Below are 144179 nucleotides of genomic sequence, written 5' to 3'. Positions count from 1 at the left end.
AAAGACTTAATTCTACGGCTTCGTCTAATGGGAATAGTGTAAGTAGGGCTTACTGTTGTAAAACTCATGCACTAGAGAGAGAGAGAAGATTTTGATTTTAGAGGTAGCAATTTTCAGTAAAACCAGCCAATCTTCCAGATTTAAGCTGTTAAATGCAATCACAACAGTCTCCCGAAATTTCGGAAAAAATGTTCGGGACCGTGGCGCTCGGAGTGCAACACGGTCCTTGCAACTTTTTTCAAAATTTGCAGGGATGAAAGGTATGATGATTTTAGAGCTAATCTGAAAAAATTGAGGGATTTTACGATCTGTAGATAGGCCAAATTAAAGTTGCAATCTCAAAATTGAACCCTATCAAGATTGTCGAAAAATGCAAAATTTGAATTTTATGATTTTAGAGGGAATGTCAAAAGCAGTGCAAGTTTTGAAATTTAAAAATTGACTCAATTTCACCCAAAATTCAATTTTGAAAGCGAAAATCAAAGTTGTTGTAATTAAGCACTTAATTTCAAAAGTCACAAATTGCAAGGATTTGAATAAAGCACTGAAATTTTGAATGAATGCAAACACAATTTTCAGATTTAGGACAGTAAGAAAGCAATTTTGATACAAAATTTCAATTTCCACAATTTTTGAATGATTAGGAGCCTTAAACCAAGCAATCACAAGACCAACTTTGACCGTAATTTTGAAAGTGTTATAATTGACAAAATCAGCCAAAATTCTGGATTTTAGCAGGAAAATACAGCAAGATCTCGCTCCCGAAATTTTGAAAAAAATGTCGGGGACGATGGCGCTCAGAGTGCAACATGGTCCTCGCAACTTTTTTCCAAATTTCCAGGGATGAAAGATATTGTGATTTTATTGCAGAATCCAAAGTTACAGCTGATTTGGAGATGTTTTGATCGGTCAAATTGTCAAACAAAGGTTGAATTAAGAGGGTTTCAAAAATTAGGGTTTTGACATTTAACCACTTAATTTTCAAAATTGAAGCATAAATATGAATTGATAATTTATAATAGAAAAGAAGATCTGAAGCAAGCATTAATAATTAAACATTTCGCAAGTTCAATGTTCAAAAAAAAAAGAAAATTTAGGGTTTTTATGCAATCACCTCTAAAATTTTGCAAAAGATCAAACATGGAAATGTAATCAAGGAATCAATTTTCAGATCTAAGCATGAATAATCAGAAAGAATGTTCACATCGGGTTCACCAAAATGTAAAGCGGAAAATCGCGGTCGAACCCTAGTTGGTCTCCCCTCTTCTAACTCCGAGGAGAGAGAAGGGAGGTTCGCTAGGATTCGATGGGTTTTCACTTAGGGGGAAGACTTTACATTCAAAAGAGGGGTTGAAACTCATAAGATTCAATCCCACACAATGTAAGATTGGATGCTAAATGAATTTCAAGGGTTTGGAAAGCAAAGCTACCCTCTTTTGTAAAGAATGTTGATTAAGGAAATTAAGCTAAGGATGCATAGAAAGTCATAAAGATTCGCTTATAAACTGAGTTTAGGTTATAGGATGAAGCTGCGGACCTGGAATTAGCAGTAGAATGTCGATACGGCGCTGTCCTGCAAATTTGAGAAAAAGTTGTCGGGACGATGGCGCCCGGCGCCACGGTCCTCCGAAAAATCTGCGAAACGAAGGGGGATCTGTTCATCTCTGCACAAGGATTCCAGATCTTCAATCTCAGCCGCGTACCTGCAACCTACACACAGAAAAGCGAAGACGATTGGGGGGTTAGGGATTGGGGGTTTGCCTTTAGGTCAAACCCCGGTTTTGGAATTAACCAAGAAATGAGCAAGTGCTGTAAATATAAATGACTGTAATGTAAAACAAGTACTAATACCTTGTTCTAAGGATGTTTGTATCCTTATGTGCAAAGGTTTAGATGTTGTATGTTGTAGTATGTAGCATGTAATAAGTGATCTCCTCTTCAATGGTTGAATCCTTGACTTGAATGCAACACTTAGCCTTGAATGGAGACTTGGAATGATCAATTGCTTGAATGCTTGAATGCTTGAGTATAGTTTCCACGCTTTTTTCCGTCATGTATGTCTTCTCTCTTTCCAAATGAGAGAGAAAAATGTAGTTTATATACTTGTCAATTAGGGCTGATAGACTGATTTTCCGGACCTTAGGCCGACCAGGGAAGTATATTTCCAAATTGCAATCAAAAAGACCTGATATCACTTAGGAAACCGGGCCCAAAATAGGACCCAGGGACCAGGGCGCTGGGCACCCTGGTCCTAAGGGACTAGGGCGCTGGGTGCTCTGGTCCTGAGGGACCAGGGCGCTGGGCGCTCTGGTCCCACCTCCGGGACAGCGGGGTGCAAGGAGGTTCAGGCCAATGGTGCTTGAAAAATGCAGTTTTCAGTGTCGTGAGCAAGTTTTGGGGTCTCCATTCAGGTTGCGTGTTGCGTCGCCATCGTGAAGACCGAAATGCAGTCGAAATTGCAAGTGTCGCAATTTTAGGACGCTACAATTTCTTATATGTTTTTCTATTTAGCCAATGTAATAAAATACTTCAATGCAATAACTTTCTCATATAATAAATAACTATTTCAATCATTATGTTGTTGATTTAACATAGTTTTTTCATTTTGAATTAATTGATCATACTAATGCTTATTATGGAAGAATTTTCATCCCTCTTCTTCATAATCTTCTATGTATATGATGACTTATTTACCTTTTGCAATATTGGTACCTTGGTGAGCAATTATTATCATCTTATTTTTCTTGTTTTTAATTTTATTTGTGGATTTTGAAGGTTTAATTTCTTTCTAAAAGTCTTAACTAGAGGTTTCTTTTAATATTGAATTTCTTATTTTGGAATATCCTTTATCCTTGTGGTATATATTTTGGTACCTTTATTATAACCCTAGTTCTTATATATACTCATTATTACACATCACTCTTTTACTATAGTGGCACATGGAAGAAATAATATTGTGCTTACCACAAGTAAAGAGGTCATTCTTTATTCACTAGCTTATTGTATCTATTTACTACAATTAAAATAGTTATCACCATCCCTCTTGCACTTTCCTCTACCTAATCAACTTCCTCCTCTGTAATTACAAAAATATCTATTATCTTTTTATGTAGAAGATTATTTTGTATTTGATTAGGATTTATATTAGTCTTCCATATAGGCTTTTTGTATCCACTAAATTATGTATAGAGTGGACGTTATACAACTCCTTTAACATAATATATAATTTATCTCTTTATCATAACTATGGTAAGTAGGATAGAATGGTTCTTTTTTTACCTCTTCATTTTATATCTATAGATAACCTCATCAATGTATAATTATTTCTTTCATGGTAATTCCAATCACCACACAATCCATAAAATTTTAATTGAGTCTTACATAAGATTGTCCAAAATTATACCCTTTGTGCAATGTCACTTTTCTTGCCTTATACTTTATGGTATTAATTTCTTATGTACCCTTCTCTAGAGAATTATGAACACCAAGCATTATTTTTACCCTTATTGGTGTCTTAATTACCATTTATTTCTTTGTGTAATTTCAATTGTTTTATTGTTAAGCTTATTTTTTCTTATTTATCCTCTTTTTTAATTTGATCTATAAAAATCAACCATAATGATTAATCCATTTCCTACATAACCATTTGAGAGAAAATAATTCATATACAAGCATAAAAATAAAAAAAAGTAAAATATCAAATAAATAACATACAATAATAAGAGATATAGTTTCAGAGGATTCTGAATATTAACCCTCTGAGGATGATAGTCCCCCATAGAATCCCACACCTAGCACAAATAGTAGCAGGAAAAATCCACCTATATGGGTAGCAAAAAAGTTGAAATCCCTTGTATCTCATCCCCAAAATCCGGGCCTGCAAAATCCTTAAAAAAAAAACTGGAAAAAAAAAGGTGAAGATTCAAGGAAAAGGGGAAAATGAAATTAAACTTGATATTCCCCTAAATGTGGATGCCAATCATATTAAATATGATGAAATGGATATTGAAAACCTCCTAGGCAATTCATTGGATAATTAGGACAAATGCTTTTGATGGGTTTTTGGTGAAATCATCTTCCTGAAATAGAGGATCAAGGATATTGTGGACTCTTTCACAAAGAATGTGACACCTGATAAAACTAACAAACTCCTATAGTTGTCCCAAAAACTTATGCAAGATGTTACGGTTATGAAAAATGAACATGAGGTTAGGATTGACATGTTGGAGAATGAAATCCAGGATTTAAAGAGTAAGCATAAGGGTTTGGTGAAAGTTAGTAAGGAAGCAATGTATAACACTGTTGAAGGTATTAGAAGAGTCAACGAGGAAAACACCTTGCAGAAAGTTCACATGACCATATCTGAATTATCCTCAGACACTAACCAAGACAAGAATCCTTGATATGCAAGCATCTACGGGGCCCTCCACCAAGACCAAGAGCAAGAAACATGAAAGAGGTAGTTCGATGTTCATCATGAAATAACTCCAAGAGATCAATAATAGAGTGATCTAGAATAATACTGAGCTTTTGAAAGCTCTTACTTAGTTTTGGGATAGTTTTCCTTGTTTCTATTTTGTTTCTTGTGGTTAGAATTGCTGGGGTGAGTCCCCTATTTTTGTTGTTTAGTTGTTGGTTAGTTTCTGGTTAACTTTGTATTTTTGGATGATTTTGGGTTTCAGGTCCCTATAAAACCTATTTATCTTAATAAAAACCAAGAGATATACCTTTGTAAAATCCACACATAGTGAAAAAAACTAGCCTCTAAAAGCATACATGCTCAATGTATTAGCCAACAATGAAACATTAAAATTCACTTATAGAGCCTCCATGAACACCTATAAAATATCAACCCTCTTTAATTCATCCTCAATGTGTCGAAGCATGTATCCATACATCTCATCGAATGCTTCACATATATACCCCTCAAAAAAGCCCCAATACAATGATAAATAAGTCAAAACCCCACCTAACCAATCTTAAACTACTAAAAATAATCTTTCTTTTATAGATAGAAGCTTACAAAAATACAACCAAGTGGTTTATTAACACCATTGAACCCATATTTAATATTCAGTACTATGTTTTCACATTATTAAATATCATTCTTTAAGTATTAAAAATTATCCTACGTCTCCTACAAATAAAATAACTAACCCAATGTTACATAAAGTTTTATAAGTGGCCCCAACTAATGATTTAATATGCCTACACACATCACCTAGGATGAAACACAAATAAATATTTATTGAACTATATAATTAAACTAAATCAATGTTATGTGCACAATGTACAACACCTAATCCTAATATTCTCCCAATTATTGTATACATTATATAGGGCCAATCCATGAAGTACATCATCATAACTATATGTAAAGTAAAAAATTGGCTCCTAGTGGTTGCCCACCCAGGAGAGAGAAAGGAAACCCTAGTTTAAAGTAAATTGCAAGGGGTTGGAATGTAATTTAACCTCTTTTGTAAATAGATATGTTGACTTGTTGACTATGCATAAAAGGAAGTCAAAATGGATGAAATAGAGAGCTACTGACTTGGGATCACACTATAACTTCAGATTTGAGATATTTAGACTAATATAGATCTGCCTTGCAAATTTAGAGAAAAATTATTGGGACTGTGTTGAAGTTGCACATGATCCTCTAAAATATTTGTGAGTCGAAAAGGGTTTTTTTGTCTCTGAAAATGAAGCCTAAACCTGCAATTATATCCACACACTTGCAACCTACACATAGATTAGAAAGGAAGAAGGGTTGTGGATAGGGGTTTGCCTTAGTCAAACCTCAATTAAGGAATCAACCTTGAAAGAAAGTAATTTCAAATGCTTAAATGTGAATAATGGAAGCCTATACCTTGTAGATCTACAATTTGTTGATGATGGTTGCTTTGCTTCTTGAATGTAATCACAAGTATTTAATGAAATGGCATGTAACATGACAAAACCCTAACACACATACATACTTGCAAATGAATGTTGTAATGTTTCTCCAATGGATGAATGAAGAAGGGATATGAAGAAGGAGATGTTTGAAGACTTGAACACTTGAATGCTTGATGATGATAATAGAGACCTTCCACTTATTTACCCAATTTCTTTTATCTTTTCTTATTCTATTTCAACCCACCCCCCCCCCCCCCCCCCAATCAAATGAGGGAATTAAGTCTCCCTTTATACTTGCCTAGGATGGTTCATTTCCATCTCACCAAAGGCCGACATAGGGGAAATTAAATCTGGAAGAGCAAATTAGGGCAAAGGGTCAGATGGGCCCATTTTAGGGCCACCCAAAGAGGGAGGACATGGGTGCCACACCCTTATCCTGCCCTATTTTGGGGCTTGGACAGGGTCACAAGGTGATGTGAGGGCTAACACAAGAGGAGATCTGGAAGAATGATGTAAAGAGGGTTCCCAATTGAGTAGGTAAATGCAGCCGCTAGGGTGAGGACATAAAATGTGGTCAAAATTGCAAGGATCGCAATTTAATGATGCTACACTATGCATGAATCTCCACAATTATTTGATTTTCCATTAAGATACTTGAAATAAAATAAAATATATCTCACATACTAAGCAATAAATTATACCATCCTCTAACATGCTACCCATGAAGAAGAGCAACATGCCAAGGTGAAAATATTTGAATCTAGAGAACACAAGAATCAAATCCAACTGATAACATAGACTCTAAGGTATTATCATAATAAGAATCACGTGATTTAAAATAGAATTGATCAAAAATGAATATAAGATATACAAAAATAGTAAACTCATTCCATAAAAATATGCACAACCTATAACCCACAATTACAAGGTCCATGTGCAACCCTGTCAATGAAGAACACACACATCTATGAACTCCCACCACATAGCTAGTATCAAATCTAAAAATGTTCAAAGAACCTCAAGTATACCAATAGCATTACATATAAGTGTGTAATAAATATCATGTATTACTATGTAACATCCATAAAAATATGCAAATCCTTCAAAAATTTATGCCTCAATACATCTCTCACCACTAATTTCTAATGCTCTCCCAAGTTTTCCACAATCAACAAAGGAAAATAACACATGACCATAAACAAGTGTTCACAATATCTCCAACTAACATCAAATCTAATGCCATGTGAATCCAAACATCCAAAAAGATTAAAATGGCCAAAGGGAGAACCTACAAATCATAAGCATGTAGCATGTACTTGTATATACACCTCTAAAGATAAAGTTTGTTAAGTATGATCTCCTTTACAATACCCCAAATCAAAAATCTCAACTACTCCCAATTATTCAATCACCATTTATCAAACACAACATATGTATCATGTAGCTAATATGGATGTAAGTTTGACAATTTAAAAAGGATCAAACTAAATCCATCTGCAAACCAAAAGAATATGCCCAATGACATCTCCTAAATTTTGAATCAATAAATATCAAAATAAATTTCTGACAGTACACAAGGAGATAAACATTCTAATACTCCTCAAATAAATATGCACATGGCAAACCAATATAATAATATATTGGTTTTTCATGGAGGAATTGGTGTCTTTATTAGAACATCAAAAAAATACTAAAATTCCTCCATGTAAAACTAATATGTTAAAATCTCTAATCATATGAGGATAAACATCCATTGTCAAATGATGAATCCACATCACTACAGTAATTGTCCAATAAAATATGTAACCAAGATATCAAAGCGTCATGATAAGCATATCCTAATTGAAGATCATCCATGGCTCAACAAAATCAAAGAACTCAAGGGCAAGTGCAAGGTAATGAGTCACAAATTCACGGAAGTCCACGCGTTGGAAAACACACCCTTATAAATGAGGGTCCGTTTTCAAAAAACGAGGATCCGTTTATGCTTCGGGCTCCCGAGCCGAAAGGTAATGGGGGCCTGAAGCAAAAATAAATGGGCCCCCATTTTGTTATAAAATGGGAGCCCGCTTTTAAACAAAACGGGGGCCCATTTTTTAGAAACAGCTCCCATTTCTAAATTGTATTTTTTCTTTTTTTTCCACAAGCCGCCCTTGTTTGAAAACGGGGGCCCGTTCTATGGAAGTTGATTCCACAACCCACCACTTGGCTCAGGATTAGGCCTGCGATAGGCCTGGGATGGCAACACCTGAGACATGGACCTGAAAATTCAAATCTCCATGAATGAAAGCACAAATATGATCTTCTGAAATCATTTACGTGCTTGTAATTAGAGAATTTTTATACGAAATAAAAACCCATTTCAGATTATGCTGTCTAGATTCTAAATATGTAAATTTATTTTAAAAATGATTATTTTAACTATTTTTCATTTAATTTATACTAAATCAGGTCCATAAAATTGAAATATTAACTTATTTTGTTAATTTAATAACTTTTTTATTTTAGTGAATTTTGGAAAAAAAATTATATGTCATCAATCTACACAAAATTCTTTTCTATTTTAAAAAAAAAAAGTTAAAAAATGTTAAGTTTACATCAAATTATGTGGGTCGTACACGTCAAATTTTTAAAAACATAATTACAGTCATTAAAAAATTAATAAAAAATAAAATATTTAAAAAAAAAAATACAAAAAAATATGCTCATCAATCTTCAGTGAGTTACAAACCATTTCCCAAAATGGTTTGAGAAAATAATTTGAATTGTGTCAAAAAGTGTGGGTCGTACACATGCATGGTATGGTCCTAAAACGGGCATTTTTAAAACATAGTTTTTAGAACTCCATTCCAAAAGTTATTTTTTATTATGTGGGTATTAAAATAAATTACATATTTGGAAAGCACACTTAGAGGACTATCTTTTATATTCTTGACTTTTTCCAAGATTCAATCTCCAAGTGTTTCAAAATTTAAGCTCAAATGAGACAAAATCTGAAAATCAAGGAAAACACTTCCACTTTTTGGCCAAAAAGTGGACTCATCTTCTTGCACTGACCCTCAATACCATGAGCTATCAAAGGGTAAATTCAAACGACAATCTCCAAACCAAGAGAATGCAACCACTATCAAAAAATTAGGAACAAATATAATACCATAAAACCATCATTGGCAACAACTCCCATTGAAATTTCTAACCAAGCTATCATGTCATAATGACAAAACAATATGCTATGTCTAATAATAACTATATAGGAACTATATATCATGCATCCCCTCATCTCATTGCACACATAACAATTCAAAAATGACCATGAACAAGGTCAACTAAATAGATCTACACCAACACTAAACCAATCTCAGGGATAGAGACAATAGATATTTAAGTCATCCCACACAAAAAATAGTTTATGCATACCCAATCATTCAATTACTCATATATATGAATCCAATAAAACATACAAACTCAATAGTACATCAATCACTTGCAAATTGACATAACCAATAAGATAACATTGTTCATGTAAATAAATATTCATCATGGATATTATTACACTTTAATTAAGTTAACTTAGGATAATGCATCTCTTCGTAGTTTGGATATGAGACACTTAGGGAACTGTGCACATAGGGATATAGCTTGTAGGAGAAATTCCACCTTTTGTGGTCTTATTTTGCTGCTACACTCCACATTCGGTGGGTCATCCATCTCTTGTAGAATATTATATTATTTCTCCTACCTACCCTTAGTATTTCTTACCTACCCTTGTTTCTCATTGAGCCACATGTCATGATTTTGTGCTCACATATCCATATGGCCTTGCCTATATAAGCAGACCCATATTCATTGTATTGGCTAATCTAGTTGATCATTTGTATATTGATGAGAATATAGTTTGTTCTTGTCATTCTATTGTCTCTCTTTATGTTTTTAATTATGCTCTTGATCTTGGTAAAATCTCACATGGTATGAGAGCTATTGGGGCTTCATTGATTGGTTTTGGGAGACATCTTGGAAGGCTTGTATTTTTGGATCTAAGGTACTACATGTTTTGGAGGCATCCTAGAGCATTTTCGACCTCACCATTGCATCTGGGAGGTCGTTTCCATAAAAATCGAGTATAAACTCAACCTATTTTGGCAAAAGTCAAATTTTGGGTGTTGGAAAAAAATTTTGCCCAATTTGAAGTTGTACGGTATGAAGTTTTTGGATTTTTTCAAAAAAAAAATTCTGAAAAAATAATTTTCCAATTGAAAATCTTTTTTTGAAAAATAAAATAAAAAATATTTTTTTTTTGAATTTTTTTTTAGGGGGGTTTGTACCTTCTGTCCAGTCAACAGCACATAGTCAACGCCTAGTCAGCCTGGTCCAAGGGTGCGATGGCCATTTTCATGGTCAGACGGCTCTCAAATTTAGCACAGTGTTTTGCTGACATCAGTAGCTTTTGACAATTTTAGACCCCTCTATGTTGAGCGGTTTGGATTTTTGGGTCAACTCTAGAGGCTCATAACTTGCTCAATTTTGCTCCTTTTTTGGTGCAATTTTTTTTGATTTGGGCTAATTTTTCATGCTCTTCACAGTGGTCTAGCTATTTTTTGATTTTGGTGCACAGGGTTTTTATAATTCTTGAATTCTCTTAGTTGTACCTATTCAATCCCTAATTTTGTAACTTCAAAGGCTTTGTTTGGGCTCATACGACCTCCTTTTCAGATGTTGTTTTTTTTAAAGTGCATAATTTTTGTCTACTTTCATAATCTATGATCTGTTTTCAGAGATTTTCAGTGGATATGTACTTTTAGATATTAGTCTTTTTTGGCCTACTTGGTACTTGTAATTTGCTTGGATCTTAGTTTAGATCTCTTGTATTATTAGTTTGAGTCTCCTTTGGCCTCATTGAGGTAGTTGTAAATTTAAAATCAGAAGTCCACTTTTCCATTTTTTGCAAGTGGCCCATTGTACACGCACTAAGTATAAAGTGTCGAATCATCATTTTGGGGGGAGTCTTTGATTGAGTGAATTGGGGGGGTGTATTGTGTGATTGTGCCTCTCTTTCCTTGTGCTCTTTAATTTTTGTTGCAATGAGTTCTCATAAATCTCCACCTTTAACTCCACATAATTATGCATCTTGGAAAATTAAAGCATGGAGTAAATTAATGGAAACAGATCTCACACATTACATAGATGGAACAATAGCAGAACCACCAGATCCTAAGACTGATCCTAATGCTCAGTTAGAATGGCTCACTAAAAATTGCATGGCTCTTGGAACTTTGTGCAAGTATGTATCAGATGACCTCATTTTTCACATTGAGAAGTGTTCTACAATCAAAGAGGCTTGGAATATATTTCAAAAATTGTATGCTCAAGTTTATAAAATCAGAGGTTACAAGATTGACAATGAGCTCACCAACTTGGATCCCAAGAGTTTTGATACAATCCAAGATTATTTGACCAAAGAAAATGAGCTAAGAGAAAAGCTTAAGGATTGTGGAATTGACAAAAATGATGCTCAGTTGATATTCAACTTGTTGGGCAAGTTTGCACCAGAATATGCAGCTTTTGTTTCTAGCTTCCAAACTCACCGTTTGATAGTGGGGAGTTTCTACACTATGCCTTCATTTGATGTTTTCACAATAATGTTGATGTTGGAACAATCTAAGTTGTTGAACATGGGGCTTCTCAAGTCTTGAAAGTCCAAGGCTTTGGTGGCTAATCAAGGGAATAAAGGAGGTCAAGGCAAAGATTCCAACAAGAAGAAGAAGCAATCTAAGTCAAAGACACAACAAGAAAAAGGGCAATCATCCTCTCCATCACAAGGCAATTTTTCATCCTCTTCCAAGAAGGGGACTCCACCTAAGAAGGATAAACCAACTTGTGCTATTTGAAAGAAGTATGGTCATGATGAGCATCGATGCTAGGCCAAGCAAGTTGATGAGTTGACAAATATTTTTAATAAAAATAACATGAACTTACCATCCACCTACACAAAGAAGGATTCATCTTCTTCCTCTTCCTCATAGTCTAAGGGAAAAGGGGGTTCTTCCCAGCAGTGGATACTTGACTCGGGTGCCTCTTATCACATGGGTTCTACAAAGGAGCAATTTTCTTCATTGGAGCCATCAAAGGTACCTCACATTTATATAGGTGATGATGCACAAGTTAAGGTTGAAGGGAAAGGTTTAGTTGGCATAGATGATGGAACATTTGAGAATTTTCTCTATGTTCCTAACTTGTCTACCAATGTTCTTTCTATCTACCAAATCACTCACTATGGGAATGGGAAAAAGGTTGAGTTTACACCTGATTTAGTTGTGGTAAAGGAACTTGATAATGATGCCTTGGTAGTAGTAGGACAAGTCAATGACAACTCAAGGATTTATTCATTCTCCCACTTTGTGCCAAGTTCTCTTTCTAGGGTCTTGCTTACTCATTCAAATTTAAAAAGTAAACTATGGCATGACTGGTTTGGTGACCACCTCAACTACCACTATCTTCAGTAGCTCAGCACTAAAGACATGGTCATAGGTCTACCTTGAATCAGTTTTTCAGAGGGTGTATGTTCAGGTTGTTCCATGGGCAAGAATCCTGAGGAGAAGTTTGATAAGGGGAAAGCTTGGAAAGCTTTGGAAGTTCTTCAACTTGTTCACAGCAATGTAGCAGGTCCATTTCCATCACCTTCATTTAGTAAGGCCTGCTATGTCCTCACCTTCATTGATGACTACTCCTACTTCACTTGGGTCTACTTTCTTATTCATAAAAATGAAGTATTTGATAGATTTCAGGACTTCAAGACTCGTATGGAGAAGCAATCTGGTAAAGTGGTCAATATTCTTCGTACAGACAATGGAAGGGAATATGTGAATAAAAGACTTGAGGATTTTTGTAAATTTGAGGGGATTGATCTTCATCATTATGTTGCATACACTCCACAACAGAATGGAGTTGCAGAGCGCAAGAATAGAACTTTGAAAGAAATGGCTAGTTGTACGATACATGCATGTTCTCTTGATCTTTCCTTTTGGGCAGAGGCTATTAGTTGTGCCACACACATCTAGAATCGTGTTCCTCACAAAGCTTTGCAAGGTATTACTCCTATTGAGGCTTGGGCTAGTACGAAACCAATTGTGATGTCAATGATTCACTTTGAGGAAAGATCTCCTAGCTTAGCCTCTCTACCTCCTCCAACTTCCTCCATTGTGGATAGTGATGTCAGTGATTCAAATGATGAGACTCCTTCAACTCAGACTCACTTACACCTCTGCCAGGTCCACTTGCAATTGAGGAGCCTTATTCTCCACATCCACCTAGACCTCGTTGGGCTCGACAAACACTTGATTCAGCGGGTTCTCTTATTGGGGATCCTTCATATACACAGAGGAATCGATCACAGCATTAGGCCCTTCCACATGCATTCATTGCTACCACTTTCGATCCACAGACATTTCAGGAAGAATTAGGGGTTCCTGAGTGGGACCAAGCTATGGAGGAAGAGTACAGTTCCTTGATGAGGAACAACATGTAGGAGTTAGTCCCTCTCCCTAAGGGAAGAAACATGGTTCGATGTAAGTGGATCTATTAGACCAAATTTGCAGCAGATGGTAGTGTGGGTAAGTATAAGGCTCGGCTTGTTGTGAAAGGTTTCTCTCAAGTTCCACATGTTGACTATACTAAGACCTTTGCGCCCATAGCTAAGATGAACTCCATTCTCTAAACACTTGCTATTGCCGCAACTCATGGTTGGGTCGTACATCAGATGGATGTGAAGAGTGCTTTTCTTCATGGGGATCTTGATGAGGATATTTATATGGAGAAACCACAGGGTTTCATCTAGGATTCTTCCTTGGTTTGCAGACTAAGGAAATCTCTTTACGACCTTAAGCAGGCCCCAAGGGCTTGGTACGCTAAGATGGATTCCTTTCTTCTCTCAGTAGGGTTCACCAAGTGTCATTCTGATCTGAATGTCTACATTTTGCAATAGGATGACTCACACTTGATACTTGTGCTCTATATTGATGATTTGATCATTACAGGGAGTACCACATCCATCATTAGCACTGTCAAATCTGCTTTGCATGACAGATTTGCTATGACTGAATTGGGTCTTTTGCACTATTTTCTCAGGATAGAGATTTCACAGTCATCTTTCGAGATCACTCTTTTGCAACCCAAGTATTCTCTTGATCTTCTCACACGCTTTCATATGGCTTATTGTAAGTCTGCCCCGACTCCCTTTCTTTAAGGAGTTAAGATTGAGGCTCGATGTTCTTCTCCACCAGTTGATGCCACATTGCATCGTTAGCTTGTGGGTAGTCTCATTTACTTGATTCACACATGCCTTGATATTTCATTTGTGGTTGGCATGGTTTCCTGCTTCATGCAGGAACCACATGAGCTTCATTGGAAAGATGCCAAACGCATCCTTCATTACATCCATAGTACACATCACTATGGGATTCACTATGTAGTAGGCACAGGACTTCGCTTGGTTGGTTACACAGACTCCGATTGGGTTGGCAATCTTGATGATTGTAAGACTACTTCAGGTTACAACTTTCACCTTTGTTCGGGCCCCATTTGTTGGTAGAGCAAGAAGCAGCATGCTATTGCTCTCTTCAATTGAGGCTGAGTATCAAGGAGCTATTAACGCAATGACTAAGACAACATTATGGTTCAGTGCTATCTATCATTTTGTGAAAGTAAACATTGTGATCACAATCAAATAGACTTGTACAAGTGAGAAGAGACACTAAACTTGAGGACTATAGTGGATGTTTATGTCGAGTCTTGGTTTTCTTTTTTATTTTATCTTTTAGTGACATGTCTTTTAGCTTTTCAAGGATGTCTCTGACTAGAGATCTTATCTCTAGGATGTCTTTGACTAGAAAGGCGAGGATGGGGTATCATCACCTATTCTTCTTTTGATGTATGTGGATTGTCTCTTAGTAATGCTATGACTTTTCCAAGGATATGAGGACACTGAGAGTCTAGTATGAACTGGTCCAGTCTTTGTTTGCGACTGTCTAATCTCCATGCAAATGGATATAATGACTTTCTGGGTCAAACATATACCTCGATTGTCATAACCTACTTGCCATAATAAATCTCAATGATGATAATAGTACAAGAAGTTCTTTCACTTCCATATCTTCTATCTTCCATCCCCCTTTCTTGATTGACCTCCATCATCCTTCCCAAGTCCGTGTAGCCTGCTATCACATGACTGAGTATAATGACACACCAAAAATGTTTGCATTTTATGTAGTTGCACCTGCATTACCACATATTAAGCATTTCATACATACATATAGATATTACAATTGCATCACATCCTGCACACAACACATGTTAGCACATTTTATATTTTCATCATGTAAATAGTTATTTGCATTTCATACATTAACATTTGCATCATGCATAACATTTAAAAACATAAAAGAACAAAAATATTGCATTTCCTCATGTACATATATATATATATATATATATCTCAAAAATCATAAGTGTCATGATAAAATGATATCAAAATCATATGGCTACAATTAGCCGAAGGTGTCATCATATAAAATGGTACAAAATTGATACATAGGGAGCCCTCTAAGGCTATGATGAACTCCCTCCCTCAGAGTCGGCTGGCCTCGACAGAGTCTAAGCCCTAGAAGGACCCACCCCAGGATCATCTCTTCTGCCCCCTCTATTTGGTGGTGGTGGAGGACCCATGACCCCACCGCTAGACTCTTGTCTCTTGCTCCTCTCTCTAGTGGTTTTCATTGTCCATGATGGTCTCTAGAAGCTCCCAACCCACTGATTTGGTGGCACCACTACATAGTACAAGTGCCTCCAGTATCCTATCTCATCCCTTGCCTATAGAACATAGGAATATCTGGCCCCTATTTCCTTTGCTGTCTCTTGAGCCTAACCATATCCCTCTCTAGATCCTGGATCTCTTCTACCTTTCCCTAGCATATCTCCCTCAAGGATAGTAGCTCATCCTCCTCCACTCTCCCCTCACCCTATCCATATCCCTGTCCCTGTACCTGTCTAGGAACCTATACCTATTTGGGAACCTATGCTGCTGGCACCTGTAACAACAATCCACCTCTTCCCCTCACTACATGAGCCACTCTCCTCTCTGCCACTGTGCCCCACCTCTGCTATCAGCCTCTACCTCCACCATCTCCACTATCATCTCCATCACCCCCACCATCTCCATCTATTGGCTCCCCTGGATCCGTCAGCCATGGAAATGAATGCTCTCCCTAACATGTAGTGTACTATGCATCCATGTCGACATCCTTTATATCTACCCACATATCCCAAGGCAAGGGAACCATCTCTACCATCTGTGTCACAACCTGATCATAAGAAAGCAATAGCCCCAAATGCACCTGATCCCTCACTGTCCGTGCATACATCCCTGAACCCGTGGCATCCATTGTATCCTTCCGAACTACCTACCCACCCTATCTACCAACTACCTCTCAATAATATATGGTGTTTGACCAATCAGATACCTACTCCGGAATACATATGGCAGCTCCGTGTTGCATCATCCGCCCTCTCCTCACAGTCCTAGTAAGGCCTCCATACCACAATGTCTATCTTGTCAATAACCCGATGCCAATACTCTAGTCTCCCAATCTGCGGCTGAGATGTAATCATATCATATAGGTGTACAAAACTACATCCATGTCCTCTGCCTCTAAAATGTATCGGTCGTGTAACCTTCAGATTCTCATAAGCCCATACCTGCAATAGTGTCACTCTACATCCCAATCCTGTTGACCCGTGATACACAAACTGATGTAGCTCATAATACAGGTGTGCCAATAGACACTGACTCCATGCAAACCTGGTGCGCTCTGTCACCAATGTCTCCAGTGTACTCACCCATCCCACAACCAACCCTTGTGTTTCCCTATCCGGACAGAGGAACCCACTGATCACTCATGCCAACACTACTAGTAGTGCTAATCCTATCTGTGTCATGGTATCCCAAGCCACATTTCCAACCCTCATCTCCAATCCTGGATCTTGAAACACTCATCTCAGTGCATCCCTATCTCCCTCTTGATCATAGGGTACTAACTCCCCATCGATCGGTATCCTCAATATCTTGTATACATCCTCTAAGGTGACTGTCATCTCACCCATCAGCAAATGAAAATTGCAAGTCTCTGAGTGCCATCTCTCAGCTAGCGCAATCAACAATCCCATGTTCACCCGAAACTCAGGCACATACAAAATATGTCACAATCCCATAGCCTGAACTACATCTCTCTCCTCGACTATCAACTCTGCTCGCAAACTCAGGGTCAATGGGAATCTCTCTCATGACTCCAGCATAGGTAGGTCCTCCTACAGTCAAGCAAATCAACTGTGTCAGTCAAAGTGGCATTTCCTGTTCATCACAAAATGTTGCTTTTTATCCTAGTGCTTATGGTACTCTATCCTAGTGGCATTCCATGTTTATCACAAAGTGTTGCTTTTTATCCTAGTGGTACTCCCTATTCATCACAAAGTATTGCTCCCTATCCTAGTGGCATTCTTTGTTCATCACAAAGTGCTGCTCTTTCTAGTACTCCCTATTCATCACAAAGTACTACATTTTTGCACTCCCTATTCATCACAAAGTGTTGCTCTTTTCAGTACTCCCTATTCATCACAAAGTTCCTTGATCTATCCTATCCTAGGGATTCTACTTGAGTGTATCCTCTTGAGTATTTTTCTAGTTGGCAACGTATGTTCTATCATAGAATTGTCAATCCTAGCCCTATTTGCTATCCTAGTCTTCCCTAGAGGACTTGCTTGAGTGTATCCTCTCAGTAGCTTATCCAATCGACAGCATATGTTCATCACAGAATTGTTGATTTGGCCTTGAATACATAAACACGCCTTCATGACATAAACGCACTTATAGACTACATACACGCACCCATACTACACAGACGCACTCGCATCTGACACAGACGCTTCTAAATTCATAAATACGCCTGGCATAAACATAGATGCACCCAGACACATCTGGGACCAACATAGACATGCCTTAGCATTTTTTCCCCCCTTCTTGACATATCTAAAGTGCATTTATTTCATTACCTAGCATGCATTTATGACAACAATTAATGCAACAAAGTACAAGGAGGTTTTGTGGTACTCACCAGCTCTCCTACCTCTACTGGCCTCTGATATCGGTGAACGTGGTCAAATCTATGCAGTAATGCCATCGCTACTGACTGTTGACTGCTCTCTTCTCTCTTTGCACTCTGATCTCTTAGGTGTGTGGATGACAATGAGGATGTTTTCCCTCGTAGTCTATCTTATAGACTACCCTAGCCCTAGTCTCCCGAGTCAGTCTTCTTTATCTCGTGACTCTGTCACTCTATCTTGTCAGTCCATTCTAGCCCTTTCTTTCTTATTGAGATATTCTCTGTGATCTTTTCAGACATTTTCATCCAATCTCTCAAGGGGGCATATCATTCCCATCTTGGGGCAACTTTGCATCAGTTCATCTTATCTTCTTTGAAACAACGCGACAAGCTACATTGTCTCAAAGAGGGGCAAAATGTAGACACCTAAAATTGTCCTATCTAATTAAATAAATATCTTTATTTATTTAATTATTTTATCCTAATTCTTCTAATAATTGAATAAATCTTTATTTATTTAATTAATGCATTTATCCTCTTCTAGCCTTATTTCTCATTTAAATAAATACCTTTATTTATTTAAATTATCTTTATCCTAAATTAAATAAATATTTTATTTATTTAATTGATCCCTCTTCCTCTATTAATTAAATGAATCTTTATTTATTTAATTAATTCAATAGCCTTTTCTACCTATGACACGTGTCATTCACCTCTTAATTCCTACTCTACCTACCCTATTATTATTTTCTTATTTTTTCTACCCACCCTCTAATCATAGCCCACCATTTATCTTTTACACCTCTCAATCTTATCCCTCCATTTCTTATAGTGTCTTCTATATAAGGAGATGCTTCCTTCATTATCAAACCCCCAACTACTCTATTCTTTCAAACTTTCATATGCGATTAAGGCTACTTACAACCACATTTCCGTTCTTTGTTGAGCTCTTGTGCACACATAAAATCTGAGAGCAAATATATCAAGAAAGATCAATGGAGATAGGAAGAATGAAGATTCAAACACTATTGGACATGTGATGGTATAATCTTTGTGATTTCATTTGATTTGCATTGTCTTAGGTAATCTTCATATGTTATGGTGGAGCTTTCTTGTTGTTAGGCTAGGGTTTTGTGGTTGAATTCATTTAGTCTTTCAATATTGTTGTTTCCATTTTTACCATAAACAGATATATCTATATTTAGAACTTTACAAAGATATTATTCATAGGGGGATTTTGGTCTTTGTTTCAGAACCTCATGGCTATATTTATTTATGGGAGATTGTTGGTTGTCTTCCATTGGGGGAGATTTGTTTGATATTTTTTGGTACTTAGATGTTTTTTAGATCTAGTATTTCCATCAATGCCAAAGGGGGCGATTGTTGGCCATTTTGTGTAATTGATTATGTGTTGCATAATGTTTTGTCATTGATGCCAACACTAGTTGTTTAGATGCTTTACCAGCACCCTTCTAGTCTCAGTAGGTTGAGTGGTTTTCTAGTTGATTTGGATTCAGCATGCTCTGGTAGGCTCTGGTATAGTTTGGTGATGAAATTGGCTTGTTCATGATACTCATACTCATATTTAGTAAGTTGGTTTTGGTTAGTGATCAAATGCTATCATGTTTTCTTAGAAGCTTGGTTTCTAGTTTAGGTGAGGGTTTCACCAGTAGAGCTTTTGATGAAGATCTTTGATGAATTATATAAGTGGTGTTGGTGCAGCTTCTAGTGGAGTTTCAAGATTCTGATGGTGATCATGTTTGAGACTTGGCCAATGAAGGTCATTGTTGTAGTGTAAGGACCTATATTGAGTCATGGTTGGTCTAGGTTATGGACCGGTTTAATGAAGCATGTAGATTGGACCTCTCGATGTGTTTCTGGGATGTCTTATGTGTTAGATATTATTTGTTTGGTATAAGGCCGATTTTGTAATTCTGTAATCGGTTTGTTGTCTGGTGGCTAACTTCATTGTTTATCGTTGATGGTTTGTATATATAGATGTAAGATCTCATTGTAGATCATCATGGCTATGTTAGAGGTCATGGTCAAGGGATGTAATGTGTGAAGAATGTAATATCATTCAGGTAGAGGATTTGGTCGATCATTGGAGATCGAATTAGGTTTATGTAAAAGGATTTAGTCCTCTGGTATTGATCTTAACCAGAACTATACTCAAGCATAAGAGATGTCATCTTTTGCAGTTCCACACTTCTCTGGATTGTAGTCTGGATTTCTATGTAGTCAGTAAGACTCCTTGTGTGATGAGAAGTGCGCTCTAGGTTGTTGTCCTTCCTACAAGTGCAGGCCCCGAGCAATTGTAGTTCACATACTTACTGTAGAAGTATTATCTAACTGAGGGTAGAATTCCCACCATGGTTTTTCCCTTTACTGGGTTTTCCACATACAAATATTGGTGTCATGTTGATGGTATTTATTCTGGGATTGTTGTTTATTCTTAATTGGTTTAACTGCTATTCCAGTATTTGGTTTAATCATCCTAGTATTGATTTTTGGGGTTCTGATATTAATTTTTAATTGCTAATGGTTCCGATAATCTGTGACAATTGATTCATCCCTCCCCCTCTCAATTGTCTTCGGGTTATTTAAGCTGTCTAATAGTATAAAGTTATGTTATCCTTTTCAAATGTTTTATATGTGAAAATATTGGTCATATAGCTACTAGATGTCTTGAAAAGGAAACAAGACAAAATTTTAGAGAAAATAAAAGAAATTTCAATAAGAAAGCCTATTATGTTAAGGATGATGTTGGCATTTTAGATGATGATCAGATTATGAAGAAGGTGATTGTTTGTTTCTAGTAGAAAAGGATACACCTAGGTTCTATATTTCTAAGACTATTGCTACTGCATTTCATGTTAGAAGAGATAAAAATAACTGGTGATAAGAGTAAGTTCATTAAGCTTGAAAAATATGATGGAGGTTCTATTAGGTTTGGAGATGATCAAAGAATGCAAATTATTGGGATTATTTCAATTACTTTTGATGGAAGGCATAACACTGACAATGTCTACTATGTGAAGGGCTTACATCATAATATTTTCACTGTTGGATAGATAAGAAAAATGGATATAATGTTGTTTTTTAGGATAATGGATGTAAGATCTAAAAGGAGTTCGAAGTGGTTATTGCATCTGGAAGAAGGACAAACGGAAATATATATTAGCTAGAAGGAGCTACAAGACACTGTTTGGTATCTCAACTTGATGATAGCTAGCTATGGCATTGAAGGATGTGTCATATCAACTTTAACAATCTAGTGCAAATCAATTCAACGAGTGCAGTGAGAGATTTACCAACAATGACCAAACTTGATAACAACATTTGCAAGGAATGTCAAGTAGGAAAGAAGGAAAACAACACATTCAAAGAAAAAGAGTATTCATCCACCAGATTACTAAATTTGGTACATATAGATTTATATGGTCTGACCAGAACAAGGAACTTGCAAGGTGAAAGGTATTTCATGTTATTGATTGATGATTATTCTAGAATGACTTGGGTTATATTTTTAAGAGACAATTCTGAGGCATTGGAGAAATTATAAGATATTCAAGACAATAGTTGAGAATAAAGTTGATAGAAAAATCAAGTGTTTGAGGTCTAATAGAGGAGGAGAATTTATTTCTGATAGTTTTAATGATTTCTATGAGAAACATGGTATTAGAAGATAGTTATCTACCCCCTAGACACCACAACATAATGGTGTAGTAGAAAGAATGAATAGAACTATACAAGAGGTAGTAGCTAGAACTATGATGAAAGGAGAAGAACTAGTGGAAGTCTACGGAAGAGAGGCAATTCACATAGCAACGTAAACTCTTAATATAATTATATACAAAAAAAAATATGGAAAGACATCTTATGAACTTTAGTATGGTAGAACTCTGACAATGAAATATTTATAAGTATTTGGAAGCAAGTTCTATATCCAGAGACATGAGGATAATATTGGAAAATTTGACAATCGAGCAGATGAAGACATATTTCTAGGCTATTAAACAAAGAGCAAGGCATACCGGTGTTACAACAAGAGATTGAATAAGATTTTGAAAGTGCAAATGTGAAAGTTGATGAAAGTACTTCAAAAGACTCTGAGATATTGGTAGGATATGAATCTGATGAGTCTATTGACAAGAAATAGGAAGAGAAAATCAAAAATGAAGAAAAGAATATTCAAGATGCTCTGATATCTACATCCAATACCCCAAGATATGTTTAGAAGAATCATTAAGTTGATAAAATTATTGGAGATAAGAGTAAAGGTATCATCATAACAATAAAATCATCTCAAGAACAAGTTTTACTATGTTTACTATCTAAATCTGAGCTAAAGACTATAGAAGAATCTTGAATGATCAGAATTGGATGAAAGAAATGAAAGAAGAACTGGATCAAGTTCAAAAAAATTAGACATGGGAATTAGTTAACAGACCAAAAGATAAGAATGTGATTGGATCTAAGTGGGTATTCTAGAACAAACTAGATGAGGATGAAAAGGTTGGTTTGCAAAGGTTATACTCAAATTGAAGGCACTGATTATGATGAAACATATGCCCCAGTTGCTTGAATGGAGACAATCAAGATGTTCTTGGTATTTGCGGCATTTAATGATTTCAAGGTTTATCAGAATTCCTGAATGGATAATTGAAAAAAAATTATATTGAACAACCGAAAGGTTTCAAGCTAAAATATGATCCGAACATTGTTTGATCATTGAATAAGGCTTTGTGTGGATTAAACAAGCCCTTATAGATTAGTATGGAAGGCTATAAAAGTATCTAATTGATCAAGGATTTCAAAAACGTTTAGCGGATAACAATTTATATTTTAAAATTGATTCAAGTAAAATATTAATATTGTAGTATATGTTGATGATATAATCTTTGGAGGAAATGAAGGTATGTGAATAAGGTTTACTAATGACATGCAAAAGGAGTTTGAGATGTCCATGATTGGTGAGTTAAATTTCTTCCTTGGTTTGCAAGTTAATCATAATGATAAAGGGATTTTTATTTCTCGGTCTAAGTACATTAAAGAGTTGTTAAAGAAGCTTGGGTTGGAGAATTCCAAACCGTTGTGTACACCTATGGCTATCGGATGCAAGTTAAGAAAAGATGATAAATATCCTAAGGAAAATACAAGTCAGTACTGGTCATTGATTGGAGGATTATTATATTTGACTGCTACTAGAATGGATATTTTGGATAATTTTATATTTATATTTATAGATATATCTTGATTTACTCTAAATCTATTGAAGAGAATAAAAAATACTTAAAGATAGTATTGCAATGATTGAGTGAGCATAAATTATATGGAGAACTACCCAAGTAATGTTTTTATCAAAGTACAATGCATTATTTAGTGTATCTTATTTCAATTGATGGTTTATCAATAAATCCTATAAAGATTAAAGAAATAGTTTAATAACCTGCAAGTCAAAATATTTTTGGAGTTTGCAATTTTATGGGGCTTCAGGTATATTACATGAAATTTGTTGATGGCTTTTCAAATATTACAGTTCCCATTACCCTTCAAAGGATATGAAAAAGGTTTGAATGGACTAAAAAATGAGATCAATCCTTCCAAACCCTAAATAAAGGACTTATGATTGTAATAATTCTAATTATTTTATTTCCAAATGGATAGTTCACTACTATAACTAATACTTTAGGAGAAGTCTTGGGAAGAGTGCTTACAAAAAATGAGTAGGTAGTGGAAAAATGAACCTAGGATGTTAACGAAACATAAGTAGAATTAGGTACCTCATTATGTAGAGTTGGTACTAATTGTTCATGAAGTAGAAATTTGTAGATATTTTCTTTCAAGGAAGCCATATAATTTTAAAATAGATCATTTCTGGCTTAAGTACATATTCACCTAGCCAAACCTTAATGGACAACAAATATGATGGTTAGAGTGTTAGATAGTTCAAATAAGCAGAAGACAACTAAGAAGGGGGGGTGAATCAGTTGTCACAAATTACCAGAAGCATTAGCAATTTAAACTTTAATACTGAAACCCAAAACAATAATACTGGAATAACACTTAATCCAATTAAGCACAGTAATCACAGAATAAATACCATCCACACAACACCAATATTTGTATGTGGAAAACCCAGTAAAAGGAAAAACCATGGTGGGAAGCTTACCCACAGTGAGATAATACTTCTATAGTAAGTATGTGAATTACAATGAAGGGTTCTGCACTTGCAAGAAGGCCAACAACCTATAATACACTGCTCATCACAAAAGGAGCTTCACTAACTACATTTAAATCCAGACTACAATCCGGAAAAGTGTTGAACTGCAAAAGATAGCATCTCCTATGCTAGAGTACAATTCCAATTAAGCTCAATACCAGAGGACTAAATCCTCTTACACAAACCCAATTCGATCTCCAATGATCGACCAACTCCTTTGCTTGAGTGATATTACATTATTCACACATTGCATTCCTTAACCATGACCTCTTACAAATAACCATGATGATCTAGAATGAGATCTTACATCTTATTTATACAAACCCTCGACCATAAACAATCAAGTCGACCACCAGACAATAAACCAATTACATAATTACAAACCATGTCAGCCTTAGACCAAACCAAATAGTATCCAACATAAAAGACATCCCGTAAATACAACAATAGGTCCTATCCACATGTTACATCAATGTCAGTCCATAACCTAGATCAATCGGGACCAAGTATAGGTCCACACGCTTCAGCAATGATCTCCAAACATAAAATCTCGAACATGATCACCAACATCATCCTGAAACTCCATCGAAATCTGCATCCACACCAATTATGCAATGCATCAAATATCTCCACCAAAAACTCTATCGGTGAAACCCTCGTCAGAACCAGAAACCAATCTTCTAAGTAAGCAGGATAGCATCCAATAACCAGACCGAAACCAAATGACCACATATGAGTATAAGCATTATGAACAAGCCAATTCCATCACTAGATTATACCAGAGTCAACTAGATCATGTCGGATCCAAGTTAACGAGAAACTACTCAACCTACTGGGACCAGAAGGGTGCCGGTAAATAATCCAAATAGATAGTGTTGACATCAATGACAAAACATTAATGCAACAAATAATCAATTCCACCAAATGGCCAAAAATCTCCCCTTTTGGCATTGATGGCAACACTAGATGTAAAAAATGTCTAAGTACCAAGAAATTCCAAACAAGTCTCCCCCTGTGAAAGACAACCAATAATCACTCGCGTATAGCTCTGAATATCAATGACTCTCCCCCTTTCAATAATATCTCTATAAAGTTTTGAATTTCTTTTTCACATCACTATCTGTCCCCCTTTGACATCAATGCTAGAAATCTGACAGAAATATCAAAGCAAAAACATAAGTCTCTAAATCTAAAAGTTGACTACTCCCCCTGAGCAGTAGCATCCCACATTAGTGCTAGAATGAATGGTATCTCTGATAATGCATGTCAGACTGATGCCAAACTACCTCAATCAAGTCTCTAAAGGAGGGGTAGAAACCCCCAATCTATCTATTAGGTACTTAAATGATTCCTTGGATAAAGGTTTAGTGAAAATATTTGAAATATGTTCTTTAGTGTTCACATAAACCAGTTTAACTTCATTTGCTTCCACCTTCTCCTTCAAAAAGTTATACTTGATAGATATGTGCTTTGTCTTAGAATGAAATATCAGATTCTTTGATATATCAATAGTAGTAGAGTTATCAAAGCGAATAACTACCAGTGCATCACAATTTACCTTTATATCCTTCAACATTTGCTTCATCCATAAAAATTGTGTACAATTAGTAGCAGCGGCAACATACTTAGCTTCAGTAGTAGATAAAAAAGTACATGACTATTTCTTGATAATCCATGAAACCAACTTCTTTCCAAGAAATAAAGCTCCACCCGAAGTACTTTTCCATTCGTCAACATCTCCAGCCCAATCAATATTTGTATATGCACATAAAGTAAAGTTATCATCCTTAGGGTACCACAAGCCATATTCTAATCTACCTTGCAAGTATCTAAAAATCCTTTTCACCACCATATCATGATTTTTTCTATGAAAACTCTGAAATCTTGAAACAATATAAACAATATTCATTATTTCAGGCCTAGTCTGAGTCAAATAATGTAGACCTCCAATCATAGATTTGTATCTTGTAGGATTTATCGATGCAGAAACATCTTTCCTTGTCAATTTCTCACTTGTAACCATAGGAGTACTTACCGGTTTAGAATCTCCCATACCAAATTTCTTGAACAATTCCTTAGAATATTTAGTCTGACAGATAAAAATACCTTTGTCAGTCTGAGTAATCTGTAAACCTAAGAAAAATTTCATCTCACCAATCATAGACATCTCAAATTATTTCTCCATATTCTTAGAAAATTCTATGCATAATTTATCTTCACCTCCAAAAATAATGTCATCAATAAATACTTCAACAATCAGTATATCATCATCAGTGATTTTATAAAATAAATTATTGTCAGCACTTCCCTTAGTAAAACCAAGCTTAAGAAGATATTTATCCAACCTTGAATACAAAGCTCTAGGTGTGTGTTTCAATCCATATAAAGCTTTCCTTAGCCTACAAACCATATCAGTATCATATGATAGTGAAAAACCATCAGGTTACTCAATATAAACTTCCTCATCAAGATCCCCATTCAAAAATGCACAATTAACATCCGTTTGATAAACCTTGTAGTTTTTATAAGCAGCATAGGCAAGAAATATTCTTACAGCTTCAATCCTAGCTACAGGTGCAAATGTTTCTCCATAATTAATTATTTCCTTCTGAGAATATCCTTTACAAACCAATCTAGCCGTATTCCTTATAATTTTACCATCCTCATTCAATTTATTCCTAAAACCCCATTTACTTCCAATAACATTTTTATTTTTAGGCTGGGGAACCAAAGTCCATGTGTTATTTTTCTCGATTTGATCTATTTCTTGTTCCATATATTTTAACCAAAATTCATCTTTACATGCCTCAATTACTGATAGTGATTCAACTTGTGAAATTAAACATACCTCATTAGTTTCTAGTCTTCTTCTTGTCATCACTTCATTGCTCTTATCTCCAATGATTTGATCTTCAGAATAATTCAATCTCACATACCTGAGAGTCTTGTGACTCTCTGTTCCTCTTCCCTATTCTTCTGTTACTATAGAATTATTTGATGTTGCTAGAGTAACTGGTTCAACTCTTTGTTCCGGTAAAGGTGCTATCAATTCAGATATAATTATTTTCACTGTCAGTTCCTTCTCATAAATTTCGATTTGACTTTTTCTCAGCTCATCTACTTTGACATTAGCACTCTCCACTATGTTGGCATTCTACACTCTAATGAGAATAGTTGATGTTGTCATTGATGGCAACCAACTGGCAACCAACTGACAATAGGTTTCTACATGCACCATCAGACACTGGCACCAACAGGTGCTTACACCGGCATTCAGATTACATCGGCAACAAAGCATACCAGCACTCAGGCCGACATGGGATGAAATTTTGTTTATTATAATATAATTATCTTTTGTAAGCTGACTTGGTATATTGTAAAAGACTCATATATGTATGAGATCTTATAGATCATTTTGTAATAAGGAATAGAGATGTATGGTAGAAGATAATTGTTTAGTGGTAGCAAAGATTTTTGGTTAAGGTATCTATCTGAGCTTAAACCGGTACTGAACCTGGCATTAAATATTTTGTTTTGAGCAGTACATTGTATTGGATTAAATTATCCATTTTGTAGTCAGTGAGACTCTTCATTGAGCAATGAGCTCTAGGTTGGCCCCTATTGTAAGTAGTATTTATTCATTGGCTAGTGAGTAAATATTATGGGTCACAAATCCCACTGAGGTTTTTCCCACATCGGGTTTCCTTATTAAAATATCTTGTGTTATGGTGTGTTTCTATGTTGTCTATGTTATTTGTGTTTACTACATTTATTCTTATTTACCAGTACACTATTTTGGGTTGAAAAGTTATAAATAAGCTTAAATATTCATTCAACCGGTTAGACACTGATTCACCCACCCCTCTCAGTGTCTTTGGGACTATCATTGAATCTAACAATTGGTATCAGAGCCTGGTCCTCTATTTGCAAAAGCCTAACAGCTTGAGGAAGATTCTGAAACCGGTACAGATGGAGAACTTAAGTAAACAATTGAAAGGAGCTCTTGAAGATTTTGATGCAGAAAAATTGAAGAATATCAAACTTGAAGATGATCTAGGGACTGCTAAGGAATTCATTAAAGGACTTTAGGAGAACCTAGTTATTGCACAAAATAAGAGAAAGGAACTTCATGAGAAAATGCAGAATGATGATGATGATGATGAAAACGAAACTCTTAGAGACTTTGCAAATAAGTTAAGGCAAGAGAACATTAATATGAAGAATGAAATGCAAGATATGACTATGAGGCTATGTAAGGATATTGAAGATAGGAAGAAGAATGAAGAAGACTTGACTAGGAGACTTAATGATGTAGGAAATGAAAATCTGAGACTCAAACATGAAATTGATAGGCTAAAGACAAATTTTATTCACATGCAACATGATAAAGATGAGCTTGTGAGACAAGTTGGAATTCTGGAAAATGAGTTGATCACTGCAAATGAACACAAAGACAAATTAAAGAAAAGTTCAGAAAGGCTTGATGACATGCTGAAAAGACAGAAACCTGATGGAGATACAATTGGACTTGGATTTGAAATTGGATAGAGTTTCGATACTACAAATAATCAAGATTAGAAAAAATGGGTAAGACGACCTAATGCTTATAAATTTAATGAGAAATGTTTTAATTGCAACAAATATGGTCATAGAGAAAATTAGTGTACATTTAGAAATAATTAGAATACAAACTCACCCACTGGTCCATGTTCCAAATGCAATAAAGTTGGTGATAATTTAGAAAATTGCAGAATGAATGTGAAATGCTATGTTTGTGATAGATTTGGGCATTTATCTAATCAATGCAGATCACAAACCGGTCAAGGATATGGAAAAGCTATTCAGAGGAATAATGTAACTTGTTATGCATGTAACAAGATTGGACATATTGCAAAATTTTGTAGAAGCAAGACTATATCGGTGAACAATAAGGGATCTAGTGTGAAGGGAAAAGAAAAGGTAAATGAAATAGAGAAAGATTTTTCAAAACAATGGATTAAGAAGGCAAATCAGAAAGTTGATGAATCTATCTCTACACCAGTAGAATAGAGTAACCCTCCACCGGTAGGCGATTCTTCATATAACTAAGGAATAATCCTTAGGGGGTATTGCAGTGAATTGAAATCATGCATTTTACCCTCAGTTGATGGTGAGAAGATACATTTCTTCTTTACTGGCAGATGTGTTAAGTTTTCACCTAACCAGAAAGCATTTAATGCGGTTTTAAAGAACCTTTTTGGCTATAAAGCACCGGAAAGCCCTCATTTCGACTCACCAAGCATTCAAACAATCAAAGAGCGCAAGCAATGGCATCCTAAGGTGAAGTTGCGAAGTGATTTTTCAGGCATTCAGAGAAATTTAGTTAAGAGGTATTTATCAAAATGGCAACCTCATCTTTTGTTCTTGAGTTTATTGTAAAACCTATCATTGTTGAAAACATCAAATTCCCTAGACCCGTGTTTAAGATTATCCCTGAGATTGCAAAGCAGGATGATTCTGTCAGAGCTTTTTCAAAAATTCTGAAGGGTGTAGCATTTGCAGAAGACCCTAGAATCTACATACATTGCAACATAGAAAACCTAGGGATCGAGGATTTGAAGAAAATATTTAATGAGGTTATTACCGATGAAAAAGGCATGATCAAACCTGAACATAAGATTGTGGAAGACTTAGGTTTTGTAGAAATACTAAACATTCCTGAATTTCCAAAGGAAGTTGTAAGACTTGTATTAAGCAGAGTCCATGGAGAGTTCATGTGGTTAGAGTTAGTTTGCAAGATAACCAAGGAAGCAATTAAGGCAGTTATTGGTTTACCTTCAACCGGCAGTAGGCTTGATAAAACCAAGAAAATACCTAAAAAGGGAGTTATGGAATTAACCAGAGCCACATCTGATAGTAGGTCACTTAGACTCAATGATGTCAAGGATACAAATGTGAGATATGTTAGTATGATACTTGGATATAAAGCAACACATGCCAATAGACTGAATTCGGTTTCTAGCCTTTGTAGTCACAACGCATATGAGATGGTGAACAATAATGCTAAGATAGATGTTTGTGAATGGCTTAAAGATGAAATAATTGACAATATTAAGAAGATTAAGGGAGATAAGAAATGTACTTTCCAGTTTGGCAACCTACTAGTATGCTCAATGCTATACTTTACCAAAGAGATACTCAACATAGGTCACAAGGATTTTGGTTATGACATCCCTGTAGGAAAACAAATATAGGAAGCTTTCACTAGTATGGGCACTGACTATGAGAAGAACATTGTAGATTACTTCAAAACATTTCAAACTAAGATGAGAGCAAGAGAGAGATTACTGCATATCATAGTTGATATATATGACAAGCAAATCTATTTTGTCATTAAGTGAGATGAGAATTGGATGGAAGTAGTAAGCCCTAGAACTATTTTGGTTACTAAGATGGGTTATGAGGTAGACCTACCTATTCTGGAAACATATGCAAAAACCCTACTTGATGCAACTAGGGAGCCATCTGAAGGAATATTTGGTAATACGAAAACTATTGCAAGTAATATATCTATGTAGAAAGAAAGGAAGAAAAGAGACAAGTTTATTAGAGATGCCTCTAAGAAGGCCAGTGAAATTAAGGAAAATGTCATGAATATCAGTGGTATATCAGCTAGTGAATTAAGGGACTGCAACCGGAAGCACATGTTTCATTGGTTGTAACATCTTCTGATACTGATAGTGGCAAGGCTGCTAAGTTTAAGAGAGTGGAAAGGAAAAGGAAAACCTCACCGGTACCATCTCCTCCTCCTAAGAAAACAAGGACACTAAGGAAAAAGCAACAGGTAGTTAGGGAGCCATAGAAGAAGCTTACGCTAAAGAAGAAAGAGACACCAATTACCCCTACACTGGATGATCTACTGAATGAGATTACACAAGAAGGTAATCTGGTAAATGTAAATAAATGGTATTTCTTTTAAGGATTTTGACAAAAAAACTATTGAAGAAAACAGTATTTTACATTTGGATAACTACAAGAAAGTTTTGATAGAAGTAATTGATGATTTACCTAACGATTTATACTTAAGATTAGAAGCTAAAAGGCTATCTGTGATGGAACTAGATAAGAAGTTGAAAGTTGAAGCACTCTTGGTTGTACATATAATAAATTCTAAGGAAGAGATAGATGAGCTTATATCTAAAGCTAAATTTGTCAGTGGACACCAACAAGTAAGCCTGATGGCTAGAAGGGTTAAGGAAATTGCAGATGAGACTGCAGATAAATGGGACATATTCTTTGTTAAGAAAGAAAAGAAATATGAAAGAAATAGATTGAAAGTGGAAAAGACATTCAAGGTATATTAGAAAGATAAGGGAAAAGGTAAAATAGGTGGTGTACATTCTATAAAAGTAATAGATAACATCCCTCCACCAGCTCAGGACACCCCTCCATTAACTTCAACATCATCGGTCCATATAGCTAATCCACTTAATACGGCCACTGAAGGTATAACTCATGATGATACTAACCTAGAGTCTGAGATACTTTTCACCATGAGTGTAGATACTCAAGATATAAAGATTATTGTGGACAAAGAAACTGCAGAGGTTAAGGCAGATAATGCCAAAGACTGCAAGGTCACTAAGATACCGACACAAACTATTGATTCTTAGAACACTGCGATACCGACCCAAGCAGAGCAATCGGTAACTCAGAAACCTACAGAGGACAAGACAACTAATACAGGGCAACCAGAATCAGAGAAACTGGCAATTGTACAGACTAAGAACCAATCTGAGGCAGAGGTTCATGTTGAGTCTGGAAAACCGGCAGTTTCAGAGGTTCTTAATCAATCTGAGAAACCATCAAAGGTAGAGGCACATACATAGACAGATCCATCAAAAGAAAATGTAAGTAAAGTGGATGCATCTGATGGAAATAAAGAGGATATAGTAAAGGTAATTGGTCAAACATTTGTTGAGAAGAAACCCATAGCAGAACCAAGCACTCTACAGGTAAATTTAGACCTACTAACATAACATAGGTTCTATTGGATTCCATCAAGAGGATTACAAATTGCAATGCCTTAGCATTTAAGACAATTGATAACATATTACCCATCTTGAAGATGATTGCACCTAATTGTAAGATAGAGCACATTAATGATTCTTTAGGTAAATTGGACACATTATCCAAATTCATTGTTGATAATGTCATAACTCTGGAAAAGGTGAATGAGGATACTATTAAAGAGAGAGTTGACAAAGAGAAAAATGCATTCTTTGAGAACACCATAAAGAAATGTATCAATCACTTGGACACACTTTTACCGGTACTTAATTCAACAATTTTGGACTACAAGGAGTTATATAGAGAAGCATGTAAACCTCATTGCTTGACAGAGGACATTGATGAGGAGATTAAGAAGACACAAAAAGAAATTGATGACATTGCGGGTAATATCATAGGTTCATCTAAACTTATCTCAGTTTTTTAGCAGGAAATGATAGTTTTTGAGGAGAAGTTGGAGAAAGTTGAGAAAGAAAAGGCAAGAATAAGGTCCAAAGCCTGGGAACTAAAGAATAAACTTGGTCCAAGGTTAGATAGTCTGATTACTCAAAGAGCTGAAATGAATAAGGCAACAATTACTGGAGAACGATCACCGGAGCAACAAATGCACTATCTCACTGGTATGATCTAGTAGACTGAGGCAACTCTAACTGACAACAATAAATTTATGCAGAGTTTGAATCTAGTTTTGGTGGATATTTTTTCAGATAGTAACCAGCCGGTTACAGACCTTGAGGTAGCATTTTTATACTCTTTTGATTATTTATGATATCCTTTGTCATTGATGTCAAAGGGGGAGTAGTAGAGAGAAAAATGCATGTATAGAGGAGATCACTCGCTCAAGGGGAGTACATCTTTTGGATTTCAGTTTTGGGATAACAGTTTTAATTTTTCTCATGAGTCTTGCCATCAATGCCAAAGGCGAAGATTATTGGCATTCTACACTCTAATGAGAATAGTTGATGTTGTCATTGATGGCAACCAACCAGCAATAGGTTTCTACATACATCGGCACCGGCAGGGGCTTACACCAGCATTCAGATTACATCGAAAACAAAGCATACCGGCACTCAGGCTGACATGGGATGAACTTTTGTTTATTGTAATATAATTATCTTTTATAAGCCGAATTGGTATATTGTAAAAGACTCATATATGTATGAGATCTTATAGATCATTCTGTAATGAGGAATAGAGATGTATGGTAGAAGATAATTGTTTAGTGGCAGTGAAGGTTTTTGGTTAAGGTATCTATCTGAGCTTAAACTAGTACTGAACATAGCATTAGAGATGTTGTTTTGAGCAATAAATTGTATTGGATTTAATTATCCAGTTTGTAGTCAGTGAGACTCTTCATTGAGCAGTGATCTCTAGGCTGTTGGCCTCCCTGCATGTGCAGACCCCTATTGTAAGTAGTATTTATTCATTGGCCAGTGAGTAAATATTGTGGGTCACAAATTCCACCGAGGTTTTTCCCACACTACATTTGCTCGTTAAAATATCTTGTATTATGGTGTGTTTCTATGATATCTTTGTTATTTGTGTTTATTGCATTTATTCTTATTTATTGGTACATTGTTTTGGGTTGCAAAGTTATAAATAAGTTGAAATATTCATTCAATCGGTTAGACACTAATTCACCCCCCTCTCAGTGTCTTTGGGACTGTCATTGAATCTAACACACTATTCTTTGCAATCTCTTGTTATAACATCTATATGTTTTGCTTTCATTAGAATAACCAAGAAATATGCCTTCATCACTTCTAGGATCAAATTTCCCAATAGTATCATCTCTCCTGATATAATATTTACTACCAAAACTTTTGAAATACTTAACTGTAGGTGTATTGTCAAACCATAATTCATAAGGTGTCTTACCGGTTTCTCCTTTGATATTTACTTCATTGAATGTGTAAAAAATTGTACTAACTACTTCTCTCTAGTAGATATGAGGTAGATTAGCTTCCATTATCATTGTTCTTGTAGCATCCAAGATAGTTTTATTTTTCCTTTCCACAACTCCATTCCACTGAGGTGTCTGGGGAGCCAAGAATTGTCTTCTTATACCATACTTTTCACAAAAGTTGTTAAACTCACCGGATGTGAATTCTCCACCATGATCTGATCCCAAACATTTAATCTTCAATCCTGTAGCAGTTTCTACTTTAGCCTTAAAGATTTTAAAATTTTCAAATGCTTCATATTTTTCTCTCAAAAAAGTAACCCACACAATTTTAGAATAATCATCAATGATTAGCATGAAATATCTATCACCATGAAAACTTTTAACTCTAGCAGGGCCATATAAATTAGTATGAATAAGATCAAGAACATTATTTGATTTATCTTGTATACTCCTAAAAGAGGTTCTAACTTGTTTACCTATTTGACATTCTTTACATTCTGGATTATAGGGCTTCATAATCTTAGGTATATATCTAATAGCCTTAATTGAACTGATCTTCACAATGCAATCAAAATTTACATGACACAACCTTTTATGCCATAGCCAACTCTCATCAATTTGTTTAATCAAACATGTCGTCTCACCAGAGTTCAAATGAAATATGTTACCTTTTTTCTATGTACCAGTTGCAATCTCCAAGTCATATTTGTTAATGATTTTGCATTTTCCATCCTTGAACTGTAATTGAAATCCATTGTCTACAAATTATCCTACACTCAAAAGATTATGCTTCAAACCTTCAACATAATAAACATTGTCAGTATTATTCTTACCATTCAATGATATAGTTCATTTTTCCTTTGATCATACATGCCTTGTCATCTCCAAATCTAACTAGTCCACCATCAAATTCTTGCAAAGACAGAAACTTCCCTTTATCTCCAATCATATGATGTGAACAACCATTGTCAATTACCCATTCATGGACTTATCCTCAATTTTAGTAGCAAGTGCCTTCTCCTCAAGTACATTCTCTTCTAGTGCTGCATTATCTTCCTTGATAGCCAGGAATACTCATTCCTTCCCATTGTTGGATCCACTAGCAAAGTCTTCTATCGATTCATCATCTGAATCAGTAATGCCTTCCTCATCTACTATGTAGCATGATTTGTCTTTGTTTTTCTTGAATATATACTTGTTCTGATATCTTGGGTTAGGCTTAAATGATATTTTAACTCTTTCTTCAAGTCTTGAATTCCTTTCAAGACATTTAGACGCAAAATGACCAATCTTATTACATGTAAAACATTTAAAAGGTAGTTTTCCTTCATCCTTACTTCATGTTGATCCTTTCGACACTCTTCTAGAAAATAGTGATTCAAGTTTCTCAAACTCATCATCTTCTCTCTTCATATCTTCTAGTTCTTTTGCATATAAAGCTTTCCAGTCTTGCTTACAGGTTGTAGATGTAGATGCATGAAAAGAAGGTTCAATCTTTACAACTCCAGAAGGTCCAAATTCCTCAAGCTCAAAAGTAGATATTTTTCCAACCAAAGTATCTCTGTTGACAGATGTATTAGTTATTATTATCAACTCATTGATAGCAGTAGCCTTCATTTTGTAAGATGATGGTAGGGCTCTCAGGACTTTAGAAATAATTTCATCTTCACTTAGAGTTCCACCACAACATTGAATTCCCATAACAATCTCATTTATTCTTTCCATGAATGCAGTAATCCTTTCATCTTCTTCCATCTTCAAGTTTTCATATCTCACCCGGTAACCATCAAGTTTAGAAATCTTCACTATAGGGTCACCTTCATTAAGAGTCTACAACTTATCCCATATAGCCTTTCTAGATGATTTGTCTATTAATCCCATTATTTTTGTTGATCAGAAAGTGCACACAAGAAGACTTCTCTTGCTCTACAATCATTCTCAATCTCCTTGTCCAGGTTAGCTGGAGGAGGATTGTTAGATCCCAGATTAAAGGGTGTGACACCATTCTGTGTGATCTCCCAAATCTCCTTGCCAAGACATCTCAGATGAGTCTCCATCTGAATCATCCATACTATGTAATTTATTCCTTCAAGCCTCGGTATATCTCTTCAAAACATAGCTCCAGAAGAACTAGATGGACTTGAACTGTTAGTCACCATAGGATATTCCTCAAGTGGTTAAGCTTTCTACAAAGAGGACTAAATCTCTTATACCAATTGTTAGATAATTCAGATAACCGGAAGACAACTGAGGTGGGGGGGTGGTGAATCAGCTATCATAGATTACCGAAAGCACTAGCAATTTAAACTTTAATACCAGAACACAAAACAATAATACCAGAATAGTAGTTAATCCAATTAAGCATAAACCATAATCACAAAATAAATACCATCAATACAACCCCAATATTTGTACGTGGAAAACCTGATAAAGGGAGAAACCACAGTGGGAAGCCTACCCACAGTCTAATAATACTTCTACAGTAAGTATGTGAATTACAATGAAGGGGCTTACACTTGCAGGAAGGCTAACAACCTAGAGCACATTGTTCATCACAAAAGGAGACTCATTGACTACATATAAATCCAGACTACAATTCGGAGAAGTGTTGAACTGCAAAAGATAGCATCTCCTATGCCAGAGTACAGTTCCAGTAAAGCTCAATACCAGAGGACTAAATCCTCTTACAAAAACCTAGTTTGATCTCCAATGATCGACCAACTCCTCTGCCTAAGTGATATTATAGTATTCGTACATTACATTCCTTGACCATGACCTCTTACAAATAACCATGATGATCTACAATGAGATCTTACATCTTATTTATACAAACCCTTGACCATAAACAATCAGGTCGGCCACCAGATAATAAACCAATTACATAATTACAAATCTTGTCAGCCTTAGATCAAAACATATAGTATCCAACACAAAACACATCTTGGAAATACAACAATAGGTCCTATCCACACGTTACATCAATGTCGATCCATAACCTAGATCAACTAGGACCAAGTATAGGTCCACATGCTTCAGCAATGATCTCCGAATGCAAATTCTTGAACATGATCACCAACATCATCCTAAAACTCCATTAGAAGCTACACCAACACCAATTATGCAATGCATCAAAGATCTCCACCAAAATCTCTACCAGTGAAACCCTCGTTGGAACCAGAAACCAATCTTCTAAGTAGGATAGGATCCAATCACCAAACCAAAACCAACTAACCAAATATGAGTATAAGCATTATGAACAAGCCAATTTCATCACCAGATTATACAAGAGTCAACCAGATCATGTCGGATCCAAGTTAACTAGAAACTACTCAACCTACCAGGACCAGAGAGGTGTCGGTAAAGCATCCAAACAAATAGTATTGACATCAATGACAAAACATTAATGCAACACATAATCAATTCCACCAAATGGCCAACATAGAGTTCCTTAGTGAGTATCATTTCGAGATTAGGTATATTAAAGGAAAATAATATAGGGTGGCTAATACTCATGGTAGACAGAAACATATTGCTATCTTAGCCAAAAATAAGTCGTCCTTTAGAAAGAAACTATTATCCAGTCTCCAAAATAATGAACACTACTCATTGGCAAAACCAAGTATTGAGAAGAATTAATCCAAACATCATTTCAATAGTTATCTATTTATGCTAGATATGATTTTAAGATACCAAGGATATGTATATTTCAAACCATGGTGAATTGAGAAAATCTATTTTGGAGAAGGCTCACAATGCACCACACACAAGACATTCTCACATGAATAAGATGGTGGTATATTTGAGTCCCCTATATATCAAATGTTATGAAGGATTTGGTTGAATTTGTGCCTTAATGTTTATAAAGTTATCAAGTTAAGATATAGAATGCTAACCCTATAGTATTTTTACATCCCCATGACATCCCAAAGTATAAGTGGCAGATGATAAGCATGGACTTCATACTAGGTTTTCCTATGTTGAAGAATAAGAATGAAATTTTTCTAGTGGTTTTTTCTAAACTTACCAAAGTAGCACATTTTATTCCCGAAAGCCTAAAAGATGGCTCATTGAATTTAGCGAAAAGAATTTTGTCAAATATTTTTAGATTACACAAAGATCATGTAACAATTATATCGGATCGGGATACTCACATGACATCAAACTATTGGACAACTTTAAATTTTTCTCTAAGAACACAATTAAACTTTATTAATACATACCATCTACAAAAAGATGGACAAACAAAGAAGGTGAACTAGATGTTGAAGACCTTCTCAACATGTACTACATGGATCAATAGTAGGGAGGGAGTAAGGGAGAGGTAGGTATATATATAAAGAGAGGGACTCAAAGTTATTTAAATTAATTAAAAAATTCAAAATCTTTATCTCAAATAAAATCTTATATTAATAGTCATCTTCTTATTATATAATTCCAATTTAATTTTAAAATCTAGAATAATATTTGAAATATCTTACATAATCTTTTATATATGAAATAACTTATGTAAAATCTTAAAAATCTTATCATATTCTCTAAATTTTTTTGATTAATTAAAAATATTCAAAAAATTTATCTTGAATAAAATCTAAAAAATCTTATTGTATTTTATTTAATATATTTAAATCTCAAAAGTCTTATTGTATTCTTATATTGTTTTAATTAATTAAAAATATTTAAAATCTTACTTTAATATTTTGTTATCTTATTATTATGTACATTTTATTTTGATTTAAAATCTAGATAATATTTCAAATATCTTATAAATCTTGTTATATGTTCAAAAAAATATTATCCATGCAAAAAATATAGTATTCATACAAAAAAATTATATTATCCATGCACAAGAAATAAGGTCAAACAAGCAATAGTGCAATTACAAATTGAACAAGAAATAAAATTGAAAAAACAACAATAACAAGCAAGGCGTACATAACTTACCCCTTGTGGGATTTGAACTGGCAACCTTGTTTCAAGAGCACAAGTTATCCACACTAGAACAACTCAGACTGAAATTGTGAAACTTAAGATTTGAATAAAATATTTGAGAGAATTTTTTTTGTTTCATTAAAATTACATCAAACTGCTTTACCAAAGTCACATATTCCAGCATTCTTTGGATTATTGAAATCTTCACCATGTGTTATTGCAATCATATTCACAAATAATAAATTGAGCACTAAAACAATTCAATGCCTGAAAAAACGTTTGCTTTCACCACAGCCCATTATAGATGTGGGAAGCCTTGAGATTCTCTCCACTCCCTCTGAAAACACGACTCCCATTCCCATGAAGAAATGAGCTTCTACATGACAGTGGAACTGCCACGCCCCTGGATTGTCAGCTCTGAATCTTATAGCCGTCCATCCATATCGAAGCAAAGGCACAGTGTTCTTCAATGGAGGGTTTTTTAGGTTAAATTTTTCTGTGTCCTTCAATGGATCAAATGCCCCTTCTCCATGAGCCAGAACCCAAAAATCATGGCCATGAAGATGCCACGGATGTATCTCACTTGCATTGTTGGCTAGCATGTTGGCATTCTGCAAAATCACATCTACTGTGGAATTAAACTGCAGTTTATAGATTCGGTTACCATATGTTGTATTTTGGTTTTTTTGAGGGCTGAGTATATCATAAGGCAGGTAATTTTCTGGGGCTGGGATTTGATCAAATGATTTACTTAGATTGTGTTTGAGAGCTATCAGATATGGCGTTTGGGGTGGTACAAACGAAATGTTATTGATTGCCCACTTCGTATAGCCATCAATTTTATTCTGTGTATTTAGAAGTATGATACGCCTACTGGATTGAAGAGGAGGGGGGTCTACATATCCTGCTTTGGCCTTGTATAATTTTGCCTGGTTCAAGGTGTATGAAGAATCGTTCCAGAGGGGCCCAGTTGGAGGTATGTTAGGAGGAAACTTGGTAGCAGAGTTTGGAATGTAATTTAATATGGCTCGCCCTGTGGGTGTTTTGGGTTGACGCCCACGTACGTTAAGAGCTGCCCAGTAATTTCTAGAAGGATCTTGATCGGCCCTTATGAGAACTGAATATGTCTCTCCGGAGTATATGTTGAGGTCTTGCACCACAAATGGCTCCACATAGTGCCCGTCTGCCTCAACCACGGTCATGTTGTGTCCCTGTATTGTGTTCATCGACAAAATCAAAATCAGCAACAGTATAATTGATGTAAATGAGGTGTAGTAGTATTTTCCAAAAAAAACGCTATATGAATTTGATTGATATGGACATTGGCATCACAAGAAAATGATCAGTGGTCTACATATTGATTATTCAGGTAGGGACATCTGGGGTTTATGATAATAAAATAATTTTTAGTCAAATTTATTGATCTATATTCAATAAATATCCGTTCTCATTTCTCTCATTTCTATTTAGATGTTGTTGAAAGGAGTGGAACATCAAAATTTCTTAAAAGGACACCCATCCTGCTATAATTTCAATTCACACTTAATCACAGAATTTTGCTCAAGATCAAACCAATTTAACTTATAATATAAATTTTCAAATTACATATAATCTAGAAAAACTTAAAAACCTATATATGTTGACTAATTTACAAACACACCAACTATATACATGGATTAAAAAGAAAAATTAGCTGTATGCTTGTTTTTCTTTATACAAAAACAATATGAAAAATTGCAAACATTAAGATGTTAACGTAATTTACCTCAATAAGAAAATTGAAGGAAGATAGAGAAGCTACACTAGTAATGCGCAGACGATAAGTTTTGCCAGGTTTCACAGATAGAATGTGTGGAGTTGAACACTGTGGATTTGTGGAATTGCAGATACTACCACTCCCTGCTGCATTGCTTATTGATTTTAGAAGGGAACAGTTGTAGGATCCACGCGCTCCAATAAGCAATGACTGATAACAGCAAAAAATTATGAACAAATTTCTCAGTATTTCGTCAACACAGGAACTGAAGCTATACTATTATTGTGTAAAAAGATTTTTATTTTATTTTACCTCTGGTTCGCCCACCCAGATAAAGGGGATGGTAGACAAGCCATGGGCTTGCTCCTGGTGACTTTTGTGCCACCAATCGTTCAATATAACACTGAGCTCGCCGTCATAAGAAAAGGGCTCTTGTTTTCTTTTACCAACGGCTACATGAATAGACCCATACAAACCTGCAGACCTTTGCATCCCATAATGGGCATGGTAGAGATATGTGCCCGGCTACATTACAACGCATAGAAAACATATCAGTCTCGATCCAAATTTTCAATTAGTTAAGATGTCATCCGAATTCAAAGAAACACTTACTCTATCCACAGTAAATTTGTAAACAAAAGTCTGCCCTGGTAAAATGGGACATTGTGTGATTGCTTCTGCACCATCACTCCATGGAGTCCCAATCTGTAAACAACCCATCAAACAGTTGGATCATTTTGTAACAAAAACCATGATAAACATGAGGTTTTTTTCAGTCCTATGTCTATGACTATAATAGTTTTAGGACATAATCTGTCTATGTTTGTTTTAATAAGAAGCCATTAAAATCATAACAAAAACCATGCGTTTTCAAAGTAAAAATCCTCATAATGAATAAATTTAAACACAACCCAGTTAATACCAGGAAACCCATTATATATTTAGGACTCTTTTTAAAATACCTGGCGAATTCCGTGCCAATGAATGGCGACATTCTCAGTGGGTAAAAGGTTAGTGAGCTCGACATAGATGAGGTCTCCCTCCTGAGCAAGAATCGTTGGACCTGGAAATTCGCCATTAATGGTGATCACCAGCTTCTCATAGCAGTCGGGAGATTTATACTCATACTTTACATTCCATCTGTAATGACGAATTCTTGAAGCTTCTGTGCAGATTGGCACCGTCACAATCAATGCGAATATACACCATACAAACATATTACACATGCACTCTCCTGGCCTATTCATATCTCAGCAATATAACTAGAATTACAAACTCAGCAGCAAGCCCTTTGATTTAATAAGCAGGCAGAACAAATAGGTGAGATGTAATCAGCACAGATCTCGACCTATTTAAAGCTTTTCAAAACACATTAAATAGAGCCCTCCACTTGAAGGGAAACAGTTAAGGCTCTTCCCCTGATATGACTATTTCTCAATTTCTAGAGTGGGAAAATAAGAATTGGAAGCATCGCCGAAAGATTTTCAACAAATATATTATCATTTAAAATCTGTAAACATGGAAGCAATGGTCTTTCTTCGTGGGCTTTCATTGAAAGCCATATAATTGCAAACAAATGGATGACGTAGAGATAGAGGAGGTACTATTGGGAATATCAATGCCCAGGTTTGAACTTCGTGATTAACTGATAAGGCTTCGGAATCTATTTTTTATATTGACTGAGAAATGTAAGAAGATGCCAAGAAATCCTTGTTTGTTTCTTCTTAACCAAAAAAAAAGCAAAGCTATTCAAACCAATCCAAGTCAAAGCAAAGGATTGTTTCAAGGAATAGTTATGTTTGTTTAAGTGAGAGTTGCTTGATTGGGTACTTTCCAAGAGCATACAGCCTGCTCAACCCACCATTTATTAGGGTTTTGAAGAAAACAAACACAAATAACATTTAAAAACCCAGAAGATGATAAACCTTCTGTAAGTTGGAGCTTACTGAAGATGATCTTGACTTTAATGTTAATGTCAACGGCACATTGTGACAAAGAAACGGAGATTTGCATTCTACGTAAGAGGAGATTGTCAGAAACTTGAACCAGACGGATCTATCACATGGGATTCAGAATGGTCAAATTGCAATAAGTCGTCTTCTGGATAAGATTGTGTTTAGAGGAAAAGTTGAATTGGTTTACACGAATAGGTAGGTTTCCTCCAAAAAGTCGCTTTCAACTGCGTTAAGGAAGCATCCCTGAAATAATTTTGTCCCAGTATATGATCATTTTAAATTTTTAACCAGTGAACTTGCTTGAGAGCTGGGGAAGCTTCCCCACCATGGCATTTATTGAAAACATATAGTAGCTAACAAAACGTGCTTGAAGGAAGTCAAAAGTCAACGTTTGTAATGTAATATATATAAAATTGAGAGTGATTTTGTAAAAGAGTTTGGTAGTTGGATGAATTAGTTTATATTGAGCAACTTGTCAATGGAAGGTTGGTCGTTTTAAACCTTAGTCTTTGACTGTTCTCTTTTACACAACTTATGCTTATTAAGATAAGGGAGAGTTTCTCGGTTTCTCATGTGTTTATCTTGTATTTTAAGATTGGACAGTTTTCTTTGGATTAATTTAGTATTCTTGTCCATGGATCTGCCTAATCATCTTTTGTGGAAGAGGGTTCTTGACAAGTTTAGAATATGGGTCTTCTAATGGTTTATCTTTTGTTGGGTGTCTTGCCTTTTCTAAATTGGTGTTGGGGATCTTTCAATTTTTAGATTTATGGTGCTTTTTATTCTTAATTTTCTTTTCAAATGAGTTTAATTCTTTTGGTTAGGAAATCTGAAAAAATGGTGGTATTTGTTTTAAGCTTTAAGAATTCAATAGTCAAGCCTTGGCTTCTTAACTTTATTGGAGATGGTCTAAATAGTAGTATCAGTTATGGGCAAAATTTATTTGCTATAAATATTTATAAGGTTTTATTACTATTGAGGTTCTTAGGAGGAACTCAATGATTTGGCTTCATTATTCTACTCCCTATTTAACCAACAATTAATTTTTTACTAGTTTTATGGGTTATTTTTTTCCCTTGAGGTAGTGGGTTTCTCGTAAACCTCATTTAATTTTCATTCTTGAGATCTAATGAAAGCTATTACTATTTTAAAAAAAAAATTAATTTTTTTAGTAAGTAGATAATATAAATATTTTAGCTTTTTTTACCAAAAGAAGGAGACTTTAAAGAGAATATAACTTAGACATGGAAGAGTTATTTGGTCAAATTCAAATGACTCAGAGAATTTTACTTCAAAGACTTTCGAGATGTAACTTGTTATTTTTAGTTTATTTGACTAACATTATGTTGCTTGAAAGACTCAATGTATAGTAACATACATACATACATACATACATACATACATACATATGATCTCTATGTCAATGGATAGATGTCATAATAGAATTGGCTATCCCATTTAGATAACGATAATTGATTAGTTCTAGATGGGTGTATTTTCTTTCTTACTTATTTGACTTTCATTTTCTTCTTCCTAATTGAAAATCATACAAAATCCACTCCCTAAATTATTTTAAATTAATGTCTTCTCTATCAAATCAAATACACCTTAATAATATCTTTAAATTACTTATATAATTTGAAAAAATCCTCATTTAAAAAATTGTTTCTAATATCCAGAACATTCAAACTCTAAATAACAACTATCTTGCAATTGTTACTTTTGTGGCTTTAGGAATATTATTAAGAAATAGACAAAGAAAAATTTCTTTAAACAAGTCAAGTAGAACACGATGATAAACATTCACTTCATGAAATTATCATATTAAATGAGATCTAATAATGACACCTAAAGGAGCCATTTGATGACCAATATACACAAATATTTATAGCCTTAGTAATAAAGGACTACACATAATGGCTTCACAAAAAAAAAATGTAGTGTTAGGCCAATAGGTCTATAAACATTTAATAATATCAATTATTTCATAGAACCTTTAGGTGTTGTTACTTGACATAGTACTTAGGATACCATAAATGATTACACTTTCAAATAATATATAACAATGAGTTTTGGTAACTATTATTCTATAACCATTCTCTATACATTCTTATTGATCACTCATCAACAATAGTTTTGAGTTTAGTTTCTAGGAAAATTTTATTAATCCAAAGTTTGCAAAACAAATTATGCCCTTTAGAATGCAAGGTACCTTTTTGCCTTATAGTTTTCAACCAAAACTAATACCAAATTTTTGAAAATGTGTAACTACAACAATTCAAAAAGGACAAGAGAACTTTCATGAAAGAAAATTATAATACACCTACCATTGTATTCCCAAGGTGAAAAATAATACTCTTCATTTAAATCACATATAATACAACACAAAAAAAGATACTGATATAAAATTATGAAATAGATCTAAATATAAAAAACCCTTAACCTCAAACTATGGTGGAAATCTACCATGATATTATGATAAGAGTGTGTTTATCATATTCTGAAAATCTATAGATGCTTGCACATTAGAAAAGACAATAAGTGACTTGAACCTAGAACTCATAGGTTGAACACTAAGAAAAAATTAGTTTGAGGCCAAAAATGAAAAATATCCAAAATATATTATAACATGCAAGAATAATTAAGAAAAATAGGAGAGTGTCTTGTTTCCTATATTTTATTCATATAATATCAACAATGGCCTCATTATCCTCATTTTCATCACCCTCACAGTATTTCATCATAAGATATATTATGCCAATGCCTCTTTCCACATATATTGTAGTAAGTTCCAACATAACACTCTAACATGTCTCTCTTTTTGGTATCTATATAGATTCTTCTACTTTCTTCCCTTCAACTTTAAATGAAGGGAAATAATTTTAAAAGGAAGCAAGGTGTGTGGAAATGTTGCCCAAACCAACCTCAGAGAAGAGAATTGTGTAAATTTATGTCTTTTCATTTGCAAAAAGAGTAAACACATATAAAACATAAAAAAAGATCATACAACATCATAAGTGTACATTGAGAAAAACATTTTGGGAAAAAAACCTAACTCAAAAATATTTCAATACATTTTTAGTAATCTAAACAAAATTAAAATATACTTTAAGCTTGAAATATTTTATGGAAGTATCACCAACCAGATATTTGATTGCTCGCCTAGAAAATGGTATAGAGGGATTAAAGGGCAAACTCGGGGGATTGGTGGAGATTACCAAAGAGGCAATGCTCAACAATGCAAAAGGCCTTAAAAGGGTTAACTAAAAAATCGCCATACAGAAAGCCTAGCCTGTCAGTTCTGATCCATCTTCAATTGCCAATTTGAACAAGAAGTACCAGAAAATGTAGACTTCTACAAGGCCCTCTACCAGGACTAGAAGCAAAAAATAGGAAAGAGGCAGCTCGAGACTTATTATGGACGAGCACGAAGAGATTTACAATAATATGATTCAGAAGAATATTGAGCTCATGAAAGCTCTTAGTTATTTGTTTCTGGCTTTTATTTTTGCTTTGGTTTCATCTCTTTTTTATTGGTACTGTGGGGTGCATCCACTGTTTCTGTTGTTGTTTGGCAGTTGTTTAGACTCTGGTTTGCTACTGGTTATCTTTTTGTTGGATTTGGGTTTCGAGTCCCTGTAAAACCCATTTATCTTAATCAAAAATTGAATATTTGATAGTATAACACTACATACAAACTCAGTATCCATACTTCCATCTCAAGAATACTATAAATTTGAGGTGTACCAAACACTACAAAACCATGAGCTAAAAATACCCACAAAAGTAGTTACCAAATACTTCATTGGAAAACTAATTCGTGAAACCCAAGATGAATTGAAAAACTAAAGCAAAATACTCATTTCACTTACCAGAACCACACCATAAGTCAGTCACCAATTTAGACATTCAAAAACTAAAACAGAATATTCCTTTCAATTATTCAAATATACCTTATGATTTGTTGTAGCATGCATCATAATTTGATGAACAAATGTAACTCACTCTTACATCTCTTTTTCATATTTAATATATTTTTAACATTTCCACTGGCCCAATTTTTTATCTTGAAGAATGTTGCAGCCCTTTTTTAAATGGTATATTTTGAAAAGATATATGTAATAGGAATCCATACGAATGATACCAACAATCCAGAACAATATTTTTTAAGAAAATTATATATCTTAGAAACTGAGGTTTTTTTTTTCTCAAATTTTGAAAACTACATTCTTCACATATCTTAGATTAGGAAAAACGTTATCAATCATCTGATAAATGTAGACGACCTTCTTGATCACACCCGTCTCTATACTGTGCTAGACCAAGTAGTTCCATTTCTCTTAAATTCCATGGATATTATCAACAGTAAATGCTTGGATAGATATCTCTGTAACAAATATATTTGGGATGAATTTCACTCTGATGAAAAAATAACCTACACCCTGAAGCTTTATGAACCTTCAAATGGAATCTATCCTCGAGGAGCCCGTGTTCTCCTATCATGCTCAATTTGTCTCCAAGCTTGTATTGTGTTCATACTACTATGTCTCAAGGTGTGGTGCACAACTACAAATTGGTCTTCAACACTACAATATATATAGATAATGTATTCTTTGTGCATGTTCCTGCAGAAGGAGAAAATATTCAACAAAATGACAATAACAATGTTGTTGCAGCTGTGAGTTTCTAGTTTGAATACTTTGATGCCGGTGTGATGGGGTTCCAAATATGCTACTGCTCTTGTTTCTTCTCTAGTGCTCCCTTCTTCTCTGGCTCACAATAACCAACATAGTAATTGAATTGCTTCCTTTCCATTTTTTTTAGGGCTTTGTATTGTTTTCTCAATATTTTTTTGTGTAATAATATGAATTTTTGGATCTTTAGCTCGCAAACAGTCAAGTCTTATCATGACTGGATGGTTTCAGGGCCTTTTGACTTCTAAGCTGCTATTGAATTTCTCTTTTAATCGATGCTCTAAATCCTTTATTCAAAAAAAATATTGATATATATTTCATAACGTTTTTCTACTGAATTTTATTATATTTTTATAATTCATGAGGTTGTGGTTATTATTTTTAAATTCAATTGTGTGAATTTATCAGCATTGATATTTTGGATCACACTTTTTTATTTTCTTAAGCTCTCTAACATTCTAATTATGGATCATTAAAAGTGATCCAACATATTAATACTAATAAATTAGCACAATCAAATCCTAAAATAAAGTATTTTTTCACTTGTAAAACATCATGTAAAAACAATTGTTGTACCAACACTTTTGAATTAATTGCTAGGGTTTGAGAGGTCCATAAACTCATAGCATCACCTAAAATTTTCTATAATCGTCAATTTTAGTAGCATATCTACAATACTGTACAAAATTATTTCAAATTTAAGTATAATCACCCTCCCATCCTATATTTTTTAATGAATAAAATATTATTAAAAGTCAATTTGTTTTTATCTTTGTATTAAAATTGTGTTCTTTTCCAAATATATGACTCTAACTATCACAGAGTTATAACAATTCTTGGACTCAACCCCAAATATGAACATAAATGCTAAAGCTAGATGAATTCAATACAAGAATGAGTAATTGTCATGCTATTGTCTTCTACAATGGACAAATAAACCACAACCTATTACTTAACCATCCAAATGATAGCACTATTGCAGATATGGTGTCAGCATTCTATGTTTTCATTAATGTCAACCCTCAGTGTCCAGTGTGATATCTTTGATTTTGGCACTTGTATGTTGATGATGTGCAGTAATGATACTAAAGTTCACGGTTGGATGTCATACCTTGATTTCGTGATACCCTGATTGAGACCAACTAAGGTGGTATTGTGTATATTTTTTATCAGCGAGAGTGGGAATCATAATAGCATATTACTTGATGAGGATTAGGATTATTAGATGAGGATTAGAAGTATCAAGATGAGAATTAGACATATTAAGATGAGGAATAGAATTATGTTGAATTTGATATGATGTTGGGCATGTTATATAAATTGTTGTTGATCTCTCTTGTTGTTACTATATAATGAATTAATTTTACAAAGATGTTTTGATCTCTACATATTGTAAAAAAAATAAGAATCCATGAAGCTATATTGTTGACTATCTAGGAGAACATTCCACATTTCTCTATGATTAAAGACATGGACTTGCAATTCAAAAATTAGCTTGTATGTGTTATGAACAATGTATCTTTCTCTCTTCAGGACATTAGAGTTTCCGCAAACGATTTTGGCAATTGTAGTATGTAGACAGCTTGGTTGTATGTCAAACCTGTTCAAGAAATGCTCTAAATTTATCTACATTTATGTATTTCCTCCTACGATTGGGTAGACATGCTTATGTTATTTGTGCAATGGGCATTCTTATGCTGTTTTTGCAATGTCTCAGTTCAAGTTTCAAGTGTTGATGTATACCACAAGTATGATTATTAATGTTCTATCTCAAAACTTTGGTTTTTGACTTGTCGAGAATGAAGTGTACTATATCTACTTCCTTGTTCCAACTCAATTGAATGTATGAAATAATGGTACACAAGTTATATTAAAAGACATATGATGTACTGTGCTCTGCATTGGTGTTCCTGATCATTCTGGAACTATTTGGTTAACTGGATTAGATGTGTTGGAAGGATAAGTGGGTGTTTTGCCAACCTAGGATACTTGTGATAATACATTGTGGTTTGTGCCAACATGGAGAGTTGTGCTAAGGTGATTTGGGTTCATTCTATCTCTTGTCTTTATCATCATAAGTGTTTGGGGCCAACCTCCATGGGGGATGCATGTTCTATGCTTACACATTTCATCCTGATTGACTTGGAGTATGTGCACCACTATTGTGATATTTTTGCAAGCATGGAGGTATGTTCTAAGATTGAATTAATTACTTTTTATCTTTTCTATTGGACTTTTGTTGGTCTCCTTTCTTCAGTGATGTTGTTGAGGCCAACCTCTTAGATAGTGCATGTTTCATCATACTTGGCTAACTTGGAGAAGGTTATTGATACTTAGGGAGTGTATAAATGAGAGATCAAATTATTTTCAAGTGTGGTGTGTGAGTGAAGGGTGTGGTGTTGTGGTAGTTGTCAAGTGTGTTAAAAATGTTTTATGTATAACAAAAGTAGTGATCTGAAGGTATCTACATTTATACAAGTCCAAAAGTTTTCTAGAGCTAGTGAGCCGAAGGTAGCTAAAGGTGTAGAAGTGTTGTGATGGATAACTCATCAGCTATTCATGATATTCTAAGGTTGATTACTCCTTTGTAAGTTTCTAATATTTAGGTAGTATTAAAATTCCTTTGGCTATAGCCATAAAACTATTTGTAAGGAGTTATAACTTCCTTGGTTTTTAGCCTTAAAACAAAGTTGTAAACTTGTCCATATTTTTTGAGGATAGATTTGGTTAGTATCTCCAAGCAACTCTTCTCACTATGGTTCTTCTCCTATGGAGTTCTCCATATATAAAGTTTAACCCAATGAATATTAAACACCTAAACCTATACTAGATTACTTGAATTCAATATGATCACAAGATTTTGGTAATTGAGCAATGTCATGTCAATTTTCACATTGGTTCAAATAAATATGAATTTTTGTGTGATATTGGGTCAATGGATGTCTATCATTTTTTGTTCGGGAAACCCTAGTAGTATGATAGAATATCCATACATGATGGGAGGGAGAGTACATAAACTATAACTATGAATGTGAAGAAACACACCCTGATTCTCTTGGAAGAAGAACATAAGAGAGTAGTGCACAGTAGTGTGCTTGGATTTGTTTGGTAGATGGGAGGAAGTTCCTAGATGGATTGAAGCATGAGAACACCTAATTTGAACTCATTTATGAATATTAAATAAAAAATATGCCAAAAGAACTAGCACAAAAGGATTGGAAATATCATACGAGGAGATTGTAGAATTGCTCAAAGAATACCAAGAAATTGGGTCAAAAACAGTTTTCTAATAATTTCCACTAGTCTAGAGTATTAGGCATCACATAGACTTTATACTAGAGGCAAGTTTTCCTAACAAAGCAGTGCACCAGATGACACCAGCATAGAATGTAGAGCTAAGTAGACAAGTGCATGAATTGTAGGATGAAGGGTTGATCTAAGAGAGCTTCAGCGCATGTGTGATACCTATTGTCTTAGCATCAAAGAAGGATGGAGAATGAAGGATGTGTACCAACATGAGAGCCACTAAAAAGATCACAATTAACTACTAATTTTCTTTTTCAATGATGCATGAGATAATAGAATATTTAAGTGGCGCAAAGAAGTTCATCAAGATTGACCTCAAGAGAGTATACCATTAGATCAAAATTGAGGAGAGTGATGAATGGAACACTGCATTTAAAACCAATGAAGGGTTATATGAGTGGGTGGTCATGCCTTTTGGACTCACTAATGCACCAAATACAGTCATGTGACTGGTGAACAAAGCGTTGAAGGAGTTCCTAGGTAAGTTGCTCAATGTTTATCTAGATAACATTCTGATTTTTAGGAGGACAAGAGAAAAACATATTTGACACATCGAACAAGTATTCCAACAGATAAGGGAAGAGAAGTTATTGATCAATGTTAATAAGTGCAATTTCATAAAAACAAAACTAGTTTATTTGGAGTTTGTTATATGTTTAAAGGGGATTGCATATAGGTTCAGAGAAGGTGGGAGCTAATGAATCAATGATGAACAATTAGTACCAAACCGATACTGAGAGGGGGGGGTGAATCAGTACTAACAAAAACACTTTTCCTTGAACCAGTTTGACTAAGAACACTGCACTTGATTGGCAAGCAATATCACCAGTCCAAACCAAATTACTACCGATTAAACACAGTAAGAATGTGACTGACATAAATCAGTAACTCTTAGCTTTCCACACAATCTAACATATTATTTTCATTGAACGCCCATATGCATATACTAATAATACATCAACAGAAATGTAAAGACTTACTGGTTCAACATGCTTTACCGCTTGATAGAGAATAAAAAAGCATCACATGAAAAGCATCACAAATAACACACATATTTTTCACGTGGAAACCCAACTGGGAAAAACCATGGTGGGGATGAATACCAACAAGCTATTCTTTGAACCCTTTTGAAGTCCACTCTATTAGGAGCCTAGTCCAATTAAAGACTTTACAATAGGTTCTGTTAGGAACCGATCTTGCTAGGGATCACCCGGTTAAGGGATGGCTAAAATACCCAGTTAAGGGTTAAACCCTCTTAAAGGTTACCTTGTTAGAGGATTTTAAGAACTCAATGATTTTGAGTCACCCTGTTAAACGATTTATAGCAAGTCGGTTAAAGCTACCCTGTTAAGGGATTTTCCAACTGTTGAAGTGGTTAGAGGTCAACGGGTATTACAATGATCTGGTAACAGCACTTCAATGCCAATGCAGGTCCGCTTTAGTTCCTTCCTTCTGCAATCACACTCTGCAGGTATCTATTCTCTTATCTGGTCTGGCAAGAATCATGTATCTCTACACTTAGATACACACACAACATTTGCCAACAACCTCAACATGAAATACAACATCGACCTTATAGGAAAGATAGGTCGGTAGCATAAACCCTAAACCCTAAAAATTTAGGTTAAGAAATTCAGTCAATTCAATCCTAATCATTGAACATATTGCATTGATTACAACAGTCTTGAATAGATCTCAAGACATTCTCCATCGTTCGTTCTTCACCGCTTCTTGGAGGCTGATAACCCATCACACATTCTCCATCGTTTACAGAGACTTCGCACATTCCCAAGGTAGATAGGATCAATCTCCTTCATGCAAGATCCTTCACATGCACAAGGCTGACGTGGCAACACAATCTATTCTTCATTACAATGCTAACTCATCACACGATGTCATCGGTTGAATCACACAGGCTTGGAATACTTCAACCGGAAACCCTGAAGTTAAGACTACCAACTGATAGTCATACCATATGAAACCTTGATACAAAACATTCCATATACCAGTTCACATTCCAACATACCGGTTCACTTGGACAGACATACCGCTTCACTTTTTCACATATACCGGTTCACAACATCATATATACCGGTTCTCTTGCATCACATATACCGGTTCACAGCATCATACCTGTTCTCTTGAAAGTTGCTTACTTCAATATACTGGTTCACTCTTCAGCATATTGACATCAATGACAACATACAATATCATCATGTCATCATACTCTACACATATGCCAACAATCTCCTCCTTTGGCATTGATGGCAATATACAAAGATATCTCTCTGTTTCACATCTTCTCCCCCAACACTGCAGATATTTTCTTCACTTCACATCTTCTCCCCCTTTGACAACAATTCCAAAGTTGAGGCATATACATCTATGTTCTACTTATGCTTCTCCCCCTAAGGAGTAGCATCCTTCATCACACCAATCCTGAAAAAGATACATCAATGTAAGTCCTAACTGATGTGGTGCACACACCTTTAGTTCACCTCTTGAAGGGGTAACACCCCTAATTCACCTCTCAAATAGGTAAAGGTAGCCTTCAGTAGAGGCTTGGTGAATATGTCTGCTAACTGCTCCTTATTGGAAACATGTTCCAGTACAACTTCTTTGTTCTGAACCTTTTCCCTTAAGAAATGATACTTAAGCTCAAAGTGCTTGGTTCTAGAATGTAAAACTGGATTCTTGGAGATGTTAATTGCACTTGTGTTGTCACAAAATATACTTACCGGTTCAGATATAGGAACTTTGAATCTATTTAATACATGCTTCATCTAGATTGTTTGGATGCAATTCATAAATGTTGCAACATACTTCGCTTCTGTTGTAGACTAAGAGATACAACTTTGCTTCTTACTCATCCATGAGACTACTCTTCCACAAAGAAAGAATGCACCATCGGTTGTGCTCTTTTGGTCGTCCACATTACTAGCCCAGTCAGCATCTATAAACACTTTCAGGTTGAAATCATTACTGTATGGATACCATAATCCATAGTCAATAGTTCCCTTCAGATATCTCAAAATCCGCTTGACTGCTACCAAGTGGGATTCTCTTGGGCTTTTATGGAACCATGCAGTAATGCCCGTTGCATGTGCAATGTTTGGTCTGCTATGTACTACATAGTGCAATCTACCAATCATTGATCGGTATTCCTTCTCATTTACCAACCCTGAGTCATCCTCCTTTGATAGTTTACAACCGGTCACCATCGATGTACCAACCGGTTTTCTTATTTCCATGCCAAAGGTCTTCAACACCTCTTTGACATATTTGGACTAAGTAATAAAGATTCCATCTTTCATTTGTTGAATCTGTAGTCCAATGAAGAACTTAATCTCCCCTATAAGTGACATCTCATACTCCTTTTTCATCTCATCTACAAAATCATGACTCATCTTGTCATCTCCTCCAAAAATTATGTCATCAACAAATACCTCACAAATTAGAATCTGACCTCCTTCTGACTTTAGGTAGATATTACTATCCTCACTTGTTCTCTCAAATCCAATCTTCACAAGATGGGAGTGCAAGCATTCATACCATGCTCTAGGTGCCTGCTTTAGTCCATACAAGGCCTTATGTAGCCTACACACCATGTCACTATCTTTTGATAGGGAAAACCTATCTAGTTGCTCTATATACACCTCCTCTTCTAGTATTCCTTTCAGGAATGCAGACTTTACATCCATTTGATATACTTTGAATCCCTTGAATGAAGCATATGCAAGAAGCATACGAACTCCTTCCAATCTGGCTACTGGAGAAAAGGTTTCTCCATAGTCTTCTCCTTCTTCTTGGGCATATCCTTTACACACCAGTCTGGCTTTTTTTCTAACCACTGAACCATCTTCATTCAGCTTATTTCTGAAAACCCATTTGGTGCCAATGACATTTTTATGCTTTGGTCTGGGTACCAAAGACCATGTACCATTTTTCTCTATCTGGTCAAGTTCCTCTTCCATTTCCTTGATCCAGTCTTCATCTTTATGTGTCTCTCTGAATGTTTGAGGCTCAAATTCAGAGATCATGCAAGAGTTTTCTCTGACCTTTCTTCTTGTAAGAATTCCTGCATCCTTGTCTCCTATGATCTACTTGGGATCATGATTCAGCTTTACATACCTAGGAATGATTTTAGTTGTTTCCTCTTGCTTTTCTTCTTCATCCTCATCTTCATCAACATCAACATCTACCGGTGTAGGAGCACTGTTACTAGTGCTAGGCTGTTTTGTAACCGGTTCCAAGAAGGTTACAACTGGTTCATCTCCTACTTGCTCACTATTGGTTTCCTCAGATTTCTCAGAGGTTTCATCAACTCTAACATTGTTGATTTCAACAATTCTCTAAGTCTTATTGTTGAAACATTTGAGAGCTTTTCTCTTTGTGGAATATCCTAGAAATATTCCCTCATCATATTTAGCATCAAACTTGCTCTGATGTTCACTCCTTTTGATATAACATTTGCTACCAAACACTCTAAAGTAGCTTACCACTGGTGTCTTACCGGTCCAATACTCATAAGGTGTTTTATCCTTACCCTTTTTTATGAATACTCAGTTCATTGTGTAGACTGCAGTGCTCACCGCTTCTCTCCAAAATGTGTGAGCAACCTTCCCTTGGATCAACATAGTTCTAGCTACTTCAACCACGGTCTGGTTGTTCCTCTCTGCTAGGCCATTCTGTTGTGGAGTCTAGGGGGCAGACAGTTGCCTCTTGATTTTGTTCTATTCATAGTACTTGTTTAATTCACCAAAAGTGAATTATCCTCCTTGATAAGTTCTCAGACACTGAATCCTCTTACCGCTTTCTCTTTCTACCAGTGCTTTGAAGGCTTTGAACTTTCCAAAGGCTTTAGACTTGTCCTTCAATAATGTGACCCACATCATTCTTGATAAATCATCAGTAAGAATCATAAAATACCTATCTCCCTGCACACTCCTAGTTTTCATAGGACCACACAAATCAGTATGCACAAGATCAAGTAAATTGTCTATAGTGAAAGGTTTACCTTTGAAGGTTGAGGAAGACATTTTCCCCAGTTGACACTCTCTACACAAAGGATTATCCAGTTTTCTCAGCATAGGTAATCCTCTAACTACCTTGATCTTACCAGCTTTCACAATATAATCAAAGTTTACATGGCAGAGTCTCCTATGCCATATCCAGCTATCTTCAAACTTAGCCATTAGACATGTACTGACATTAGCATTTAGCTGAAATAGGTTACCTTTGGTATGCATACCGGTAGCCATCAGTTCACCATTCTTTCCTTTGATTTTGCACACTCCATTTTTGAATTCCAGAGTCAGTCCATTATCATTTAGTTGAGCAATAGTCAAAAGGTTGTGTTTGAGACCTTCTACCCAATACAAATTGTCAGCACTGCTTCTTCCATTCAAAGAGATGGACCCTTTTCCTTTTACCATACATGGTGCATCATTACCAAAATGAACCACACCACCTTCATACTCTTCCAGAGATAGAAACTTACTCTGGTCATCGATCATATGGTGAGAACAGCCACTGTCAATAATCCACTCATTGGAATTATCAAAGCGGGAGACAAGAGCCTTCTTGTCTAACACATCTTCCTTGACTGCTACAAACACAATATCTTCATTTTCTTCATCTTCTAATTCCTTGTCAGTGACACCTTCATCAACTGCTATGAAACAGTTTCTCCAGTTTCCTCCTTTGAACTTCTTGAACCTCTCTGGTTTGTCCTTGTTGTCACCATTAGGGTAGTTTACAGCAATGTGTCCTATCTAGTTACAAGAAAAACATTTCAAAGGAAGCTTACCTCTATATTTACTGGTTCCCTTGGGAAGTCTCTTGGCAAGAAGAGCTTCAAATTTCATCAGGATCTCCCTATCATCCATTTCTCTACTTTGTCTTGGTTCACCACTGGTACTAGCTTATTTGCCTTTTCTAGATGGTGCAGCAAATGTTGTGAAGGCCGATTCGGTCTTCTGAATACTGCCATCATAATTATTTAGCTCATAAGCTATTAACTTTGCAATGATGGAGTCCAAGGATACCTTTGTCTTGTCTACATACCTCAACTCCTGAATAGCAGCAACCCTTGTTGCATAGACTAGTAATAAGGATCTCAAAACTTTGCTAACAATAGTGGAATCTTCCATTTTACCACCTGCACTCTTGATATCTCCAACAACAGTTTTGATTCTTATTTCATATTGTTGAATAGTCTCTCCTTCAACCATCTGCATGTCTTCAAACTTTCCACTAAGGCTTTCTTCCTTAGCTTGTTTCACATGCTCGTCACCGCCATAGATATTCTCAAGGGAATCCCATACTTCTTTGGGATTCTCTTTATCCTGAACATCAATAAACTCAATGTCAGATAGACTGCTGATTAGGGCTTCCATGACTTTCCCATTCTCCTGAATCTCTCTCTTTTGATCATCAGTGAGAGTACCGGTAGGGATAACATAAGCATTCTCAACATAGCTCCAGTGTTCAGCACCCATGCTTCTGATGTATATCTTCATTTTGTCCTTCCATATTTTAAAGTTGTCTCTGTTGAACTTTGGACCTTCCCTCTTCATCATTAGAGTAAGATCTTTACCTCAAGTGGTTAATCTTTCAACACAGAGGACCTGGAAGAGGCTCTAATACCAATTAATGAATAAATGATGAACAGTTGGTACCAAACCAGTACTGAGAGGGGGCGGGTGAATCAGGACTTACAAAAACACTTTTCCTTGAACTGATTTGACTGAGAACACTGCACTTGACTGGCAAGCAATATTACCAATCCAAACCACATTACTACCAGTTAAACATAGTAAGAATGTGACTGACATAAACCGGTAACTCTTAGCTTTCCATAGAATCTAACATCTTATTTCCATTTCACCCATATACATATACTAGTAATACATCAACAAAAATGTAAAGACTTATTGGTTCAACATGCTTTACTGCTTGATAGAGAATAACAAATCATCACATGAAAAGCATCACACATAACACACATATTTTTCATGTGGAAACCCAACTGGGAAAAACCACGGTGGGGATGAATACCCACAAGTTGTTCTTTGAACCCTTTTGAAGTCCGCTCTATTAGGAGACTAGTCTGATTAAAGAGTTTACAATAGGTTATGTTAGGAACTGATCCTACTAGGGATCACCTGGTTAAGGGATGGCTAAAATACCTGGTTAAGGGTTAAACCCTATTAAAGGTTACCTTGCTAGAGGATTTTAGGAACTTAATGATTTTGAGTCACCCTGTTAAAGGATTTACAACAAGTCGGTTAAAGCTACCCTGTTAAGGGATTTTCCAACTGTTGAAGTGGTTAGAGGTGAACAGGTATTACAATGATCTGGTAACAACACTTCAATGCCAATGCAGATCTTCTTTAGTTCCTTCCTTCTGCAATCACACTCTATGGGTATCTATTCTCTTATCTGGTCTGGCAAGAATCATGTATCTCTGCACTTAGATACACACACAACATTTGCCAACAACCTCAACATGAAAAACAACATCGACCTTATAGGAAAGGTAGGTCGGTAGCATAAACCCTAAACCCTAAACATTTAGGTTAAGAAATTCAGTCGGTTCAATCCTAACCGTTGAAAACATTGCATTGATTACAACAATCTTGAACAGATCTCAAGATGTTCTCCATCATTCATTCTTCACCGCTTCTTGGAGGCTAATAACCCATCATGCATTCTCCACCATTTACAGAGACTTCGCACATTCTCAAGGTAGATAGGATCAATCTCCTTCATGCAAGATCCTTCACGCGCACAAGACTGACGTGGCAACACAATTTGTTCTTCATTACAATGCTAACTCATCACACAATGTCATCAGTTGAATCACACAGGCTTGGAATACTTCAACCAGAAACCCTGAAGTTAAGACTACCAACCAATAGTCATACCATATGAAACCTTGATACAAAACATTTCATATACCGGTTCACTTGGATAGACATGCCACTTCACTTTTTCACATATACCGGTTCACAACATCATATATACTAGTTCTCTTGCATCACATATACCAGTTCACAGCATCATACCTTTTCTTTTGCAAGTTGCTTACTTCAATATACCGGTTCACTCTTCAGCATATTGACATCAATGACAACATACAATATCATCATGTCATCATACTCTGCACATATGCCAATAGGAGCAATTGTGAAATGGCCTATACCAATAGACATTGGAGAGGTAAGGTCTTTTCATGGTATAAAAGGTTTCTACCATAAGTTCATCAAAAAAAATTAGCAACATTTGTACCCCAATGACAAAGACAATAAGGGGAGAGTGGAAATAGTTGAAGTGGATGTCTAGAGCACAAAGGAGTTTTGAATTATTGAAGAAAAAGGTGATGGAGAAACCATTACTAGCCTCACCAAATTTCAGCAAGATCTTCTAGGTAGATTGTGATGCTAGTGTTAATGCTATAGAAGCGATCTTGGGCTAGGAAGGAAGACCAATTACTTATTTCAGTGAGAATTTGAATGGAAACTAGAGAAGGTATTTAGTGGATGATCAAGAATTCTATGCCAAAATTCAAGCAGTCAAGAAACATAGACACTATCTACTTCTAAAGGAGTTTGTATTGTATGCTAACCATCAAGCTCTCTAATATTTGAACAATCAAGGCCAACTAAGCTAGAGGCATATAGGGTGGATGGATTTTATGAATAGCTATACATTTATCTTGAAGCACCTAATTTTTAAGGTAGATGTTGTTGCAGATGCACTAAGAAGAAGAATAAATCTAATGATGCAAATAAAGGTGACAATAATGGGATTCAATAAATTGAAGCCTTTGTATAAAGATTGTTGGGAAAAATGGTGTCTCAACCTTGAATTTACATGAGGTTACTATTTATAGTAATTTTTCATTTGAGCACAAAATGGTGCTAAATTATCCCTGAAGCTTTTGGTTGGCCAGATAATCATTCTGGTAAAGTTACGTTGCAAGATCACTAGTTTTGAAGATATTAAATTTTCCATTTTGGAGGGGTGCAATGAAAGTTTAAATTTAATATTGAGGACTTTAGAGGCCCTCAAATACCTTGATAAGTGGGTGTAAGTTTCATAGTGTCTTAGGAGGAAATAGAGAACTTCTTGAAGTTTTTGATACTCCAAACGATTCATCAATAGGACACACAGTTCTCAAGTTATGGCCTCCAGAAGTTTGTAGTCCTGAAATAGGAAATATAAAATACATCTGACACATAAATGAGCTATAAAAGGGAGTGACATGTGTGGATGTGTGTTTTAATACATCATAGGGCATATAGAAGGGAGATAAGGTTGGCTACACTTTGTTGGGTGGTTTTAGCCCATGGTTTTGTAATACCCTTTGACAATTTCTTGTATTGTATCTCCTATACATGAGGTGTGTGAGATAGAGGTTGAGTGTAAGAGTCTTATGGTGATTGAGTTACCTCTGAATCTATGATTAGTGGTACTCTTGCAAAGATATTTCTCTACAAGTATAATGTAATCTATTATTGATTACTAAATATTATATTGAGCTACTTTTGGAGTGTGGGGTTTTTCTCCCGAAAGGGTTTTCCCCATGCAAATCATTGTGTTATGGTATGCATGTTATTGTGTCTATTTTTGTTAAGTTTTTGTAACTTCTGTAATGATAACTAATTTTTTTTGCATTATCCTCCTCTCAAGGTTAGTGTAGGAAGTTGTTATGCTACTTAACTCCCTTACAAGTGGTATCAGAGCCTGATCACCATTGGTTTCAGTTGTGGGTCGTTGGGTTTTTTGAACTAATCCAGATTTGAGTGGGAGCTTGTGCTGAAGACACTTTTTAATCTTGTTGCAGGAATTTTTTAGATGGCAAGTTCGTCAGGGAGAATAGAGGTGGAGAAATTTAATGGTAGTAATTTTGAGATGTGGAAGTTGAAGATGGAAGATCTGATAATAGATCAAGATCTGTGGGATGCTATGTTGGCAATTGACACTCATCTAGTGCATTTTGTTGCTTGATTAGTGGTTTAGGGTTGTCACTGATGGCAACTCATCCTAAGATTCCTATCCGGTAATCACATATCTTGATATCTAGAAGTGGATGTGAATCGGTAGCCAGTTAACCAGTATTTCAGGTTGAACAAAGTTGTTTTGGTCTGGAATCTTTTCGATGATTTTGGTGTTATGAATCATGGATGGGATGATAGGGCCAACATAGAGACATCATTTTATCATGGATTTGGTGATCCGGTCAACCTGACTCATGATTAAATGTTACATTAATAGGCTAACTTGATAAATGATTATTTTATGATTGCGGATATATAAGACCAGTGCAGAAGATCATTTTGGTATTGTTAGACAGTTCAAATAACCAGAAGACAACTGAGATGGGGGGTGAATCAATTGTCACAGATTACAAGAACATTTAGAATTTAAAACCTTAATACCAAAACCCAAAACATTAATATCGGAATGCTTAAACCAAATACTGGAATAACAGATAAACCAATTAAGCATAAACAACAATCAGAAAATAAATACCATCCACATGACACCAATATTTATACGTGGAAAACATGGTAAAGGGAAAAACCATGGTGGGAAGCCTACCCACAGTCAGATAATACTTTTGTAGTAGGTATGTGAATTAAAATTGAGGGGTCTACACTTGCAGGAAGGCCAATAGCTTAGACCGCACTGCTCATCACAAAAGGAGTCTCACTCACTACATAGAAATCCATACTACAATTCGGAGAAATGATTGAACTGCAAAGATAGCATCTCCTATGCCTGAGTACAGTTCTGGTTAAGCTCAATACCAGAGGACTAAATCCTCTTACATATACCCAACTTGATCTCCAATGATTGACCAAATTCTCTGCCTGAATGATATTACATTATTCACACATTACATATCCATATCCCAGACCTATGACTAGGATAATCTACAATGAAATATTACATCATATATATACAAACCCTTGACCATAAACAATCAGGTCGGCCACTAGACAATAAACCAATAAAATAATTACAAAACATGTCGGCCTTAGACCAACCAAATAATATCCAACTCATAAGACATCTCGGAAACACATTGAGATTTCCAATCCACACGTTACATTAAGTCGGTCCATAACCTAGATCAATCAGGGCCCAATATAGGTCCACACACTAAAGAAATGATCCCAATCCACCAAGTCTCGAATATGACCACCATCAGCATCCTAAATCCATACTAGAAGCTACACAAATACCACTTATGCATATAATCAAGGATCTTCAATAAAGCTTTGTCAGTGAAACCCTCACCGAACCCACAAACCAAGCTTCCAAGCAAATAGGATAGCATCCAATCACCAGATCAAAACCAACTGACTGAATATGAACATGAGTAGCATGAATAAAAAAATTCCATAACCAAAACATATCAGATCATACCAGATCATGATGGATCCTAACCAACCAGAAACCACACAACCTACCAGGACCAAAAGAGTGTTGGTAAATCATCCAAAACAACTAGTGTTGACATCAATGACAAAACATCAATGCAACACATTATCAATTCCTCCAAATGGCCAATAGGTGTGTGGTATGATTGATATGCGAGCAAGTGGTGATCAATAATCCTTTGTAGCATAGTTTCACATGTGCATTCTTGATCCAGTAGTTGACTGAGATAGGAAATGGAGCAAAGTTGCAAAGAAGATATAGTCAGAGATTTGGCACTTAGCCAAAACTCATCTAGGAATTGTTAGATGTTATTTTGGAGTTCTTTATGTTGGTATTATAGATGTGTTGCATTGTTATTTCCATTGATGTCAACACTTATCAGCACTTATCTTTCTAGAGATCTTTGGTTATGTTCACCAGCAAGTTCAGTGACTTATGCACATTCACCAGTATCTGGTTCACCAACAGGTTATATTGTTCACCGACACTAAGGATGATCTGTTATCATCTAGAGATTACTTGGTTATGTCGAAGACATGGTTTGGACACTTGTTTTAGAGATTTGGTTATTGGTATAATTGAGTTGGCATATTTGTTGTTACCGATAAATTGGTCTAGGTTATGGACCGGCATGCGTTATCTATTCCAGATCAGCATAGCACATTATGGAGATGATTTATTGATTGGTTATTATTGTAAATGCATTGAGCCGACATGATGCATCACATATATTGATTCATTTGTAATTGATTTAACTATAATATTCTTAGTAAGCCGACCTACACATTTGGTCTTAGGTTTTGGTATATATGTAAGATCTCAATTGTGAGATTGATATAGGAGATGAGATAAGGTTGTGATATTCGATATATGCGAATATAAGTAGAGCTACTCACACAGACATCATTTGAAGATTCAAGAAAGGTATGAAGAAGACAATCAGAGCTTAACCAGTACTAGATCCAGCATTGGAGATGCTACTTTGAGCAGTACATTATCATTGGATTTAATCATCCAATTGTAGTCAATGTGACTCTCATTTTGTGATTGAGCAGTGAGCTCTAGGCAGTTGGCCTTTCTGCATGTGCAAACTCCATTTGTACACACATACTATTTGCAGTAGTATCATCTAATTGTGGGTAAGGTTTCCCACCATGGTTTTTCCCCTTACAGGGTTTCCACATACAAATATATGTGTTATGTGTTGTGGATATTATTTCTCTTTCTGTTTCATGCATTAAGTTTCACCAGTATTGTTATTAACTATTAAACTGTCAATCGACATTAAGTTTGGTTTACCAGTATTATGCATCAAGTTTGATTAAGTTATATTTGGGTTGAAATTAATTGACAACCGATTCACCTCCCCCCTCTTAGTTGCCTTCGGGTCCTAACAACTGGTATCAGAGCTAATTCTTATTTTTGCATAAGTTTAACAACTTGAGGAGATTCTATGGCAACTAACTATTTCAGGAAGGACAGTCTGAAACTTGATGGAACTAACTATGGTATATGGAAGATCATAATGGAGACACATCTGAATTGCATTGGAAGAGACATCTAGGATGTTACAAAGAATGGCTATGCTGGTCCTACACAGAGTCAACCTAATCCACCAAACTTGGCTAAAGATCAGGAGAGTGATTGCAAAGCAAGAGAAGCACTTTTGAGTGCATTATCAGATCAGCAAATCATGGGATTATCAGACCGATCTACTACTAAAGCTATTCGGAATAAATTAGAGACATTGAATGAAGGAGATACCACTATCAAAATTGCAAAACTGGAATGCTTTCAGGTCGGGTATGAAAATCTAAAAATGGAAGAAGATGAAAGAATTTCTACTTTTATGGAAAGAGTTAATGAAATTGTTTTGGGTATACAATGTTGTGGAGGATCCTTTAGTGAAGATGAGATTGTTTCTAAACTTTTAAGAGCATTGCCACTGGCATACAAAATAAAAGTAAATGCTATTAATGAATTGAGAACAATGCCTAATACATCAACATCTAGAGATACATTGGCTAGAAAACTTTCAGCTTTTGAGCTTGAGGAATTTGGTCTTGTTGCTACAATTAAGATAGATTTAGCCTTCAAAGCATCATCATCATCATCTAAGAAATCAGATTGGAAAACACTTTATGTAAGAGAACTTGAAAATGTCAAAAAGGAAAATGAAGAATTGGAAGAACTTGAAGCACTATTCGCAAGAAAAATGCCTAAAGGTCCAGTTGGAAGTAAGTATGAAGGTAAAGCACTATTTAAATGTTTTAATTGCAATAAAATTGGTCATATGGCATCTAGGTGTCCTGATAGACATGCAAGATTAAGAGAAGAATCTAAAAGAACATATAAGCCTAACCCTGAATATCAGAGATACAGGTTTAAGAAGAATGGAGACAAATCATGTTACTATGTTGATGAAGGAATTACTGATGATTCTGATGAAGAACCAAGAGAAAATGGATGGGATTTTCTTGCAATAACTGAAGATCAACTGACACCTACTGTACAACTGGTAGAGCAGGCCCTGGCAGCTAAAATTGAAGAAAGGGATGAATGGATCATTGATTCTGGATGTTCACATCATATGACTGGTGGTAAAAGTAAATTCTTAACTTTTTAGGAATACAATGGAGGTCTAGTAATATTTGGGGATGATAAAGCTTGTTTGATTAGAGGAAAAGGCACTATATATTTTCATGGTACGCACAATACTGACAACATTTATTATGTTGAAGGTTTGAAGCATAATCTTTTGAGTGTCAGTCAATTAGTTGAAAAGGGATTTCAGATACAATTCAAGAATGGCAAATGCAAAATCATGAATAGAACTAGTTTGGAAATTGCAACCAATAATAAGACTAGAGGTAATATCTTTCATTTGAATAACAATGAGAAGACATGTTTGATTGCACATATTGATGAAAGTTGGTTATGGCATAAGAGACTTTGTCATGTGAATTTGGATTGCATTGTAAAAATTAGTTCATCTAAGGAAGTAAGGGATTTACCTAAGATTGTAAAACCTCACAATCCGGTATGTAAGGAATGTCAATTTGGAAAGCAAGTTAGAACAACTTTTAAGAGTATTCTAGAGAAATCCAATAATGTTTTTGATTTAATTCATACTAATTTATGTGGTCCGACAAGAACTAGAAGTCTACAAGGAGATAGATATTTTATGCTAATCATTGATGATTATTCTAGAATGTGTTGGGTTACTTTTCTTAGGGAGAAATCAAAAGCTTTTGGGAAATTCAAACTATTCAAGGCAATGGTAGAGAATGAAACCAGTAAGAAAATCAAATGTTTAAGATCAGATCAAGGAGGTGAATTCACATCTAAGGAATTTAATACATTCTCTAAAGTGAATGGAATCAGAAGACAACTATCAGCACCTCAGACACCCCAGCAGAATGGAGTTGTGGAAAGGAAGAACAAAACAATTCTAGATGTAGCTAGAAGCGTGATATCAGAAGAAAACCTACCTCATGTGTATTGGAGAGAAGCAGCTAATACAACGGTTTACACTTTCAACAGAGTTCACATCAAAGGACAAACCGGTAAGACACCTCATGAACTATGGTTTGGTAATACTCCTACTCTTAAATATTTTAGAATATTTGGAAGAAAATGTTATATTAGGAGAGATGATTATATTGGTAAATTTGATCCTAGAAGTGATGAAGGAATATTTCTTGGTTATTCATCTAAGAGCAAGGCATATAGATGTTTTAATAAGAGATTACAGAAAATCATTGAGAGTGCAAATGTGAAGATTGATGAACAGTTTAGAGGTAATTCAAGATCTATAGATTCTGAACCAGCAATTGAGATGATCATAAATGAACCTACTCTGAGTGCACCGGTACAAAATGTAGATCCAGTCACACTGGCATCATTAGAGAATTCCACAATGACTAAAGAACAGCAGCAAGTGAATACACCTAGGTATGTAAGATTAAATCACTCTGAAATTTAGATAATTGGAAATAAGTATCAAGGTGTAATGACAAGAGGAAGACTAGCAAATGAAGAGGTATGCTTAATTTTTCAAATTGAACCAGCATCTATTTTTGAGGCATGTGAAGATAAACATTGGATTAAAGCTATGGAAGATGAATTGGAACAAATTGAAAAGAATAACACATGGACATTGGTTCCTCGACTTAAAAACAAAAATGTAATTGGAACTAAATGGGTATTCAGAAATAAACTTAATGAAGATGGTAAGGTAATCAAAAACAAAGCAAGATTACTGTGCAAGAGATATTCACAAAAAGAGGGAATTGATTACAATGAAACCTTTGCATCGGTAGCTAGAATTGAGGCAGTCTGACTATTTCTTGCATTTGCAGCACACAAGAACTATAAAGTATATCAAATGGATGTTAAATGTGCATTTCTGAATGGTGATCTTGAAGAGGAAGTTTACATTGAACAACCTGATGGATTTTCTTTGACAAATGACAAAGATATGGTTTGCAAGTTAAGGAAAAATTTATATGGATTGAAGAAAGCTCCTAGAGCTTGCTATGCTAGATTGGACAAATATATTTTGAAGCTTGGTTACACTAAAGGTAATGCTGACAGCAACTTATATTTCAAAGTGACTACTTATGACATCTTGGTTATTGAAGTTTTTGTTGCTGATATCATTTTTGGAGGAGAAGATGGATTGTGTAAGGATTTTTCTAATATGATATAGGAATAATTTGAAATGTCTATGATTGGGGAGATAAAATTCTTTTTAGGATTGTAGATTTCACAAAGTGATAAAGGTATATTCATATGTCAATTAAAGTACTTGAAGGATCTACTAAAGAAATTTGATATGGAAAACTCTAAACAAGTAAGTATTCCTATGACTACAACTGATAAACTATCATTGAAGGATGATTCAGCCCCTATTAATCTGACAAGATATAAATCTATGATTGGAGGTTTAATGTATTTGACACAAACAAGACCTGATATTATGAATGCAGTATGTATTGTTTCAAGATTTCAAAGTAATCCTAGAGAAAATCATGAATCAACAGTAAAAAGGATTTTTCGATATCTACAAGGCACAACAAATCTTGGCTTATGGTATCCTAAAGATAAAAATTTTGATTTATGTGCATACATCGATGCAAATTGGGCAGGAGATGTAGATGACAAAAAGAGCACCACCAACGGAGCATTCTTTCTTGGTAGCAGATTGATTTCATGGTTGAGCAAGAAATAGAGTTGTACATCATTATCAACAGCAGAATCAGAATATGTTGTAGTAGAAACTAATTGTACTAAGGTATTATGGATTAAGAAAATGTTGAAGGACATAAAGGTAAAATGCAAAGAGCTTATAATCATTTATTGTGATAATTTAGCAGCAATTGATATATCAAAGAATCTGGTATTTCACTCTAAAACTATACATGTTTCTATCAAATACAATTTTCTGAAAGAAAATGTTGAAGCAAAGGAACTGAAATTGTTTTATGTGAATACTAAAGAGAAGATTGTAGATATCTTTACAAAGCCTTTACCTAAAGAAGATTTTGAATATCTCAGAGAGCAGCTTGGGATAATACCCTCACTGGTAGAGACTTAGGCAGTTGGAAATTGGCATCAGACCAACAGAAATTAACAGAGAAACCTTTTTCCGGCTTTGATGGAGGAGAGCTACTTCTCAGGGGGAGTAGTTGGTATTTGTAATTAGTTCTATGAACTGGTTGTATCTAGTTCTTCTATTTCTTTGGCATTTGATGTCAAAGGGGGAGAGATATCTATGGAAAAACACTATCCTTTGGGGAGAGATATTCTGTATTTTGATTTATGGTAATTGATCTATTCTGGAGATTGTTGCTTTTTGGTTTATTGGTATTTCTGCTTTGGCACGTAGATGTTTTTTCCATCTTGTGTTTCCATCAATGCCAAAGGGGGAGATTGTTGGTATTATGGATGTGTTGCATTGGTTTTGTCATTGATGTCAACACTTATCAACACTTATCTTTCTGGAGATCTTTGGTTATGTTCACCGGCAAGTTCAGTGACATGCACAGTCACAGATATTTGGTTCACTGACAAGTTATATTGTTCACTGGCACTAAGGATGATATGTTATCATCTGGAGATTACTTGGTTGTGTCGAAGACATGGTTTGGACACTTATTTTGGAGATTTAGTTATTGGTCTAATCGAATTGGCATACTGTTAAACTGTCAATCGACATTAAGTTTGGTTTACCAGTATTATGCATCAAATTTGATTAAGTTATATTTGGGTTGAAATTAATTGACAACTGATTCACCCCCCCCCCCCCCTCTCAGTTGCCTCCGGGTCCTAACACTTTCATTGTATTTCATCACTACATTTTATCAGTAAGGCAGTGAGCCTTTCGTGGTTGTAGCCCTTATTGTAATTGAGCAATGAGCTCTAGGCAGTGTGCCTAAATGCTTGTGCTTTCCTCCTCATGTAATATTTTTTTCCTACTATCCATAGTGGAATAATATTGTGGGTTCAAATCCCATCGTGGTTCTACCCATTTGGGTTTCCATGTAAAAATCTTGGTGTTATGATTTTGTGGTTGATTGTTTTGTGTTTCTACATTTCAGTTTCATGTTTATGCTTCCGATGGTTTAAAATTAAATCAAAAAATTTGTTAAATGGTAGAAAACTGATTCACCCACCCCTCTTAGTGTTCCTTGATTCCAACAATTGGTATCAAAGCCTATTTCCTCTAAGATATCCTAACCACTTGAGGAAGGTCTTGAAGATTGAATAAATGGATTTCGGTTTTCAGAGACAACTTAGTGTGGCACTTGAGGATCTTGATACAACAAGGAATAAAATCTTCTCCTTAAAGAGAAACCTGAATGCAACTAAAGACTTCATTAATGATTTCAAGGATCAAGTGAATTCTACAAGAGACAAGAGGAAAGAGTTGATGGACAAGTTGAAGGAGAAAGGAGATCAATGCATGGAGAATCAGGACAAAGTTGACAAGCTTGAAAGAGAGAATATTGCCTTGAAGAATGAGATGCAATCCATTGTGATGAGGCTGACTAAAGAGATTGAGGACTGGAAGAAGAATGAAGAGAATTTGACTCAAACATTAAATGAAAGAGAAGATGAATGCTTCATTCTTACCTATAAGAATGACCAATTGAAGCTTCAGTTGACACAATCAAGGAACAATGGTCAAGAACTTGAAAGACAGATTGTTTCCCTAAGAGATGAACTTGCTAGTGCAAATGAATACAAAGACAAATTCAATGCTAGCTTAGCAAGAATTGATGAGATGATGGAAAGATAGAGACATGTAAAGGACATGTGAGGACTTGGATTTGAGAAAAAAGAATCCTCTGAATCTTGAAAGAGTAATGCAAAGACAAATTACAAGAATCCTCCGATAAGACAACCTAATGCTCATAAATTCAATGGTAGATGCTTTACTTGCAATAAATTTGATCATATGGCCGATCAATGCAAAAGTAGGGTGAATAATGGAATGAATAATGTGAACAATGCTCCTACCTTTTTTTAAGATAACCAATAGACAAATGAGAGGGGGGGGTGAATCAGTTGTCAATAGATTATGAAACTTTAAGCACTTAAAACCTTTTACTAGAATGCATAAACCAAATACCAGAATAGCAGATATATCGATTAAGCACAACCATAAATCATAAAACATTTACCATGCATCCACAACACATAACACCAATATTTATATGTGGAAAACCCGGTAAAGAGATAACCAAGGTGGGAAACCCTACCCACAATTAGATGATACTTCTACAATAAGTATGTGATTACAATAAGGGACCTGCACATGCAGGAAGGTGTTGGCATTTTTGATGATGATGTTGTGATTGTCATTGATGGATATACACTTACTTTGAGATCACTTTTTGTATGTATGAGTTATGCTCAACTGGTATTTGTTCCAACCGGTTTTTTTTTATAGTCTTTAGACTATCAGTGTTTTGAAGAAAGTGTTTACCGATCTCAAGCGGTATGAAGACCCAAGTGGTATGAAGACCCAAGTGGTATGAAAACACAAGTGATTCAAGGATCCCAAAGCGGCACGAAGGAAAAAAGTGGTCGTTATCATTTTTCCCAATCTTCATTTTGTCAAATTGGTAATCAGTAAAATATGTGAACCGATAATAGATAAATGTATGAACCGGTATTACTCTGTGATGAGTTACCAACCAGTATTATTTTTGTGATGAGTTATCATCCACCGACACTTTGGCAGTGATTTTGTGCCGCGTTACCAAATGTGTCCAGATGCACTGAACCTAGGAACTTGCAATGTAATCCTATTGGACCGACATGAAATCAGATTCCTTTATAAGGACATCATGTCTAGGGTTTTAAAAAATATTAAGGTTCAAGGTGGTTGATGAGGTTTTTGCATGTGCAATCACAGAAGAAGTTTTAGGTCTATGTGAAGAAATAGAGTGTGGAGATTTTAAGCACTAAAGTAATGTTGAAATGCATTAACAATGAGCTATCAAGGATCTAACCAAGCATACTGTGCTAGTATTTAGATCACTTATTTGTTGGTTACTCACATCTTCGACAAGTTTGAAACCCTTAATCAGGTAGGCTTGGTAAATCCTTTGTAAATCCTCTAACAAGGTGGTTCACAACTGTGGATCTGAAATCCTCTCACAAGGTAGTCTTTAATCGGACTTATCTCCTAATAGAGATTGAGATTCCTAATAGGATCTATTCTAGTGAAGAACATTGTATAAACTTAACCGGTCTGGTTACTATTCTGCAGATAGTTAATTGTGAGTTTCATCTCACCTTGGTTTTCCCCATTTGGGTTTCCATGTCAAAATCTCTTGTGTTATGGTGATTGTGCTTCTGTGGGTGAATGCCTTATCTGATGTTTGGTTTGCATTTGTGTTAACTGGTTTGTTAGTAAAACTGTTATACTGGTTTACTGCTAAACTATTTAAGTGTTTGAGTTTAGTAATTTTTGGTATACTAATTCACCCCCCCCCCCACTCTTAGTATTCATCAATTAGTATCAAAGGCAACCTTTCTATAAGTTTAACCACTTGGAAGGAGATATGGGGGAATACACTGTGAGGGAACTTACTCATCGTCTCACTCAGACTGAGAAAGCCTTTGATGAACTCAAAGTAAAATACAAAGCCTCTCTAGAAAAGAGAAGAGAGCATGCTGAAAAACTAATGGAGCTTACTGAAAATAGTTCCTCTGATGAAGCAGACATGGATGCCCTAGTTGAAGAAGTTGAAAAACTGAATGAATCTAATGCTAATCTGAGAAGGGAACTGGAAGGACTGACTATCAAAATGTGTCAAGAGCTTGAGAACCGGAGGAAAGATGAAGATTTGGTAAAAGACAAAGATCATGAGATCTCCAAGTTGAAGCAAGAAATCAGTACACTTACCACTCATCTCCAAGAGAGTAAAGTGGAAAAAGAAGAAATGCAAGGTGAACTAAACATGGCTATTTCTGAGAATACAACCTTGAAGGAATCCAATGCTGCTATAAGAACTCACTGAGTCAAAAGAAATACTTGCCAAATTCAATAAGAGCACTGTTAAGATAGAACAAAAGCTTGAATCAACAAAACCAGTAAAGAATACCACTAGACTTGGTTTTTCTAGTTATGAGGAAGGTGAGACCTCTAGAACAAAAGATGGAGCATCAAAGAAGAAACCGACACCAAAGGATAAAAGAAAGCAAAAGTTCAAACCTATTTGCTTTAATTGTCTCAAGGAAGGACACACTGCCAATGTATGTAGAAGTAAGGCTTACAATAATTTTCCCTACTTTCTAAACAATAAGCCTAGATCCAATAGATTCAATGGTAACTGATATGCATGCAACAAGTTTGGGCATAGAGTATTTGAGTGCAGGTCTATTATACACAAAACTGGAAGATATCCTCAAAGGAGTCAAGGAGTTTTTCTTGAATCCTCTATGAACCGGAATCCAAACCGATGTAATACCTATGACCATCAATCAGGTGGTGGTGGCTATCAAGCGGCAACCAGTTGGAGAGAAACCTACTTGATCTGTCATGGTCATGGTCATACTATTGCAACATGCAGAAGGAAGAATGGAAATATGAATAATGGACCATGGAGAGCTCCTGGAATGCTTTTTTATCATTGCAACAAACTAGGACACCCTACCAGAACCTATAGAATGAGAAAGAACATATCAGATGATATACCAGTCACTTCAGCAGGAAAGATTGATGTTGAAACTATTCAAGCAGATATGAAGACAACATGGAAGAAGAAACCTGAAGAAGTGTCACAAGAAGAACCGGTTTTTGCACCTAGTGTGGAAGTCATTGAACCTGCAAACTAAGCTTCAAAAAATCTTAGGGGGAGAAAATTGGTGAAATGTTTCAAACCCCCAGTTTATAGCAGTAAAAGACCTTAACTGGTATGTGATACCTGTCAATTGGTAGAAGACTAGAAATAGTAAAAGGTAAACTAGGGTTTACGCCCTAATGGTGGAGCATTTATTATGGTAGGTGAATAATTCATTTAAAAGGGATTTTCAAGTCATTTTCACTTATCAGTTTGCGAGCGAAGAAATTTTCAAGTGCAAAGCGACAAAAGGCGATTTGTCTTGCGATTCAGAGAGATTTCAAAACCTTGAAGTAGAATCTGAAGATAATATCGATCAATTAGGTGAAGAATACAAAGCCATAATCCAACAACTAAAGTAGTGTGTGGCAAAGCTAAAGTTGCAAACCCTAAATTGCAGATTTTTGAAGGTATTTATCAAAATTCCTATTTATCCATTTATCATGGCTTTTTCATCGCACTCCAGTCCTAGTGCACCTAATGATTCAGTAGATTTCATCCAACAGAAGGCGAAATACAATGCCCTATCCCAGATACCCACTAGAGTTATAGTAGAAGATGATATTTCAGGGTATATTGATTATAAACTAAAGACCTAGGATCACTAGTAATCCATTCCCAACTAGGTCTATTTTGCAGAGATGATAAGAAGATCAAACCCGAATATAGCATCCTGGAAAAGAAGAAGCTTCACAATGCAGTGTATTTTCTTGAAGAGTTCATAGAAGATCACATTCAAATCATCCTGAGTAGAGTTTATGGCGATAAAATGTATCTTGAGAGAACACATAACATAACACCTGAAGCTATTTATGTTGTCACTAGTTTCTGCAACACTAGTGAGGTACCATCCCTAAGGAAGGTCATCAAGACTGAAATGACCAAGCTCACTGGTTTTGTGAGTGACCAACAGGGAATGACCGTCAATACCATAAAGGATGATCTGGTCAAATATGCCTGCATGGTGATAGGTTACCGGATGTTATATGCTAGCAGAATTAACTATGTCTTTGCTGTAGCAGTAAATGCCACCTACAGGATGATCATGGAAGATGCCTCGTTTGATTTATGAACCTGTATGCAAAGGCAACTTCTGGTGAACCTGAAGTCAATTAAACAGGACAATGCCTTAAGATTTAAATTTGGACAACAGCTAGTAGGATTGTTTTTCTACTTTCAAGTCTATTTCCCAGGAGTAGGTGATATACAATGGTCTTCTGACCAACCGGTTACCAAGCAAATCAGAGAGAGTCTTCAAGTAGTAGGAACCGGTTATCCTGAAGTCCTGAACAAATACTTTGATGAGTTCAAACGCAAGATGAGCCAGAGGGTGAGAATATCTGGTGATATTGTCAAGAAGTATGAAGAGACATCTGCTTTATCACCAGAGTAGATGAGTGCATAATAGAGGCAGTTGAGCCTAGAAAAGAAGAAGTGGAGCCCATGGGATATGAGGTAATGTATGACATGCTAGATGGGTATGCTTCTACCCTACTTGCCTCGCCTCTTGATCCTAAGAAGAAAAGAAGCAGCAACTATTTGGAAAGGGTGACACTGGTTGAATAACCTTTAGTGAAGAAAGGAAAGGCAGTGCCATTAGTATCAGTGTTGGTTACTTCCACAAGTCCTAAAGTGACCAAGCGGTCACCGGTGAAGAAGAAGTCGAAAGCTGCACCTGCCAAGGTCTTTGAAACGAAGCAGAAAACTAAGAACACCTCACCAGATTCTGAGGATACAGAACCTGAGGTACAACCTATAAAGACTAGGAAAATGAGGAAGAAGACAAAGACAACTAGCAATGAACTGGCATCATCAGCACTGATAAATATAGACATTTCCTCTTACAAACCTTTAACACATTGTCAAAGAACTATCAAGAATATTAGGAGAAAAGTGTTAAGTGATTTGATAGATCATTTTGATTATTTTAATGACAATGAAAAGGAGGAAGTAGAATAGGAAGTTATTCAATATTTATGTATTAATGCCCAGTCGCCATCAAAAATTAGATCTGTGACACTGGATTCTTTATATAATTATTTAGATAACAAATGGCGCATTGCCATAGAAAAGGAATAGGAAATAAGAGAAGAAATATTTGCACAATATTTTCCTGATGTGTCAAATTTAGAACTTTATGAAGTTATGGAAAGGTACAAAGGCCTCTTCTTCATGAGAAGAAGAAGACTCCTGTTATTAGAAGGGAAAGTCCCTGAAGTGGTAAAAGATACCCACTTGCATACCAAAGCCACTCTAAGGTTGCACCAAGTGTCTAAAGCCAACAAGAAGGCTGAGCAAGAACTGGAAACTGGAAAATTGGATGAGGTGTATGATAGTGAAGGAGAATCGGTCACTGAACAAATGGACACAATTGACGTTGATGCTTTGGATGGTGAAAATGTCACTCCAAATGAAGCAAAGGAAAAGGCTGACAAAGAAAGAGTGGACAAAGAAATATAGGACAAAGAAAAGGTTGATAAAGTGCAAGCGGAGAAAGAGAAGAAGAAAGAGGAAGAGGAGAAGAAGAAAGAGGAAGAGAGAAGAAGAAAAAGGAAGAGGAGAAGAAGAAAAAGGAAGAGGAGAAGAAGAAATAGGAAGAGGAAGAAAGAAAAGAGGAAGAGAAAAGGAAACAAGAAGAGGAGAAAGAGAAAAAGAAAGAGGAAGAGGAGAAGAAGAAAAAGGAAGAGGAGAAGAGGAAAAAGGAAGAGGAGAAGAAGAAACAGGAAGAGGAGAAGAGAAAATAGGAAGAGAAAAGGAAATAGGAAGAGGAGAAAAATAAAAAGGAAGAGGAGAAGAACGAACAAGAAGAAGAGAAGAAGAAAGAAGAAGAGAAGCAGAAAGAAGAAGATAGGAAGAAGGAAAAAGAAAAGAGAAAGAAAGAAGGAGAGGAGCAAAAGAAGGCTGAAGAGGAAAAGCAAAGAGCCAAAGAGAAGGAGGAAGTGGCAAAGAGCACACAAGTGGAGACCCCAAAGGCAACCGCTAGTCAAGCCAAACTGCCTGACATTACCAGCCCCATTGACCTCCAATCTGCAAATGAAACAGAGCTGCTCCAAAGCATTAAGCTTGCCCAAGAGAAATTGGAAGCGCTAAGGAGGAAGAAGGAGCAACACGTTATTCAAACTGCAGTAGAAACTCTTACCAGTTTGATTCCTATTACCAACCTCCCCAGTACCAATTCCTCTCTAGCCCAATTAAAACTTCTATGCATAGTTGTAGAGGAATAGGTACAATGCCTAGAAGATGTTGTTGAAGCCAATGCACAAAAGAAGCATCAAAAGGCACTGAACACTGCCCTAGTGAATAAATTAAACAATCTCCGGTCTAAACTTCAGAAAGTGCAGAAAGACATAAGAGATGCTATGGATGAGGGGAAATTACTTCTCAATGAGATAAGCCAACCCCATCTATTCTATGATGATGTGCTTAATCAGAAAGACAAACTACAATCTGATTTGCAGGCATATATAAGCACCTTCAAGAAGCCCAATGATTCCTTCACCACATATGGGCAAACCATTCACCAGTTTCAACTCCAGACTGCCATAATAGAGTTGGAGATCACCATCCGGACTAGAGATTTGTACGAACTTCAATTGGTTCTACTACCAAGGCTGCAAATACTTCAGAAGTGCTATCTCAATCTGGATGCCTTAACGATCACTCAAGAGATGAGTTCCTTGGATGTCATGGAGGAACATGTATCCCAGATGCAAACAGAAAGTGAGGTTGCTACCTCATTGCTTGAGTCATGGTCCTTATCCATGAAGACCTTCATATGGGATTTTAAATCAGTTTTTGATAAGTTTCACTCATTATTGTCATAAACATTTATTATATTAATGATAATGAGAAATAGGGGTTATTCTACAATACTTTGTCATTATTGGCAAAGGGGGAGTAGTATTCTATATTTAAAACTTTGATGCATGTTATGTATACTTTCATGTTTATCTCTGTAAGGGGGTAGTATACATTGTATTTTCTGCAAAAGGGATAGTGTATATGCTTAGGGAGAGTAATTTTTGATTATGGCATATGTTTGTTGTAAAACACTTAGATGTCAAAATTTTCCTAAGTGTTGCCATCAATGCCAAAGGGGCAGATTGTTGGCATTTTTTATGATGATGTTGTGATTTTCATTGATGGGCACACACTTGCTTTGAGATCACTTTTTGTATGTATGAGTTATGCTCAATTGGTATTTGTTCCAACCGATATTGTGTATTATAGTCTTTAGACTATCAGTGTTTTGCAGGAAGTGTTTACCAATCTCAAGCGGTATGAAGACCCAAGCAGTTTGAGGATCCCAAAGTGGCACGAAGGAAAAAAGCAGTCATTATCATTTTTCCTAGTCTTCATTTTGTCAAACCAATAATCGGTAAAATATGTGAACCGGTAATAGGTAAATGTATGAAACGGTATTACTCTGTGATGAGTTACCAACCGGTATTATTTTTGTGATGAGTTGTCATCCACCGACACTTTGGCGGTGATTCTGTGCCGCGTTACCAAATGTGTCCAGATGCACTAAACCTAGGAACTTGCAATGTAATCCTATTGGACCGACATGAAATCAGATTCCTTTATAAGGACATCATGTCTAGGTTTTTAAAAAATGTTAAGGTTCAAGGTCGTTGATGAGGTTTTTTGCATGTGCGATCACTGAAGAAGTTTTAGGTCTGTGTGAAGAAATAGAGTGTGGAGATTTTGAAGACTGAAGTAATGTTGAAATGCATTAACAATGAGCTATCAAGGATCTAACCAAGCATACTATGCTAGTATTTAGATCACTCATTTGTTGATTACTCACATCTTCGACAAGTTTGAAACCCTTAACCAAGTAGGCTTCGCAAAGCCTTTGTAAATCCTCTAACAAGGTGGTTCACAACTGTTGATCTAAAATCCTCTCACAAGGTAGTCTTTAATCAGACTTATCTCCTAACAGAGATTGAGATTCCTCATAGGATCTATTCTGGGGAAGAGCATTGTATGACCTTAACCGGTCTGGTTACTATTCTGCAGATAGTTACTTGTGAGTTTCATCTCACTATGGTTTTTCCCATTTGGGTTTCCACATCAAAATCTCTTGTGTTATGGTGATTGTGCTTCTGTGGGTGAATGTCTTATTTGTTGTTTGGTTTGCATTTGTATTAACCGGTTTGTTAGTAAAACTATCATATTTGTTTACTGCTAAATTGTTTAAGTGTCTGAGTTCAGTAATTTTTGGTATACTAATTCATCCTCCCCCTCTTAGTATTCATTAGAAGGCACATTGCCTAGAGCACACTGCTCATCACTAATGAACCTCACTAATTACAAGAAATCTTCAGACTACAATCTGGAAAGAAGATTGAACTATAAGTATAACATCTCCTATGCCTGAGTACAATTCTGATTAAGCTCAATATCAGAGGTCTTAAACCTCTTACACAAACCCAATTCGATCACCTATGATCGACCAAATCCTCTGCATATGATTACAACTTTATTCACACATGGATAATTCTATAACCATAACCATCCTATGATCTACAAAGAGATCTTCCATCATATTTATACAAACCCTGGACCTAAACAATTAGGTTGGACACCTAAAAGATAATACAATAAATTCATTACATAAATTTGTTAGTACCCGAAGGCAACTGAGAGGGAGGGTGAATCAATTGTCTATTAATTTCAACCCAAATATAACTTATTCAAACTTAATACATAATACCGATAAACCAAAGATAATGTCGGTTAATAGATTAATAGTTAATATTAATACCAGTGAATCTTAATGCATGAAACAAAAAGAGAAACAACATCCACAATATACAACACAAAGATTTGTACACGAAAACCCTGTAAGGGGGAAAACCACAATGGGAAAGCTTACCCATAATCAGATGATAATACTGCACATAGTATGTGTGTACAAATGGGGTCTGCACATGCAGAAAGGCCAACCGCCTAGAGCTCACTACTCAATCACAAAATAGGAGTCACACTGACTATAATTGGATGACTAAATCCAATGATAATGTACTACTCAAGGTATCATCTCCAATGTTGGATTCAATACTGGTTAGGCTCTTATAATCACCTTCTCTATGGTGTGCTCATATGATCTTCTATATTCACACATACCATAACCATATACCTTCTCTATGTTCTATATCTTTCTTCTACCTTATTACATCATCTCATAAATGAGATCTTACATATCTACCAAAACCTAAGACCAAATGTGTAGGTCGGCTAATTAAGAATATTACAATAAAATCAATTACAACAAGTCAAGATGTGATGCATCATGTTGGCTTAATGCAATTACAGCAATACCAATTGATTAAATCATCTCCATAACGTGTCATGCTAATCTAGAATAGATAATGCATGTCGGTCCATAACCTAGACCAATTTGCTGATAACAGCAAATATGTCAACCCGATTAGACCAATAACCAAAATACCAAAACCAAGTGTCCAAACCATGTCTTCGACATAACCAAGTGATCTCCAGATGATAACAAGTCATCCTCAGTGTCCCTGAACAATATAACATGTCGGTGAACCAAATACCGGTGAATGTGCATAAGTTATTGAATTTGTCGGTGAACATAATGTGCTAGTTCAACATAATCAAAGATCTCCAGAAGCATAAGTGTTGACATCAATGACGAAACCAATGCAACACATCCATAATACCAACAATCTCCCCCTTTGGCATTGATGGCAACACAAAAGGATGGAAAAACATCTAAGTGCCAAAACAGAATGCCAAAAACCAAAAACCAACAATCTTCAGAATAGATCAATACCAGAAATCAAAATACAAATGCCAGAGAGTATATATGTCTCCCCCAATAAGTAATCTCTCCCCAGAGGATAATGTATGTTTTTCCATAGATATCTCTCCCCCTTTGACATCAAATGTATGTTTTTCCATAGATATCTCTCCCCCTTTGACATCAAATGCCAAACCAACACAATTACCACATACAACCAACTCATAAAACTAGTTACAATAACCAATTGTTATTACCAACTTCTCCAACTACTCCCCCTAAGAACTAGCTCTCCTCCATCAAAGATGGAAAAAAAGGTTTCTCTATAATTTCTGTCAGTTTGATGCCAAGCATCAACTCTCTAACTCTCTATTGGTGAGGGTATAACCCCAAGCTACTCTCTGATATATTCAAAAGTTTCCTGAGGTAAAGGCTTAGTAAAGATATCTACAATATTCTCTTTAGTATTCACATAAACCAATCTCACTTCTTTTGCTTTAACATTCTCTTTAAGAAAATTATATTTGATAGAAACATGTTTATTTTTAGAGTGAAATACCTAATTCTTAGATATATCAATTGTTGTTGAATTATCATAGTAAATGATTATAGGTTCTTTGCATTTTACCTTTATGTCCTTCAATATTTTCTTAATCTATAATACCTGAGTACAATTAGTTGCTGCTGCAACATATTCTGATTCCGCTGTTGATAATGATCTACAACTTTTTTTCTTGCTCAAACATGAAATCAATCTTCTACGAAGAAAGAATGCCCCACCGATGGTGCTCTTTCTATCATCTACATCTCCTACCCAATTAGCATCAGTGTATGCACATAAATCAAAATTTTCATCTTTAGGATACCATAAACCAAGAATTGTGCCTTGTAGATACCAAAAAATCCTTTTCACTATTGATTCATGATTTTATCTAGGATTACTCTAAGATCTTGAAATAATACACATTGCATTCATTATATCAGATCTTGTTTGTGTCAAATACAGTAAACCTCTAATCATAGATTTGTATCTTGTCGGATTAGCAGGAGCTTAATCATCCTTCAATGACAGTTTATCAATTGTAGTTATAGGAGTACTTGCCAGTTTAGACTTTTCCATACCAAATTTTTTTAGTAGCTCCTTCAGGTACTTTGTTTGACATATGAATGTCCCTTTATCAGTCTATGAAATCTACAACCCTAAAAATAGTTGTATCTCCCCAATCATAGACATTTCAAATTCTTCCTGCATCTTATTAGTAAAGTCTTTACACAATCCATCTTCTCCTCCAAAAATGATGTCATCAACAAAAACTTCAATAACCAAGATGTCATCATTAGTCACTCTGAAATATAAGTTGTTGTCAGCATTACCTTTAGTGTAACCAAGCTTCAAAAGATATTTGTCCAATCTAGCATACCAAGCTCTAGGAGCTTGCTTCAATCCATATAAAACTTTCCTTAATCTGCAAACCATATCTTTGTCATTTGTTAATGAAAATCCACTAGGTTGTTCAATGTAAACTTCCTCTTCAAGATCACAATTCAGAAATGCACATTTTACATCCATTGACCTACTTTATAGTTCTTGTGGGCTGCAAATGCAAGAAATAATTTGACTGCCTCAATTATAGCTACCGGTGCAAAGGTTTGATTGTAATCAATTCCCTCTTTCAGTGAATATCCTTTACACACTAATCTTGCTTTGTTTCTGATTACCTTACCATCTTCATTAAGTTTATTTTTGAATACCTATTTAGTTCCAAATACATTTTTATCTTTAGGTCGGGGAACCAATATCCATGTATTATTCTTTTCAATTTGTTCTAATTCATCTTCCATATCTTTAATCCAATGTTTATCTTAACATGCCTCAATAACAAATGTTGGTTCAATTTGAGAAATTAAACATACCTCTTCATTTCAGTCTTCCTCTTGTCATAACTCCTTGATACGTATTCCCAATTATCTAACTTTCAGATTGATTTAGTCTTACATACCTGGGTGTGTTCACTTGTTGTTGTTCTTCAGTCACTGTGGAATTCTCTGATGATGCCGGTGTGACTGGATCAATATTTTGTACTGGTACACTTTGTATAGGTTCATTTGTGATCATCTCAACTACCAGTTCAGAATCCATAGCCCTTGAATTTCCTCTAAAGTGTTCATATATCTTCACATTTGCACTCTCAATGATTTTCTGCAATCTTTTATTAAAACATCTATATGCTTTTCTCTTAGATGAATAGCCAAGAAATATACCTTCATCAATTCTAGGATCAAATTTGCCAATATACTCATCTCTCCTAATATAGCATTTGCTTCCAAATATTTTGAAGTATTTAAGAGTAGGAATATTACCAAACCATAATTCATAAGGTTTCTTACCAGTTTCTCCTTTGATGTGAACTCTGTTGAAAGTGTAAACCGTTGTATTCACTGCTTCTCTCCAATACACATGAGGTAGATTTGCTTCTGATATCATGCTTCTAGCTGCATCCAGAATAGTTTTGTTCTTGCTTTTCACCACTCCATTTTATTGAGGTGTCTAGGGTGCTAATAGTTGTCTTCTAATTCCATTCACTTCACAAAATGTATTGAAGTCCTTAGATGTAAATTCACCTCCTTGATCTGATCCTAAACATTTGATTTTCTTACCGGTTTCATTCTTTACCATTGCTTTAAATAATTTGAATTTCCCAAAAGCTTATGATTTCTCCCTGAGAAAAGTAACCCAACACATTCTAGAATAATCATCAATGATTAGCATAAAGTATCTATCTCCCTATAGACTTCTTGTTCTTGTCAGACCACACAAGTCAGTATGAATTAAATCAAGAACATTATTGAATTTCTCATAAATGCTCTTAAAAGTTGTTCTAACTTGCTTTCCCATTTGACATTCCTTACATACTAGATTAAGAGGTTTTACAATATTAGGTAAATCCCTTACTGTGTTGGTATTTTGGTATGGTTTTGTCATTGATGTCAACACCTATCAACACTTATCAACTCTGGCACTTTGGAGAATTGACAATGTTCACCGGCAAGCGAGTGATTTATGCACAGTCACCAGTATCTGGTTCACCGGCCGGATATATTATTCACTGGCACTTGGAATGACATGGAAAACATCTGGTTATGTCAAAGACATCATTTAGACACTTTGTCTTGGAGATTTGTTCATTGGCATATTCGTATTTGCATATTTGTTGTTACCGGCAAATAGGTCTAGGTTATGCACCGATAGGCTTATCTATTCCAAATCAGCACACCACGCTTTTGAGATGATTTTGTTGTTATTGTAAATGCATTAAGCCGACATGTTGAATCAGATATTGCATCAGTTATTGATTTACTTGTAATATCTTTGAGAGTCGACCTACTAAAATTGGTCTTAGGTTATGGTATATATGTAAGATCTTATTTGTAAGATCGATATGTGATTGGGATAAGGAATTGTAAGAAGGTATATGCGAGATTAAGCAGAGCTATACATGTAGACATCATTTGAAGGTGAAGCAAGGTTTTTGTAAAGACAATCAGAACTACACCAGTACTGAATCCAGCATATGAAGATGCTATTTTGAGCAGTACATCATTATTGGATTTAACCATCCAATTGTAATCAGTGTGACTCCTATTTGTGTTTGAGCAGTGAGCTCTAGGCGCTTGGCCTTTCTGCATGTGCAGACCCCATTTGTATATGCATACTATCTATAGTAGTATCATCTGATTGTGGGTAAGGTTTCCCACTGTGGTTTTTCCCCCTACAGGGTTTCCATGTACAAATATTGGTGTTATGTGTTGTGGATGTTATTGTCTTTCTGTTTCATGCATTAATCTTCACAGGTACTGCAATTAACTGATAAACTGTCTATCGATATAAAGTTTGGTTTACCAGTATTAAGCATTAAGGTTGGTTAAGCTCTTTTTGGTTTGAATTTATTTCACAACTGATTCACCCCTCCCCCCTCTCAGTTGTCTCTGGGACCTAACATACTGCCTTTGATGAACTAATCTTTACAATGCAATCAAAATTCACATGACAGAGTCTTTTATGCCATAACCAAATTTCATCAATATGTGCAATCAAGCATGTCTTTTCATTGTTATTCAAATAAAAGATATTACCTTTAGTTTTATTACCCGTTGCAATCTCCAAACTAGTTCTATTCATGATTTTGCATTTACCATTCTTGAATTGTAACTGAAACCCTTTTTCAACTAATTAACCAACACTCAAAAGATTATGCTTCAAACCTTCAACATAATAAACGTTGTCAGTATTGTGCTTACCATCAAAAGATATAGTGCCTTTTCCTCTAATCAAAGAAGCTTTGTCATCCCCAAATCTTACTAGACCTCCATTGTATTCCTGAAAAGATAAGAATTTACTTTAATCACCAGTCATATGATGTGAACATCCGGAATCTATAATCCATTCATCCTTTTCTTCAATTTTAGCTGCCAGGGCCTGCTCTAGCAGTGGAACAATAGGTGTCGGTTGATCTTCTGTTATTGCAACAAAATTTCATCCATTGTTTGCCGTTTCTTCATCAAAATCATCAATAACTCCTTCATCAACATAGTAACATGATTTGTCTCTATTCTTCTTAAATTTGTATCTCTGATATTTAGGGTTAGGCTTGTATGTTCTTTTAGCTTCTTTTCTCAATCTTGCATGTCTATCAAGACATCTAGATGCCATATGACCAACTTTATTGTAGTTAAAACATTTAAATGGTGATTTACCTTCATACTTCCAATAGGACCTTTAGGCATTTTCCTTGCAAATAGTGCTTCAAGTTCTTCGAGTTCTTCATTTTCCCTCCTGATATCTTCAAGTTCTCTTGCATAAAGTGATTTCCAATCATATTTATCAGATGATGATGATGATGTAGATGATGATGCTTTGAAGGCTAAATTTGTTTTAATTGTAGTAATAGGACTAAATTCCTCAAACTCAAATGTTGAAAGTTTTCCAACCAAGGTATCTCTAGATACTGATGTATTAGGCATTATTCTCAACTCATTAATAGCAGTTACTTTCATTTTGTATGTCGATGGCAATGCTCTCAAAACTTTAGAAATAATTTCATCTTCACTTAAGGAACCTCCACAATATTGTATTCCCAAAACAATTTCATTAACCCTTTCCATAAAAGCAAAAATTCTTTCATTGTCTTCCATTTCCAAATTTTCATACCTGACTCGGAAGCATTCCAGTTTTGCAATTTTGATAGTGGTATCTCCTTCATTCAATATCTCCAATTTATCCCAAATAGCTTTAGTAGTAGATCAATATGATAATCCCATGATTTGCTGATCTGACAAGGTGCTCAAGAGCGCTTCTCTTGCTTTGCAGTCATTCTCTTGATCCTTACCCAATGTTGGTAGATTAGGTTGATTCGGTGTTGGACCAACATAGCCATTCTTTGTAACATCCCATATGTCTTTTCCAATGCAATTTAGATGTGTCTCCATTCTGATCTTCCATATACCATAGTTAGTTCCATCAAATTTCGGATTGTCCTTCTTGAAAAAGTTAGTTGCCATAGAATCTCCTCAAGTTGTTAAACTTCTGCAAAAAGAGTACTAGGCTCTGATACCAATTGTTAGGACCCAAAGCCAACTGAGAGGGGGGGTGAATTAGTTGTCTATTAATTTCAAACCAAATATAACTTAATCAAACTTGATACATAATATCAGTAAACCAAAGATAATGTTGATTAACAGATTAACAGTTAATATTAATACCGGTGAAACTTAATACATGAAACAGAAAAAGAAACAACATCCACAGTACACAACATGGATATTTGTACGTGGAAACCCTATAAGGCAAAAAACCATGGTGGGAAACCTTTCCCATAATCAAATGATACTACTGCAGATAGTATGTGTGTACAAATGGGGTCTGCACATGTAGAAAGATTAACCACCTAGAGCTCACTGCTCAATCACAAAATAGGAGTCACACTGACTACAATTGGATGACTAAATCCAATGATAATGTACTACTCAAGGTAGCATCTCCAATGCTAGATTCAGTACTAGTTAAGCTCTGATAATCACCTTCTCTATGGTCTGCTCATATGATCTTTTCTATTCGCACATACCATAACCATATACCTTCTCTTTGTTCTATATCTTTCTTCTACCTTATTACATCATCTCATAAATGAGATCTTACATATATACCAAAACCTAAGACCAAATGTGTAGGTCGGCTTATTAAGAATATTACAATAAAATCAATTACAATAAGTCAAGATGTGATGCATCATGTCAGCTTAATGCAATTACAACAATAGAAATTGATTAAATCATTGCCATAATGTGTCATGCTGATTTGGAATAGATAATGCATGCCGGTCCATAACCTAGACCAATTTGCCAGTAACAACAAATATGTCAACCTGATTAGACCAATAACCAAAATACCAAAACCAAGTGTCCAAACCATGTCTTCGACATAACCAAGTGATCTCCAGATGATAACAAGTCATCCTTAGTGCCGGTGAACCAAATACCGTTGAATGTGCATAAGTTACTGAACTTGTCGGTGAACATAATGTGCCAGTTCAACAAAATCAAAGATCTCCAGAAGGATAAATGTTGATAAGTGTTGACATCAATAACAAAACCAATGCAACACGTCCATAATACCAACAAAATTTGTAACCCAAGTTGGCCTAAGGCCGAAACAACATTATCCAATCAATAAATCCAACCGGTAACGCATCAGGAGCATCCACCAACATGTTACACAAACCGGTCCATAACCAAGAAGTCAATAACACATAATAGCACAAGACCTAAAATGGGTCGCTATAAGCCAAATGCAATACCACCGATAAAATAGAAGATGAACATGATAACCATCAACATCGTGAGAACCTTCTAGAAGCTGCACCAACACCACTTATCGAATCCATCAAAAGATCTTCAACAAAGCTCTGCCAGTAAAACCCATACCAGTAACCAAAAGGCTTACTAGAACATATGATAGCTTCCAAATCACCAAATCCCAAACCAACTGAATGTGATACACACATGAATGACCGAACCAAACCATATACTGGAGACCAATCTCATGTTCATCATCACAATCCAACCATTCTATCGGAACTCATTAGAAAACCAAATAAGTTAGTATTGACATCAATGGCAAACATCAATGAAACACATAATTAATTCCTTCATATTGCCAACAATCTCCCCCTTTGGCATTGATGGAAAAACTAGATGTGAAAAACATCCAAGTGCCAAGAAATTCCAACCATGTCTCCCCTAATGGAAGACACCCAAGAAATGATATAGCAATAAAGCTTTGAACCAATTATCCATCCATAGACCTGAACCAAACCCCCACTTTGACTGATATCTCTATTAAGCTCTATTTTCATATGTATATCTCTCCCTCTTTGATATCAATGCCAAAAATCTGACATAAATATCAAAGAAAAACCGTAGATCCTTTGAACCACACAGCTAACTACTCTCCCTGAGTAGTAGCACCATCTCATCCATCCAAAATGAACAATAGCTCTGATAATGCATACTAGGTTGATGCCAATCAACATCACTTAAGTCTCTACCAGAGGGGCAGAGACCCCAATCTGTCTCTAAAGTACTCAAATGATTCCTTGGGAAAAGGTTTAGTGAAGATGTTTGCAATTTTCTCTTTAGTGTTCACATAAACCAATCTTACTTCATTTTCTTCTACGTACCTTTTCCTTCAACTAGTTATAATTGATTGATATGTGCTTTGTCTTTCAATGAAATACCAAATTCTTTGATATGTCAATAACAACAGAGTTATCATAGTGGATAACTAGGTTCATCACAATCTACCCTTATATCTTTCAACATTTTCTTCATCCATAGAATTTGTGTACAGCTAGTAGCAGCAACAACATACTTAGCTTCAATAGTAGATAAATAAGTACATGACTTTTTCTTGTTGATCCAAGAAAGAAAGCTCCACCGGATGTGCTTTTCCAATCATCTATATCTCTAGCCCAATCCACATCTATATATACACATAGTGTAAAGTCATCATCTTTAGGATACCACAAACCTTATTCAGTTGTTCATTGTAATTAACTAAAAATCCTTTTTACTGCACTCTCATGATTCTCTCTTGGATCACTCTGATATCTTGATACAATACAAACTACATTCATTATATCTGGTCTAGTCTGAGTCAAATATAATAGACCTCCAATCATAGATTTATACCTTGTAGGATTTACTGGAGCTGATACATCGTTCTTTGTCAATTTTTTACTTGTAACCATAGGAGTACCAACTGGTTTAGAATTTTTCATACCAAATTTCTTCAACAACTCTCTAGCATACTTAGTTTGATAGATGAAAATACCTTTATCAGTCTGAGTAATCTACAAACCTAAGAAAAACCTCATTTCTCCAATCATAGACATCTCAAATTCATTCTTCATATTATCAGAGAATTCCATACATAACTTTTCCTCACCTCCAAAAATGATATCATCAACAAAGACCTCAATAATCAATATTCCATCATTAGTGATCTTATAATACATGTTACTATCGGCATTACCTTTAGTGAAACCAAGCTTCAAAAGATATTTGTCCAATTTGGCATACCAAGCTCTAGGGGCTTGCTTCAAACCATATAAAGCTTTCCTCGATCTACAAACCATATTTTTGTCATGTTTGAAAGAGAAAATCCAATAGGCTGCTCAATGTAGACTTTCTCTTCAAGATATCCATTTAGAAATGCACACTTAACATCCATCTGATAAACCTTGTAGTTCTTATGGACAGCATAAGCGAGAAATAATCTCATAGCTTCAATCCTTTCTATCGAAGCAAAAGTTTCATCATAATAAATTCCTTCCTTCTGAGAATATCCTTTGCAGACCAATCTAGCCTTGTTTCTCACAACTTATCCATCTTCATTCAATTTATTCCTAAAAAACCCATTTGGCTCTAATAACATTCTTATTTTTAGGTTGGGGAAATAAAGTCCATGTGTTGTTCTTTTCTATCTGATCCAATTCCTCTTCCATAGCTTCCATCCAACATTCATCCTTACATGCCTCAACTACTGATGCCAGTTCAATTTGAGAAATTAAGCATACCTCTTCAGCTGCCAACCTTCTCCTTGTCATCACTACTTTTCTCTTGTCTCCAATGATCTGATCTTCTAAATGATTCAACTTTACATACCTGGGAGTCTTTTGACTTTTTGTTTCTCTGCTCTGATCTTTAGTTACTATTGAATTTTTTCATATTTTCGGGGTAACTAGTTTAGAATTCTATTTCGGTGCAGACATTACTAGATCAGTTATGATCATTTCAACTTCTAGATCTCATTCATAAGTTTCGATTTGACCTATGTACTGATCATCCACCTTGACATTAGTGCTCTCCATAATTCTTTGCAATCTTTTATTATAACATCTATATGCTTTTCTTTTAGTTGAATAACCAAAAAATATCCCTTCATCACATCTAGGATCAAACTTTCCAATAGAATCATCTTTTGATAGAGCATTTACTACCAAAGATTTTGAAGTACTTAACAGTAGGTGTATGACCAAACCATAATTCCTAAGGTATCTTACCGATATCTCCTTTGATGTGAACTTTGTTGAATGTGTATACCGCGTGCTCACAGCTTCTCTCCAATAGATATGAGGCAAATTGGCTTCCATCGTCATAGTTTGAGCTACATCCAAGATGGTTATGTTGTTTCTTTCCACAACACCATTCTGCTGAGGTGTCTGGGGTATAATAAATTATCTCCTTATACCATGTTTCTCACAATAACTATTATATTCATCGGATGTGAATTCACCACCCTAATCTGATCTTAAGTATTTTATCTTCATCCTCATCTCTGTCTCACCCATAGCTTTAAAGATCTTGAAATTTTCAAATGCTTCATATTTCTCCCTGAGAAAAGTAACCCACATCATTCTAGAATAATCATCAATGATTAGCATGAAATATATATCACCCTGAAAGCTTCTTATTCGAGAAAGACCACACAAATCATTATGAATAATATCAAGAACATAATTAGATTTTTCTTGTATACTCTTAAAAGAAGTTCTGACTTGCTTGCCCATTTGACATTCCTTGCATACCAGATTATGAGGCTTCACAATCTTAGGTATATCTCTAACTGCCTTAGTTGAACTAATCTTTCCAATGCAATCAAAATTCACACGATACAACCTCTTATGCCATAGAAAACTCTCATCAATATGTGCAATCAAAAATGCCTTCTCACCAGAGTTCAAATCAAAGATGTTACCTCTAGTCTGAGTACCAGTTGCAATCTCCAATTCAGATCTATTGATGATTTTGCATTTTCCATCCTTGAACTGTAATTGAAATACCTTATCCACCAATTGTCCTACACTCAAAAGATTATGCCTTAAACCTTCTACATAATAGACATTATCATTATTATGCTTACCATCCAATGATATAGTTCCTCTTCCTCTGATCATGCATGCTTTGTCATCTCCAAATCTAACTAGACCTCCATCAAATTCTAGCAAAGATAGAAACTTTATTTTATCTCCAGACATGTGATGTGAACATCCACTGTCTATCACCCATCCATCCTTCTCTTCCACTTTAGCAGCAAGGGCATTCTCTTCATTTTGAATTACATATTCTAGAGCATCTTCCTTGATAGCTAAAAATACCTATTCTTTTCCACTGTTGGATCCACTAGCAGAATCTTTTGTCGGTTCATCATCAGAATCATCAATCACACCTTCCTCATCAACATGGTAGTATTATTTGTCTTTGTTCCTCTTGTACTTATGCATGTTCTGATATTCATGGTTAGTGTTAAAAGATATTCTAGATTTTTCCTCAAATCTTGAATTCCTTTAAGGACATCTAGATGCAAAATGACCTATCTTATTGCATGCAAAACGTTTGAAAGGTGATTTTCCTTCATACTTACTTTCTATTGGATCTTTATGTACCCTTGTAGAAAATAGGGCTTCAAGTTCCTTGATCTCTTCATCTTTTTTCTTCATATCCTCTAGTTCCTTTACATATAATGCTTTCCAATCCTTCTTATCAATTGATGATGTAGATGCATTGAAAGAAGATTTTTTCTTTGTAGCTCCTTGAGGACCGAATTCCTCAAGCTCAAAAGCAGAAAACTTTCCAACCAAAATATCCCTATTGATAGAAGAGTTAGACATTGTTCTCAGCTCATTGATTGCAGTAGCCTTCATTTTGTATGACGGTGGCAAAACTCTCAATACTTTAGAAACAATCTCATCTTCGCTCACAGATCCACCACAACATTGAATTCCCAAGACAATTTCATTGACTCTTTCCATAAAAGCAACAATTCTTTCATCTTCCTCCATTCTGAGGTTCTCATATCTCACCCAGTAACCATCAAGTTTTCCAATTTTAACAGTAGGGTCACCTTCATTTAGAGACTCCAACTTATCACATATAGCTTTTGCAGATGATTTGTCCATTAATCCCATTATTTGTTGATCTAAAAGGGCACTTAAAAGGGCTTCTCTAGCTCTGTAGTTATTTTCAATGTTTTTATCCAAGTCTGTCAATCGAGGATTTCCATATGCTGAATTATAAGGAGTATAGCCTTTTTCAGTGATCTCCCAAATCTCTTTGCCAAGACATCTCAGATGAGTTTCCATCTGAAGCTTCCATACTCTATAATTTATTCCATCAACCTTAGGGATGTCCTTCTAGTAAATAGTTAAAGTTGAACTATTATTTTCCGTAGGATCTTCCTCAAGTGGTTAATCTTCTACAGAGAGGACCAAGCTCTGATACCAATTGTTAGGATAATTGGTGAACAACTGAGAGGGGGGATCAATAAGTTGTCAATAGATTATGAAACTTTAAACACTTAAAACCTTTTACCAAAATGCATAAACCAAATACTAGAATAGCAGATATATCAATTAAGAACAACCATAAATCATAAAACATTTACCATGCATCCACAACACATAATACCAAGATTTATATGTGGAAAACCTAGTAAAGGGAAAAAACACTGTGAGAAACCCTAACCACCATTAGATGATACTTCTATAGTAAGTATGTGATTACAATAAGGGGCATGCACATGCAGGAAGGCACACTTCCTATAGTGCATTTCTCATCACTAAGGAGCCTCACTGACCTCAATAAATCTTCGGACTACAATCTAGAAAGAAGATTGCATTGTAAGTATATCATCTCCTATGCCTGAGTACAATTCCAATTAAGCTCAATACCGGAGGTCTTAAACCTCTTACACAAACCCAATTCGATCACCTATGATTGACCAAATCCTCTCCATATGATTACAACTTTATTTGCACATAGATAATCCCATAACCATAACAATCCTATGATCTACAAAGAGATCTTACATCATATTTATGTAAACCATGGACCTAAACAATTAGGTCAACCACCTAAAAGATAATACAATAAATCTATTACATAAATCTATAACCCAAGTCAGCCTAAGGCCGAAACAACATTATCCAATCAATAAATCCAACCGGTAATGCATCGGGAGAATCCACCAACACGTTACACAAACCGGTCAATAACCAAGAAGTCAATAGCACATAATAGCACTGGACCTAAAATAGGTTGCCATAAGCCAAATGCAACACCACGAACAACTAGAATACGAACATGATAACCATCAACATCCTGAGAACCTTCTAGAATTTTCACCAACGCCACTTATCAAGTCCACCAAAAGATCTTCAACAAAGCTCTATTGGTAAAACCCATACCGATAACCAAAAGGCTTACTAGAACATATGATAGCTTCCAGATCATCAAATCCCAGACCAAACTATATACCAGAGACCAATCTCCTTATCATCATCACAATCCAACCATTCTACCAGAACTCAGTAGAAAACCAAATAAGCTAGTGTTGACATAAATGCAACACATAATCAGTTCCTTTATATTGCCAACACCTTTACCGGTCAATGTTTCATATGCAATCATTTTGGTCACAAGTCAAACATGTGTAGAGTAGTAATGAATAATTTCCGAAATAAGAGATGCTATTCTTGTGGGATATGAGGACATATCTCTAACTAGTGCAGGGTGAGAGAAAATGAGATGAACTTCAGACCTATGCAAAATGTTATTTTCTGTGCATGCAATAAAATTGGTCACATTACAAAATATTGCAGAAGCAAAAATGTGAACAAGAGTGCTCCGGTAGATAAGAACAAATCAGATGAGAAAGAAAGGAAAAGATAGAGGAGATTAGATATAAACATGAGAAAATGTGGGTTAGAAAAGATGAATCCAAGGTAGACAATGGATGTGCACCTGAATCTGGTGCAGGATCTTCATCTGGTAACTAGTGATGTTTTCCTTAGGGGGAACTTTTTATGTAGATTTTAAGAAACCCCTCCTCGGAGATCTGTAATTGATTCTAGAAGGTTGTAGAAGGCTTAAATAATATGTGCAGATGTTATCTGAAAGATTTAGTGAAGATTTGATGCTCTGGTAAGAGACTTCATGAAAAATCAAGGTAACTGGATGCAACATCTATTACAATATAAAATTAGGTTTTTGAAGGATAAAAAGGCATTTCAAAGCTTTAGTTCTCACAATGTGATCAAGAGAAATTTCATAGCAATAGACTGAAGTAATTTGGTGATTACAATGATCTTAAGAAAATTTATGTCCCTGATTGCGAATTGAGGTATTTATCCATTTCAGGCTATCAATTTTTGAAAACCCTAAGTTCTCAATGGCATCAGTATCTAGAATTGCTACCCTACTAGTTGTGGAAATCAAGGATAGGGCTCAACCCATTTTCAATACATCCTTTCAAATTAGTCAAGGATGATCGAGAAGGAGTGTTTCCCTCTGTAACCTATGGCATTCTTCATAGTGAGGACAACAGAGCATATCCACTGTGATCTTGATGAAATCGATAGCATCGACATATTAACCCTATACAACAATCATCCGGCGGACAAATTGGGGAATCTCAAGCCAAAATATAGGTATTTGAAGGCCAAAGGTATCTCTCAGTTCATACACTTTTTGACATTTGATGAGAAAGAATGGATCTAGTTAGTACTCAACAGAATTCACTGTGAATTTATAGGGTTGGATAAGCCTTACAAGATCACTAAGCAATCAGTCCAGGTCGTGACTTGCTTGGGCGCATCTAGTGAAGTTCCTAGCTTGAGGAAAATATCAAACAACACTGTGATTGCCACCACTGGTTCTCAATTTGATAGCAGAGAAATGCCAATTAATGACATTCTAGAGTATGATGTCAAGTTTCCATCAATGGTGGTTGGATATAAACTATACCCCTCAAGCAAACAAAAATTTGTCTTCGATACAACAATATACTCTTCCTATCAAATATTGAAGGAAGATAAGAGGTATGATTTATGTATGGTTCTCTTGAATGAGTTACTAATAAATTTGAAGCACAAGACAAGAAGCACACCTTTAAGTTTGGCAGCCTTATCATCTATTTAGATCTATATTTCATGAATAAAATCCTCGGTGTTTAAGGAAAGGTCCAATGGGCCTATGAAAAGCCAGTTTCTATGAAAATAAAGGAAGGGATTATGGGGGTTTTGGTGATGGAACAATGAGGATATCTACTCTGTGGGGTTATTTCAAAACTTTTCAAGCCATAATGAAGAGCATAGAAAGAATCCCAAGAGAGATAGTGGAGAAGTATGAGAAAACAATTTGCTTCATGGTTGATAAAGACCAATGTCTAATAGAAGCCATTGAGCCAAGAATTGTGTGGATTCTTCCAATGGGTTATAAAGTTGATGCTACTACCCTTAATTCCTATGCTCAACATATATTGAGTCAGCTGATTGATAAGAAAGAAGGAAGATTCGGCACCTTCAAGGAAAAGGACATAGAGTTGCACAAGAAGTTCATAGCACCTACAAGGAAGAGGAAAGTCTTTAAGATGGCTAAGGAAGTGGCAGTGTAGATGGGATTTACTTGGGAGGTGATGAAGTAGGCTAGGGAGAAACATGCTCAGATGGAGGCTAAGGAGGAATCCAAGAATCCTAAGGCTGAACCGGTTCCCTCTAAAGCCAAGCCAAAAGACACCAAGCCTACCCCTACTCCAATAGTACCATTATCAAGATAGAGCTCACCAAGAAAGGGAATTTTGAAGCAAAAGGAGAAGCCTAAATGAACCTATGTTGTTGTATCTCTGGTGGCCTCTGAGACCGAATTAGATGAAGAAGTAGAAAATGCTAAGAAGAAAGGAGAATTTGTAAGGGTTGTGAAGAAACCACAACCCAGTGGTGCGGAGGAGAGAAAGAATACTAAATTTGAACGTACCCTTACCAGAAGACCCAAGAGGGGAAGGAAGATTAGAACTCAACTTGATAAAGATCTTGAATGGTGATCTGCAAGGTAAATATACATTTGTACCTCCAATAACAACAAATCAACTGATTGATGAAATAATTTTTGATGGAAATTTGAAAAATATTTGAGTATATTATAAAAATATAGATGAGGCAGACCAGAGAAGAGTTGAAGAAGCTATTGTTCTGTATTTGCATAACTTTAGTAAAACTTTGATTGAGTTGTAGTAGAGCATCCCTAAAGATATATACAATATTATTGATGCAAGGAGGCTAACTTCTAGTAAGATATATAAGGAAATGAAAGAAAGAGAATTGATTAATGTTTGCACCTGTATCTCCCAAGATGAAGCCAAAAGGTTCATTGAGGAAGCAAATAAGAAGGAATTCAGAGGTAGAAACAGGGTGAATAGGTTGATGATTGGAAGGGTTGAAAAGGCGAGGAAGGAAACTAAGGACATCTAGAGAAGAATCATGAAGAACAATCCCTTATATAGAGATGCAGTTCAAACTTCCCATCCAAAAGTAAAGGAAGGTATCTCTGGTGATCAAAAGGATGAAACTCAGACTGAGGATCATCTGGAAGACAAAGGCAATGTAACACTTGATGTTGATTATAGTGTCCTAAAATGTGCCTAGTTCATTTATGACACTTACGCATAATGCCTATTGCATTTATGATGATTCTATGATCAAAATTATATTATTTTGGCATCATGGGCTCGAAAGACAAAGTGCCTCAAAATGCCTTGAAAGCCCCTTTAGGCCTAATTTTAGATGGATGGCAGTGTGACGTGGGGATGTTCACACGTCATGCTAACATCTTGAAAAGATGGCAAAATCTTGAATCTAGCAGTGAGCTAGATGTTGGCCGACACGTGTCCCTTGGCTCATATTTTGTCATAATGGCTCTCTATGCCTTTTCAGGTTTAAGAACCCTTCTTATCTCATTTTGAAGGTTCCTAATCAGGGTTCTTGGCTTTCTGACTTTGGTTGCACTCTCACACTCTCATTGCTCTCTTTCTCTCTTCGTGCTCTTGGAAATACACTCTACCAATACTACAACCATCTTGTGGTGGCTCTTACCAACTAGCACTATCGGGGGCTTCGCCACGCTCATATCTTCGACAAAGAGGGGTTTGGCTATACACCTTGTCTTCTATTTAATCCATTTTCATTACATGCAATGAGTCCTTTGCATTGTTGATTGTATCTATTATTTAGGTACATTTATTATTTCTAATATTTAATGCATGCAATAGGGGTTTGCTTCCATTAAGCATAGCATAGTTTCTATTTGCATACTTCCAAGTTTCCAATTTACCAAGTTTCCAATTTATCTTTCCAATCTATCTATTTGGTTGTCTGTAGTGGTGGAAACACCTAAACAAGGGTTTGACTGAGGTAGGCCCCTATACAACCCCAATAATTTTCCCTATTTCAATGTGTGCAAGTAACAAACAAGTCCCACCCGCAAGAAATCACTTGCAAGCTTCTTTCTAGACTTTTCCCTATCCATGGGTCATATAGACTATAGCACATTGCACTGGTGTTCACACCCCGCATTGGCATCCAAAACCTGAGAGCTCCCTGAATAGAAGGTATAATCTACTTTCAACATTGTGCCATCCTATAAATCTAGTTTTTGTGAATTTACTGTTTCTGCATTATAATTATGATATTTATCTCTTATAGCATAGTTAGTGTAGATATTTTTTATCCTGTGGCTCATATTAATGCCAGTTTGAAGAGGTAACAAAGGATTGATTTTCCTTCAAAGATTCATCATCTTGGAGGGGGCAAATCTCATCCCTTACATTTTGGTGAACCTGACATGAACATCTAATGTCAGATCTCTTCCTTTTGGAGTTTGATGCCTTTGATAAGGCATTCTCGAAGGATGATTTTGATGTGTTGGATGAAGTCTTGGATGACTTCTTTGAAGCACCTTCTCCTAAAAGATATGTAAAGGGTGGGTCATCCTCGATATCCTCATGCAAAAATGAAGGATTTGTGAATGTCATTATTGTCTTTGCGACCCCACAAAGGCCTAAGAGACCTTACATCCATGTGATAGCAGCAAGTCCTTCTCCTAAGAGATTTAAGACCATTAATGGAAAACCTTTCTAGGGAGAGGCTTCTGATTTATATACAGGATTCATGAAATCTAAGAAATCATGTTATAAAACTATTGCTCATACATACAACACTCGAAAAAACAAACAAGTTCCTAAACTACCTCAAACTTCTCTACCTCCTTCCCAACCTATCCTTCTTAAGGCACATTTGCCAGTGGACAAGTGACCAAGTGATTATGATCTTATCAAGCAACTTAAGGTTACTCTAGCTAAGATCTCACATTAGAATTTACTTCAAACCACCCCGATGTATCAAGGTATGCTACAGGAAGCTTTATAAAATATTTTGCTACCTTTCTCTGTGAGACCAGTTGATGTGAATGCGCTGATGGATCATATTTGTCCAGATTTGCCGAATATTACCTTTTATTTGCATGAACTCCTACCTCTCGAAGTGAGGAATTTAGTGGATTCATTGATGATCATCATTTATGTGAATGGCATTGGCATTAGATGGACACTCGTTGATATTGGTTCGACACTGAATTTTGCGATTTAGACTTGTTACCAAAGATCAAGGTGGACCCAAATTATTTGGTAGCCTCCTCCTTATTCATTAGAGGTTTCAATAATAATGGTAAGACCATTGTGGGGATTGTCATACTATCCTTGAATGTTGGATCAGTCACTATTCCAACCCTTGTGCATGTTATGCCAGGCCCTCTATCATGCAATATTCTTTTAGGCGGGCCATGGCTACATGCTTTGGGATCTGTTTCATCTACACTTCATGGATCTATGAATTTTGTGGCTAATAATCAAGTTGTCATAGTCAAGACTGATCCTGAGGCTATGATGCTATGTCAAATAGTCACAGTCGGTCAGGCTTTTGTTACACCTTCATTTCAAAATTATGTACTCACTTTGTCTTCTTCAATCATAACTTCTGCTTCTATCTCATCCCCTAAAAAGGAAGAGTGCAAGAAGGAAGAAGTCACTAAGGAAGTTGTCAAAAAGGAGAAATCACCTAAGAAGCAGGATTATTTGAAAGAAAAATCCCCAAAGGTAGATACTCCTAAGGTGAAGATGTCAGAGCCTACACCTGAAAAACCTTCCCTAGCTAAATCATGTTCTCTATCAAAAGTCAATGCATGTTTCCATGATGATTGGGGCTCTTTGGATTTTAGTGACTCTCATGTTGGTGAGTAAAAATTAGACCCTATCCATCTAATCTTTCCTAAGATCTCATTCACCTTGGCTACGAAAGATGATTATGCATCTATAAAGCCAGTTGATGCTTACCATGTCAATCACCTTTTCTATACAAAACCACCATCATTCAAATAATTACAAAACATATATAGTCTTGGATACAAGCTTGTGTCTCAGCTTGGGTATGATGGAAAGGGTTGTGGACCTAATGAACAAGGTATTTGGATTCCTTTGGATCCCGAACCTCATCACCACAACACTAGACTAGGATATCGTCATATGGGTTGAAAGGCGAAACCATGGTTAACTATTAACATGATTTCAGTCGATCCCCTTCCTTTAAAGCTTGTTCATCCTAAACTCATCGACATTGGTGTATCACCTAACAAAATTCCTTTGGATCTTTTCCCTTTGAAAGAATCCTTGAAGGAATTTTTGGGTGCATACGATGATCTGCCTTCTTACCATCATAAACATCGATTCCTATATTGCTTGAATGCTCAAGTGTATTTTGGAGAATCCGTTCTACAGGGGGCACCCCTATCTCACAATGGAGAACAAATGTCTATTCCTCATCTATAAGACCGTAGTGTGCTCCTTAGTGGAGAAACTACTGACATCATCATGAGAAATAAGACTCTCGACAAGGTCATAAAAGTGGGAAAATGCTTATCCTCTAAATAATTTAAATAATATTCCAGCTTGCTACATCAATTCCTTGACATCTTCGCTCGGTCTTATGAGGAGATGTCTAGCCTTGATGAGTCCATTGTGTTACAGAACATTGTGCTTAGTCCTGATGCTAAGCCAGTGACGTAGAAGATTTCAAAGATGAATTTAAAGGTGGCTTTATTAGTCAAGGTCGAGATGGAGAAGCTCCTAAAGGTTGGCTTTATCCGCCCCATTAACTATTCACCTTGGATCTCAAACATTGTCCTAGTAAGAAAACCCAATGGTCGCATCTGTATTTGCATTGATTTTTGGGATGTGACCAAAGCCTCCCTCAAAGATGACTTTCCTCTCCTGAATATCAATATGATCATGGATTCAATAATGGGGTATGCTTTTACTCTCATTCATGGATGGATTCTCAGGTTATAACTGATAACTCAATGATGAACGAATAGTACCAAACTGGTACTGAGAGGGGGGGGTGAATCAGTACAGACAAAAACACACTCTTGAACCGATTTGTCTGCAGACACTGTGCATTGACAGACAAACAGTAACATCGGTCCTCAAATAGAGTTCAACCGGCAAAGCCTAGAATGACTGAGACAAGCCTAAACCAGTTCAAACTTATCATCTCATACAATCTAACACTTTATTTCCATTTCACCCTAATGCATGAACAGGTAATCTACCATCAAAGATATACATATAAGCAACTAGATCAACATGATTCACTGCTTGACAAAAAACAATATAGCATCACATGAAAAAGACATCACACATGACACACATATTTTTCACATGGAAACCCAATTGGGAAAAACCATGGTGGGGATGAATACCCACAAGCTTGTTTTTGAACTCTTTAGAAGTCCGCTCTGTTAGGAGTCTTGTCCAGTTAAAGACTAATACAATAGGTTCTGTTAAGAACCGATCCTATTAGGGATCACCCGGTTAAGGGATGGCTAGAATACCCAGTTAAGGGTTAAACCCTGTTAAAGGTTACCTTGTTAGAGGATTTCAAGAACTCAATGGTTTTGAGTCACCCTGTTAAAGGATTTACAGCAAGTCAGCTAAAGCTACCCTGTTAAGGGATTTCTCAACTATTGAAGTGGTTAGAGATCAATGGGTATTACAATGATCTGGTAACAGCACTCAATGCCAATGCAGATCCACTTAAGTTCCTCTTCACCTTCTGCACTTACACTCTGCAGGTATCACTTCTCTCCTTTGGTTTGGCAAGCATCACATATCTCTACTCTTGGATACACACACAACTTTTTCCAACAACCTTAGAAAGAGTCACAACATCAACCTTATAGGAAAACAAATAGGTTGGTAGCATAGATCCTAAACTCTAAACCTATTAGGTTAAGGAATTCAAACGGTTCAATCCTGACCGTTCAGCCCACTGCATTAATCTCCATCATTCATTTTCCACCAATTTCATGGTGGCTGATAACCCATCACACATTATCACTGTTTACAGACTTCACACATTCCTGAGTAGATAGGAACAATCTCCTTCATGCAAGATCCTTCACGCACACAAGGCTTTATGTGGCAACATGATCTATTCTTCATTATCATGCTGACTCATCACATAAAGTCACTGGTTGAGCCACACAGGCTTGAAGCACTTCAATCGGAAACCCTAAAGTTGAGACTACCAACCAATAGTCATACAATGCTTCCATGTGCCGGTTCCCATAACCATATGTTGGTTCACCTTGAACAAGCACACTACTTCACTTTGGCACAAATGTCGGTTCACAGTGTTATATCAGTTCTCTTCTCTTCATCATATTGACATCAATAACAACACACAATGTCATTATGTCCTCATATTGGTTCACAAAATGCCAACAATCTCCCCCTTTGGCATTAATGGCAATATACAAATATATCTCTCCGCTTCACATCTTCTCCACTTCACATCTTCTCCCCCTTTGACAACAATGCCAAAGTGGAGGCACAAGCTTTCCTGTTCCATTATGCTACTCACCCTGAGGAGTAGCATTCTTCAACAAATCAATCCAAAATAAATTTGACTATCCAATACCTGACTGATGTGGAGCATATGCTTTCATTTTACCTCTTGAAGGGGCAACACCCCTAATTCACCTCTTAAGTACATAAATGTAGCCTTCAGGAGAGGCTTGCTGAATATGTCTGCTAACTGCTCCTTACTGGAAACATGCTCCAGTGCAATCTCTTTGTTTTGAACCTTTTCCCTCAAGAAATGATACTTAAGCTCAAAGTGCTTGGTTCTAGAATGTAAAACTAGATTCTTGGAGATATTGATTGTACTAGTATTGTCACAAAATATACTTACCGGTTCAGATACAAGAACTTTGAAGCCATTTAATACATGCTTCATCCAAATCATCTGAGTGTAGTTCATGAAAGCTGCAACATACTCTACTTTCGCTGTAGATAGAGAAATACAACTCTGCTTCTTACTCATCCATGAGACCAGTCTACCACCAAGAAAGAATGCACCACCGGTTGTGCTTTTCCAGTCATCTACATTACTTGCCCAATCAACATCTGTGTATACTTTCAAGTTGAAATTCTTGCTATATGGGTACCACAATCCATAGTGAATAGTTCCCTTCAGATACCTAAGAATCCACTTGAATGCAACCAAGTGGGATTCTCTTAGGCTTTTCTGGAACCTTGTAGTAATGCCTACTGCATGTGCAATATCTGGTCTGCTATGCACTACATAATGCAACTTACCAATCATTGATTTGTATTCCTTCTCATCAACCAATGTTGAGTCATCCTCTTTGGATAGTTTACAACTGGTCACCATTGGTGTTCCAACCAGTTTGCTATCTTCCATGCCAAAGGTCTTCAACACCTCTTTGACATACTTGGACTGAGTGATAAAGATTCCATCTTTCATCTATTGGATCTGTAGTCCAATGAAGAACTTAATCTCCCCTATGAGTGACATCTCAAACTCTTTCTTCATCTCATCTGCAAACTCATGACTCATCTTGTCATCTCCACCAAAGATAATTTCATCAACAAATACCTCATAGATTAGGATCTAATCTCCTTCAAACTTCAAGTAGATATTGTTATCTTCACTTGTTCTCTCAAATCCAATCTTCACAAGATGGGAATGCAGACATTCATACCATGCTCTAGGTGCCTGCTTTAGACCATATAAGGCTTTATGTAGCCTACATACCATGTCACTATTGACATTATGTGAACCGGTATGAGGACATAATGACATTGTATGTTGTCATTGATGTCAATATGCTGAAGAGGTGAGAATCGGCATATGAGAGAACCTGTATAACACTGTGAACTGACATGTGTGCCAAAGTGAAGCAGTGTGCTTGTTCAAAGGTGAACTGGCATATGGTTATGGGAACCAGCACATGGAAGCATTGTATGACTACCAGTTGGTAGTCTCAACTTTAGGGTTTCCAATTGAAGTGCTTCAAGCCTATGTGGCTCAACTGGTGACTTTGTGTGATGAGTTAGCATAGTAACAAAGAACAGATCATGTTGCCACATAAGCCTTGTGCACATGAAGGATCTTACACGAAGGATATTGTTCCTATCTACCTCGGGAATGTGATAAGTTTGTAAAATGGTGATAACATGTGATGGGTTATTAGCCACCATGAAATCGGTGGAAAATGAATGATGGAGATTAATACAGTGTGCTCAACGGTCAAGATTGAACCATTTGAATTCTTTAACCTAATAGGTTTAGGGTTTAGGGTTTATGCTACCGACCTAACTATTTTCCTATAAGGTCGATGTTGTGACTCTTTCTGAGGTTGTTGGCAAAAGTTGTGTGTGAGTATCCAAGAGAAGGGATACGTGATTCTTGCCAGACCAAAAGGAGAGAAGTGATACCTGCAGAGTGTAAGTGTAGAAGGTGAAGAGGAGCTTAAGCAGATCTACATTGGCATTGAGTGTTGTTACCAAATCATTGTAATACCTATTGATCTCTAACCACCTCAACAGTTGGAAAATTCCTTAACAGGGTAGCCTTAACTGGCTTGTTGTGAATCTTTTAACAAGGTAATTCAAAGCTATTAAGTTTGAAATCCTTTAGCTATTGAGTTCTTGAAATCCTCTAACAAGGTAACCTTTAACAGGGTTTAACCCTTAACTAGGTATTGTAGCCATCCCTTAACCAGGTGATCTCTAACAGGATCGGTTCCTAGTAGAACCTATTGTAATGTCTCTAACCAGACAAGGCTCCTAATAGAGCGGACTTCTAAAGAGTTCAAAAATAGCTTGTGGGTATTCATCCCCACTGTGGTTTTCCTAGTTTGGTTTCCACGTGAAAAATATGTGTGTCATGTGTGATGCTTTTATCTTGTGATGCTTTGCTATTGTCTATCAAAGCATATGATGGTTCTGTGTTTTATGCATGTCAATAAAACATGTTGAACTAGCTTCTATTATGATCTAATGATAGATTACCTGTTTATGCATAAGGGCGAAGTGGTAGTGTAATCTTGAGTTAAGTGAAAAGCCAAGTGAGTAACCAATTAATGCTTGTCTCGGTCATTCTTAGCTTTACCGGTTGCACTCTGTTTCAAACTGGTGTCACTGTTTGCCAGTCATTTGAAGTGTCTATTGTTAGACCGGTTTAGGATTGTATTTTTGTTTGTACTAATTTAACCCCCCTCTCAGTACCGGGTTAGTACTATCAGTTCATCATTGAGTTATCAATTGGTATTAGAGCATCCTCCAGGTCCTCTGTGCTATAAGCTTAACCGCTTGAGGTAAAGATCCCAGTCTAATGATGAAGAGGGAAGGTCCAAAGTTTAATAGAGAAAATTTCAATATATGGAAAGACAGAATGAAGATATACATCAGAAGCATGGGTGCTCAACACTAGAGCTATGTTGAGAATTCTTATGTTGCTCCTACCAGTACTCTGATCGATGACCAAAAGAGAGAGATATAGGAGAATGGGCAAGTCATGGAAGCCCTAATTAGTAGTTTATCTGACATTAAGTTTATTGATTTCCAAGATAAGGAAAATCCCAAAGAGGTATGGGATACTCTTGAAAATATCTATGGCGGTGATGAGCATGTAAAACAGGCTAAGGAAGAAAGCCTTAGAGGGAAGTTTGAAGATATGCAGATGGTTGAAGGTGAGACCATTCAACAGTATGGAATAAGAATCAAAACCATTGTTGGAGATATCAAGAGTGCAGGTGCTAAAATAGAAGATTCCACTGTGGTAACCAAAGTCCTGAGATCCCTATTTCCAGTCTATGCAATAAGGGTTGCTGCTATTCAAGAGCTAAGATCAATAGACAAGACTAAGGTATCCCTGGACTCCATCATAGCAAAGTTGACAGCCTATGAGCTAAATAGTTTCGATGGCAGTGTTCAAAAGACTGAATCAACTTTTAAAGCTTTTGCTGTACCATCCAGAAAAGGAAAAGAAGCTAGCACTACTGGTGAACCAAGACAGAGCAGAGAAATGGATGATGAGGAGATTTTGATGGCATTTGAAGCTCTCCTTGCCAGGAAACTTCCTAAAGGAACTAGAAAATACAAAGGTAAGCTACCTTTGAAATGCTTTTCTTATAACCGGATAGGACATATTGTTGTAAATTGTCCTAATGGTGACAACAAGTACAAACCGGAAAGGTTCAAGAAGTTCAATGGAGGAAACCGAAGAAACTACTTTGTGGCAGTTGATGAAGATGTCACAGATGAGGAATCTAAGGATGAAGAAAATGAAGATATTGTGTTTGTTGCTATCAAAGATGTGTCAGACAAGAAGGCTCTTATCTCCGGGTTTGATAATTCTAATGAGTGGATCATTGACAGTGGTTGTTCTCACCATATGACTGGTGACTGGAGTAAGTTTCTATCCTTGGAGGAGTATGATGGTGGTGTCGTTCACGTTGGCAATGATACACCATGCATGGTCAAGGGCAGAGGGTCTATCTCTCTAAATGGAAAGAGTAGTGCTGAAAATGTGTATTGGGTCGATGGTCTCAGACACAACCTTCTGAGTGTTGCCCAGCTGAATGACAGTGACCTCACTCTGGAATTCAAGAATGGAGTTTGTAGAATCAAAGGAAAAAATGGTTAATCGGTGGCCACCAGCATGCAAACCAAAGGTAACCTATTTCATCTAAATGCAAATATAAGTACATGTCTTATGGCTAAATTTGATGATAGCTGGATATGGCATAGGAGACTTTGCCATGTAAACTTTGATAACATTGTGAAGGCTAGTAAGATCAAGGTAGTTAGAGGGTTGTCGGTGTTAAGCAAACCGGATAATACCTTGTGCAGAGAGTGTCAATTGGGGAAAATGTCTTCCTAAACCTTTAAAGGTAAATCTTTCACCACTGACAATTTGCTTGATCTTATGCATATTGATTTGTGTGGTCCTATGAAAACTAGAAGTGTGCGGGGTGATAGGTACTTCATGATTCTCACTGATGACTGCTCAATAATGATGTGGCTCACATTCTTGAAAGACAAGTCTGAAGCCTTTGTAAAGTTCAAAGCTTTTAGAGCATTAGTGGAGAAGGAAAGCGGTAAAAGAATCAAGTGCCTGAGAACTGATCAAGGAGAGGAATTCACTTCCGGTGAATTCAACAAGTACTGTGAAGAACATGGCATCAAGAGGCAATTGTCTGTCCCCCAGACTCCACAGCAAAATGGCCTAGCAGAGAGGAATAATAGGACTATGGTTGAAGCAACTAGAACCATGTTGATTCAAGGAAAGGTAGCTCACACCTTTTGGAGAGAAGTGGTGAGCACTGTAGTCTACACAATGAACCGGGTACTCATCAAGAAAGGTAAGGATAAAACTCCTTATGAGTATTGGACTGGTAAGACACCTATGGTTAGCTACTTTAGAGTGTTTGGTAGCAAATGTTACATCAAGAGGAGTGAACACCAGAGCAAATTTGATGTGAAATGTGATGAGGGAATATTCCTAGGATATTCCACCAAGAGAAAAGCTCTCAAGTGTTTCAACAATAGGACTCAGAGAATTATGGAAAGCATCAATGTAAGAGTTGATGAAACCTCTGAGAAAACTGAAGAAATCGACAGTGAGCAAGTGGTAAATGAACCAGTTGCAACCTTTTGGGAACCGGTTGTCAGTCAACCAAGTACTAGTAACAGTGTTCCTACACCGGCAGATGTAGATGCTGATACTGATGGAGATGAGAATGAAGAAGAAAAGCAAGAGGAATCTATCAAGACCATTCCTTGGTATGTCAAGATGAATCATGATCCTAAGTAGATCATAGGAGATAAGGATGCAAGAATCCTTACAAGAAGAAAGTCAGAGAAAACTCATGTATGATCTCTGAATTTGAGCCTAAAACATTCAAAGAGGCACATAAAGATGAAGACTGGATCAAGGAAATGGAAGAGGAACTTGACCAGATAGAGAAAAATGGTACATGGTCCTTGGTACCTAGACTGGAGCACAAAAATGTCATTGGTACCAAATGGGTCCTTAGAAATAAGTTGAATGAGGATGGCACAGTGATTAGAAACAAAGCCAGACTGGTGTGCAAAGGATATGCCCAAGAAGAAGGAGAAAACTGTGGAGAAACCTTTGCTCCTATAGCCAGATTGGAAGGAGTTCATATGCTTCTTGCATATGCAGCTTTTAAAGGCTTCAAAGTATATCAAATGGATGTAAAATGTGCATTCCTAAATGGTGTACTTGAAGAGGAGGTGTATATAGAGCAACCAGATGGGTTTGCCCTATCTGAAGACAGTGATTGATAACTCAATGATGAACTGATAGTACTAACCCGGTATTGAGAGGGGGGGGGTGAATCAGTATAGACAAAAATATAGTCCTAAACTGGTCTGACAGCAAACACTTCAAATGATTGGCAAACAATCACACCAGTTTGACATAATTTCTAGAAAAAGGCAAAAAAAATGGGCGCACCCTAGGGTGTGACAGGGTTGTTTGGGCTGATGGAGTATTAAGATGTGGCTTGGGATAATACTTGTGACCTTTTTACCTTAGGAGAGTCTACCTTATGTGATATCGAATTACCCAAAAATAGTGAAAACAAAATGGGGTCTTGAAAAAGATTCCAACATTCATGGAAATTTGAAAAAAATTCCTAAACAAATTACTCTTTTCATTATTTTATTCTTTTGATGTGATTGTTGTGTCCTTTGCTATACTTTGACAAATTTAAAACATTACAAGATACAAATAAAAAAAAAGTCAAAAGTTTCGATGTTCAACAAGGTCAAAACTTCAACAAGAAAAACAAGTGTCAACAACAAAACCAACATCAGAACCAAACCTTTTGTACAAATTCAAAATTGATGAAAATGTTACATTCAAGTGATCATAGGTCCTAGGTATTCAATTCATGTAGAGGTTACATTAGAATCATCATGCAAAGTCCCCACACAAGTCATTTCACCAAAGTACCTTAAGATTAGTGTTGCATCAGATTATAGGAATCATACCTAATCCCATGGGTATTAGAGATGGAGACTTCCCATTCTAACAACCAAATCTTCGACCAAACACTGACCAATTACAAATAATTGATGATTTAGATAACCTCGCTTGGGAAGTAAGAGTCAATCATGCCCAATATGATATAGTTGAGGCTGTCATAGATGATGAAATCCAAAATACTGTTCATCTTGATTAGAAACTAAGGAAAAAGATACAAAGAGCAGCTCAAAAGAAGCCATTAGACAATTGGTAGAGAAGACTATAACCATGTTAGAAAAGAGAAAGAGTTTCCATCATTTTAGGTATCATTCATTCATTTCTAGGATCTGCATTGTCTACATAGTAATCTTTAATGCATGGGTCTAAGAGGAAATGGTCAATTCCCATTTGAACAACCAAATCTTGGGGCAAACAACATTCAATTAGAAATAATTGACAGTTTGAATACCCTTGCCTAGAAATTAATAATTGATTAAAACCAATACGACATAGTCTAGGTTGTCATAGATGAAGAAGTTTGCAAATTAGTACAAATAGACATAGACCTCAAAAATCAAATTAAAGAAGAGGCAGAATTTGAAGCTTTTTGGAAATACGCTAAAAATCTTGTGTTTGAATTTTGGAATCCTAGACAACAAGTCATCATTCATAGATCACGTTTTCTACACTTTAGTTTTTAGGAAGTCATAAAAGCATATTCAATTGCATTTAACAGAGTCTTGCATACACATTTTAGAGAGTCAAGATCACTCCGAAGCAATATTCATGCCATTAACGCATGCTCAAAAGGAAAATAACCAAAAGGATCCTAACAACGACCCCCTGGTCAACTTAACATGGAATATGGATCTATCCACACAAAAACAAACATAGGGTTACAAACCCACAACAATGTCAACAAACATGAACAATATGCCTTCCATTGATGAAATATGACATAAATTGACAAAGGAAGAGTTAGAAGTAGCCCAACAAGATCCCGCAACATTAATGATTCTCAACGCTCTCATTAATAGTGATAGAGATAGACATCTCACTCTCTTAGTCCAGAATGGGTCCAAGTTACCACCAGGGGTAGATATTTCAACAATATTGCCACAAGGTGTGACATTAAACCAGAATATACCTCAATACCAGTTACAAAATAGACACAAGCAACAGTTGCTATAATAACGCAAGGTATATCTCAAAATGCAAATATGACTACAACCTCGACATAGTCAACGATGGCACCACCAAGTGTCAATCTTACAACATGGACAGAGCCAAGTATGACAATGCAAGCTCCAATATCTCACACTCGCCTAGAAATTTTGGTTGGTTCCACCTACAATAGTTAGAATATGAATCCAGGGACAACAAGCTTGGCTTAGCCAAATGCTACTCTGCAATTTGCATACTTCATACCACCTTCTGGGACTTATGGGACACATTTACCTGGTCTGTCTACATTTCAACAAGCTCAAAGTTACTCAAATACTATTCTTTTTGTAGGGAACATTCATCAGGTCAACACACCAATAACCCAAATAGAACTTCTAACTCAACAAATGGAGAACCTTCAAAATCAAATGGCAAGTATGCAATCAAGGAATGATAAAATGAGCTATACCATGGAAGATCTCTATCTGTATCCTTTTGATAGAAAATTATACATGCCACCTTTTCCCCCACACTTTGAAACTCCAAAATTTGATAAATATAGAGGGAAAGGATATCCTGGAAATCATATAAGAGAATTCTTCACGGCATGCATTGAAGTAGCTCACAATGATACATACTTTATGAGATTATTTTCAAAGAGCCTGGGAGGGACAACATTAGAATGGTTTTCACACCTTCAACCAAAAAAAATTTCATGGGGAGAATTAGCTGAGTTATTTATATCTAAATTTTCCTTCAACATAGATAATCCAATCACATTAATGGATTTGTGTGCAACAATACAAAAAGAAGGTGAGACTTTCACCACATTCTTACAAATATGGAGAAGCCTATATCGTAGATGTCTTAGTCACATCCCTAAAGCAAAGCAGGTAGACATCTTTAATGAAAATCTTGTGCCTCTGATTAAATATCCATTACAAATGCAATGCCTGAATAGTTTCAAAGACATAACAAAAAAAGGCATCAAATGTGAGAAAGGCCTATTAGAACAAGGGATATTGAAACACCACAAGGATAGTGGACCAACCACCAGCATAAACAATGAAAGACCAAAATTTTTGTCTAGAAACAAAAATGTCACAAACAACGGAGTTGTTGATGCACGTATTGTGAACAGAGCTCAACCAACAATATCTCTATAGGTACCAAATGATAAGAACCAATCTCAAACAAACAACACCAATGAACTACAGTCAAGTAATCCAAGGCCTCCAAGGATAGGTGCACCTAGAAGGAACTTCACACCGCTCAGAGAACCTATTGAATCAGCACTGAAGAAGTTGATACAGAGCAATGCCATAACTTTATTGGAAGCTAGGCCATATGAACCAGGTCCATTTAAGCCTACTTGGTGGAATGATAATGATTTATGTGAATATTACCATAATAAGGGTCACAAGATAGCAATTTGCTACAAATTGAAGAACCTCACCCAAGATCTCATAGATCAAGGTGATATTACTATGGATAATAAAGCACCAAATATAGATCATACCATTTTCAAAGATCCTTTTGTCAAACATGACAAAGGAAAGGCTTCCAGTTCTAATGAACAAAACAATACTACCAATTATACCAATGTAGCATTTGACTATGCCATTAACACACTAAGTGAAGGACATGAAATGGTAGCTACAATCATAGTGAATCTTAAAAGCAGAGATTGTGTTGTCATTACTAGAATAACAAAAGTCACATTACAAGGAGTACCTTCAAACCAGCCTTCAATAACTAGCAACTATAATATGGTGGATTAGTTGAAGCGAACTCCAACCCAAATTTCACTATTTGAGTTATTGCGCATATCACCAGCCCATAAAGAAGTCCTTGATAAAGACTTACAAGATTCGGTTGTTGCTAGAGATATTGATGAGAACACATTTCAATCAATAGTGGGAATCTTAGCAGCTTCAAAGATCGCATTCACTGAACAAGATGTCCCTAGAAACTGACTCATGCATAATGATTTGTTGCCCTTGGAAGCTTTCATTGATTGAAAAAAGGTTTGAAGAGTACTTATAGATGGTGGCGTTGGCCTCAACATATGAACTCTACATTTGATCAAAGCTTTGGGATATTCTAAACATTATATTGACTCTACTAAGAGAATCAATATAAAATCCTATGATGATGAGGAGCGCCCTTCTAAAGGTATGGTGATTTTACCAATACAAGTAGGACCAGCTACAACAAATATCACCTTTCAAGTCCTAGACAGAGAATTGGGGTACAATATGTTGTTAGGTCACCCATGGATACATACAATGCAAGCAGTACCATCAACTTTTCACCAATGTGTAAAGTTCCCATACAATGGTATAGAAATCACTATCCATGGTGACCCAAACCCTTTTCAACAATGTAATCATTTAAAGGAAATCTCAGACAATCAAGTACCAAACAATCAGGAAGATCCTATTCACCTACAAATGGAATCATTATCAATTTAAGAAACAAAGAGAAATACACCAACCACATCTTTTTTGCATATTAGAGAAGTTGGTTGTGGAGAATATTCCATTTCAAGCACATTAGATGGCAAACAATCATCATTTTCTCCTAGGTCCTTTGGGAAGCCTCAGAACACAACAATGAAGCAAGATAAAGGAAAAGAAATAGTAAAATATTCATATTCTTGTTCTTTCATTAGATGGGGAGACCTACAAGAAGAATATCTAAATGAAGATATCAATCACTAGATATACAGAGAGGAGAATGACATGGTAGTACCCAAGATACCTCTACATCAATATGGAAATGGCTTCAAGATGTTACAGAAACATGGGTATGATGGCACCACAGGGTTAGGACTAAATAAGAAAGGAATATGAGAACCTATTTTACCACATGAAAACCCAAAGAATCATATAGCAGTACAGTGCCTGAATCATCTACACAAGCAAACATGGTAACAGATACAGGCTTAACACTAGTAGATGAACCAAATCCTTGGTTACTGTCAATACTTTTACCAAGAGAAATGACTTCAGCTCCTCCATTTGAATCAAATGAAGAAATATTCCAAAGACTAATACCAGGCTTAAGAAGGGTATCCACAATAGAAAGGAGGTCTACTCATTTACAACAAAATCAGCTACTAGAACAAGAGCAACGAAGTGACATAGAATCAGAAAGTGAAATGTACATGGAAAGCATCATAGATTCTCATGATTATGAATTTCCATCTGACAATGAAGACAAACCACCACCATTTTATGATGAAGAAACAATAGATTATAACCAGGTATGCATGATATCATAATCCTCTAAGACAATAGGATAGAAAGACTTTCTCCTCATGTACCCATGTTTGATTGACTGGGGGCAAGAAGGAAAGCCACAATTAGATTGGTTTCAAAATGATGAAGCCATAGCATAATTATTGGGTGCAAGGGATGGATTCCCTTATAATGATCACAAAGTTGGTTATGTAGTAGATTTGGACAGAACTACATATTTTGGAGAAGCAAGCCCCTCTCTTAATCACGACAGTGATGATAAAGTCGAACACATAATAGATACCCTACCTATTGCTAAATAATGGTCAACATTATTGGTAGAAGAAACTGAGGAAATCAACATCGGTGATGTTGATAAAGTTCGTCACATTCACCTAGAAAAATCCCTTGATCTAGTGGAAAAAAAGAAATTTATCAAATTCTTTAAGTAAAGACCCATCAATTTTGCATGGTCTTATGCAGATATGTCTAGATTAGACCCAGAATTAGTCTTTCATCACTTACCTTTACTTCCAGGGGTAAAACCATACAAACAAAAGCTCAGGAAGATGCATCCTCACATAGCCTTGTTAGTCAAAATTGAGCTACAAAAATTATTAGATGTGGGTTTCATCAGACCTATAGACTATGTTGAATGGATTTGAAATCTAGTCTTGGTATCCAAGAATACTGGAGGTATCATGATCTGCACCGACTTCAGAGATCTTAACAAGGCTTTCCCCAAAGATTACTTTCCACTCCATAATATAGACATCATAGTAGACTTGACAGCTGGAAATGAAATGCTATCACTCATGGATAGTTTTTCTGGGTATAATCAAATCAAAATTGAACCAAAATACCAACCTAAAACAACATTCACTTGTCCATGGAGAACATATTGTTGGAATGCAATGTCATTCAGCCATAAAAATACAAGTGCCACTTATCAAAGGGCAATGACCACCTTGTTTCATGACATGATACACACAATCATGGAAGATTATGTAGATGATTTTCTAGCAAAGTCCAAAACAAGGGACAATCACTTAAACATAGTGGCTAAGATCTTTGATAGACTTGAGCAATACAATGTAAGACTAAATCCAAAAAAGTGTGTCTTCAGAGTAACATCTGGTAAACTCTTGGGCTTCATTGTATGCAATCATAGAATTGAGATAGATCCAAAGAAGGTAAAAGCTGTTTTAGACATGCCATCACCTACTACGCTTAAACAACTCAGAAGTCTACAAGGGATATTACAATAGATAAGGTGCTTCATTGCCCAATTGGCAGAAAAGTGCCAATCATTTCACCATCTTTTAAAGAAAGGTGTTACATTTAAATGGACACAACAATGCCAAGAGGCATTCGAGAAACTAAAAGAATATCTATTGTCCACTTCAATATTGGTTCCACCTATACATGGGAAACCATTACTCTTATATATAGCTGCAACAAATTCCTCTTTAGGCGCTCTCCTAGCACAACATGATGAACAAGGAAAAGAGAGAGTCATATACTACATAAGTAGAACACTCATTGGGTATGAACTCAACTACACACAAACAGAAAGAGCATGTCTTGCAGTAGTCTTTGCATCACAAAAACTGAGACATTATATATTGAGTCATAAAATACAGCTGGTTGCACAATTTGTTCCACTCAAATACCTGATGAATAGAGTAGCACTAACCGAAAGACTTGCAAAGTGGGTCATGATACTCAGTGAATTCGACATCAAATACATCAGTAGAAAAGCTATAAAAGGACAAATCATAGCAGACCAACGTCCAGAAGCACCTTTACAAGATAATCATCCAATGGTGATAGATTTCCCAGATGAATTAGTATGTACACTATTGACACAAACACAGTGGAAATTATTCTTTGATGGTTCACATACAAATCATGGAGCAGGAGCAGGAATTTTGTTCATAACTCCTCAAGGGGATTCAATTCCCAAATCATTCAGGATTACAATAGATGATAAGTTACAACCATACAAACAACTAGTGGAAGAATACAAGCAACACTTCATCAAGATCACATTTGAACAGATACCAAGAGTGAAAAACAAGGTAGCAGATGCAATGGCAACAATAGGATCTCTCTTGGATATGCCAAATGATGGAACACACTTTGAATTTCAAGTGGAACAACTCATTGTCCCAGCTTATGAAATACCATCCACTGAATATGTATGTATGATAGTAGGACCCGAGTCTCTATGGTACAGAGATATATACGCATACCTGCATGATCAATATATACCTCCCAATTTTTCATGGAATCAAAGGAAGGCACTCATACGACAATCATCAAAACATGCAATCATTGTTGATAATTTATACAGGAAAAGTATAGACAATACCTTACTCAGATGCCTTGATATGGAGGAGGCACAAATCACCTTAAAAGAAGTTCATGATGGAATATGTGGTTCACATTCTTCTAGACCTTCTCTAGAAAAAACATTATTAGGAACGGGTTCTTATTGGCCTACAATGGAAAAGGATGCTTAGAAGTATGTCCAAAGATGCAAGCAATGCCAAATACATGGGAACCTCATTCATGCACCTGCTCAAGATCTTCAACCAATAACATCACCATGGCCATTTACACAATGGGGATTAGATCTTGTAGGGAAAATAAATCCTACCTCTTCCAATGGACATAAGTTTATTCTCACGGCTATAGAATATTTCACAAAATTGGGTTGAAACAATCCCAATGATTTTCACAATAGGAAAGCAAATAGCTAAATTAATCTTGAATTATATTATTTGCAGGTATGGGGTACCCATGTGCATCGTGACTGATAATGGCTGACCCTTTAAAAATGAAGAAGTGAGTGAACTTTGTGAAAAATTTAACATCTAGCAATGTTTTGCAACACCCTACTATCCCCAAAGCAATGATCAAGTTGAGGCAACAAACAAAACTATTTTGAAAATTTTAAAGAAAGTTGTCAATGATAGTGAACGAGATTGACATCTCCAACTAAATCCATCTCTATGGGCTTATCGAACTTGTATCCGCACAGAAACCAGTACAACACCATTCTCCCTGGTATATGGTACAGAAGCCATCTTACCTATCGAAATAGAATTGCCATCCCTAAGAGTCTCTCTAAAAAACATAATCTCAGAAGAAAACTATAGAGTAGCACGTTTGCAAGAATTAGAATTCCTAGATGAAAAATGACAAAATGCTCTAAAACATTTACAATGCTACCAAAATAGAATGAGAAGAAGCTACAACAAATGAGTAAAGCCACGTTGCTTCGAAATAGGATATATCGTTCTTAAAAAAAATCAAATAAACCTTGTTGAACATGAAAAAACAGGAAAGTTCGAACCTAACTGGTTGGGTCCATTTGTCATAACGAAAGTAATTGGAAATGGCGCTTACCATTTGCAAACAATCGAGGGGGATTCACTCCCTGATCCTATCAATAGTATGCACCTAAAAATATATTACATCTAAGGGTGGGTTCATTTCAAATTCCAATACTGCATTTGCATATTTCTTTACAGCATTGCATTATCACTTTCTCATATAGTTGCATCAATAAAACTTGATGATTATCTGAGTTATTCACCTATTTGCACTGAAAAGAATGAAGGTTGTCTCATTTCCTAGATACCTATTCATGAAGTCTTTAGGAGGTCTTTAGTCATTCATCTTCAACATCACATTGTGATTACGCTTTATCCTTGGTTGGGTAGAGGTTTCCTTATCAAATCTTGTTACCCAATATCTATCAATTGCTATATCTCACACATTAATCAAAATCTCTAAGTCATTACAAATACCTAGTTGGTCATGTGGCTAGTGAAAAATCCAATTATTTTCTTTAGCGCCATTGTAATTGTCATACCCAAGTATGTTTCATTACTTGCAAGTCAAGGCAAGAAAAAAAAAGAAGAAAAAAAAAAGTGTTATGTCAATATCCATCTCAAAGAAAAAAGAGAAAAGATATATAATTGAAATCTCACGCATACAAGTGTGACAAAAATAAGCTTGACTATGGGAACGTGTAAATAACTCCATCAGGGTTATGGACGCCTACTGGCAATGGAGCAATGTCTGAGAGATTATAGTGCATAACCTTGTTGGAGCACTAAAAGCTTGTTGGCAATGAGGCTCTATCCAGGATGCTTTTGAAGTTAGAACAACTCACGTAGCTAGCCACATAGGATTCCAAGGGTCTTTGATGGTTATAAGAGTCTAAATAAACTCAATTTCACACACATGGGCAAAATAAAGATCAAAGTTTCAAGAATTGATGGAGAATTTTTCTACGCCTTCATCCATAAATCTTGGTTACAAGGTGTGTTAAGTCGGATAGTCAAAGTCTTTTTGAGAATGAATTGAACTCCTATCTCTGAAATGATTCTAACCTTTAACCCAATCAGTGCATTTCAAGATGAAAGACACACACATGCTCATCCTTGTTCGAATAGGAACTGCATTTTTTCATGCATCCTACATTAGCATAATTCATATTGAAAATTCAGTATCCCCTCATACATGTTGCAATTATCATAGGTCTACACTTGGGGGGCATAACTGAAAAAATCCAAAAAAAATAAAAAACGATCACTAAAAACATTCTAAAAATAAGATAGAAGTCCAGAAAAAATCCAAAAAAATCAAAATGATCACTGAAAAAAATCTAAAAATCAAATAAAAGTCTTGAAAAATACCAAAAACATCAAAAAACATCAAAATCAATCAAAACATTTCAGATAAAACTATCCTAAAAAAATTCTAAACATTCAGATAAATGATCCTAAAAAAATTCAAAACATACAGAAAAGGTCCAAAATCCAATCCAAAAAATAATCAATATCGATCGACAAAATCCAAAAACATTCAAATATTAATTTAAAACTTGCAATAAATTGTCTCACAAGAATCAAACACCCCAACAAATGTCCAGCAAACACTTCACACGAAGTTAAACAAAGGCTACAACTATCTTTTCAAAATGTCTGCTATCAAACTGATCAACGATCGAATCTATTGATCTATCAAACTATCAACGTGATCAACATCTTGTCTTAAACAGAATCGGTACACTCAAAACCAGGCAAGTCAATCTTAAATGGGGTCCAAAACTTCTGAAACCAAACATTATCAAAATCACATCAAACGTATCAAAGAAAAGGCATGGTCAATCTAACTGTTGAGTTTTGTCTATTTTTGGTTGACTCTTTTTTATCAAATTGGTGAAGATCATTGCTTTTAGCTACTCAAGGATGTCCAAAAAGTGACTAGAGGAGCTGTGATGGGCATGATCCTTTTCTTTGTTTGTTGTTTTTGGTTTGAACTAGTGAAGTTCTGGGGCAATTACTCTAGTGGGTGTTTGTGATAGGAGCATTCAGCTTGTGAATGCCACACATACCTCAACCCCTAGTGTAATTCCTAGAATGGAGGGTTCATTCCTTGTCTGTTACGTGTTTGTTTCTTTGCAATGAGATATGTATACATCTTGGTTATTCATACCATGATGTAATAAGATCCATTGGTATACAATAAGTCTCAATGATGATAATGTATTGCACTACGAATAAAGAAACGAAGACTTTCTCATCAAAATAAAATTCTATCACATCATCCATTATCACATCAAAATCCAGAATAAACAAAGATTGATTCAGTTGATTGATCATTCTACGTCTAACAACTAACAATTCTTTCAAGGTCTTCAACACATATTTTGACACACACAAAAATAAACATCTCACATTTTCATAATCATTCCATAATGATAGTCCATTGCATTATAATCAGATTTTCATCAATCATTATGCATCACAACATAGAGCTACATCAAATCACTACATGATATCACATTCATAAAGAATTCATCATCACAATAAAGAAACATTATACCAAGAATTTCACCATCAAAAAGTTCATGTCAAGAAACCATATCATATATATCATACATAAATGTGTCAAAACACATCGTATCTACAACATCAACATCAATATCTAATCTCTCAACCTATGCTGCCTCTATCAGTAGGTGCATCTCGACTAACTCCAGCTTGTCCCGATGGTGCTCTAGGTGGACCCATCACTCCTCCACTGCTATTTTGTCGAGTGGTAGATTGACTCGATCTTCTCCCCATGAAAGCACTAAAACTAGGTTCCCTCTGACCCTTAGGAAAATCTCTCTCATAAGACTTCCGATAATAAATAACCTCCTATGTAGCAGCAAAATATCTATCTGCCTGGCTACGAGCCTCCATCACCGGCCCAAATAACTAATCATATGCATCCATAGTGATCTGAGTTCTCCTAACTTCCTCATCCCTCTCCGTTTATAATTGATCCCTCTTTATAGTCAATTCCTCCATCGCATGTCGATACTGATCCCTATCCTCCATCCATCATTATCGCAAAGTAGCAACCAAGTCCTCTAAACACCTAATCTGATCTCTCAATCCCTCCTCATCTCCTCTCTCCACACCTACAAACTCTGAATCCTGGGGCATCTCCACATCATAACCATCATCTCCGCCCTCATCTTCATCGCTACTCGATGACCATGATCCTAACTCATCACTCTCATCAAAACTGCTCATGGATACAGTCTCTCCACCAATATCCACATCCTCCCTATCACTACCTACTTGCCTTGCAACAGCTGCTATCAGATCTATACCTCCTCCACCTCTACCATCTCTAAGGACGACAAAAAGACAAATATCTTTAAGCAATTATTTCAAAGCAAAACAATGCAAATGAGCTCAAATCCATATCAACCTTCATTTTATAAGCTCAAAATTAGGGTTTTTTTTAAACATAAATGCTCATGGACCCCTCCAGCTTCAACACTATTTTAGACATAGAAAATGAGATCGAAACCCTTTCAAACTTCATATTATCACTATCTAGCATATTTTTGAAAAAAAGATCTTCATTCCACAATTTTCCCGACCACTTTTTCTGAGGGAGCATTATACCTTAGCATCACCAGGGGCATACTGGGGCAGTTTTTCTTTTCATTTTCTTTGAAACAACGTCATTTTGACATTGTCTCAAAGAGGGGAAAACATAGACATCTAAAAATGTCTCGTTAATTCTACACTAATTATTTATCTATTTAATTAAGTAATCCTTTAATTATTTGATTAAATTAACTATTTCTTCTAATCATCGCCCTTCAACACTTCTAATATTCTATTTCTATTCTCAAATCATTTTAATCAATTAACCATATCTCAATTATTAATTAAATATCAATTATTTAATTAATTGTGATATTTTACTTAGTTAAATAATCTTTATTATTTAATTAATCCTATTTCCTAAGTTTATATAATTTTATTTAAATTATTTAAATTAATTAATTAAATTCCTCCAATTCCCCAAATTATAATTCCATCTAATTTCATTTCATATTTCCCCAAATTCGAATTTCACTTAATTTCATCTAATTCCAAATCATCAAATTCACATTTTCCCCAAATCTGAATTTCAGTTAATTTCATGTGCATTTCAGCATTCAAATGACCAAATTCAAATTTAAAATGAAAATTAAATTCAAATTCAAATTCCTACAACACATGCTAAATCAAAACTGATTGATCAAAATTAGTTGTCTAATCAGTTAACTCAGTTAACTCATCAATCATCCTTTTTAACTCAAAATCAATTCACTCTTCTAATCAATCAAACGATCCAGTTGACTAATCCATCTATCCAGTCTACTGGTCTATAAGTTGAGCTCACTAATCAGTCAAATGAGTTAACAAATCAATCAATTGAGTTCATTGATCAATATAAATCAATTATCTATCAATCAACACTTGAGTTCTATTTCTCACCCCCTTTGTGTTGAAAATCTATAAATTCAATCTCTTTTCTCAATTCAGTCTAGAATCACAAAATCAGAGTCTTCAAAGTATTTGTATGCAGGAAATTGGTGCAATACCTGAGAGCCACCAACCACTCAAATTGGAGAAGCACAATGGAAGCAAAGATGTAGAATGAGGGAGTTTCTATTTGAATGCATTTCTCATTTCTTGTATTGATTTTCATTGATTATGTTTGATGTTTGTTAATTAGTTGAAAATTGGTGATTCATTCTTATTTTCTAATTAGATTAATACATTCATGACATTCAAGCATAGAAACAATGTGTACAGATGATATTTAGAAGTTTCTAAAGGATCTTTTTCTCTGGTATGAAATTTCATGAAGGTCATGATAACCGGTTACTACATTTATTACAGTGAAAAATTAGATTTTCGAAGAATAAAAGTGCATTTGAAGACTTCATTCGTCACAATGTGATCAAGAGAGTAAGATAAGGGTGAGAGGAAGCAACTTGGTGACCTCAATAGTGATTTTAGTAACTTCTAAGTGAATTCTAGTGCCTGGTTGTGAGGCAAGGTACTTATTTGTTCAAACTTTTATCTTTTCGCAAACCCTAGGATTCGAAATGGCTTCAATTTATTGAATTGTGACTCCTTTGGTGGTTGAGATCAAGGATAGGGCTCATCCAGTATTCAAGAAACATCCATTCAAATCGGTTGAGGATGATCTAGCAAGTGCATTCTCATTCATGTCCTACGACGTGCTGCACAACGAGGATATCAGGGCCTACATTCACTGTGACCTTGAAGAGCTTGGGAATGCTGATATGTTGGACCTTTACAACAAGCATTTGGCCGACGGTTTGGGAAACCTCAAACCTAAATATAAGGAGCTACATGATAAGGGTTTCTCATAATTCGTACATGTCCCATTGTTTGATGAGGTAGAGTTGACTGGCTACATCCTGAGTTGTGTGCATGACAAATTCATATGGCTTGATAGACCCCACCAAATCACCAAGCAAGCGATATGTGTTATAACTGGTTTAGCAGAAATTGATGATGTGCCGAGTTTGAGAAAGGTATGAAATGACATCGTTATTGCTACCACTGGTTCAAAATTTGATAGCAAAGCCATGACTATAAATAATATTTTGGAGAATGATGTAAAGTTTTCTTCAATGGTAGTTAGATACAAGGTCTACCAGTCTAGCCGATACAACTCTATCTCCGGTACCACCATCTGTTGGTATTTTGGTATGGTTTTGTCATTGATGTCAACACCTACTAAATACACCTACTTTGGAGATCCAGCAACACTCATCGACAAACAGTAAACTGTGCAATAGTTACCGGTATAATGTTCACCACCAGGATATATGGTTCACCGGTAGGATATAATGTTCACCGGCACTTGGAATGATATGGAAGACACTTGGTAATGTCAAAGACATCATGTGGACACTTTATTTTGAATTAATAATCACTGGTATATTCTTATTTGCATATTTTCTTTTACCGGCAAATAGGTCCAGGTTATCTAGGGTTACACTACCAGGTTATTTTTTCCAGATCAGCATGGCATGCTATGGAGATGATTTATTATTGTTGTAAATGCATTAAGCTAACATGTTCAATCAGTTATTGCATCGGATATTGTATTATTTGTAAAATGTTTTTATTGTAATATCTTGTAGAGCCAACCTACTAAAATTGGTCTTAGGGTATGGTATAAATGCAAGATCTTATTTGTAAGATCAAGTGTGGAATGCAAAAAAGAATTGAGTGAAGGTATATGCGAGATTAAGAAAAGGTATACACAAAGACATCATTTGAAGGTGAAGTTAGGTTTTTGCAGAAGCATATCAACATTACACCAGTACTGAATCCAGCATATGAAGATGCTATTTTGTGTAGTACATTCTTATTGGATTTAACCATCCAACTGTAGTCAGTGTGACTCCCATTTTGTGATTGAGCAGTGAGCTCTAGGCTGTTGGCCTTTCTACATGTGCAGACCCCTCTTTGTACACTTACTATCTGCAGTAATATCATCTGATTGTGGGTAAGGTTTCCCATCGTGGTTTTTCCACTTATAGGGTTTCCACGTACAAATATTGGTGTCATATGTTGTGAATGACTTTGTGCTTATGTTTCATGCATTAATTCTTACCAGTATAGCAATTTTCTATTAACATTGTTTACCGACATAATTAACTATTTTACCGATATTAAGCATTAAGTTGGTTAATAAGTTTTTGGTTTGAATTTATTAGACAACTGATTCACCCCCCCCCCTCTCAGTTGTCTCTGGGACCTACAATTGGTATCAGAGCCTAGTCCTCTTTTTGCAGAAGTTTAACAACTTGAGGAGATCCAATGTCTACTAATTATTTCAAAAAGGATAGTCCTAAACTTGATGGAACCAACTATGGGATATGGAAAATCAGAATGGAGACACATCTAAATTGCATTGGTAAAGACATCTAGGAAGTTACTAAAAATGGTTATACTACTGTTGTAGCTAGTCAGACTACTCCCACTACTTTAGCCAAAGATGAAGAAAATGATTGCAAAGCTAGAGAAGCACTCTTGAGCGCATTATCAGATCAACAAATCATGGGATTATCAGATAGATCTACTGCAAAAGCTATTTGGGATCATTTGGAAACACTTAATGAAGAGGATTCCATAGTCAAAATTGCAAAACTTGAAAGCTTCCGAGTCAGGTATGAACATCTGAAAATGGAAGAAGATGAAAGGATTTCTACTTTTATGGAAAGAGTAAATGAAATTGTTTTGGGTATCAAATGTTGTGGAGGAACCTTGAGTGAAGATGAGATTGTTTCAAAAATATTAAGAGGTTTGCCACCCGCATATAAAATGAAGGTTACTACTATAAATGAGTTGAGAACAATGCCTAATACATCAGTAACTAGGGATACATTGATTGGAAAACTTTCAGCTTTTGAAATTGAGGAATTTGGTCCTGTTACTACTATAAAAACTGATTTGGCCTTCAAAGCATCAACATCATTTGCTCCATCCTTTGACAAATTAGACTGGAGAGCCTTTTATGCAAGGGAACTATAAGAAACCAAGAAGGAGAATGAAGAGCTTGAAGCACTCGAAGCACTATTTGCAAGAAAAATGCCAAAATGCCCAATTGGAAGTAAGTATGAAGGTAAAGCACCCTTTAAATGTTTTAACTACAATAAGATTGGTCATATGGCTTCAAGATGCCCTGATAGACATGCTAGACTAAGAGAAGAAGCTAGAAGAACATACAAACCTAATCCTGAATATCAGAGATACAGATTTAAGAAAAACAAAGATAAATCTTGTTATATTGTTGATGAAGGTGTGACTGATGATTCTGATGAGGATCCAGCAGACAACAGATGGGTCTTTGTTTCTATAACAGAAGATCAACCAGTACCTATTGCTCGACTGGTAGAACAAGCCCTAGCAGCTAAAGTTAAATCAAAGGATGAATGGATTATTGACTCAGGATGCTCACATCACATGACTGGAGACAAAGGTAAATTCTTGAACTTTCAAGAATACAATGGAGGTTTAGTAAGATTCGGAGATGACAAAGCCTGTTCAATCAAAGGTAAGGGTTCAATATCTCTTGATGATAAACATAACACTAAAAATGTCTACTATGTTGAAGGATTAAAACATAATCTTTTCAATGTTGGTCAATTAGTTGAGAAAGGTTTTCAGTTACAATTTAAAAATGGAAAATGCAAAATCATGAATAGAACTGGTTTGGAAATTGCAACTGGTAATCAGACTAGAGGTAATATCTTTCATTTGAATAACAGTGAAAAGGCATGCTTAATTGCACATATAGATGAAAGTTGGCTATGGCATAAAAGACTATGTCATGTAAATTTTGATTGCATGGTAAAAATCAGTACTTCTAAGGCAGTTAGAGATCTACCTAAAATTGTGAAACCTCATAATACAATTTGCAAGGAATGTCAATTTTGGAAAACAAGTTAGAGCTAGTTTCAAAAGTATTCTAGAAAAATCCAATAATGCCCTTGATTTAATTCACACTGATTTATGTGGTCCAGCTAGAACTAAAAGCTTACAAGGTGATAGATATTTCATGCTAATTATTGATGATTACTCTAGAATGTGTTGGGTTACTTTTCTCAAAGAAAAATCAGAAGCACTTGGAAAGTTCAAGCTATTCAAAGCAATGGTTGAAAATGAAACCGGTAAGAAAATTAAATGTTTAAGATCAGATCAAGGAGGAGAATTCACATCTAAAGATTTTAATACATTCTATGAAGTAAATGGAATCAAAAGGCAGTTATCAGCACCTTGGACACCACAACAGAATGGAGTTGTTGAAAGAAAAAATAGAACTATTTTGGATGCAGCAAGAAGTATGTTATCAAAAGCAAATCTACCACATGTGTGCTGGAGAGAGGCAATAAGAACTGTTGTCTATACATTTAACAAAGTTCACATCAAAGGTGAAACCGGTAAGACCCCTCATGAACTATGGTTTGGTAATACTCCTACTCTTAAGTATTTCAGAATTTTTTGAAGTAAATGTTATATTAGAAGAGATGAGTATATTGGCAAGTTTGATCCTAGAAGTGATGAAGGAATATTTCTTGGTTATTCATATAAGAGTAAAGCATATAGATGTTTTAATAAAAGATTACAGAAAATTGTTGAGAGTACAAATGTAAAAATTGATGAACAATTCAGAGGAACTTCAAGGTATATAGACTTTGAACTGGGAATAGAAATTATGACAAATGAATCTACAATAAATCCACCCGTACAAAATGATGATCCAGTTACTCTGGTATCATCAGAAGATTCCACAGTAAATGAAGAACAACAACAGACTAAGACACCCTGGTATGTAAGATTGAATCATTCTGAAGATCAGATAATTGGAAGCAAATTTAAAGGAGTCATGACAAGAGGAAGATTGGCAAATGAAGAGGTATGTCTTATTTCTCAAATTGAACCATTATCTATCAATGAGGCATGTGAAGATAAATTTTGTATTAAAGCTATGGAAGAAGAATTAGGACAAATTGAGAAAAATAATACTTTTACATTAGTTCCCTAGCCTAAAAATAAAAATGTAATTGGAATCAAATGGGTATTTAGAAACAAACTCAATGAAGATGGTAAGGTTGTCAAAAATAAAGCAAGACTAGTGTGTAAGGGATATTCTTAGAAAGAAGGAGTTGATTACAATGAAACCTTTGCACCAGTAGCCAAAATTGAGGCAGTTAGATTATTCTTGGCCTTTGCAACTCACAAGGATTACAAAGTTTATCAAATGGATATCAAATGTGCATTTTTGAATGGAGATCTTGAAGAGGAAGTCTATATTGAACAACCTGATGGATTTTCCTTGACAGATGACAATGATATGGTTTGCAGATTAAGAAAAGCTCTGTATGGATTAAAACAAGCTCCAAGAGCTTGGTATGCAAGATTGGATAAGTATCTCTTAAAGATTGGTTTTACTAAAGGAAATGCAGATAGCAATTTATATTACAAAGTAACTAATGATGACATCTTGATTATTGAAGTATTTGTTGATGATATAATATTTGGAGGAGAAGATGAACTATGCAAAGAATTTTCTCTTGAAATGCAGCATGAATTTGAAATGTCTATGATCAAAGAAATAAAATTCTTTTTAGGATTGCAGATTTTACAGACTGATAAAGGCATATTTTTGAGTCAATCTAAGTACTTGAAAGAACTACTTAAGAAATTTGGGATAGAGAACTCTAAACCAGTAAGCACACCTATGACAACAAATGACAAATTATCTCAAAGGGATGAATCTGCACCTATTAATCCAACTAGATACAAATCTATGATAGGAGGTTTACTATATTTCACTCAAACCAAACCTGATATTATGAATGCAGTATGTATAGTTTCTAGATTTCAGAGTAATCCTAGGGAAAATCATGAATCAACAGTAAAAAGGATTTTCCGGTACTTACAAGGCACAACAAATCTTGGATTATGGTATCCTAAAGATGAACATTTTGATCTATATGCATACACAGATGCAAATTGGGCAAGAGATGTGGATGATAGAAAAAGCACCACTGGAGGAGCATTCTTTCTTGGAAAGAGATTAGTTTCTTGGTTAAGTAAGAAATAGAGTTGTACATCTTTATCAACAATAGAATCAGAATATGTTGCAGCAGCAACAAACTGTACACAGGTACTTTGGCTTAAGCAAATGTTGAAAGACATAAAGGTAAAATGCAAGGAACCTATTACTATATATTGTGATAACACTGCAGCAATTGATATATCTAAGAATCCAGTATTACATTCTAAAACAAAACATGTTTCTATCAAACTGAATTTTCTAAGGGAAAAAGTTGACGAAAAGGAGATAAAACTGGTTTATGTGAATACTAAAGAACAACTTGCAGATATTTTCACAAAACCTTTGCCTAAGGAAACTTTTGAGTATCTCAGAGATTAGCTCAAAGTCTTACCTCCACCGGTAGAGACTTAGATAGTTGATGATTGTCATCAACTGGCAGAATTAAATGGACAAATATTTTATTCTGGTATTAGATGAGGAAGCTACTTCTTAGGGGGAGTAGTTGGTATATTGAATTGGTTGGTATTTTGTATGAACTTGACTTTTTGTGACTTTGGCATTTGATGTCAAAGGGGGAGAGAAATCTATGGAAAAATGCATTATCTTTTTGGGGAGAGATTTTGAAAAACACATTTAAGAGACTGGTATTGAAAATAAATCTTTGGATAAACACATGTTACTCCCAGGGGGAGAAATGGAGAGTGTTGGTTTTTGTACTTGGCTTTTATGTTTTGGTACTTTGATGGTTTTTCCATTTTGTGTTTCCATCAATGCCAAAGGGGGAGATTGTTGGTATTTTGGTATGGTTTTGTCATTGATGTCAACACCTACTAAATACACCTACTTTGGAGATCCAGCAACATTCACCAGCAAACAATAAATTGTGCAACAGTTACCGATATAATGTTCACCGGTAGGATATATGGTTCACCGACAGGATATAATGTTCACCGGAACTTGGAATGATATGGAAGACACTTGGTAATGTTGAAGACATCATGTGGACACTTTATTTTGAAGTAATAATCACTAGTATATTCTTATTTGCATATTTTCTTTTACTAGCAAATAGGTCCAGGTTATCTAGGGTTACACTGACAGGTTTATTTTTTCCAGATCAGCATGGCATGCTATGGAGATGATTTATTATTGTTGCAAATGCATTAAGCCAACATGTTCAATCAGTTATTGCATTGGATATTGTATTGTTTGTAAAATGTTTTTATTGTAATATCTTGTAGAGCCGACCTACTAAAATTGGTCTTAGGGTATGGTATAAATGCAAGATCTTATTTGAAAGATCAAGTGTGGAATGCGAAAAAGAATTGAGTGAAGGTATATGCGAGATTAAGTAGAGGTATACATGAAGACATCATTCGTAGGTGAACTTAGGCTTTTGGAGAAGCATATCAACATTACACCAGTACTGAATCCAGCATATGAAGATGCTATTTTGTGTAGTACATTCTTATTGGATTTAACCATCCAACTGTAGTTAGTGTGACTCCCATTTTGTGATTGAGTAGTGAGCTCTAGGCTGTTGGCCTTTCTGCATGTGCAGACCCCTCTTTGTACACTTACTATCTGCAGTAGTATCATCTGATTGTGGGTAAAGTTTCCCACCATGGTTTTTCCCCTTACAAGGTTTCCACATACAAATATTGGTGTCATATGTTGTGAATGACTTTGTGCTTATGTTTCATGCATTAATTCTTACCAGTATAGCAATTTTCTGTTAACATTGTTTACCGGCATAATTAACTATTTTATTGGTATTAAGCATTAAGTTGGTTAATAAGTTTTTGGTTTGAATTTATTAGACAACTGATTCACACCCCCCCCCCCCCTCTAAGCTGTCTCTGAGACCTACACCATCTACTCCGCATATCAGATGCTTAAAGAGGATAAGAGGTATGACCTGTGCACAAAAATTTTGAATCAGTTATTGAGAAATCTAAAGAAAATTAAGTAGGACAAAAAGAACACTTTTAAGTATGGTACATTCCTTATTTGTCTGGCACTATACTTCTTGCAAAAGATACCCAGTATAAATGGCAAGGTCCAATGGGCCTATGATAGACCGATGGCCATGCAGATCAAGGAAGGTCTGTGTAGAATTGGTGATGCTACTATGAGGATATCTGCCCTCTGGGGATACTTCAAAATCTTCCAAGCCTCAATGAAGAATAGGGAAAGGATTCCTAAGGAGGTGGTTGAGAAGTATGAGCAAACCATTTTCTTCATGGTGGATAAGGATCAATACCTGATGGAAGCAATGGAGCCCCGGATAGTCTGGATCATTCCCATGGGGTATGAAGTTGACTCTATTACACTTGAAATGTATGCACAACATCTTCTGAGTCAATCGGTAGATCCCAAAGGGAGATTTGGGACATTTAAAGAAAAGGACCTTAGTTTGCACCAGCAGTTCACTGCTCCTACCTGGAAGAGAAAGGTGACCAAGATTGCAGAAGAAGTAGCTGCTCATATGGGCTTCACCAAGGAGGAGGTGAAGAAGGCCAAAGAAAAATATGCTCAAAAGGGCGTAACTAAGTTTTCTCCTACTCTGGTGGCACAACATGCAAAGCCTACTCCATCTGGAAAAGGTATGTTGAAGCAAAAAGAAAAAACCAAAAGAACTTATGTTGTTGTATCACTGGTGGCCTCAGAAATGGAATCTGAGGAAGAGGTAGGAAGAGAAAGGAAAATGGGTGAATTTTTTCGATAGGTGAGGAAGCTACAATCTGATGGAGCATAGCCCAGCAAAAAGGCAAAGTCAAATCCTACTCCCTCCAGAAGACCCCAAAGTAGCAGACAGGTCAAAAGTCAACTAGACAAGGACCTTGAATATGGAAATATAGAAGGTAAGTATACAATAATTTCTCCACTTTCAGTAGATCAATTGATAGATGAGATATTGGTGGATGGAAATTTAAATTATCTTCAAGCAAATTTTGACAATTTTGATGATGGTGATCAAAGAAAAGTAGAGGAAGTGGTAGTATTCTATTTACACAATTTTAGTAAGACATTGATTGAATTAGATAAGTTCATTCCAAAGGACTTGTATAGTACAATAGATGCTAGAATGATGAATGTGAGTAAAATCGATAGAGAAATGAAGGAGAGAGAACATGTAAATAGATGTACATGTATCGCTCATGATGAAGCTATTACATTGATTGTAGAAGCTAATAGAAAGGAATTCAAAAGTAAGAATAGAATAAATAGGTTTATGACTGGTAATGTAGAGGAGGTAGGAAATGAAATAGAGGAATTATGGAAGGAGATTATTTAGAATGGCCCTCTATATAAGGATGCCTTTAAATCATCTTAGCTAGAAGACAAGCAAGGTGATTCTGAAAGTCAAAAGGTTGAGACTCAGTCTGACGATCAATTGAAAGACAAAGGAAACATCACAATCGATGCTAAGACTAGTGATAATCCTCCAGTGAATGACAACACTGCAACCCCTCAAATTCAATAGACTTATATTGAGGACAAGGGTGAGAGGAAGGATGTTGAGTCTGGAGAAGTTGAGGTATCCAAGGTGGACAAAGGTAAAGGCATAGCTAATCCAACAATTGCCACTCCTCTAGTAACAGGGATCCCACCTCAAATCAATCTTGATGGGTCAATTAATCTTGGCAAGATGTCTCCTATAGAGAATCTTATGCTTGTTGTTGCATTCCAAGCCCAAGCCAACCAAGGCTTGGTGAAATCAAAAAATGAAGATAAGAAGTTAATTTTGATGTCCATTGATGCTTTGCAAAAGGTGGCTACCAATGTATAGTTAGATTCAAATAATAGTCCCTCTGGTAAACTATTACAATTGATTAACAGTGTAAATAACAATTTTGATTCCTTAGAAAAGATGGCTACTTAGAAAGTTAGGACAAATTTAAGGAAGTCAGAAAATAGACACTCTTGAAAATTATTCAAGATGACAAGGTGACATTGAATAAGAGACTGCAGACCATTTCTAACATATTGTCAGAAGTTGGTAAATTGTATAAATCTTCTCCCATTTTGCCAAAATTCACCAGTGATATTGATAGGAAAATAAAAGACTACCAGGGCAAGCTTGCAATTATCTCACAATATTTTGACCCTAATGTATTATTAACCAAAAGCATTGAAGGACATATTATAGCCTTGAATTCTCATATCGTCGGCCTTCAAGCTGATAAGGAGAAAGTTTTGAGGAAATGGGGTGAACTTCAGAACCAGATTGATGTTTGGCTAGATAGTATGTTGAGCAATAAGATAGATTGTATGAAGGAATCGCCCGACCTATACCATCAGGTCTGAGAGAGTTAGAAATTCATACCACTATATTCAATGCATTTTTCACAATTTTGGGTAACCCGAAGAGTGGGTGGGAAACTCACCTAGGAGTTTTGAAGACCATTTATGCTGACCTATTCAAAAATTTATAAATTATATATCATTTGTATGTCAGTTTTGGGTAGCACCCCATCTTTGGCATTGTTGTCAAAGGGGGAGAGATAAGGTGAAAAATGTGCAGCGTCGTAAATTGTACGCACTTGCTAAGGTGGTACAATTTCACACCTAGTTTAGCACCCGCCTTGGTGCATTTTGCATTTTGCATTGCATTTCCCCTTTAGCACTTAATTAATTAAATTAATTAGGTCTAAGGTCCTATTTTATCATCTCCCATATCATAAAGTTGGGCCCTTTCATTAAAGTGTGCCCCTTTCAATTTATTCCTCCAATACATCATTTAATCAAAAACCCTGATTAGGTCCTATTTTGAACTTGGGGGCTTGATTTTGGGGGTCAAAACATCTTGAAATCACCTGTAACTTCAGGATTCTCTCTAAAATCATCATATTCAACGGCCTTGAAAATTTGGTGAAAAGTTGTTGGGACCATGGCGCCCGGAGTGCACATAGTCCCGGACATTTTTCCCGAAATTTCAGGAGCACGATCCAATCATAAAATAAAGCTTAACCCCAAGAAATTGGCAGGATATTCAATCTCTAGGTCGGCCAAAAGATGAAATTAAGACCTAGGGTTTCATATATAAGAGCTCTCTTTCTTCATTGGAAAGGATCCGAATTTTGTTTTCAGGGACCTTCTATGCAGCGAAAGAGTAGATCTTTGAAGACTTCAACAACAATCAACATCCATCCATCAAGCATTCATCAATTTCATTCATTCATTTAGGGCTTGGAAGACATTGAAGAACAATAGGAGATTACTGACTGAAGATTGGCTTGTACCCCTCCCTTGAGGGTTGGGTATGATTTCATGTTGTTTTCATGTCTTTGCATAAGCTTCAATATATCCTTTATTCATGCTTTAGATCACTTTGCATCTTGATTTAGAGCATTTACATTATCATTTACAAGCAATTAGGGTTTACTTGCTAGGTTGCTATAGTTTGCTTTCTTGCATTTAAGGACCTTGCACACACACTAGGTCTACACACACAATACATTTTACAATACAACTTGGCTATTCGTGGAGGTGGAAATCACCGAAGCGGGGGTTTGACTAAGGCAAAACCCTATATAGCCACCCAAACACCTTTTCAGATATAAGTGCAGGTTTCGGGACTCGGACGATGTCGTAGGTTGCAGATCTAGGAGAAGCAGACTGAGACCGACCTTCCCACCAAACTTCAGAGCAAAAGACCAAGACAGGGGTGTTGGGCGCCCTGGTCCTCCTGACAGACAGCATTTTCAGCATTTTTGACAGCTTTTCCAGAGTGCAAAATAGCAGTTTCCGAAGCAGTTTCAGGGGCAGAATCAGGACAGTGACGCCCGCGCCCCCATCCCGAACATTTTCACTCAGATTTTGACTCTAGGTACGCATTTGAATTCTTGTTTTGTCCTTGTGTTTACAGCTTTCCATTATTTAAGTTCAATTCTGCAATCTTGTCATTAGTTCATACTTGCACTTTGGGGTTAGGGATTGAACTTGCATCATTTTATCTTTCAATTACAACAAAGGAATAGAAATCCTAATAGGTAGCTCGTGGCTCTCTCTTCCACAAGAAGAAGTAGCCAATTGTGTGATACCTCTAGGCTCTTTTGTATTCCACAAATGTGTGATTGAGAGTGAGATTAGGGCATGTTTGCTTAGTGTCACTTTTTCTCCTACACATTTTTGGTGAACCCGACGTGAACTCCAATCTTCTCTAATTCTGATTTATGTTTTCAAATTTGAGCATTTATGCTATTTACAAGTTTTAATTTCTTGCAAGATTCAAAAAATTTAGAGGAAATTTTTGCTAAAACCCTAATTTTTCAATTCAAAGTTGAACTTGTGGATAGCTTAATTGGGATCAATAATTTCAAATCTGATTTAGGAACTCATTTGAATCATAAATTTCATTTTCTAAATCTACATTCTAAGTGCTTGCATTGGTTGAAATTAAACATTTCCTTCTATTTTGCATGTGTTATCATTTGAAAGAGGAAAATTGTTGTCATGATGCATTCATTTCATAGATGTGATAATGGGTTGGCTTCCCTTGTTTCAACTTTTCCTTCTCCTAAAGAACCTCCCCCCATCTATAACAACATTTTAGTGTCTAAAAGAGTTGCTACCAATCCCCTTGAGACTCTCCCATGCTCTAAGGATGAATACTTTAAGAGTGATCTTGACAACTCCTAAAATGTGCCCTTCCTATCTAGCTATCCTAGAAGAAGAGAATGATATCATAAACACCTTTCTTAATGTTACTTCACCTTCCCTACATGATGCCTCTCTAAGTGAAAAGGTATTGATGCACATTGACTTATTTTCTCCTAAAGGTGGTCCTTCCAATGGGGGCATGTTAGTGCAACAAGAGGTTATGAACACTTCTTTCAAAGATCTCCTTCCTAAGCATGAATCTTTGGAGAAGTCTATTCATGTTCCTCCTAAAAAACACTCCCTTCATGAGGATCCTTTTGTGCAAGAAGATGACATGATCCCTACATTTCCTAGTGATGGTATTTCCTTTTTCAACAAAATTCCCACTAGAGATGATGAATTAATGATAAATGCTTACCCTTCTCCTAAAGTTTGTCTTACCCATAAGCATCCCTTAGAGAAAGAAGATGAAATAATAAGCAATTTCCTTAATTCTCTCTACCCTAAAGATCATATTGAACATATTTTGAGGAAAGAGGATGAGTTTAACACATATATTGATGCTCTCCCTCCTAAGGATGATGAATTAATAAACAATGTTATCTCCTCTCCTGAAATTGACAATACTTCAAACATTCCTTTCAACAACTTCACTATTTGGGATGAACCATTAGAAGAAGGTGTAGATTATTCTCTGCCCCTAGCCAAAGGGGATGAAATCAAGATTGGAAACTCCCTTGATAGTTTCTCACCTTCCTTGAATCTCAATCATTCTCCCTCTAAAAATAAAGCATCTCCCTCTCCTCAACTTGGTTCTACTCATAAGGATACCCTAGTTCAAAACAAGATGGTTAACATCTCTTTCAAAGATCTCCATCTCAAAAGTGAGACTTTAGAGAGTAATGTTGATCCTTCTCCTAGAGAGTTTATTCCCTATGTAGATCCTTTGATGATAGAGGATGATATGACCTTTCCTAGTATTACTTTTCCTACTAGAACATCAATTCCTATCCCTTGTCTCTCTCCTAAAATTGATTTCATCCGTGATAAGATTTTAGTGCAAGAGAAGACTATCAATAATTCTTCCAACACTTTTGTTCATTCCTCTAAACCATCCTCAATCAATTTGATACATGTGAATGAGACACCTAACAAAGCTCTCTTCACTGTCCAAGGTGCTTGTCCTTCTCAAAATTCTCAACCTTTAAATAAGCCTATCTTAGTGGTTCAAGGTGGTTATGCTAATGATTCTTTTTGCACTCCTAAGAAACCTATTATTACTGTGCAAGGATGTTATTCTACTAAGAGCCCTTATGAGTATGCTAAGCAACTGACTAGAGAGAGTTATCATGCGGTTGCTCATACCTATAACACAAGAAACAATAGGCAACCTAATCCTCCTCCAGTTATCCCAACTTCACTTCCTCCTTCCCAACCAATTCTTCCACAAGCTCCAAGTATTTCACAAGTTCTCGGTAAGGAATATGATCTCATAGAACAACTTAAAGCTACCCCTGCTAAGATATCCCTTTGGGATTTGATTCAAACTTCTTCCGCTCATCATGGAATGTTACAAGATGCCTTGAAAGATTTGAATGTTCCTCCACCGAATACATCTAGTAATATAGCATCTTTAGTTAACTCTGTGATGAATCCTAAAGCTCAAATTGTGTTTACCCAAGATGAGTTGCCTACTAGTGAAATTCAACATCAATATGATCCCTTGATGATTGTGGTTATCATAAATGACACGGCTATAAGACGAACACTGGTAGATAATGGCTCTGGCCTTAATGTGTGTAGCATTAATCTATTGCATAAGATGAATGTGGATACATCCCTTATTGAGCCTAACTCTCGTCCCATTCGAGGCTTTGATAATGTGGCTAAGTCTTCATTAGGTATTATCACCCTACCCATCACAGTGGGACCTGTTACTTTGCCTACTCCTATCCATGTTATGTCGGGAAATCTAACATACAACTTGTTATTAGGGAGACCTTGGATTCACAGTATGCAAGCTGTCCCCTCTACATTGCATAGACAAGTTAAATTTATTTATAACAATAAGACATATACCTTGATAGGTGATACTAATCTTCAAGCTTTTTTGCAAACATCTACTTCCAAAGGGAGTTTTTATAAATCTTCCTCTTCTAATGACGACTCTTTAAACAAGATACCTATGGATGAATCATCACCCTCTAATAATCAAAATTCTTTGGATGAGTCTGAAGTTCCTGAAGAAAATTCTTCTCGACTTGAATCTACACATGAAAAGGCTTTTGATCCTGAGAAGGTTCTCGCAGAAGACGATTGGGGATCCCTTGATTTTAATCCCACCTTTGTAGGTGAGTATAGGGTTCCTCCTAGAGAACTTAAAGTTAAAGAGAAGGAAGAAACTAGAGATCAATCAATTTTACCTGAACCTATGAATAATAATTTTGTGGCCGCTTCTCAAACCTCTTCTCCTCACACCTCTAATTATGAAGAGTTTGATTCTTTGTCTTATGAAAAACCACCTTCTCTTCCTGAAATGGCTGATCGTTATGGTCATGGTTTTCGCATTTTTGCTAAGCATGGGTATCATGGAAATGGTTGTGGCACTCATGAACAAGGGATAAAAGTTCCTCTAGAGACTAATTTTCACAATTATGCCTTTGGACTCGGCTATAATCCCTGCAAACGTACCAAAGCATCTAAAAGACCATCTCTCAATGTGAATGCTATATTTAGTAGTGATGATGATCTCACTTCAACGAAATCATCTTCTACTTCTATCAACTCGCATTCCCCTCATAAGGAAATCTTGGCAATGAACAAATCTCTTTATGAATCCCCTCAAATTTCTAAATCCACTTATGAATCTTTATCTATTATTCATCATAAATTCCTTTCCTCTAGGGATAAGGCTCTAATAAATTACACTCATCCCTCTTCTAAGATTTCATGTGACTTTTCTTCTTCAATTTTTATCATTTTATACATGTTTTTGATCTCACTTATAGTTGAGCATTTAGCATGTCATATTCAAATACCTCATTCAATCTATCATGTCTTTAAATAACATTAATGGCTATTATGTTGCTCATCATTATGTGACATTGGTAGCTCATTTACTGGGGGCTCATTGTCATTCATGATGGTACAATTTCAAAGTGCAATCATATATTTTTTTGAAGCAACATAATAGCCTAATTTTCTTGTTCCTATGGGGACAAGAGTGATTTCATACATCTCTTCTTTTTATGGTTAAAATTTCCCTTTGGGATAATAGTGTGGAAATATTGATCATCCTTTCTTTAGAATCCTCTTTTCCTAGATATGGGAGAAGGTGTGTATTCTCTTTCTTATCCTACCCACTTCTTGTGAGGAGCATTTTACATACACTAATGTCTTGCTTGCATGAACTCATGTGAGTATGTAGTACATTTTGCTTATGTCTAAATCTCTCCCTAGAAGATTGTGTAAGTTCTTCTCATTGTCCTTATCCTTGGGAGGCAATGATCTTTCCTTATTTTTATCTAAGGATCCACTTTTTCCTATTTTGTGGATGGTGTGGACTTTATTACTTGATGTTATTCCTTGTATGCATTTGTTGTTGTTTGTTCAAGGATTCTCTCTTACAAGAGGTGTAAGTCCTTGACTACAACCTCTTTTGCACTTGGTAAAAGACATCCATAATGAATTCACTCTCCCAATTGGGTTAAAAGGAGCGTCATCCTTCATTAAGAATCACTTTCACCTCGCAAAAGAAGGAAGTATTGCATTCTTATTCTCTTCTTTGTCTTATTCTAGAAGATGTTATATTTGTCTAAGACAGTTCCTCTCGGGGATAGGTGTCTTTTGTATAAAGATCTCTTCTCCTCTAAGGATCTCCTTTACACATACTACAAGATATCCCTTTTCAACTATCTTATCCTTGCTTAAAGAGTGCAAAACCCTCTTGCTTGGATCTATGACATTGTTGCATTTTTGGGGTATCTTCTTTTGTGATGAAGGTAGGTATCCTTGTTCTACTTTGCTTATGACATAAACATTACACTTTTTGAGCAATGGAATATTCTCGAAACTAGAGCACAGACTCTTAGAGCGAGATGTCTCCATTTTTATTTTATCCAAGGTGATTATTCTCGGAACCAGAGCACAGACTCTTAGAGCGAGATGTCACGCTTTTGTACTATACATATACAGGTTGTAGCATACTCGAGCATAGACTCCTATGAGGTGCTTCTAACCTCCCTTACACACACATGCACGAGGTTGAGTGGAACTAGCGGCATAAGGCTAGACTTTCTCACTCTCCTCCCTTACATGGATCACCTAGACAGACTCTAGGGGCTAGTTTTCCATGTCCTTTTTCCCATGGATCACCTAGACAAGATCTAGGGGCGAGAAGTCCATGTTTTCTCTCTCACTATTTTTCTCATGGATCACCAATGTGTGTATTCATGCTTTTTTTTTCCTTTCCTTTCTTCTCTTTGCATTTTGTTTCCATTTACATCCTTCATCTTGTGTTAGAGAATTCTCAAATCCTCACACTCTTTGTTGTGTTGGAATTGAGATTTAGTCCTCTTTCTTACCAAATGATTCTCCATTAGTTTTTGATCTCATATCAAATCTTCTTGTGAGCATTTGTCATCAATATTCTTTAACAATTCGAAGTGGTAAACATGATACCCTATTTCAACTCACTAAAATTAGCAAGCCGAAATAGGGGGGGCATATAGCTACCCTCGAATTTTCATCACCTTCCTTAGTAAGAATTAGGTGATTTTGTGATCTAACGTGTGTTTTGTAGGGTGTGGTTCCTAACTGTGTACTACAAATACCACTGGGGGCTTCGTTCGACAGACTTATGGATATATCCTTTTTCAAATAATGTTTACTTTTTTGTACTTTAGCTTGCATATGCACGTAGTGTTCATATGACTGCTAAAGTGGGGGCTAAATGTAGCATCGTAAATTGTACGCACTTGCTAAGGTGGTACAATTTCACACCTAGTTTAGCACCCGCCTTGGTGCATTTTGCATTTTGCATTGCATTTCCCCTTTAGCACTTAATTAATTGAATTAATTAGGTCTAAGGTCCTATTTTATCATCTCCCATATCATAAAGTTGGGCCCTTTCATTAAAGTGTGCCCCTTTCAATTTATTCCTCCAATACATCATTTAATCAAAAACCCTGATTAGGTCCTATTTTGAACTTGGGGGCTTGATTTCGGGGGTCAAAACATCTTGAAATCACCTGTAACTTCGGGATTCTCTCTAAAATCATCATATCCGACGGCCCTGAAAATTTCGTGAAAAGTTGTCGGGACCATGGCGCCCGGAGTGCACATGGTCCCGGACATTTTTCCCAAAATTTCAGGAGCACGATCCAATCATAAAATAAAGCTTAACCCCAAGAAATTGGTGGGATATTCAATCTCTAGGTCGGCCAAAAGACGAAATTAAGACCTAGGGTTTCATATATAAGAGCTCTCTTTCTTCATTGGAAAGGATCCGAATTTTGTTTTCAGGGACCTTCTATGCAGCGAAAGAGTAGATCTTTGAAGACTTCAACAACAATCAACATCCATCCATCAAGAATTCATCAATTTCATTCATTCATTTAGGGCTTGGAAAACATTGAAGAACAATAGGAGATTACCGACTGAAGATTGGCTTGTACCCCTCCCTTGAGGGTTGGGTATGATTTCATGTTGTTTTCATGTCTTTGCATAAGCTTCAATATATCCTTTATTCATGCTTTAGATCACTTTGCATCTTGATTTAGAGCATTTACATTATCATTTACAAGCAATTAGGGTTTACTTTCTAGGTTGCTCTAGTTTGCTTTCTTGCATTTAAGGACCTTGCACACACACTAGGTCTGCACACACAATACATTTTACAATACAACTTGGCTATTCATGGAGGTGGAAATCACCTAAGTGGGGGTTTGACTAAGACAAAACCCTATATAGCCGCCCAAACACCTTTTCAGATATAAGTGCAGGTTTCGGGACTCGGACGACGCCGCAGGTTGCAGATCCGGGAGAAGCAGACTGAGACCGACCTTCCCACCAAATTTCAGAGTAAAAGACCAGGACAGGGGCGTGGGGCACCTTGGTCCTGCTAGGATAGGGGCACTGGGCACCTTGGTCCCTGGGACAGGGGCGCTGGGCACCCTGGTCCTCCTGACAGACAGCATTTTCAGCATTTTTAACAGCTTTTCCAGAGTGCAAAACAGCAGTTTTCGGAGCAGTTTCAGGGGCAGAATCAGGACAGTGATGCCCGCGCCCCCGTCCTGAACATTTTCACTCAGATTTTGACTCTGGGTATGCATTTGAATTCTTTTTTTGTCCTTGTGTTTACAGCTTTCCATTATTTAAGTTCAATTCTGCAATCTTGTCATTAGTTCATACTTGCACTTTGGGGTTAGGGATTGAACTTGCATCATTTTATCTTTCAATTACAACAAAGGAATAGAAATCATAATAGGTAGCCCATGGCTCTCTCTTCCACAAGAAGAAGTAGCCAATTGCGTGATACCTCTAGGCTCTTTCATATTCCACAAATGTGTGATTGAGAGTGAGATTAGGGCATGTTTGCTTAGTGTCACTTTTTCTCCTACACAAAATGTACAAACTAATTTTGTATAGAGTGTATAGTCCAGTGTAGTGCAGAATCTTGGATTCTTGATCTAAGGGGGAGCCTTATAATTATTTCATTCTTTCCTTTGATGTACAAGGTTCATAGGTTTCAACACTTAGCCATTTTTCACAAGTGTTGCCATCAATGCCAAAGGGGGAGATTGTTGGCAGTTGACACTCATCCGGTGATTTTAGGTGACTTTCGGTAGTTGATTGTTTATTCAAGGTTGTCATTGATGGAAAATATTTGCAAATATTCATGGTGATTCAATCTGATCATCATGATTCATCATATCTGGAAGTTGGTGTTAATCTGTAGCCAGTTAACTAGTAAATAGGATATTTCGGTAATGTGTTGGTCTAGAATGATTTCCGATGATTGTGATGTTTTTGGTGATTTGTTTTGTGATCTCAGTGATAGGGAAGACCTTTGGGAAGCATTTCATCATAATCTTTTGGTTTGGTGCTATGTTTTAGTCAAGATTGAAGCCAACTTTGAGCTATATGTTACATCTCTTGAAGCTGACTTGAAGGAGATTGTTTTTATGTTATGACCAGATATATAAGATCGATTTGGAGATTAATTTTTGTGATGTTGGAGATGTGGTGATCCATTTTGGTGCGATTGAGTGCAGTTTCACATGTGCATTTTTCTTTTAGACCTATTGGTAGATTATTGAGACATAAATAGAGCATTTAGCAGTGCAAAGACAGTCAGAGATTCAGAGCCTAACCGAAACTCATTTTTGCATAGTCAGATGCTTATTAAGATTTCATTTCATTGTATTTACTCACTGTAGTCAAATTGTAAGTCAGTGATACTTCCCTAAGGTTTGTAGCCCTCCAGGAAACTTTATTTGAGCAGTGAGCCTAAATGCAAGTGCATTCCCCATCTATGTAATATTTATGTACTCCTAGCCATAGTATATAAATATTGTGGGTTCCAGCCCCACCATGATTTCCCTTTCTGAGTTTCCATGTAAAATTTTTGGTGTTGTGGATTTGTGTATTCTTTGTTTCATGTTTATGTTCATTTCTTATATGCATTGTTAATCTGTGGATAAAGAATAAGTTTGTGGTTTTAACTTCCGGTAGATCACTGATTCACACCCCCCCCCTCTTAGTGATCTATGATTCTAACAGTTTGGATTTCAACCTTCTTCCTCAATTTTCCATTTAGCATTTACCAAGTTGGAGGATTCTTTCTCTTGCATTTTCAATTTGAAAAGATTGCCTATGTCATGCTTTCTCAGGATATTTTGGGAAAAGAATAATTTATATAGTTTAATAGTTTGATTATGATTATTATATAGTTAAAACTTTGGTTTGGGAAAAATACATTTTACTGTGAATTTGGTTATGGTCGTGAATGTCCGGCACTGTGAGTGTCAAATTTGTGATTGTTGGCTCTTTGTGTGATTGATTCTTGCATAAGTTCTCAAGTCTGGTTCTTGGTTATAATCTCTTTGTTGTAAGTTTGAAAGTTGGGAGTCTTTGTTTATGTTTCTATGTATTTCCCTGACTAGACATTGTTGGCAGTTTAATGTTTCAGAGTCGTGTATGTGCCTATATTTTTATTATCAAGCTTGAGACTCTATTCTAGAGTTTTGTATTGTATTTGCGTTCCTATTAATTATATTTTTGAGTCTTTTGGTTAAGCCCTTGATTTTATATTATCGTTGTAAGTTATTTATTTTCGTTTAAGTTTTTGAGCATTTGCGCTTAATCTACATATGCGTTGTTTCCCTTCTTATTTGTGTTGTTCTATTTTTCATATGCATTGTTCTGTGTCTTATATGGGTTGCATAATAATTCAAAAGCGTTAAAACTTTAAAAATATGTGCTGAAATATTTTGTATATGTTCTATAAGTCTAAGTAGATGCATTGTAGGATGTTGCAAAAGCATTGTTTAATTAGGTATAAGCATTGCATAGCCAGGTGTATGTGCTAAACTGGGTATTTTTATTTGGTTTCTCTGCTTTCATAATTTTAGTTGGTTATTCTGGTTTTCTCAAATCATTATGATGTATGTGTTGGCAATTTAGAGGAATTGATTATGTGTTGCATTGATGTTTTGTCATTGATGTCAACATTAGCTTCTTTGGTTGTTTACCAGTATCTGATTGGTCCCACTAGGATGATTGGTTTCTGGTTGGTTAGATCATGTTGATCCAGTATACTATGGTATGCTTTGGCTTATGGAATTGGCTTAGATATGTTATTCATGCTACTTAGATATATGACCAGTCATTTGGTATTGATTTGGTGATCAAATTCCATCTTATATGTTGGTAATCCTAGTTTATTGATCCAGTGAGGATTTCACCAGTAGAGCTTTGTTGAAAATCTTTTGATATTATGCATAAGTGGTGTTGGTGTAGCTTTTACTAGGGATTCAAGATGCTAATGGTTATCATGTTCGTGTTCCAGTAGATCGGTGGTGTTGCATTTAGTACCAAACCTATTATGTGTTATATAGGTTATGGATCAACTTAATGTAACGTGTTGTTGGGACTTCTCGATGTGTTTCTAGGATGGCTTATGGGTTGGATAATATTTGTTTGGTCTCAGACCAACATGTTTTATAATTATATAATAGGTTTTATTGTTTGGGTGGCCGACCTAATTGTTTAAGGTCAAGGATTTGTATATATATGTGTATGATCTCATTGTAGATCATGGTATGCAAGCGAATAATGTAATAATCATTCATGCAAAGGATTTGGTCTATCATAGGTGATCGAGTTGGGTTTACGCAAGAGGTTTAAGACCTCTAGTATTGAGCTTAACTAGAACTATATTCAGGCATACGAGATGTTGTTATTGTATATCATTCTTCCTTTTGGATTATGGTCTGGATTTCTATGTTGTCAATGAGACTCCTTTTGTAATGAGCAGTGTGCTCTAGGCTGTTGGCCTTCCTACAAGTGTAGGCCCCTCAATTTGTAATCACATACGTACTGCAAAAGTATTATCTGACTATGGGTAGGCTTCCCACCATGGTTTTTCCCTTTACTGAGTTTTCCATGTACAAATATTGGTATCATGTGGATGGTAACTATTCTCTAATTGTTGGTTGTTCTTAATTGGTATATCTTCTATTTCGGTAATTTGTTTATGTATTCTAGTATTGATCTTATGTGTTTCGGTAATAAAGTTTTAATTTCTTAAGATTCCTATAATCTAGTGACAACTGATTCACCCCCCCTCTTGGTTGTCCTCTGGTTATTTGAACTATCTAACAGTCTGTCCAGAGGCTGTTTCTTGGTCTTCAATGACTCTAGGAAGTCTAGAGTAATGTTTTGATGAGTTATTTGATCATTTGTATTGTTGCAAGAGGAGTGATGCCTTTCTATGGATTATTTTCTCTATGATGTTGTGTGGCCTATGTGACCTATGTGGTATATGTTATTGGTTCTTGTTCATTTATTTTATTCTATCTTGGTTATTTGGATTGTAGTTTGTGGGCCTTCTTGCTTAATTGTTTATGTTGTTAAGGCCTAGATGCATAATTAGAGGGAGTGGGCTTCCATGATTCTGTTGAGGTCACGAGGAATGGACTGCTAGGATTTTTGTGTAATAGAGTCAGTGTCTAGGCCATTTGGATAGCTCATTAGAGGTTTTCCTTTGCAATTGATAAGTGATAACATAATAATTAATTTTAGGTGGGTTGGGTAGAGTAACTCATATAAGCAAGATAATAAATGTGTTTTTCTATACCCATCTCATGGATCAGAGATCGGAGTAAGGTGGTAGATCTAGTAACTGGGTAAACTGTACTACCTTGATTTCCTCAAAGGTTGAGATGGTTCCACATGTGTATCCTATGTGGTAGCATGTGATGACACTTTCCCTACATGTTGGTACTAGTTCCTTATGTCTTGTTGTTGAGTCGCCTCTGGAGGTCTCTTGGTGGTTTGGTATGTTTTCCTTGGTTTGTGTTAGAGTTGTTTCCTCTTTGGTTGTTAGGTGTTAGCTTAGATCTAGAGTGTGTGTGGGATCTTGTATCATCTCCTAGCACGGGGGATGGTTCCTTTGGTTCCACATGGTTGGGTGGTTGGTGCTTTTCTTCCATTGGGTTGTTCTTCAGTGGATGCTTTTCTTGGATGCTTTGCATGGATGTGGATCTCTTATCTCTTCATCTCATGGATGGATATTCGTAATGGCTTATTGATCATGATTCAAATAGATATGTATATGTAATTGTATTTGAGAGATATGCTCATTGTTGTATAAGACATTATATTCATGTATCTAGTAGATGTTAGTAGGGAAAATGATGTATCATGTGTATCTTGAGAATGTTTAATAATGAGATTTATGGATATCGAATCTATGGATGTGTACTTAGTGCTATGCTTGAGATGATATAATTAGTTCACATTGCTATGGTTTAGTAATGTGGTAATTGGTATTGAAATGGTTATTTGATGATAAAAGAAATGAATGGTTGGGATTAGGAACATTTGGTATTGGTGCTTAAAATGAACCTTATGGGTTGGTTGAGTATTCATAAATGGATGTAACCATTCTAGGATTAAGTAATGAATCATATATGGTTGTGTGAAAGGAGTGGAAGATAGTACATTAGATTGCATTTGGATAATGGAAGTAAAATGCTATCATGAATAGGACTTATTTAGTGTGTAGTTTAAGTAGTGGCGTTGAGATACCCTAGGTAAGATAGACGATTATTGATGTATTGTATTTCATTTCCACTTGCGTAACAAGATTGGTGTTTTTAATTGTGATGAGTAGTTGTGTATCAAGGTAATGAATGTTATTGCATTGTATTGGATGCATGCATAGATGTTTTAAAAAAATTGTTCTCTCTATTTTGCATGTTAGTTAGTGTATTTCTCTAGGGTATTTTGGCGGGCATTACAGATTAGATCATTGGAGACAAAAACAAAGGTGTTTAGACAAGAAGAAAAATTGCAAAAAATAGCAAGAAAACAAACTATTGTTTCTTATCTTAGGTGGAACTTAAGTCTTGTAAGGAAGCAAGAAAATATAAAATTTTGATAAAGGCAATGGAAGAGGAATTGAATAAAATAGAGAAGAATCAGGCATGGGAACTAGTATCTAGATTAATGGACAAGAAAGTGATAGGAACTAAATGGGTGTTCCAGAATAAGTTGAACAAAGATGAAAAAGTCACAAGGAGTAAGGAAAGATTGGTATGTAAAGGTTATTCACAAGAAGAATTTATATATTTTGAGGACACATTTTCTTCGATAGCTAGGATGGAAGATATAAGAATGTTTCTTGCATATTTCACTTTTAAGAACTTTAAGGTAAATCAGATAG

The 144179-nt window shown here is 35.9% G+C and overlaps 1 protein-coding gene across 1 annotated transcript; it reads right to left on the bottom strand.

Annotated features, from left to right (window-relative positions):
• Positions 1–39292: 39292 nt before the first annotated feature.
• Positions 39293–42308, bottom strand: LOC131027027 (L-ascorbate oxidase). The gene is made up of 5 exons (XM_057957022.2): positions 41873–42308; positions 41523–41615; positions 41223–41435; positions 40920–41120; positions 39293–40365 (listed from the first exon to the last, which is right to left on the bottom strand). The coding sequence occupies exons 1-5, from the start codon at positions 42155–42157 to the stop codon at positions 39415–39417; spliced, it is 1743 nt and encodes a 580-aa protein (XP_057813005.2). The 5' UTR covers positions 42158–42308; the 3' UTR covers positions 39293–39414.
• Positions 42309–144179: the final 101871 nt, after the last annotated feature.

This window comes from Cryptomeria japonica, chromosome 10 (genome assembly GCF_030272615.1).
Source record: "Cryptomeria japonica chromosome 10, Sugi_1.0, whole genome shotgun sequence".
In the NCBI taxonomy this organism is placed as follows: Eukaryota; Viridiplantae; Streptophyta; class Pinopsida; order Cupressales; family Cupressaceae; genus Cryptomeria; species Cryptomeria japonica.
Note: the sequence above shows the minus strand (reverse complement) of the source record. Positions and strands in the feature narration are given on the sequence as shown.

Excerpts from the sequence above, each read along its gene's own strand:
- LOC131027027 (XM_057957022.2), bottom strand. The coding sequence starts at position 42,157 with ATGAATAGGCCAGGAGAGTGCATGTGTAATATGTTTGTATGGTGTATA. Across the intron at positions 41,121-41,222 it reads TCTGGGTGGGCGAACCAGAG|TCATTGCTTATTGGAGCGCG; the intron begins GTAAAATAAAAT and ends TGCTGTTATCAG. Across the intron at positions 40,366-40,919 it reads CCTTCAATTTTCTTATTGAG|GGACACAACATGACCGTGGT; the intron begins GTAAATTACGTT and ends AACACAATACAG.